The sequence below is a fragment of the Grampus griseus genome, assembly GCF_964374135.1.
Source record: "Grampus griseus genome assembly, chromosome: 4".
In the NCBI taxonomy this organism is placed as follows: domain Eukaryota; kingdom Metazoa; phylum Chordata; class Mammalia; order Artiodactyla; family Delphinidae; genus Grampus; species Grampus griseus.
Window position 1 is genome coordinate 2,541,642 of NC_138997.1, and position 125,330 is coordinate 2,666,971.

Below are 125,330 nucleotides of genomic sequence, written 5' to 3' on the forward strand. Positions count from 1 at the left end.
TTGTATCCTGAGGTACATTATCTACTTAATGAAGATTATTGTTGGAGCTGATGTCTTTTTCTAAGAGTTTATTTGAGTAAAAAACAATTCTAAGTGTGCAGGACCAAACTGCAAGTGATTAGGAGAGCTCCACCAACAAGAAGGAGTTTTATAGAGAAAAGGTGAAAGCACAGAAAGCAAACTATTGATGGGCTATAGCTTACAATCTAGTTGGCTATTTGTGATTGGTTGTCTTTAGCTTTCAATTTTGTAACCTTGCACTTATAAGCTTAGATTTGAGGTTGTTTATGTTGGCCACCATGGCATTAGAACATCATAGGTCTAACAGCCTCCTTGTTTAATTAATTTAACAGTTCCCCCTTTTGGTCATCCCCACACATGAGCAACTGACCAAAACTTTGGTATTTTCACCACTCTCAGTCACGATCTGAGTGAAGTTACTCTTGTCTTGTCCTGAAATTCATAGGTTGTGGTGTCAGAAGCTGATGACAGAGTCATGTCCTGTCTGTAGAGCAAGGGCTGCACATTAGAATCACCTTATAAACTCTTAAAATTCCCAAGACCAAAGCCAAATCCAGCCCAGTTGGATCAGAATATCTGGAGGAAAGATCTATGCATCAAATTTTAAGCTCCCATTAAACAGCCAAATTTGATGTCTAGCGTCACCTAAAACCAAATAATTAAATTATTTTTAAGTTATATGTAACTTGAATCAAGAATCTCATTACAGAATGAATAAAATAATCCAATCAATCAATGATTTCACTTAAAGATCACTCTTAGTAATGTGTGCTCTTTTTTCTACTGATATCTCCTTTTCCTTAAACTAACAAGAGATCCCGAATTAGTGTTTTCATGGTAAATTGAGTGAAATTCCGTAAAACATTTTATTATTAATTTTATTCAGGATGATTTTTGACAAATATTATACTCTTGGTTTAAATTTTAGACAGGAGTCTCAGAGCCAAATCATTACTCTAAAGGACAACAGACTTAATCTAAAAGGCAAAATTTGTTTATAAAATATTTAGAAGGAGGGTCTATTTAAAAACACATGATTTATTCAGAATGAAAACACAATGAGCAAATTCAAATGAGTCTTGAAAAATAATTTGAAATAAGGAGTAATTCTGTTTTGCTCAAGAAAATTGCTACATTGGGGGGAAAAGGTCAATGGATAGTAAACTTCCTTTATCTGTCATGTGTCAGTTTCAAAGAGTAAACAGGGCTTGCCATTCCCATGTCTGATTCTTATGAAATCTCATTGGTTTATGAATTCATTTGGAAGACAGTGTCATTAGTTTATAGAGAATACCTAAATTCCAGGGATTAGACATAAATTCTTATCTGTACTGTGTGTCAACTTAATTTACAGTTTCAAAGGATGAATTGAGGTACAAAGACATTAAATGACTCAAATAAAGTGTAAGTTTACTAATTTAGTATTGTAATACCGACATTATCTCAGTATCCCAGAATCCCAGTAGTTATCATAATAACCTCTTTTTCCATGAGCGCATCCCAATTTATACAAATTATTGTTCAAGATCCTTGCCAGGGTTTCAACTATCTCTTTAAAAAAAGTAAACACTTGTACCTCTTTCAAAGCTCTCCTCTTTGAGATTTCCAAAATTAATGGTGAAATTTAGTCTTTTGACATTGGTGAGTGGAAACATTCATCCCTGATGGGGAAGAAGACTTCCATATCCAATAAAACGAACAAATTTTTCAAGAACGATTCATGTTTATGGAAAGATCCACATGTAGTGTTCCCAAGTCTGCCTTTCTGAGCCATCTGCTGTGTCTGTCATCAGGCCAGTCGCATAAACCAGCACCTGGCCTTTCCCAAAATTGCCTGTTTTGTATCCATGAATCATATTGCTGACTTCAAGTGGTTGGTAACTCTTGCTGTCAAAATTGGAGTTTTCTGACACAGCAAGGGTAATGTGTGCTGATTAGGAATGGGTTGTCTAGGGAAAATGGACTGCTTATTTTCATGAGAATACTAACCTCAAACTGGAATTTCTATAGTAATTGCATGCTTTCTTCTTTATGTGCTGTAGAGATATATTTTAAGATTATCAAAAAACAAAGCCCAATATAGTAATATTTAAAAGAGGGGCAAATATCTATAGCTGAAACTCCTGATCAGACAGTTTAGCTGGTATCTGGCACAAAAAAAGACTGGCATTTGATATCTATTTTATGCCATAATTCCCAAGTGATCTTTACCAGTTACCAATATTATATCAGTATTTTTCAAACTATGCCAGTCAAGAAGTCAACACCCAAGATTACTTAGTCTTCCCCCTACTGAGATGATTTACCCAAAACCTCAATGCCATGCCTTTCTCTAGGCTGGGAAGTACCACCCAACTTCTAGACATAGCGTTCTCATTTCCAGAGATGAGGAGTTATATCCATGTAAGACCCCTTTCTGGTCTCTGTATTTCTGTTCTGTTAGATCCTATTTCCTGGCCTCTTGTCCTAATCACACCCCTGCCCCCAAATTTCTCCTCCAGGTCCTCGGCAGAACTTCCCATGACATCTTTGACTGTGATGTCACCATCCCTTGACTCTGATGTCAGCTTCATCCTCTGAATTTATGATACTTGCTTTTCTCAGATTCAGTGTAACTCATTTTGCTTTCTCCAGCTTGTAACCTCATGCTTTCCTCTCATGTCTCCTCCACAAGCTCTCTGGATACTGTGTCATTTTCTCCTGACCGATCTCCACTGCAATCCACCACCCAGAACTGACAGCTGTACGTGAAACACATATTATATACAAGCTGGGAATTGTGCATATTTACCAAGCAGGGCAGTGGTGATCCTTTAAAAGACAATAGATGGTCTTTATTTCACATGCTAACATGAATATCTCAATAAATAATTAAATGGGTAGCTCACTGAGAGACAACTTTAAAAATAATAAATAAATAAAACCCAAAGAGAAAAACAATGTGCCAAAGACAACAGATGGTCAAATAATACAGCATGTATAAAACATTTGGGTAAAAACCAATTTGTTGAGCGGAGTGGACAGAAAAGGCCAAACAAAATACACTAGAGATCTTCAGAAACAAGAGGAGATGTGCATCTTTCAGAGAATCATTTCATTGAAATAGAAGAATATCTAACCTAGTGATTTTAAATAGAATTATTTGACTTCTTTTGGAAATAACTTTTACAAAAATCCTATTTTCCCCCCATATTCAATCTTTTAATGAACAAAGCAAACCCAAAGCATTTTAACTGGTGCACTACTCAGTGGGACCTTCTGTAATTAGTTTCACATGTGATTCTTGTGCAACTACTCAAGAAAAGGAAGAGATCTTAAGGTTAAAAAAGATTTATCACGTTTCATCTTTGCTCTCCCAGTGTGTATGCACACACACACATAGGCACACATAAACTCTCAAATCGCCCTGGGAATAATAACCAGGGTCATGCAAGTTTACATCCTTTATGGGGGCGAGGGCCAGGGCAGGTTATGCAGCAATTGCGTAAGGAAACCTCAGCTGTCTCTTTATTCTTATGTAGCAGGAATGTGAAGGCAAAAATCACTCCCTCACATCAAACTGGCATTATAACCTTTGAAGGAAACATAGAACAAGGACAGTCAACCTCAGACTGGAAACATTTACAGGAAATATGTCTAAGAATATGAGACAGAGTTAAATAAATGTCTAAGACCAATCTGAGGAAGGACGCTCAGTTTCTAGAGGCAGCTACTGACCATCCTCTGAGGGATCTGCTGAGACATTTGCTCTCTGGCAGCACTGAGGCCACCATCTCCCAAATGTAATGAAAACGAAGACAAAGAGTATCTCCCTCGTCAGGAGCACACACTGCAAATTGAGACAGAACTAGTTTCAAATCCCAACCACTTAAATGCCACTGAAGCTCTGTGACTTTGAGCAAGTTCCTTAGTTCTCTAAGTCTGAATTTCCTTATCTTAATTTCCATTACATGGAAAACTCTTGGTTCTGGTGTTTGGCACAGGGCACATACTCAACAAATGTTAGCTGGAATAATAAACACGAATAACATGAATAACCTGATATTCAGAAGCATGCCATTGGTTTCTTACTAGACCCCCTTTGGTTCTTCAAGGACCTGACTTTGTCTTGCAGTTTGGTAGGTCCCAAGTTGGGAGTGATAAAAAAAAAGCCTTGCCTAAGAGACTATAGGCTGAATTCATGGGACAGGCTAAGGCAGGTGGCATTATCCTGATTAGAAAGGGAGAGAGAGTGAAAAATAAACATAAATCTATGCCAGGACAAGAGGTACAAACATGGCCATGGAAAGTTATGAAAAGTTAACTGTGTAACGTGAGGTAGTGAGTAGATGAACAGCTACATGGAACTGAGGTCAAGTTCTAAAGAGAAGACAGCTTCATGGGTTGGGTTGTTGGGTTTTTTGTTTGTTCTTTATTTTTTTAATTTTTATTTTATATGGGAGTGTAGTTGATTTACAATGTTGTGTTAGTTTCAGGTGTACAGCACAGAGATTCAGTTAGGCATATACATGTATCTACTCTTTTTCAAGTTCTTTTCCCATTTAGGTTATTACAGAATACTGAGCAGAGCTCCCTGTGCTATACAGTAGGTCCTTGTTGGTTATCTATTTTAAATATAGCAGTGTGTATATGTCAATCTCAGACTCTTGGGTTGGGTAGTTGTGATGGTTAATTTTGTGTGTCAACTTGACTAGGCCAAGGGATGCCCAGGGAGCTGGTGAAACATGATTTCTGGGTGTGTCTGTGGAGTTGTTTCTGGAGGAGACTAGCATTTGAATTGGAGAACTGAGTAAGACAGGTGACCCTTCCCATCGTGGGAAGGCATCCTCAATTTTTTGAGGGCCTGAAGAGAGCACAAAGGCAGAGGCAGGTTGAATTCACTCTCTGCTCAACTGATTGAGTTGGGACATTGATCTTCTCTGCCCTCGGCACACCTGGTTATCAGGCCTTCTAGCTCAGCTTGTATCTACACCATTGGCCCTCTGACACTCAGGCCTTTCAACTACACCACTAGAAATCCTGGGTCCCCAGCTTGCAGATGGCAAATTGTGTGACTTCTCAGCCTCCATAATCCCCTGATAATAAAACTCTTTATATATATTTTTTTCTCTCTCTCTGTCTCTCTCCCTACCCCCCGCTGGTTCTGTTTCTCTGGAGAACTCTGACTCACACAGGACTGTAGAGCAAGTCCCCTCCATACGAGCCTTCAAGTTGCGAACTTTCAAAGATGCGAACGTGCATTCGCATGTCCAGTCACATAAGTTAGTTCACATGTCTGGCGTACACTGTCACTTGTGTGCATCCTCTACAAGTGGTTGTGCTTTTGTGTACTTTACTGTACAGGACTGTATAGAGTATTTTATTTCAAGATCAGGATGTCTGGAAGCAAGTGCAAAAGCAGCGGTGAAGTGGCTGGTACTGCTAAGAAGCACCGGGAATAGGAGGCCCAGGGAAAGGATGAAGAGAGACAAGAGGAAGAAGTAACTGAAGAACTGAAGAGATTCACGACGCAGGAAATGGCAAGGGGATTTCCTTTATTTGAGGGGACACTGTTAGTTTCTTCAGGCACAGGACCTGAAGGTAGAACGGTACACAAAGATTGCAACAGCCATTCAGAATGCAATCCAGTGTTATCACATCATCTATGATGAGAGAAAAAGAGCTACTACCCAGACACCACTGGATCGTTTTTTCAAGAGAGTAGATAGAACTGAATCCAGCAAGGAACCGGAACCTTTGCCGTCAGCGCCAGGCGTGAGTGAAATGGCAGCTTGCCCTCCGTCTCCTGTTGCTGACAATCCTTCAGCTCTACCACCTCCCACCTCCTCTCCCTCCTCCAGTCAGTAAGTCTTCTTGCCTGTTCACTCGATGCCAGCCCCTGTATGCCAGCTGTTGTGCTGTACTACTGTACTTTTCAAGGTGCTATACTGTAAGATTAAAAATATTTATTTTTTGTGTTTGTTTGTTTTTATGTATTATTTGTGTGAAAGGTATTATAAACTTATTACACTGCAGTACTATATAGCCGATTGTGTTAGTTGGGTACCTAGGCTAACTTTGTTGGACTTATGAACAAATTGGACTTACGAACGCATTCTCGGAACGGAACTCGTTCCTATGTAGGGGACTTACTTGTAGCATATTTTCCCTTATACCCTGTGTTAAAGGCTGTGTTTTGGTAGCTCTCCCAGTTCTACAGTAGAAGAACTAGGTTTAGATGACTTCCTGGAGCAGGAAAACCATGTTAATTATCTGCACCAACATAAGAGATGGGATTAAAACATTAAAATTAAACATTAAAATTTTTTAACATTAAAATCTTTTAACATTAAAATTTTCTCATAGATTACCTGCTCCCAGGCTAATGAGCCCACCATAAAGGTAACCCACTAACACATATGTTCTGTATGATCCCCCTGGATAGATGATGTCAATAGTGTGACTTCAAGAGGTAATTTTTTAAAGTTAGCTCTGTAATTCTAGGAGCATAGCAATTGCAGTAGAGGAACAGAAATGAGAAATAGGAAGCCTTTTCCAGTAAGAAGAACCCATGCCCAGTGAAGAGCAGCACCTCTGGTCATTGGGAATCTCACCTGGGGACTCTCCACAGCTCCACAAGTGCAGGCTGCAGGGTCCACGGACAACAACATCACATAAAGGATCCTTTCAGCAACATTATGACCATGGTATCCCTACTTCCATGAGTCCATCATCTTGTAAATATTTTCCTACAGAGACCAAAATGCCAATATAACATAAACCACATTTATAACCTAGTGTCTTATTTCTTAATACTCTGCCATTGTCAATAGCGAAGCCATCCACTCATTGTCACCTGTTATTCACTTTTATAGATATTGTCTATAAAACACATCTTTGAAACTTAATAAGTCAATTCTGACATTTATAACCTAGAAAACATTTGTATCTTCCTCTTGGGTTCTACAGCATGTCACTTTGTGTTCACAGCACCTTTGGAGATGAGAAGAAAGACCTCTAAAAACATTCACAATTTTATCAAGGTAGACAACAGGAAAATATCTAAAGGATTTACTCAACAAGAATGCCAAAATTATCAAAGGAGGAACCATTAGTATGCACACACATCTTTCAGCTTCTGGCTTGACACCCGACTGCTTTGTGAATGCTGGTAGCTTAAAAGACACCTGCCTGAGGACAGGAATAAAGATGCAGACATAGAGAATGGACTTGAGGACACAGGGAGGGGGAAGGGTAAGCTGGGACAAAGTAACAGAGTGGCATAGACATATATACACTCCCAAATGTAAAATAGATAGCTAAACCTTGTAGCTGGAAGATACAGAGTTCCAGGAAGAAGCTATCTCAGAAAAATATTGCAGATTTGATATTATTCTTGAGAAATTATTAAGAACTTGTGAGTGTAACAAAAACAAATGCAACAAATTAGAAACATAAGTAAAATCTTCAGGAAAAAAAACAAAAGATGCCTAAAAAAATGAAATATAATCAAAGCGTAATGGGAGCCAGAGCAAAAGTAGTTACACAGCCATAACAAAGTAAATAGTATTTGCTGATTTTCAAGTTTCAGAATCCATCACTAAATAAAAGCAGAAGAATTAATTATAATTACTAAATAAAATTTATTTCTTATCAACCTTAACAATTTAAAGTGAAATGCCAGAAATTTAGTGAAAAAGAGAAATAAAAGTTGAAGGAAAGTCACATTCCAATGTGGGGAGTAAGAGTTATTGCCTATAGTATGCAACAAGAATTTAAAATACATTATTTAATTAATTATTTAAAACAGGCAGAATACTCTTTGACATAAATTGTAGCAATACTTTTCTTTGTGGGTCTGTCTCCTAAAGCAAAGGAAATAAAAGCAATACTAAACAAATGGGACCTAATTAAACTTAAAAGTTTCACACAGCAAAGGAAACTGTGAGCAAAATAAAAAGACAACCTACTGAATGGGAGAAAATAATTTTGCATTTTTCCAAAGAAGACATGCAGATGGCCAACAGACGATGAAAAGATGCTCAACATCTCTAATCACCAGGGAAATGCAAATCACCACAATGAGATATCACCTCACACCTGTCAGAATGGCCATCATAAAAAAAAAAAAAAAGAACACAAATAACAAATGTTGGCAAGGATGCAGAGAAAAGGGAACCCTCCTACACTGTTACTGTTAGTGGGAATGTAAATTGGTGCAGTTTCTAAGGAGAACAGTGTGGAGACTTCTCAAACAACTAAAGATAGAGCAATTCCCAGCAATACCACTCCTTGCTTTGTATTTATCCAAAAGAAACCCCAATGTTCATAGCAGCATGATTTACAATTGCCAAGATATGCAAACAACCTAAGTGTCCATCAACAGAAAAATGGATAAAGAGGATGTGGTATATATATATATATATATATATATATACATATATATATATATATATATATATATATACACACACACACACACACACACACACACACAATGAAATAGTACTCAATCATAAAAATGGATGAAATTTTGCCATTTGCAGCAACATGGATGGACTTGGAGGGCATTACACTAGGTGAAATAAGTCAGACAGGGAAAGACAAATACTGTCTGATATCACTTATATGTGGAATCTAAAAAATACAACAAACTAGTGAATATAACAAAAAAGAAGCAGACTCACAGATAAGGAGAACAAACTAGTGGTTGCCAGTGGGGAGAGGGAAAGGAGGAGGGCCAATACAGAGGTAGGAATGTAAGAGGTACAAACTATTAGGTATAAAATAAGCAACAAGGATATATTGTACAATACAGGGAATATAGCCAATATATTATATAACTATAAATGGAGTATAACGTTTAAAAATTATGAATCACTATGTTATACACTACTATACTTCAATGAAAAATACATAATTTAAATTTATCTTGAGGAACAAAAGTAAAATAATAACTATATTGGCATAAAGTAGAAAGGAAATTGAGTAAATTATGTGAGCTGAATTTTATCTCTTATAGCAGAAAAGTGTCTAAAATTAAATCAAGTGTCTAAATCATATTTAAAATTAATAAATCAAGTGTTAATGGTACATGTATTCTATATGCAGAAAGGCTGAAACTTCAAGAAGAAAGCATTGAAAAGTAGCTTCCTCTGGGAAGGAAGAAGTGTGACTGAGAGCTTTTCTTTACAAACCCTTAGCTACTCTTTGATTATCAACTGCGCACATGTTTTGTTTTCCCTAATTTTTTTTTTAATTTTACCATAATGAGGTCTGTAAAATTCTACTCCCAACCTGTTTGTCTCACTTTATTTCTCATTTCTCTCTCTCTTTCTCCTTCTCTCTCATGAAAACTAGCTGCAACCAAAATTGACTATCCAACAGAAACTCATCAATCAGCCTATGTTCCCTCACGTGTGCCATGGAGGAGCTCTACTTGGTGCTGAAGACAACTAAATCCAGCTGGAGCACCATTTCCTTCGCCAGCAGAACTTGTCTTGTCCTCTTGCTTGCCGCTGCAAACACTCACACCACCACCACCACACCGCCACCCACTGTAAGAGCACATTTTTGAGAGCTGATGCCACTTGGTCTTTGGCTTAGCTTAGATCTGTAGCTTTGAAACTCTCTGCTACTTCTCAGCTACTGTGAGGTCTCTCCTGGAATTCAGCTCTGTGGAACCCTCTTCCCCTACTTGGGTCATGGTCTCCTCTGCTAACATAATGACCCACTTCACATGACTGGTCTTCCCCCAATCCTCAGATGCTGCTTACTTTGCATAGAGGTCACCGTGTGACTTGGTGACTTCTTCCCCATCTGTCAGAATCTCACACATTCTCCCAGGCCCACATCAAATACCAACTCCTCACAATTTCTTCTCTGTGCTCCACAGAACTTTGCTTCCTCTCTGTAATAGCAAAGGTCACCATGACTTATCACAAAGTTATTATTTATGTACATTTTTACACTTCTCTCAGTTTTAAATTCTTTGAGGCCCAGGACTATGTCTTGCTCATCTCTTCTCTAACATAGTAAATGGAATAATTCAAAACATATAATACTCATTAGATGAAAATTTAATAATTTCTTTTGGTGAGTCAATTTTCACGGTTATGCTTTGAGCAATTGGGAGTTATTTTCTATAAGTTTTGTGGGGAAGCCTCTTTTATTTTCTTCGCAAGCATTTATTCTATGTTACTCTGTTATTATATTATGGCTCTTATGAAATAATTAAAGATGGTTTGCAAAATAATAATATTTAATGAGGTTAATAAAATGGAAAATGTGTGAAAAGGAATCATACATGCAAAACATATTTTCCCTGATTGAGCCTTAATTTTGTTGGGTTGAGCCTCCTCTTCTAGGAGTTTCATGGTTTCAGGTTTTATGGTCAAGTCTTTAATCCATTTTGACTTAATTTTTGTGTATGGTGTAAGATGGTGGTCCAACTTCATTCTTTTGCATGTGGCTGTCCAGTTTTCTTAACACCATTTATTGAAGAGTCTATTCTTTCCCCATTGTATATTCTTGGCTCCTTTGTCATAACTTGATTGACCATATATGTGTGGGTTTCTTTCTGGGCTCTCTATTCTCTTCCATTAATCTATGTGTCTGTTTTTATGCCAATACCATATTGGTTTGATTACTACAGCTTTGTAACATAGTTGGAAATCAGGGAGCATGATGCCTCCAACTTTGTTCTTTCTCAAGACTGCTTTGGCTATTGGGGGTCATGACACCTTAAAGACTTTTAAGCAAGAGAGTGATATGAAAAAAATAGCATTTAAGAACAACCACTCAAGCTGCAATATAGAGAATGGATTGAAAGAGTTAAGACTGCATAGAGGAAGACCAACGTGGGGGCTGACACAATAATCCACACAATGGATGAGGTGCCTTCAATAAGAAAAGGGCAGTGGAATAAAGAGTAGACTCAATATATTGATAGGACAGAAAACTAACAACTTGTACAAAGAAGGGAGGAATCAAATACCCAATTTCTAACATTGGCATTAGGTGGGTGATTGTGCTATTTCCAATGTTTTACAGAAGAAGAGGCAAGCAAGCACAGAAGATGATGTCATCACTCAAGGACATGTTGACTTTTAGGAGCTGTGATGATAGAAATGTAAATATTTAGCTGGCTGTTGGATATAAGTCTCTAAAGTTTAGGAAGAACACAGGATTGTAGGTAAAATTTGGGGAGTCATCTGCATAGGGAACCAGTTTTTAGCCATGGGACTTAATGAGGATTATATTACATAAAGAAGAGACTTACATGCAACCTAAAGGAATAGCAACCTTCAAGAAATGGGTGGAGGAAGAGATCCTCAAAGGGACTCTATAAAAAGGTAGAAAAGCAGAAAGGGACCAGGAGCACGGGATGTCACAGAAGACAAGGGAAAGGTAAACCGAGAGAGAGGGAGGGGTCAACACAGCCATGCTGCTCCAAGGTTTAGGGGATTATGGAAGTGAATAAGGACTGCAGTGGGGTGGAGAATGAGTTGAGGGTGGATGTTTGAAATGACCACTACAGAGAATGTGAGAGCAAACTGACTTGGAAAATTTTTTTAATTGGAGTTGCTCTGAGTATCCATGTGAAGTTGGAGACCCTGAATATGTCCTGGTGAAAATCTACATAGTTATGCAATATTCTCCAGCAGCGAAGAGCAGAGACAGAAGAAAAATAGTTACATGGTTAGAGTGATCCAAAACTGTGTTTTTTCCCAGCAGGTGAGAAATAAGGATGAAGGTTCACCTGGTTCGAGATTAGCAAGAAAATGTTAGCCAAGGAATCTAAAATGAATAAAGAAAAAAGTGAAGAAGATGGACAGGGGAAGACCAAGGAACTAGATATTTAGTTATTAACAATAATCAGAGCAATACTGGCTGCTGGTAACAAACACCAATATTTCTTTTTTTTAATTTATTTTTGGCTGCATTGTACCTTCATTGCTGCGCGCGGACTTTCTCTGGTTGCAGCGAGCGGGGGCTACCCTTTGTTATGGCGCGTGGGCTTCTCATTGCTGTAGCTTCTCTTTGTTGCGGACCATGGGCTCTAGGCGCATGGACTTCAGTAGTTGTGACACGTGGGCTCAGTAGTTGTGGCTCGTGGGCTCTAGAGAGCAGGCTCAGTAGTTTTGGTGCACAGGCTTAGTTGCTCCATGGCATGAGGGCTCTTCCCGGACCAGGGCTCGAACCCGTGTCCCCTGCATTGGCAGGTGGATTCTTAACCACTGCACCACCAGGGAAGTCCAAACACCAATATTTCAATGGCTTAATACAGTTCCATCACTTGAGTGTTCTTAAGATAGGTGAGGGGTTCTACTCCAACAGTCATTCAGGGACATAGTTTAACAGATGACCTAATATTTTCAACATATGCTTTCCAAGGTCACCCCTGAATAAGACATTCAGCGAGCACGCTGGAGAAAGTATGTTTGCTTCTTACCACCTGGACTTGGAATTATCACACATCATTACACTCTGGGTCCTTGGCAAGAATTAGTGCTGCCACCTAAAATGCAAGAGGAGCTAAGAAATATAATAACTTGATTGGCAACCATTTGCTAGCAAAAACTATATATTAAGGAAGGGGAACATGAATTTTTGGTACAATTTTGAAGTATATCATACAATATTATTGACCCTAATCACCATGCGGTACACTATTCGATCTCCAAAACTTACTTATCTTCTAGTTGCAAGCTGGTACCCTTAAACATCATCTCCCCACTCCGCTCACCCCGCCTAGACCCCAGACCCTGGTAACCAACACTCTACTCTCTGTTTCTACAAGTTTGGCTTTTTTTTAGATTCTACGTATAAGTGATATCATACATTATTTGTCTTTATTTATTCTTACCTTTTCAAATTAGACAATTTAAAATTAAATCCCAAGTCACACAAATTCTTTTAAGTGCAAAATTCTGAAAACTCTTTTAAATAGCATAGGTAGGTATTTAAATTAAAGTTCAGAAGTCAGCAAGGACAGACCTCCTTATACACTAGACATACAGTAACTATTGTTTATATCATTTGCTGCTAAACAAAGAAAATGCATTCAGCTAGTAATCACAGCCTATTTATACAAAAGAAGTCACTTTCAGTAGTTCAGTGGAAGAAGCCACACATTAACTTGGAAGTGCCTTAAGACCTATGTACATTATTTGAATAAAGTAAATCACTTTAGGTAAATTTGTTTGGTAAATACTTCACCTGGATGCAATATGACCTTTGGCAATATTCCTTGCTCCTATAACTATTAAAGTCCTTCTACAAGACACCTTCACAGTGACATTTGCTTCACTGTACTTAAAGTGGCAATGTGACCTAAAAACAGGTGTTTAAATTGGAATTAAAGATACAGAAGGTCCAGGCTTGGATCCAACAGTAGAGCTTGGCTTTAGGTCTTCATAGCAGAACTTTCTAAAATCACTGGGCCTCAAATATTCCATTTAAAATGCAAGATTTTCTTGTTAACATCAAAAATAAGCAATGTAAAATTAGCCTCTTGTACACATATGTAGTTTCTCCCACTGGTCCCTATGCTGTGATTAAAAAGAACATTTAACATGCTTCAAATCCCTTCAGATTCCTAAGACAAGTTTTCCCAAAATAAGCAATTCAAAAGATAAAATAGTTTTATTTTATGTCACTGATTGATCTTCTTCTAGACCACCTGGGTTTCTGGTTAGCACCTGGCACAAAGCCCTGTGACAATTTTTAACCACTTTCAAAAATTCATTTTTCTGAAAATTAAATAAACATACTTTTCCCCTGAGATCTTCTTGCATTATTACTGTGGCTTGTTTTCCAAATTGCCAACTTGAAAAAGCCAAAGGAATTAGGAAACCCTGGCTTTCCAGCTTTTCTCCAAGATGCCTCACAGGACAGCCTCTGAGTGACGGAGGTAACGATGGCCCCTCCATAAAGCTCCAATCGCTGGAACCTACGTACCATGGAGTGGGCTGACAGATTAGCTCTACACGTGGCCCACCTGTATTTCCTTGCTGTGAAGCCAGGTAGCAGCCTTCGAACTAAGGGTCAGGGACTCCCAAAAATGCTAAAAGGGAAAGCTGCAAAGGCAGTGCCGTAATTCATCAACCAAGACTCTAAAACTTCTGGTTATTAGCTAATGAGTGGTCCAAAGCTAAGCTGCTGGCAGTCCCCCAGAGGTCTAAGGGACTTGTGCTACCAGAAAGCCCAGAGCCTGGACCAGATCAGTGGTTCCCAAATCACGATGCATAGATAGGACCCTGGAGAAGTTTGCACTTGTCTGCAGTAAAATGAGAGAAATAAAGACAATGTCATCACTTTTAATGAAACTAAACATATTCAACTGAGATAACTCTTCTGTGTTTGAATGCTATATCTTCCCTAATTTTGTGGTATTCAAATATCCTTACATTTATAACATGATGGTGAAAGATAATGGTAAATATGGCTTTTGTTGTTGTTATTAGTGTTTTTACTTTGCAAAATTGTTTGGTAACTATGTTGTCCCCATTGTTTTTATTAAAATTCTAGTTAATTATAAAAGAATTCTTTTTATGTGACCATCAGATCCAAAACCTCCTGAAGGACTCTAGACCTTTATACATGTAATACCCTATGATTCTTTTTAATATAATAAAGCGTAGCCTGATGGAATCTTAAAGAAACCGCTTTCACCATCCTCTGGAGCTGCACTGTCAGGTATAATGGCCATGACCACACATGGCTGTCGAACACCCGAAGTGTGCCAGTCCAAACTGAAATGTGCTGTGTTGCATGTGTGAAACACACACCAGATTTAAAGACAGTTAAAAGAAGGAATAAGATATCTGATTCATAATTTTTATATTGACTGCATGTTGAAATGGTGCTAATTTAGATACACTAAGTTAAATAAAATGTATTATTAAAATTAATTTCACCTGTTCCTTATTTAAATATATGGCTACCAGAAAATCTTAAACCACATATGTGGCTCATGTTTTATTTCCATTGGACACCCCGGTTCTAAGTCAAAGTGTGCTCATGGTTAGTTAGTCATGGTAAGATCCTGCGCTTTCTGGCAGTGGCTTGTTTGCGTGCCTCTGCAGTCAACTAGACCACGAGAGCTGACGTACATCTGTGACCCAGCAGTGTCACCTGCCTCACTACAGCCTCTACTCCCTCTCATCGTCTACATCCCATGGTCGTGACACTCGTCTTCCTTATTAGTATCCTTTTGATTTATATCAATTCATTGCTCAGATATTAATATCAACATATAATATAAATCCTACTCTGCTATCTTAATTAATCAACCTAATGTCTGACCGTCTCCAACAACTGATTACCCCCTGGCTCTCCACTAACATTTCTTGTTATTTTCTGGCATAACCCATCCATTGCTGCTGTTTGCACATGCTTATCCCTTGCACTCACTCGTTTTTGACTTGAAATGTTGTTTCTAGCATGCTCTATTGGTAAACGAGCTTCCCTGTCTCCACACTCACTACCCAGATATTCTTCCCGAACAAACCTTTCAAAGTTGACCCGCCTAGCTCTCTTTCGTCATCTCCTTCACACTCTCTCATATCTCATTTACTATATTGTGTTCACGGAATCAATTTGCATTCCTTAAGAGATTCGGTAAAAAATATACTTCAGGTAATCCATATATGTGTATTCTGTCTCCATACTAATCTATAAATTACTTCTGTGTGTATTTATTTTTATTGGAGTAAAGTTGCTTTACAATGTTGTGTTAGTTTCTGCTGTACAATGAAGTGAATCAGCTCTGTGTATACACATATCCCCTCCCTCCCCATCCCACCCATCTAGCTCGTCACAGAGCACCGAGCTGAACTCCCTGTGCTATGCTGCTGTTTCCCACTAGCTTTCTATTTTACACGTGGTAGTGTATTTATGTCAAACCTAATCTCCCGATTTGTCCCACCCTACCCTTCCCCCCCATGTCCACATGACTCTTCTCTATGTCTACCTCTCTGTTCCTGCCCTACAAAGAGGTTCATCTGTACAATTTTTCTAGATTCCACATATATGTGTTAGTATACAATATTTGTTTTTCTCTTTCTGACTTACTTCACTCTCTATGACAGACCCTAGGTCCATTCACATCTCTACAAATGACCCAATTTCACTCCTTTTTATGGCTGAATAGTTTTCCATTGTATATATGTACCACATCTTCTTTATCCATTCTTCTGTCGATGGGCATTTAGGTTGCTTCCATGATCTTGCTATTGTAAATAGTGCTGCAATGAACATTGGGGTGCATGTGTCTTTTTGAATGATGGTTTTCTCAGGGTATATGCCCAGTAGTGGGACTGCTGGGTCATATGGTAGTTCTATCTTTAGTTTTTTAAGGAACCTCCATACTGTTCTCTATAGTGACTGTATCAATTTACAAGAGGGTTCCCTTTTCTCCACACCCTCTCCAGCATTTACTGTTTGTAGATTTTTTGATGGCCATTCTGACCGGTGTGAGTTGATATCTCATTGTGGTTTTGATTTGCATTTCTCTAATGATTACTGATGTTGAGCATCCTTTCATGTGTTTGTTGGAAATCTGTATATCTTCTTTAGAGAAATGTCTACTTAAGTCTTCAACCCATTTTTGGATTGGTTTGTTTGTTTTTTTGATATTGATCTGCATGAGCTGCTTATATATTTTGGAAATTAATCCTTTGTCAGTTGCTTCATTTACAAATATTTTCTCCCATTCTAAGGGTTGTCTTTTCATCTTGTTTATGGTCTCCTTCACTCTGCAAAAGCTTTTAAGCTTCATTGGGTCCCATTTGTTTATTTTTGTTTTTATCTTCATTACTCGATGAGGGTCACAAAAGGTCCTGCTGTGGTTTATGTCAAAGAGTGTTTTTCCTATGTTTTCCTCTAAGAGTTTTATAGTGTCCCATCTTACATTTTGGTCTTTAATCCATTTTGAGTTTATTTTTGTGTATGGTGTTAGGGAGTGTTCTAATTTCATTCTTTTACATGTAGCTGTCCAGTTTACCCAGCACCACTTATGGAAGAGACTGTCTTTTCTCCATTGTATGTCCTTGCCTCCTTTGTCATAGATTAGTTGACCATAGATTCGTGGCTTTATCTCTGGACTTTCTATCCTGTTCCATTGATCTAAATTTCTGTTTTTGTGCTAGGACAATACTGTCTTGATTACTGTAGCTTTGTAGTATAATTTTAAGTTAGGGAGCCTGATTCTTCCAGCTCCATTTTTCTTTCTCAAGATTGCTTTGCCTGTTTGGGGTCTTTTGTGTTTCCATAAGAATTGTAAAATTTTTTGTTCTAATCCTGTGAAGAAGGCCATTGGTAGTTTGATAGGGATTGCATTGAATCTGTAGATTGCTTTGGGTAGTATAGTCATTTTCACAATATTGATTCTTCCAATACAAGAACATGGTATATTTCTCCATCTGTTTATGTCATCTTTGATATATTTCATCAGTGTTTTATAGTTTTCTGAGTACAAGTCTTTTGCCTCCTTAAGTAGGTTTATTCCTAGGTATTTTACTCTTTTTGTTGTGATGGTGAATGGGATTGTTTCCTTAATTTCTCTTTCTGATTTTTCGTCGTTGATGTATAAGAATGCCAGAGATTACTGTGCATTACTTTTGTATCCTGCAACCTTACCAAATTCACTGATTAGCTCTAGTAGCTTTCTGGTGGCATCTTTAGGATATTCTACATATAGTATCATGTCATCTACAAACAGTGACAGTTCTCCTTCTTCTTCTCCAATTTGTATTCCTCTTATTTCTTTTTCTTCCCTGATTGCCATGGCTAGGACTTCCAAGGTTATGTTGAATAAGAGTGGCAAGAGTGGACATCCTTGAATTATTCCTGATCTTAGAGGAAATGCTTTCAGTTTTTCACCATTAAGAATGATGTTTGCTGTGGGTTTGTCATACATGGCCTTTATTATGTTGAGGTAAGATCCCTCTGTGCCCACTTTCTGGAGAGTTTTTATCATAAATTGGTGTTGAATTTTGTCAAAAGCTTTTTGTGCATCTCTTGGGATGGTGATATGGTTTTTATTCTTCAATTTGTTAACATGGTGTATCACACTGATTTGTTTGCATAGATTGAAGAATCCTTGCATCCCTGGGATAAATCCCACTTGATATGGTGTATGATCCTTTTAAAGTGCTGTTGGATTCTGTTTGCCATTATTTTGTTGAGGAGTGTTGCTGAGTCCATGGTAATTCCTATAGTGGATCTTAAGGTGGATTTTGCTGCTGTGCTTAACAGGAAATATAGTTTTCAAAAGAAAAATTCAATTGTCTATTTCTCTGTCTTCTCATTTTGCTTAACTTACTGTGTTTGGTGTCTCCTTTTCACAGGCTGCAGGTTCATAGTTCTCGTTGTTTTTGGTGTCTGCCCCCAGTGGGTAAGGTTTGTTTAGTGGGTTGTGTAGACTTCCTGGTGGAGGGGACTAGTGCCTGTGTTCTGGTGGATGAGGCTGAATCTTGTCTTTCTGGTGGGCAGGACCACGTCCGGTGGTGTGCTTTGGGGTGTCTGTGAACTTAAGATTTTAGGCAGCCCCTCTGCTAATGGATGGTGTTGTGTTCCTGTCTTGCTAGTTGTTTGGCATGGAATGTCCAGCACTGGAGTTTGCTGGTCATTGAATGGAGTCAGGTCTTAGTATTCAGATGGAGATCTCTGGGAGAGTTCTCGCCAATTGATATTACATGGGGTTGGGAGGTTTCTGGTGGTCCAATGTCCTGAAATAAGCTCTTCCACCTCAGAAGCTCAGGCCTAACACCTGGCTGGAGCACGAAGACCCTGTCAGCCACCTTCTGGGAAGTCTGAGTTCTTCTGCCAGTGTTCAGTAGGTGTCCTGTAGGAGTTTTTCCACATGTAAAAGTATTTTTGATGTATTTGTGGGGAGGAGGGTGATCTCCGCATCTTACTCCTCCTCCATCTTGAAGGCCTTCCTCCTCCCTTGTTGCTTTTAATATTTTTCTTTGAATTTAATTTTTGTTAGTTTGATTCATATGAGTCTTGGTGTGTTTCTCATAGTGTTCATCCTGTATGGGACTCTCTGTGCTTCCTGGATTTGGGTGACTCTTTCCTTTCCCAAGTTAGGGAAGTTTTCCACTATAATGTCTCCAAATATTTTCTGAGACCCTTTCTTTTCCTCTTCTTCTTCTGGACTGCCTATGACTTGAATGTTCATGAGTTTAGTGTTGTCTCAGTGTTCTCTGAGATTGTATTCAAATTTTTCATTCTTTTTTTCTTTATTCTGCTCCTGAGCAGTTATTTACACCATTCTGTCTTCCAGCTCACTTATTCATTCTTCTGCCTCAGTTATTCTGTTATTGATTCCTTCTAGTGTATTTTTCACTCCAGTTATTGTGTTGTTCATCTCTATTTGTTTGTTCTTAATTCTTCTAGATCTCTGTTGAACATTTCTAGTATTTTCTCAGTCCATGCCTCCATTCCATTTCTGAGATTCTGGATCATCTTTACTCTCATTACTCTGAATTCTTTTTCAGGTAGATTGCCTATCTCCTCTTCATTTATTTGGTCTTGTAGGTTTTTACCTTACTCCTTCATCTGTGACATACTTTTTTGCAGTCTTTTTTTTTTTTATGTGTGGGATTGTGTTCTGTCTTACTGGTTGTTTGGCCTGAGGCTTTAGCACCGGGGTTTGTAGGCTGTTAGGTAGAGCCTGCTCTTGGTGCCAAGATGAGGACCTCCAGGAGACCTCACTCCGATGAATACTCCCTGGGGTCTAAGGTACTCTCTTAGCCCAGTGGTTCGGACTCAGAGGTCCCACTGCAGAAATTCTGGCCCAGTGCCCAGCTTCTGAGCCAAGATCCCACAAGTTTTCTCTTAGAAAATTAAGAGATATGTTAGAAAGAATAAAAAAATAAAAATATAGATGAAACAACAACCAGAAGGTAAAACAGAACCACAGTAGTAAAAAAAAAAAAAAAAAAAAAGGAGAAGAAATAAAAAGCAGGAAAAGGCCTTGGCTGTGGGGGCTGGGGCTTAGGCAGGGGCGGGGTTTAGCCAGTGGAAGGGGCCTACACTTAGGACCCACAGGGCTGGAAAATGCTCTGCGGGGGGGGGGGTGTTGGGGCTTAGGCTCAACGCAGCAGGAGGGGCACAGGTGTGTTTCTGGCCTTGGAGGGCAGAGGACCAGGCCCAGGACCCCAGCAGGCTCACTGGGCCTGAATGGATTCGGGAAACACCCATGGTGCCTCCCCTGATCCTCCAGTATTGGAGGGTTCCCCCCACGCTCTGCCTTTCCTCCTCTCCCTGCCACCCACCATGCCCCAAGGACCAATGCAGCCCAGAAGGGGACTTTAAGGGCCGGGGACCCAGCCTGGGAGACCAGCAGGCCTCCCAGGGCCGAGTGGGTGGGGGAAACGCCCACCGTGCCTCCCCTGATTCTCCGATCCAGAGGTGGCCCCCTCCCTCCTACACCCCCAGGACCAATGTGGCCCAGAGGGGGCCCCGGAGAAGGGAGGACCAGGCCCTGGAGCCCCACAGGCTTTCCAGTGTCGGATTGGGAAGGGGAAATGCTAGGCGCACTCCCCCCAATCCTCCAAGCCCCCAAGGGTCCCTCAGGTGTGGGAGCCCCTCTCCCCTCCAAGCCGCCCCTCAGGGGCACTGGTCCTGTCCAGCTTCCACATCTTCTCCCCTCTCACTCCCCCCATGTCCTACTGGTTGTTCAGGGGTTCCTCCCATCTCGTTGGGCACTGAGGTCCACCACCAGTGTCAGGCAGTCGCCCTAGCTGTGGGAAGACACATACTCCACGTCCTTCCCTGCCGCCATCCTGACTCCACCCCTATACATTACTTTGAAGCAGAGTATTACATTTCATGAAATGACACATCTATATTGCATCTAAAACGTCAACTATTTGTTCTCCGAATGAGGCAAGTAAAGACCAGAGCATTCAAGTGACTGATCAGAGTTTACACATCTCATCAGTGGCAAAACTGGGACCGTAACTCTTCATCTTCTACTGGTCCTGCTGGAACAAGCTACCTTTACTTTTCTAATTTACTCTTCCTTCCAGCATGTGGGAGACACCCCTTGCATAAATCAAGCAGTCTCAAGTGCACCAAGCAGAGGTATCTGCCACAGACTGGGATTCTTAGGCTAGGCCTAAGGGCACTTAATCTCCTGTACGGCTGACCCCACGGAGTGAAAAGCAAGCCAAATCACAGGCAAGTGAGCTGGGGTTAGAGGCAAGGCTGCTATGGTTGCAGGGGAGCTGAATGCAATCTAGAAACCTGAAGCTGGACTCTGATGACTGAGCATGTACAAAGGGTTTACAGGAAAGAGGCGAGGAGGAAGGATGCTCAGGGAGAGGGCAGGTGGCCAGACAGGGAGCAGCAAGTCTAGTTTCCAGATCCCACCCCTTCTCTCAATCAGCTGCACTGTACTGCTTCTTTCATTCTGTTCATCTTGCATTAGGTAGGCTCAATCTGGGTAGAATGAGCCTGAAACTTGAGTGCCTTCATTTACAATAGTCTGAGAGAACTAAGTAAGGCAAGGTTAATAATACTAAACTCTGGAGATAGTTTGCATTTAACAAATGCCATCAACTGGTATTTACTGAGTAAGATGACAGATGATAGATAAGGTAGAGAATAGATTAGATAGATAATAGATTAGATATATTAGATACATGATATATAGATAGGATAGATAATAGATTAGATAAGATAGATTAGATTAGCTAGGTAGATCAGATAGATGTATGATAGATGATAGATAAGATAGATAGTAGAGTAGTTAGATAATAGGTTAGATAGATTAGATAGATACCTAATACATAATAGGTGATATATAGATTAGGTAGATAGATAATAGATTAGATAGATACAGGATAGATGATAGATAGATAATTAGAGAGAGATAGAGAGATAGATAGATAATAGATAATAGTTAACCAGGTGTTGAGCTAGCTAACACTGTCCTCATCTTCACACTGTCAGTTCAGCAGAGGATCACTTAATTCTATTGTGTCAAAGGCAACACATGAATCCACATGGGACTTGGTTTACCATTTAATCATTGATTCTCTGCTAAAATGACATAATAGCTTCAGATCATTTCCATCTAGGGTGAAATTGTTTAGATTTTGTACAAAATATATTTTGAAATACCTGTACCTATCCGTTGCTCTGTCCCTGGTGCACATTTTGCTTGATATCATTCCCTAGAAGTCATTTCATTCCAGAATCGTTTAATTAATGCTAACTTGAGACGGCTAAAATTGTCTTTTGATGTGGCTTAGCAATGATGAGCATCTCAGAAGTGTTGCCTGATTGACAGCTGTCTGTTAGAAATGCATCCATAGGATGAACGATGTGGCAGCATACATTTTAGCTCTTGGATTGCACTTATTTTTAATGTATGGGTTGGCTTACCGTTATCTGAATATCTCTACATCATGAGGCCCTAATTAAGATTTTTACCAACCTCTTTCATTGGGACTTTCCCAGGTCTACAATCAAACAAACATTTTATAAAATGACTGTTTCTACTGCTGAAAATGATGATGGCAAATAGGTTCAGAAGCATGGACCAAAGTCCTTAAATATCATTCTCTAATTTTAAAATATGATACTGAAGAACATTATTATAGTGTTCCTTCAGTCATAGCGGAATGGAAAAACCACAAGATTAGAAACTTGAATCTGCATAGTACAGACAGGTTAATAATGCTCATCTGGCTTGACTCGCTGGGTTGTTCTGAGAGGTAATTTTCAAACAGAAGATATTGTTACTATTCAGAGAGCTGCAATAAGGTTTCAAGAAGAAGTTCCAAGGTAACAAAAGTTGTTGACTTCTGTAAGCCCGTGTCAGCTACAGACGTGAAGTGGAAACCAGGATGCACTCAGCCAAGCAGAGGCAATGACATCACAGGTTCTATGGGGCTCACAGTGCAGGTTGATCATTGAACAACGTGGGCAGGAAGGGAAAGCAAGGCAGGGACAATGTCTCTTTGGGTTTTTTTGTTTGTTTGTTTGTTTTGCTTCATTTGTTCTCTATTTTTTTAATTTAATTTTTATTTTATATTACAGTTGATACAATGTTGTGTTGGTTTCAGGTGCTTCACAGCAAAGTGATTCAGTTATACATATACATATATCCATTCTTTTTCGGATTCATTTCCCATATAGGTTATTACAGAGTATTGAATATGTTCCCCGTGCTATACAGTAGGTCCTTGTTGGTTATTTACTTTATATATAGTAGTGTGTGTGTTCATCCGAAGCTCCCGATTTATCCGTCTCCCCACCAACATCTATTTGTTTTTAAAACTTTTCAAAGTATGTCTTCAAAACTGCAAAACAAGAACTAACACAACATTGTAAATCAGCTATACTCCAATAAAAAATTTTTTTAATAAAATTAAATTTTTAAAAACGGCAGAACAAGAAAGTGAGAAAACACTTTATTTTAAATATAAGTAAGAAGAATTCTGTTTCAATTATCTGGTAAAAATCAATATTTAAACATTGTTCAGGGAAGTCTTTTGCTACAGTGAAGTTCTTCTCAACCAGGAGCAAGTTTGCCCCCAGGAGACATTTGCCAATATCTGGGAACATTTTTAATTGTCACAACCTGGGCGTGCTATCGACACCTAGTGGGTAGAGGCCAGGGATGCTGCTTAACAGACTACAGTACAAGGCAAAAGACAGCCCTTCACAGTAAAGGACTCTCTGGCCCTAAGTAAAAAATAGTGTCTGCTGCAGTGTGTCTCTGATACGCTCACTTTTTTCCCACCAACATGCCTATATAAAACTAATATTCCAGATTCACTGTCTTTGCTAGAAATAAGAAAAAAGTGTTATCCTGAAAAATCAAATGTCTAAAACTGTTCCTCAGGGTAAATAGCTATGTTACCAAAATCTAATATCATCTTAATGAAATGAGAAATTATTTTGAAGCTTTGCAGGGATAATTTGAGATTAAAAATACGTCACAAGTATATATTGCTGAAGAGTATTCCCTGGCTGCTGGTCAATTGTGTATGTCTGTGACATCAGGCAAAATGTTCAAAGCTGACGAAATAACATCAGCATTGCATCAAAAACCTCTGTATTAACAGCTGACTTTATGCCGGACACTTCCCCAAGCAAGTTCCTCAGCTTCACTGTTGAGAAGCTTCTGATGGGTCTGCCCTTGACATGTCCCACAGCATCCTTCCAGGAAGCACTATTTCTAGAATAATTGTTTAAATTATTAACCACTTAAAACAATTCTAGTATTATTATAAACAATAAACATTTAAGAAACACTTATTGAACATGAAATGAGCACTCAAATCCAGTTAACCGTAAACATTTCTACCAAAAGAATGGGGTTTTCACTAAATAAATCTGCTGAATGAAAAAGGAATTGTGAGGATGCGTATACCTCATTTCTCATTTCATGGTGTTAATTACTTCCACAGGAAAAAAGAAAAGCAGTGTCAGTGTAACCGTACAGCCACCATGTAGAAATAGAGGTCAATGATATATTGGAGTCAATGACATAAAGTCAAGTAATTTAAATAGACTCTACATGAAGAGTGGTTAGGAGACTAACTTCACAAACAAATTTCTCATGTCAAAGTGCTACCCTTTGTTCTAGCAATAAGTGACCCCGTTGCAAAATAAGAATGATATAACCTAGTTTAAAGAAAATGCATTCGTAATGCCATTTGCAGCAACATCGATAGACCTAGAGATTATCGTACTAAGTGAAGTAAACCAGACAAAGACAAATATCATATGATGTTTGTCTTATACGTGGAATCTTTAAAAAATGACACAAAAGAACTTATTTACAAAACAGAAATAGACCCACAGACATTGAAAACAAATTTGTGGTTACCAAAGGGGAAAGCTTGGGGGAGGGATAAATTAGGAGTTTGGGATTAACAGATACACACTACTGTATATAAAATAGATAAACAACAAGGACCTATTGTATAGCACAGGGAACTCTACTCAATATCTTTTTTTTTTTACCATCTTTATTGGAGTATAATTGCTTTACAATGGTGTGTTAGTTTCTGCTTTATAACAAAGTGAATCAGCTATAGATATACATATATCCCCATATCTCCTCCCTCTTGCATCTCCCTCCCACCCTCCCTATCCCACCCCTCTAGGTGGTCACAAAGCACCGAGCTGATCTCCCTGAGCTATGCGGCTGCTTCCCACTAGCTATCTAGTTTACATTTGGTAGTGTATATATGCCCATGCCACTCTCTCACTTCGTCCCAGCTTACCCTTCCCCCTCCCCGTGTCCTCAAGCCCATTCTCTACGTATGCGTCTTTATTCCTGTCCTGCCCCTATCTATTCAATATCTTGTAATAACCTATAAAGGAAAAGAATCTGAAAAAGAATATGTATGTATATACATATTACACATATATGTATAACTGCATCACTGTGCTGTACACCTGAAACTAACATGATATTGTAAACCAACTATACTTCAATAAAAATTAAAATAAAAAAGAAAATGCATTCCATGCAAATGTTCTTTACATTTACATGCTTTTTCCCCCCACTGCTAAAAATAATAACAGTCATCATCCAATGAACGGCTGCCATTTAGTAACCACCCACAATGCTCTAGAACCCATGCCAGACATTCAGTGTGCTGTGTGCTGATCATCACAGCTACCTGGCTGGAGAGATGTTTTCCTCCCGAGAGGTAAGGCTCAGCCAAGAATTAGCAACTCCACAACTCTCAAGAAGCAGACTGTGACTCAAACCCAGGAAGGTTTGACTCCACAGCCAATGACCCAGCGTGGTCTCCACCGTAGTAAAACTCACAAGTCTGAGAAAATTTAAGATTGTTTTGTCATCGCTTTAGATTGTTCTTTGAACAATATCCTATCCTTCAAATGCCTAAACTCAGACAGCTCATAAAAGATTGCTGCAAGTTACTCTTTAATTCTTGCCTTATAGCTAATTCCACAAAGGCATTTTTGCCCTGTGTAGTTCTGTCCATTTCCCAGTCCCCCGTCGTAGGGGAAAAAACACTTTGGGCTTCTGATGTACCTCCAAGCTCGATGTCTGTCTCTCTGCATGACTTTGATCAGTTCAGACATTTGTCAGAGTTCATACACAACCTCCTTTGTAGACTGTCACAGGGCATGCAAGCATGATGCTCGGAGTCAACAAGAAGAGCCTGTGTGTTCTCTGTCTGAAACTTTTCATCCCTGCTCAGCTTTGTCTGTGCGTGTGTGCGTGTGTGTGTGCGTGCATGTGTGTGTGTGTGTGTGTGAAGAAGGATATTAAGACTTTGGAGAAGGCGGGTGGGGAGGAGAGATTCTGAGAGAGGAAGAAAGAAAAAAGAGGGAATGGAAAGAGAGAGAGAGAGTCAAGGGGAGAGGAGGGGGGAGCAGCTGCTTTGTAGCTGCTAAGATTGAGACAGAAATAGCACACAACCACCGTGAGCCGATGCGACTCAGAAGCCGGGATCAAATTGTATTCACTTTCATTAATCAGTTTCTCTGAGGGAAGGAAATGACATCCGGTCCTGTCTTCCTCTACATCTTGATTTTTGGAAAATACTGTAAGTATGCTCAGCATTTAATTTTGTCTACCTTAGGATTTTATGAAATAATCAAAAGTACGAATGTTTATTACTGACATGAATGCTTTTAAGGTGCAACTGCCTTTTCTGATAAAACTGTTATCTCACTTCAGAATGATTCCTCTGAATACATTTCTGGTATTTATATGAAAAACCAGAATACTAACATGCCATGTAAACCTATGCTTCGTAACAACCAATTGGTTTGATATTAACAATTGTTTTATAAGCCATGGTATATTTCAAGAGGAGTGGTCCTTAAAGAGATTGTGTTCAAGGAATGTGCCCATTGGCACATCCTGGGGAGGTCTGTACATTTGCTCCCGGCTCCTGTGTGTTTATAGCGCTTCATTATCCTGGCCCTTTGTGATTTGTATCGTAGGTATGCCTCCTTAGGGAAAGATGCATTCAGAAAACTCCTTTTTTTATTTTGAGCACGGTTTCTCACTATTCCTTGAAAGAAAAACCAGGGAAAGCAGAAAGCGATGAAAACCACAGACACATGAGGAGCCCAAATGGACATTTTACTTTGGCTATCATGACAGTTTTTGCTTCCTCTCCGTATACATGTTTTATTTTCAGAAAATCTGCTTTTTAATCAAAGGAAAGAGTTTGTTCTTCATTAAACCTTATTGAAAGTTTATTAGGTAAATAGAAATAAAATGTTTCTTAGGTAATACATGATGAGGAAAGTCAAAGCAAATCAAGAAAGAAAACTTTCTGGGTCCGTTTCATACCTTGTGATGCTGGGAATTATTAAGCTGTAACAAATTTAGAATTCATAGGCATGCTTCCATTTCTCTGTCTCTTAAAAGTTTGTAGAAGTTTTATTTACACTAAAACATTCTATTGAAGAATACCTCAAAGTAAATTTCAGTCCTAACTCTCTCAATGCTGATGGCATGCACTGCACCAAAGTGATTTTTTTCCTTTATCTCCAGTCTTCCTGACCTCTTAGTACACCTCACCTTGTCAGTCGAAGATGTGGGGTTGCACGTAACCAAGGAAATGACTCCAAATCCTTTGGAAACATTCTAGTTCCTAGCTTTCTCCGTCTCTGATCTTATTGCTGACATTCCCATTTTTTAACTAGAGGATGAAAAGTCAAAGTGCACACCATCACCAAAAACTGAATGTTTCTAATATAATCCAAGTGTTTTGACTTTGGCAGCCAACACCCTCATAAATCCATAACATATTTTTCTATCTCCTCTCCTATTTCAATAAAATGAGCAGATTGAATAAGCCAAAGGAATACTTCCAAATAGGCATTCTAGGATGAGGGATTCAAGGGAATGGAAAAGGTATTCAGGGCAGGTAGAGAAGCAATTTGGCTAATGTGTTAACCAGTCATTTGGTAAAAATGTTCTATGTTTAGTAAAAAAGTTCTATGTTCTCTTTTGTCAATAAAAAATTATCTTCATGAGCAGAAAATAGGTAATAGTGATGAAGATGATAATCTTCAAACCCTCCAACATTTTAATTTTATCTTTGGACCTTTAAAAAATTTTGATAATGCATTGTCAACCTCCTCCCTCCATGCCTTCCAGAAGCAGAATTGGGCAAGCAAGACTCCTGGCTACATGCTGTCAACAGGGTGGGTGGGCTGGAGGGGCATTTGACAGGGGCCCCCAACCCAGCAGCCCACACCCATGACTCACCAGTTAGTTTATCCCATCATCAAGCCCCACCAGTGAGAGGATTTCCTGGGCATATAGCAGAAGAAGTCAACCACATAATGACAACGTCTTAAATCTCCATAACTAACTCCATGGTTGTTGTTAGTGGTTTGTTTGTTAACACACTCTGCTGTTGCCTTGAAAGGACAGTGTGCTATCATGGAAGATTGAAGGGGCTTGACAGCACTGCCCTGTACTAGCTCTATACTTTTCCACAATGACTTACCCTCTGAGCCTTAGTTTGTAAAATGGCAATAAAGTCTTTTACCCTATCTACCTCCCAGAGCCCTTGTGTCCGGTTCTTTATTACATTAAGTGACCTCCTTGGATCTTCAGAACAACTCTATTATGTAGATACAATTAAGCACATGAGGAAGGAAAGACCAAGGACATTCAGTACCTTGTCACAAGACTCAAGCTAATAAATGCCACGATTTGAATGCTTTCGTAGTCTACACTCTCTCCCAGACCGTGAACATTCTCAGTAGAGATCATGTATACCACAGGGCTTTGAAAACGGAAAGCCCTTTATAGACCTAAGCAATTATCAGTCAGCCTTTTAACCAAAAATATTTATCGAATGCCAGTTACTTTAATAAGCAATAAGACTAAAGGGTGTCTACAGCATGGTCCCCGCTCTGAAGGGTTAGAGTGGAGGAGAGGGAAAGTTATCTAGGGCCACCAAACTGTGAGACAAGGGCAAAAGCCTAGGGGTGCACAGAGAGGGGTGACATTAAGATTCAGAAAAGATTTCCTTTCAGCTTTGAGAATTTCTTATTCTTAAAAAATTCCTCCATCTGTTGTCTAATTAGCTGTATTGTGCCAATGTTAATTTCTGAGTTTTGATAATGTACTCCGGTTAGATAAGATGGTTCCATTAGGGAAAGCTGGGCGAAGGGTATATGGGACCTCTTGTACTATTTCTGCCACTTCTTGTGGGTCTAAACTAGCGCAAAATTAAAAGTTATAGAACAATCCCCTGAAAGAATTGTATCCTAAGTCTTTATCAGCACACGCTTTACTCATTACTTAAATGGTATCATCAAGCAAAAAACAATCATTTTACTTAACACTTTGTTTAGGCAGGTAATAAGTAAGGAAATAGGACATAGAAGGGCCCAGATATGAACTTGATCTATTTTAGTATTTTGCCAAGGCCCAACCCATCTGGGTAGGTCCTCACTTTTGGATTCCAAGTGGCTACTTACAAGACCACCTGGTCTTTGCCTTGGGTCCCGGTACTGGCATATCTTATAGCAACTGTCTTCTCTAACCACGAGGAAGACAGGAAGAGCCTTTCCTGAACTAACCATCAGTACACAAAAACCAGACCTTTAGTACATGAAAAAGGAGAATACTGGCATATTTACCCACCTCCAAAAGATGGAAGAAAAAACTTTCCAATATGCAGACTACAGAGTATATAACAGTTCACCTGACATTTTTTAAGGTTGCTAACAATTTTATATTGTTCTTACTATGAATTTGGAATCACATCTTTACGTTTCAAACAGAAAATTAACAAGTCTGTGCAAATGCAGCACCATCATCTGTATAAAGATAAACAAATTATTACATTTGTGAACTAAATCGTTTTGCAAGCTTAATTTCACACATTAGGACAAACCTATTAAACTGAAATGCCTGGAGTTGGGTATTCTAGTTAGGCTTATTTTTTGTCTGAAAAAATAAGCATTTTTTATTATATAATTTTTAGGTGTACAACATTATAATTCAACATCTGTATACACTACAGAGTGGTCACCACCCCACATCTGGTTACCATCCATCACCATACAGCTGACGCCCTTCACCCATTTCACCCACCCGCCCCCAACCCCCTTCCCTCTGGCAACCACTCATCTATTCTCTGTATCTATGAGTTTGTTTTTGTTTTACTTCATTTGTTTGTTTTGTTTTTTTCAATTCCACGTATGAACGAAATCATACAGTATTTGACTTTCTCCATCTGCCTCACTTCACTTAGTGTGATGCCCTCCACATTCATCCATGCTGTAAATGTAACCCATGGCAGGACTGCATTCTCTTTTTACGGCTGAGTAGTATCCATTGTGGATATACACCCCATCTTCTTTATGCATTCATGCATTAATGAACAAAATCTGCACAGACCAGTTACTAGTAAGGGGATTGAAACAGTAATCACAAATCTCCCAACGGGGCTTCCCTGGTGGCGCAGCGGTTGGAAGTCTGCCTGCCGATGCGGAGGACGCGTGTTCGTGCCCCGGTCCGGGGGGATACCACATGCCGCGGAGCGGCTGTGCCCCTGGGCCATGGCCGCTGGGCCTGCGCGTCCGGAGCCTGTGCTCCGTGGCGGGAGAGGCCACGGCAGTGGGACGCCCGCGTACCGCAAAAAAAAAAAAAAAAAAAAAATCTCCCAACAAACAAACTGTACACATTTGTACCACTTTAGTGTCAAGTTCTAGGACTGTGGTTATGGATGTGGTGGTCATTGTATCTCCCATTTATCGAGAGCTTTCCATGGACCGCAAACTGTGCTAAATGCTTTACAAACATGATCTGACTTTATCCCTGTAACAACCTTAAGGGATATTCTCACTTTACAAAATAGGAAACAGAAAATGAGAAATATTAAGTCACAAGCCTGGCATCACCTCTTAGTAAGTGTTGCAAAAGACTTTTCAATCCAAGTCTGTGTCCTTGAATGGCCTACGCTAGTAAAACATGATTCAGTGCTAATGCTTTCTAAAGCTACAATATCTTAGAATTAAAACGGACCTGAACAGATCCCCTCATCTAGCCCACTGGCCTTTAATGAAGCACGTTAGATATTTTTCCATTTTGGAGATTAAGCAATAGAGAAATATTGACGAGCCCAAGGTCACAGAACTGGTAAATCCACACTTAAAGTTTCCACTAGAGCAGGCTGTCCTCACCCCAGGGAAGTTTGAGAAATCCATGTTCCATATTCATGCATGTCCTCCTATGGGCCGGTACCATCTGCTTTACATACACTTCTCATCGTGCACCAGGGATTGATGAATGAGGATAGATGTGTAACTAATGCGAATGAATAGAAAATTAGACTCAACCTGTACTGGTTCCAGGATTTTGCTTGGAAAGCACTTTTGCTTACAGCCCATGGCACAGAGCTTTACCCACAGGAAGTACCAGTACATAGTGACTTCATTCTCATCTTAGCTCACTTCTCCCGCCCCCTGGATATTTCCCCCCCTCGTTGTGTCCACAGTCGCAGCAGCCCTATTTCCTGTCTCACGCACAGTGGTCCAACACTCTCTCCTCTTCTCAGCTCTGCACCCCCACCCATCACCCTGGTCGGAATAACTAGGCTCCGTCACTGAGACCAAAAGCCGTTTCCTTCTTTGGAAACAAACAGGGGCGAGTTGTGAGTATTTCAAGTTCAGTTTTTATTCTCTATCACAGCAAAGGTCAATGTTGAGCGGAAAAAAAGGACAGTATTAAGTGGGATCTCTGGTTATCTGTGTTAGGAATTGACATTTTCCTGTAAAATAGTGGTAGTTTATATAATAATTTGGAGATTTGATTTTCTGTTAAATAAATTTGTTTTATAATTATTTCAACATTACCTGAATTAACTAAAGCCACCTTATTTCTTACGCCTTCTATAATAATGAATATGTCTTTTTAAAATATTCAGTGCTCCCCAAAAATGTGAAGATTATTTTGGGGGAGGGGGACCCTCGGCTTTTTCACTGGCTGTTCCAGGCCACACGGAGCCCTGGACTCTGGTCACCTCTGGTCACTCTGCCAGCTCCTCTGTCCCCCTCTCCCTCCCTATCCTTCCTCCTCAACCTGCCCCCTACCCACACTGCCCCAGGAGCTCAAGTTCTCATTCTATAGTGAAGAACAACATAGACCTCTCTCCTTAGCCCCTGTCTCTAAACCCAAAATCCAGGCCCACCTTTAGTCAAGGTGCCCACATGATTTACTACGAAAAGGGACAGCAGATAATCTGATACATTCTCTAATAGTAAGGTTCACTCCTTTTAGAAGGCAGTTGAGATTTTAAATCATCCTTTTTGTTTTTTGGTAGAGGGTTGAGTGTCTGCTTGAAGGTCACAAAACTACGTGCTCGAATCCACTGAAAAACCATTTCGCTGCACTATTTTCCCCTAACAGTCTTTTCTCTTGATTCTTACCTAATTCATTTAAAGAAACATTATATGAAGTCCCTTTTTCCGTCTCCAGCAGTCTGAGTCCTCAGTGAATCGCAACTTGATGAAACAGTTTCCTCTTAGGTCTGTCAAGTACTTTTTAAATTTAAGTTTTATAAAATTAGACGTTTCTGAGTTCACAGGAAGTGTGAAGCTCACAGCGTACAACACCCTCACTTTTCATGTAGGAAGAAACTGAGGCCAGATACCTGTGCTCCCTTTTCTTTTCAGCTTTATTATCCTTTACTCACTTTTAAAAGTGGGTCTCCAGGTTCATATGTAGGACAGGATGGACAGGATACGCAAGAAAAATCAGAAGGGTAAAACATCACCTTTAAATAGAAAGAACCTAGACTGGGATTATTAAACCCGGGATTATTACATTTATTACCCACCAAAATCCTAGCCTCAAAAATTAAGATTTTGCAATACACTGACCTTGTGTCATCATGTTTCACACACCCTGCCTGGCAGATAAACATTTTCTTAACCAAGGATAGACTGGGCAGAGGAGAGAAGGGTCCTGCTGACACCTTCCCAAGTCCATGCTTGCACTCAGGTCCAAGTTTAAGGAAAGGAGCTTTTCAAATTGTCAGAATAAATTCAGAGCCCGTGGATGTTTCCACTCTCTGCTGCATCCCTCGCTCCCATGCTGCTCCCCAGACAACTATCTTGTCTTTAAAGTTGAGCGTTTTCATCACATGCCATGCCGATGAATGAATGGGGCCCCTGGGGTGTCCCGCTAAAGTGTAAGAGGCCTTGGGCGTGTGCTGCTGGGATGAGACTGAGATTGCCATGCAGGGGTCCCGGAGAAAACTGTCTACGTCCCGGGACTAGTTGGTAGACGATCAGAATCTCACTGCTTCTCGTTTCAAGACAGGTGCTTTATTTTCTCTGTCTTACCCTCCAATAGCTTGGGCACCAAATACCTATGTGCTTAACCCCTCCCATAACTCCTTCCTCCCTTCCACCCCCCAAATCATCGCGTCTTCTGTCTCTGCGTCTACGCCGAGGCTGGTACCAGAGAGACAGGGTGCAGGTGAAACTCTGCTCCTATGAATAGAGGCCCCTACACTGGCTTCCCTCCGTTGCCTCACCGCAGCACAGACATTTCCTGAGATGGGCTCACGCGTTTTCCAATATCGTGGGGCTTGAAGGGACGCTGACACAAGCCGTGCAAGGCATCTTCGCTGCTGCGTGATGCTCCCCAAAGGTATTCACATTTCACTCTTCAGTAGCAAGTAAACCCCACGCTGGTAGTAAACTCTCGGCTACCAAGCCAGTCCGACGTCCTACTTTTCATGTGGGGTGAGACTGTCTTTGCATTTTGGCTCCAGGCATGGAGAGATAAAGTAGAAGGTAAGCAAGTCTCCTCGGGCACTCTCCCACTTCCTTCAAGTTTTGGTCCTGCTCTGTGCTCACTTTCTCCTCCTTTAAATTCCCACAGAATCCCAGCAGCATCTCCCCTCCTGGCCCCCGAGTGGCCCAGGTATTGATTCCCAGATCCAATCAACCAGCTCTTCCTTCTCCCCTTTTTTATCTGAACCGTCCTCTCTATCCCTTAGGCTCACCACCCCTCCTGACAAAATCCACATGAAAGAATCTCTTGGCTCCAAATTTTGCACAGAATTCTTATTTCTACCCACCTCTTCTCCCGAAGATGCCCTCCTCACGAATTCGCACTTTCACAGAGGACAGTTGCCTATTAAACACACAATATGCACATTATACCCCATCCTCCCACCGCATTTTGCAGTTAGTTACCGGAATTCATGGACATTTTTGGCTAATTTTGCAGTATTTAGTGAGATGGTTCCAATACCTGATCCTTGCAGTGTTAAGGAAGTTACGACCCTGCACATTTCTGTAGTTGCGGCCATTTCAACAGATACATCTTTCTTTACGGATTTCAGATTAAAATGTTACAGACCAAGATACGCAAATGGACATGAACTGACACATTCTGAACAAAATTTATAAATGTGTGTACGTGGATCTACTGGGAGAAATCAGAGAAGCTGAGAAAGGCTTTTTTGGAAGCCTTCACGCAGGACACATACAGCAAGTATAAATTAGTGAAATAACTGATTAAGTTCTGAGGTGTGTCGGGCGCTGAGAACACCAGTCACGCCACCATTGAGTTCACTCACAAAGCCTCTGATCCTCCTCTTTCTTTTTCAACCTTTTCTCTCATCCTCTGCTGCTCACCCCAGCCTTTTGATATTTTAGTAGGTTTTTCCCAGAGCAGGCTGGAAATGTTTGATTTTTAATGGTCTAGAAGATTTGCCATTTTGACTTTCTTAGCTGTGGCCGATTTGTTGGAAATTGCAAAACTGCCTCATGCTTTATAAATGTTTCTGCGTTCTCACACATTTCAAACTTAGACGAGAAGACGTCAGCAGTCAGGCTGTCTGTTAGCTTCTCCTGACCTCCACTTAACCCCCCTCTTTGTGTTAAGATCAGGAGAGGTGGCTGGTTTGGCTACATTAAATATAGATTTTTATTTCTGCCCTTCTGGTTGCAGTCCCTACCCCTGATCTTCTGAGCTCACAGCACAACAATTTGTGCTCCCTGGAAAAAGGGATAGTTTTTGTTTGTTGAAGTTCAGCAACTTTTCTCAGCAACTGAGCATTTGTCCCCAGTGTTGACCTGAAATAATGTGGCAACTCATTTGTTCATCAAATTCAGTATAATCAGAAAAAAAAAAAAAAAAAACCTGTACAAATCCTTTTGTAGTGCTTCTGGCTCTTAGGCATCTTTTTTCAAAGTTTCTAAGCTAGTTTATGTAGCGTCCATATAATCTCATGATCCGTTTCAGTCATTACCTCCGAAGTTCCTTAGTTCAGAATCTAAGACAGATATAATGTATATCTTACTAGATAGACATGCATAAACACGAGCTAGAATTATTAAATTAAAATGAGAACAGATAGGTCAAGGCCAAGCATGTTACTATTACTGTATCCCCTCAACAGTTTGCCTGTGGAATAGTCATCATGAATGCCTGAATAGACAAATGGAGGATGAATGTAGGACTGATCAAGAATGGAATTTAACAAGGCGCATGTTACAGAGCAAAGAAAGAATGATGCCACGTGGTATGGAATAAAACTCGTGTTTGCAGACAGAAAGCGAACCCTCAGAGATGAAACCACCCAGCTGGCCGTGATGTAGACAGGGGAAGGAACAAGACAAGGTGTATGTGTTGGCGATGATATTAGTGTAACCCTTCAAAGCCGTTATATGTGGTACGGGCCTGGAGTGGGCTCGCAGGTAAAGACACTCATCTAGAACAACTCCTCCTTAACTCCTCTGAAAGGAGCTAAAGAAAGCCCCTTACACATGATCTCCTAAAAGGAGTCTTATCAAATCCCATGGTCTCCCTTCTTGTCCATCTGTCTTCCATGCTCAGGAGCCTTTGCCTCTTTATACCCCAATTTCTGTCCAATCCAAGGCCACCTGGACCCCCATCTTCCTCTCATTTCCCCATCACTCAGCCTCCACTCCCGCTACACTCCTCTGCTGTTCTTGGGCACAAAGTTTCCTTTCTATTCTGACTCATTTTTCAAGAGAAAACATTCTTTGCCTTTTTTTCCCTCAGAACACCTATGGTAGAGGAGGAGTTCACAGAGGAAGGTCAAAAGGCAATGCCAGCATTCTCTGTCATGAAGTTTGAGGGTGGTGGGAAATGTTATAAACTATTACACACACACACTCCAACAGTTTTGTTCCATCATTAGTATTAAGTATACCCAAACCAGATATCGTATATAATATCAAATTTCCATACTTTTAGGCCACAAATCTCATGTTAAGAGATCAACTGAGGCAAATTAAAAATTTTAATAGTTTATGTGAGCAAAATGGATTTGAACTGAACAGCACCAAACTGGAAAGGGAAGTGGGAGACATACAGAGAAAGTTGCAGAGGCCAAGTGAGGAGACTGTCGCTTGGCTACTGCTTAGAGGTTAGTCAGCTGTTTCTGATCGGTTGTCCCAGCTCTTTGGTTTCATGACCTTGAGGGCTTTATGGGCTTAGGTTTTGGTTTGCTTACCTCTGCCGCCATGGCTTGAGGGCCACCTCCATTTAAGGGGCTCCTTGTTTACTTAATTCAACAGTCAGATGTGCAGAAAATGAAGTTTTATGTTGCTGTGACTCAACTCAGAGCTCGTGACTCCTGCATAAAATAGCAGGACGATAAACTTGCTAATTCGAAATCGCTTGGTTTAAAAATCAGGCACTTTTTAAAAAAATACAGTCTTAATCACTTAAGAATTGTCTACCTGCTCCACCCTTTTCCAATTCTGCCCAAAAGCTTTTAGGTTCGAGGGCAGCTTTGGAAACATCCACGTGAGGGGGCAGGTAGAGAGATGAATCATCTACGTAACTTTGCCAGCTTCTCGTGAGATGTAACTCGTTCCTCTGGGCGTGGGCATCGGCACCTACCCAAGCACTTCCTCCTTCTCCGGCTACCCGGTCAGATAACCCATGTTTCCCACCCAAGCAAGAGGCCGCTTCACATGGACTGTCTGCTCCTAGCCAGCCTTCTCAGGAGAGCCTAGGAAACCTCAAGGGTCCTTCCTCCTGTGTCGGGAAGCAAGGGAGACATGGGGTGACTCAGACCCACAGCCATCGGGCCCCAGTGCCATGCAGAGCACGTGGCTTCTGCCAGAGTCACACCCTTTCCTTGGGCTGCGCGTTAGAATCTAAGACTCTAACCACCTCTGCTTGGGCAGCCCCACTCTCTAATGACCCCCACCTCCTCCTTCCCCTAAGGAGCTCTAAATTCCAAGGGGACAGGAGGTTGTCACACACAGCCATCATCAAGTTCAGGGAAGCAAGCTTGACCTTCCCTACAGGCTGTGGAAAGGCTCAATGCTCTGTGTCCTTCAGTATTTGGTGTTGATAGTCAAGCCAAGATGCTCAAATTCAAAAAAGCATACCAAGTTTCAAAACTATTCTCTCTCAAGCATCTGGCTTTTGCCATTGACTATTTTTGACAGATGACTCTTCTACAAAGGTTCTTCTGAGCTCTACACTCCCTGAGCAATCAAGTACAGTCCACCTGCCTCCTATGAGTGGGGAGGGGTTAAAAAAAACAAAGGAATAACCAAGAAGGAAGTATATTTGGATACATCCTAAAAGCATGGAGCATTTGACAAGTAGGAATTATAAACGCGAAGCCACAGATGTTTGACACAATAATTACAACGACATACACTAGTAAAATATGAACTCTTTGAGAATACGCAAGATACATAACATGAAATATTCAGCTGTATTTCCAACCGTGCTACGTGGACGCTAATGAAGAACATGTTTACTCCCACTTTTAAGAAGTTTCTAAGGAAAAATCAGAATTTGCAAAACTTTCATAATGGTAGTAAGTATGGTTATTCACTTTATCAGAGGGGTATCTTTGTTTGGTAGTTTTTTTTTAATCACCCAAAAAAGTGCCCACCCTATTCGGATTCTGACTCAAAATCCTATGCTCCTTCTGAGCTATTTCCTCCCACTTTCCATTCTGTTGCCCAGACTGGTTCCTCTTATTTCACTTACACCTACCTTTTGTGTGATTTTTGTTTTCAATCTCTTTTCCCTGCATTTTACCTAGTGTTTTACCTAGTACCATGTTTACCTCCTGTTGATCTAACCTACATTAATTACAATACTATAGACGAAAACACCAAAATATAGAAATGTCATTCAAATTGTGAAAAATTGTTTATTAACTTTCTTCCACAAATCCTTTCTGATGGAATGTCTTAAACAACAGAGTTTGTGATAAATAAGAGGAACAAAGAGTAGTCTGTCATGATGCTCCCATCCTACCTAGAAGCTGCACCATCACAAACACACGTCTCCAAAGAGCTCCCAGGAAGCTAAACTACTTTTAAATTCATCCTGGGGAAATTGTTGCAAATTTTTAATATGACTGATAATGTGATTAGATACAAGAAATGTGCTAGGCCAAAGTTGCCATAGTCTGATGATTAACATGAATTATTTATGCTATCTTATTGCTACAGTTGTGAGCCAGTTACCGTATTGAAGTTCTGATTAAATGATAACACTTGAAAGTGTTGTCTAATTAAATCCTCCCATGAACCATGAAGGGCGATGGTTCCTCCCCTCAACAGAGGAGGGACTCAGTCTCAAAGCCAAGATCACAGGCTCCTAAGTGCTTAACGCAGGACGTGAATTCATGTTTATCTGAGTTCTTTCCACTCGCCATACTAACACCAAAATCATGGCGCAGAGTTATGAATATTATCTCTCATTTTACGGGACAGATGAGCAAACTGACCAAGCAAGTTGAACTCAATTCAGACCTGCCACTTACTGCTTCCGGGGGAAGAGGTGGAGGCAGGGCAGGCACAGGTGGAGGGTGGGCGGGGCCAGACCTGGGAAAACTAGGAGTTGGGTGGAGTCATTAAGAGTAGGGCTGAGGACAGGCTGGGAGGTGCAGTTGGAGGAGCTCCCTGGAAAGACCAGGAACACTCAAGAATGACTTCAGACTTAGGGCATAAGCAGTTGGAAGGGAGGTTTTGCACAGCATGATAGAAAGAGTTTTTTTCTTTAGGAAGTAACTCTGGCAACTTACCCAAAATAGTCTAGGATGTAAGAAACTGAAAGCAAGCCCTCAAGGAGCGTGGAGGTTGCTCTCCATCTCTAAAGAGGAAGCGGCTGCGGCCAACACAAGTTGGCTGCTGCTCTTTTTTTTTTGCGGTACGTGGGCCTCTCACTGCTGTGGCCTCTCCCTGCTGTGGCCTCTCCCGTTGCGGAGCACAGGCTCCGGACGCGCAGGCTCAGCGGCCATGGCTCATGGGCCCAGCCGCTCCGCGGCATGTGGGATCTTCCCGGACCGGGGCACGAACCCGCGTCCCCTGCATCGGCAGGCAGACTCTCAACCACTGCGCCACCAGAGAAGCCCATGTGTTTGTATTTTTTACAGTTTTTTTCCTTTAATTAATATATAGTCTCATAGTGGTGTAGTCGGAAAAGACACTTGACATGATTTTAATTTTCTTAAATTTACCAAGGCTTGATTTGTGACCAAGATATGATCTATCCTGGAGAATGTTCCATGAGCACTTGAGAAGAAAGTGTATTCTGTTGTTTTTGGATGGAATGTCCTATAAATATCAATTAGGTCCATCTTGTTTGATATATCATTTAAAGCTTGTGCTTCCTTATTTATTTTCATTTTTGTTGATCTGTCCATTGGTGAAAGTAGGGTGTTAAAGTCCCCTACTATGATTGTGTTACTGTCGATTTCCCCTTTTATGGCTGTTAGCATTTGCCTTATGTACTGAGGTGCTCCTATGTTGGGTGCCTAAATATTTATAATTGTTATATCTTCTTCTTGGATTGATCCCTTGATCATTATGTAGTGTCCTTCTTTGTCTCTTGTAATATTCTTTATTTTAAAGTCTAATTTGTGTGATATGAGAATTGCTACTCCAGCTTTCTTTTGATTTCCATTTGCATGGAATATCTTTTTCCATCCCCTCACTTGCAGTCTGTATGTGTCCCTAGGTCTGAAGTGGGTCTCTTGTAGACAGTATATATATGGGTCTTGTGTTTGTATCCATTTTGCCAGTCTGTGTCTTTTGGTTGGAGCATTTAATCCATTTATATTTAAGGTAATTATCAATATGTACATTCCTATTACCATTTTCTTAATTTTGGGGGTTTGTTATTGTAGGTCTTTTCCTTCCCTTTTGTTCCCTGCCTAGAGAAGTTCCTTTAGCATTTGTTGTAAAGCTGATTTGGTGGTGCTGAATTCTCATAGCTTTTGCTTGTCTGTAAATGTTTTAATTTCTCCATCAAATCTGAATGAGATCCTGGCAGCATAGAGTAATCTTAGTTGTAGGCTTTTCCCTTTCATCACTTTAAATATGTCCTACCCCTCCCTTCTGGCTTGCAGAGTTTCTGCTGAAAGATCAGCTGTTAACCTTTTGGGGATTCGGCTGTATGTTATTTGTTTTTTTCCCTTGCTGCTTTTAATGTGTTTTCTTTGTATTTAATTTTCGATAGTTTGATTAATATATGTCTTCGTGTGTTTCTCCTTGGATTTATCCTGTATGGGACTCTCTGCACTTCCTGAACTTGATTAACTATTTCCTTCCCCATATTAGGGAAGTCTTCAACTATAATGTCATCAAATATTTTCTCAGTCCCTTTCTTTTTTTTTCTTGGACCCCTATAATTTGAATGTTGGTGCATTTAATGTTGTCCCAGAGGTCTCTGAGACTGTTCTCAATTCTCTTCATTCTTTTTTTCTTTATTCTGCTCTGTGGTAGTTATTTCCACTATTTTATCTTCCAGGTCACTTATCCGTTCTTCTGCCTCAGTTATTCTATTGATTCCTTCTAGAGAATTTTTAATTTCATTTATTTTGTTGTTCATCATTGTTTGTTTGCTCTTTAGTTCTTCTACGTCCTTGTTAAATGTGTCTTGTATTTTCTCCATTCTGTTTCCAAGATTTTGGATCATCTTTACTATTGTTAGTCTGAATTCTTTTTCCGGTAGACTGCCTATTTCCTCTTCATTTGTTTGGTCTGGTGGGTCTTTACATTGCTCCTTCATCTGCTGTGTGTTTCTCTGTCTTCTCATTTTGCTTAACTTACTGTGCTTGGGGTCTCCTTTTTGCAGGCTGCAGGTTCATAGTTCTCGTTGTTTTTGGTGTCTGCCCCCAGTGGCTAAGGTTGGTTCAGTGGGTTGTGTAGGCTTCCTGGTGGAGGGGACTAGTGCCTGTGTTCTGGTGGTTGAGGCTGAATCTTGTCTTTCTGGTCGGCAGGACCATGTCCAGTGGTGTGTTTTGAGGTGTCTGTGAACTTATTATGATTTTAGGTAGCCTCTCTGCTAATGGATGGTGTTATATTCCTGTCTTGCTAGTTGTTTGGCATGGGGTGTCCAGCACTGGAGCTTGTTGGTTGTTGAGTGGAGCGGGGTCTTAGCATTGAGAGAGATCTCTGGGAGAACTCTCACCGATTGATATTACATGGTGCCAGGAGGTCTCTGGTGGACCAATGTCCTGAACTTGGCTCTCACCTCAGAGTCTCAGGCCTGACACCCTGCCGGAGCACCAAGACCCTGCCAGCCACACAGCACCACACTGGGTTCCGAGGGGCTCACTGGGGACAGGAAAGGATGCCACCGCTTTGCCTCAGCCTCCTGAGGGATGACCTGGATGCTCCAGGGGCACCGTCCAGGGCAGGGTGAGAAGAGCTCCCACACGGAGGGACGCCCCTTCCCCCAACCCCACCTCCACAGGCTTCACTCTTAATTTCAGATGGCAGCATAAACAGAAATAAAATTTCAGGCAGTTGGCAACACAAACAAAGTACCCTTAGGTGGCCTATGTTCATTAGAACTCGATCATGAATGATTTGAGAAAGGGAGAGCTCTACAAAAGATTAAGTGGAGTATTTACTAGTTCCTGATAGACTTTTATAAGAAAAGAAAAGCATAAGCAACCTTTACTTGATCTCAGAGAGAGTGTCAGTATTCAAGCGGACCACACATGACTCAGCTTCTCTGCCAATATTTGGCCCATGCTGTTTACAATTTCATGGGTTGTACAGTATAGATTCTGTTAAATATAATTTAACACAGTTGTTACTTACAATAGAAATTACCTGGAAATCAAGACCAGTGGATAAATGGATAACCAACAGAGACCTTCTGTATAGCACAGGGAACTCTGGTGAATACTCTGTAACAACCTAAATGGGAAAAGAATCTGGAAAAGAATAGATCCATGTATATGTGTAACTGCATCACTCTGCTGTACACCTGAAACTAACACAACATTGTTAATCAACTACACTCCAATATAAAATAAAGAAGACCAGTGGACTTAAAAAGAAGGGGAATTCACATTTAATACATATGACTTCTGTGAAAGGCAAGGGGCTCTTTCACCTCCATTAGCTTTGTCTAATCACACCAAAAACCCTGGGAGGGAGTTTTACTAATCCCCATGTTCTGGAAGAGGGAACTGAAAAGTGACAGGACCTACTGAGAGTCCACAAGGGCACACTGGGAACTTCCAAGACACCCTCCCTGCCCAGCAGCAGGCACACTCAGCCTGTGCTGGACATGGGGGTGCAGGTGTAGGCACCAAGCGTTGGGAACTGCTATGGTCTACAGTTGTGGTAACTCCAAGAAAAGGCAGAATCAGGAGAACACTACTTTCAGATTTAAATGAGCCTGTTTGACTTTGCTGAATAATACGTAGCTGTAGGGAAAAGCATTCAAATTAAGCCCATGGTATATGTCATTCACAAAATAACAGCCACGTGGGAATTCTACAATGGAAGCAGTGGCCACTTAATCTTAATCTGCAGATGGACGGTTGGCTAACAGTCCCTGCTCTGAGCTGCCCCATAATGGCATTTAGAAGCCTGCTTATCGTATATCCTCCCCAAAAGGTAATATCCCCACTATGCATCGTGAGACATTTGTGTCACGTCCAATAAAACTTTGTCCAACCCTCATAGCCTGTAAAGGCCTTTGAAATTGTCCTTTGGGTTAAAGATGGAAAAAAATATCACTTGGAAAAATATTTTCAAAGATGGAAAAAAATAACACTCCAAAATTAGACTCCAAGTCATAAACACACAGATGATATGGAATGACATACCTTATAAATAACATTTCTGGCATTTAAAATTCTTTGTGTCTCACACCCATGATTCTGAGAAAGCTTAAAGCACACATGCATCACACACTCGGTGTCCAGGTAATTTCATATTTACTTAAAAACCGTGTGGGTATGTGTCCAAATACCAGGCAGATGGGAGTAAGCTAAATATTCTTCAAATAATAAAAATTCTAGGGAATTCTCTGGAAGTCCAGTGGTTAGGACTCAGCGCTTTCACTGCCATGGCCCAGGTTCAGTCCCTGGTTGGGGAACTAAGATCCTGAAAGCCACGTGTCTCAGCCAAAAAATAAAATCTAAAACCTGGAAACTTTACAAACCATTTCAGCTACAATAAGTTTAAAAGATTAAAATATGTACCAAGCTTTTTTATTGTACTTTGAAAAATTTCAAACCTACAAAAGTAGTACAATGAATACCGATATACCTTTCCTCTGGATTCACCCATTAATATTTTCCCACATTTACTTTTTCTCTCTCACCAAACTCACACACATGCATATGTTTTCTTGCTGAATGATTTGAGAGTAAATTGCAGATATCATGACTCTTCCCACATAAGCATTTCAGCCTGGATCTCCTAAAAACTACATTCTCTTAGCCGCCATACGATGACTAAATTCAAGACATTTAACATTAATAAAATTAGACTATCTAATATAACATCCATATTCATATTTCATCAATTTTCCTAATTATGTCCTTTATAGAAAAAAATATTTTTTTCCTAATCCAGGCTCCAGCCAGGATCACATCCTCAGCTCTGTAGCTTCCTTTAATCTGGAGACAATGACGTGAGCTTTGAAGAACATGGGTCAGTTGTCTTATAGAATATTCCTCAATTTGCATTTGTCTGATGTAAACACAAGACTGTTACAGAAGTCGTCATAGAAATACACCAGAGGAAAGCTACCTGCTATGTTTGGGGTCTGATCTCTTGGTAAAGCATCTCCTCACATTTTCATTTCTTTTTCTTTAAAATTGTGACTCACGGGACTTCCTGTTTTAACCTGTCCCTTATTCTTCTAGTTGTCCTCAGACAATCTTCAGAGACTTGCATTTATCTATCGTAACTTTCAAGGTCATCTCTGTAGCCTTAACCCTAACCCGCACTTCCCCTTCCCTGGTTGGCAATCATTTCCAGGGTTCCTTCACCCTCGGAGCTCTGATGTTCCCCTCCAGGTAGGGAGCCTGCATTGCTGTTTTCATCCATCCCCTCTCTATCAGTGAGAAATGCACTCTACACGCAACAAAGAGAAAAACCAATCATCAGTGGGTTAAACAAATAAGAATTTATTTTTCTCACATAAACAGTCCGGCAGAAAGTGTTTGCTGACAACAGATCAGCTGTCCAGCCATGCCATTAGGGTCCTCATCTTTTCCTGTATTTCCCAGTCCACCGTCCTTTGTGCTGGTTATTATGCTCCAGGCTTATCTCCTAATTCATGGAAAGATGGCCACTGCTGCTCCAGACATCAAGTCCATGTTCAAAGCAGGATGAAAGGGAAGGGTGGCATGTAGCTCCATCTTTCCCGGTTAGCTTTCCCAGGAATTCCTTTAGAAGACTTCTGCTTCTTAGATCTCACTGGTCAGGATTTGGTCCCAGAGCCGTGCTTAATTGCCAAGGCAGCAGGAAAAGTGGGAAACAAGAGTAACCTTATTGTTGAAGCCAGACATCTCCTCAGCCGGGACTGAAGGCATTGAGAGGCAAAGGGGAGACGGACAACAGGTGGGCAACATACAGATTCTCTGGCTCCTCCAACGCTATGTAGATTTACTCATTCTCTCCTGCTCAATTTTATTCTAGGTGCCTTCTCAATTTTTCTTCATTTATCTTCTCTCCCTTCTACATCCCCTTGAAAAATGAACTTTCACACAGTTTTATTATCACTTCATCTTCCTCCTAGAGTCAAATAATATTACAACCACTGGTACTGTCTCCACCTTTGACAGGTGAAGAGAGCTGAAATCCAGCAAGGTGAAGTCCCTTGCCCAAATTCACCCATCAGTTGAGAGGCACACCCAAGAATAGAACATAACTCTACTATCAGCATTGTCAGATCTGCCGCTCAGAATACATGGTGCCTATGTTCCACTCTGCTCTGTTTGGACCCTCTTGCCCATACCTTGGACATTAAATATAAAATTCTCCATGAGGCTTCATCAATCCAGTTGTTTGTTTCTGGAAACTTCTCCAAAAAGGAAAAATAATAAGAAAACCGTATTTTTCCCTTTTTACTTTTTTAATTTACTCTCTAAATGTGAAGGAGGGAGAAGTGGTTCATTGCTCCTCTGAACCCTGAGTCTGAATTTGTAGAGCTTCCATCTCCAACACGTCTGCCAAGTAGCAACGGGACCACGTCTATTTAGATGCACCATTCTTGTCTTTGGCCTTGTTGGGAAACATCTTGGGACACCCAGGGCAACACAACATAAAATACCTTATGAAGCAGCCAGCATCTCATCCCTGCACTGAAAGATTTAAAAGGGTGACAGCGCACCCAGGATAGAAACAGTCAGAGAGGGAGTCAGTTTGAAGGTGTAATTGACCTTGGTCTTGAAGGGTAAGACTTAGCTGATAATAAGATATGCAGCAAAACTGTCACAAGCCAAGAAAGGGAAGCACAAATATGAATGGTTTTTCAGGGGTCTTATAAGCAGGTCAGTGGAGGCGGTGGGGGGACCAGTAGAGGGCAGTGGGTAAAAACACATGTTCTGAAGTCGGACAGACCTGAGTCTGAATCCCAGTTCTGCCACTTCCTAGTTCTGTGATTCCCCAAGCAAGTTATTCCTCTATGCCTTACCTTCTAAGCTGTAAGGTCATGATAATATTAATAACTACTCAATGGCATTGTTACGAGGATGAAATAAAATAAGGTATGTAAAGTGTTTCACGCTAGTGCCTCAAATATAGTAAATGCTTAAAACATGAAAGGAAAAACTACTGATCAGAGTGCAAAGGTCAATGTACTGGACTCTTAGGTTTAGGAAAGTAGATTGTGGCCAGTTGTGGAGGCTTCGGCTCTAAGGCTAAAGCGTAATCCAAAGGAAGCCATTAAAAGTGTACCAGCCAGACATGAGCTAATCCAGACTGGAATCACAGCTGGGAGAGGAGGAGTGGAAAGCACTGCTGGATGGAAAGCCTGTTAAGAAGATGTACAACAGCCCCTGATTCATGGTCTTTATTTCTTGGCTGCACTACTAGTGTCATCTATGAATTGAGAAGGAATCAAATGGGATGGTTGGACAGTTGTGAAAAGAGTTGTGTCATAGTTTGAGGCCTATGCTGGAAATGTAGAAATACAAAATTTAGAACTTCCAGCTATTCTGTGTGTTGGGAAGCATGTGCACTCCTTCAATATATGCTCACTGGATGTTTACTATGGCAGAATACTAAACCCTAAGCAATGTTTACAATAACATCTCACCCAACTAAAGACCACTCATCCTAGAATCTCCAAAACTTTGATTCTTGAAAACCCAGGCATTTAAAAAAGAGAAAGAAGGAAATCTTGTCCTTTATCAGGCCCTCGTTCATAGCTCGTTTGCTCATTTCACAAACAGGTCTACACATAACGTCTGAGTATCTGCATTTTTAGCCATAGCAGATTTAAGTAAAAAATTAGAAATGATAATCAGAGCACTGACTCTATAGAGCAGACAGATTAATGATAGTTGAAGTGACAGCTGATAAAGAATTGTGGAGGAAAAACCATAAAAATTTGACAGGACTCCAAAAGCACAGGAGTCTGTGGTGAAAGTTATAGGACATGAGTGCCTTCAAAGCCCCTAAGGCATCAGTGTGTTACCAAGTCTAAGTTCATACTGCTGGCTGCATGACAGGCCAATAAATGGAGAGACAGGGTGTTGGGACAAGGAACAGTGACTTTATTCAGAAAGCCAGCAGACAGAGAAGATGGTGGACTCATGTCCCAAAGAAACATCTTGCCCAGGGTTTGGATGCTAGTTTATCTTATAGAGCAAAGAGGTAGAGGTGAGGAGGTAAAGGGAAAATGTTGACAAGTTGTTGTAAGTCTTTCCTGGTCCAACCAGACTCTGGAGAGGAGATGTGTTAATGTCTTCCTTCCTGCAGCCATTCAGAGGTGCGCCTGGTCAGGACGTTTCCTGGGAGCTAAACACAAGTATTTTAGCTTAACACTCAGGCATGGGAGGCAGGGTTCCCAGAGATGGGCCACTGTGGACGCTTTAAGCTGTAGGCAACATCCCTTTAGTGATTAACTTGTAGCAAAAGCAATAGAACATAAAGGTTAAAGTAAAAGAAGCAGCTCCAATATGGAGTCAGGTTTGTTCTTCCCTGTTACAAACACAATAACCCAAATTCATAAAAGAAGTTTACTCTTGTGTTCAATAGATCTCCAAATCTTTAGAAGTAAAGCTACACCCAAAACTTGAATCAGAGATACCAATATAGAATTTCTGACAAGTTTTTCTAAAAATGGGAGATGAGAAATGAGGATGTACTTGGCATGGGGAAAGAAGTGTGTTTTCTTCTGGCTTGTTCTTAAGAAGGGAGACCCAAGAGCATGTTTCAGGAAAGAGGTGAAGATGGACGATGCTGAGAGAGAAGGGAGAACCGCTGGATCCGTCCTGAGCAGGAGAGAGGGATGGAGGCTGAGCTCAGGGGCGGGGCTGGATTTAGACAACGTGAAGGGGGCATGGAAGAGGTGGAGCTCACGGGGCGGGGGGGGGTCCATGCGGGGATTTGTGAGGCTCCTCGGGTGGCCTCAGGAGGTGCTGGAGGCTCGAGGAGAGAAGGAAGGAAATAATCGTCTAGGAGATGGAAGAGTGCATGGGAGAGAGAACACTGCCGAGTGGCATCAAGGCCCCTCTCCCTTCTCATTGGAAGGAGGCAGCAGTGTGCACGGCACAGCTGGGGACCACAAACAGATCTGTTCATGGGTCAATGCTGTGTTAAGTTCTGCAGTCAGACGGGAGAAACTGGACTAAGACAAGATCACGAAGGGATATTGAGTACCTGGATTTTGTCAGGACATTGGTGTGTTTTTCTTTTTGTTTTGTTTTGGTTTTTTTTTTTTCAGCTTTGTTGAGGTAAAGACAATTGAATTTTTCAAGGTTTTCTGTGTATATCAGAGTACACACATGGCAAAATCTCAAATTTGAAGTCTAAAATGTTCCTTTAAATGGTAACTTCTTTGAAACATCTGTTTATGTTATTCATAGATTGATGGAACTAGTTCAAGCAGCCTGAAAATATTTTGTGGCTGATCCCCTTAATTTTGGCAGAATATCCTTAAATTTTCTATCCAATTTTTCAAAACCTCCAGAGATTCTCTTAGTAACCCAATCCATTGTTTAATGATCCTTGTAGCTAAGAAACGATTCCTCATAACTAACTTGAAAATCGTCCCTGGCATCAGAGCACAGGACCAACGGCAGCCTCTTCCCCATGTTACCTGCCAAAACAACAGCAATCACAGCCTTTCAAGAGATACAACAGCTGCACGGGTCCCCCTGCTTGGTAATGTCCATCTACTTCTAATATCTCGTGAAATCAATTAGAAAATCTCCACTAGAAGATAAATAAGCCACAGACGTAATGAACTGCTTGCCCCGCAAACGAGCGCACGTGTTCACGGGCCGCTGACACGGGGTGCTTTCCCACTGGTGCTTCACCAATGCCTAATTCTGAGTTTCTCAACCTGGGCACTACTGACATTTGAGGACGATAAAACTTTTGCGGGGTGAGCTGTCCTGTGCATTGTGGGATACTTAGCAGCATCACTGGACTCTACCTATTAGATGCCAGCAGCACACCCCAAGTGGTGATACTAAAAGGTATCTCCAGACTTTGCCAAATGTCCCTTCGGCTGCAAAATCATCCCTGACTGAGAGCCACTGGCTTGGTCCTACCTCGTTTCAAAAGGTCTAAAGAAAACCAGCTAATTACAATCAGTGTATTTTCATCTATTGCCCCAAAACCAGATTTTCATGCATTTGAATCATCTGTAAATAGCTTCAGATTATTTTTTTTTATTGAAGTATAGTTGACTTACAATGTTCCAGGAGTACAGAAAGGTGACTCAGTTATACACACACACATATACATATATATTATTTTTTACATTCTTTGCCATTATAGGTTATTACAAGATATTGAATACAGTTCCCTGTGCTATACAGTAGGTCCTTGTTGATTATCTACTTTATATGTAGTACTGTGTATCTGTTAATCCCAAATTCCCAATTTATCCCTCTTCCAGATTATTTTTATTAAAGAATAGTCACTTAAAAAAAAAAAGTCCAAATTTTCCCAAGGATATAAACTGAAGAGTAAAATCACCCCTTTCTCTTACCATTATTGTCCCACTTCCCAAAGACAACCACTGGCAATAGTTTCTTGTTAGTATATCAGAATTTTATAAATGATATAAATATATATCTTATACAAATAAAACCAGACTATATAGGCTGTTGTTCAACATACTTTCTGTAACTCAGTGATATGTATTGAATATCTAATTATATTAGTAGGTGTATATCTACCTCACTTTCCAAAATGTTGAACTGAATATCTATACGAGAATGCAGAGTTCTATAATTACATTATATATTTATTTAATAACGCCCTATTACTACTGGTATTTTTACTTATTTTGTCGTTGGATATCTGAAATACTTATTGATAGTTAGCATTTAAAATAGAAACTATAAAATAAGTGGGTTAAATATAGGGCAAGTTTGCCTTTGTACATGGTTTTTCATATTTTGTTTTTGTAAATTTTGCTTCCTAACAAAGTATTTTAGCAAACTGCCTCTATACATTTTATGCTGTGGGTAGTTACCCAAGAAAAGAGGAATACTGCATATTTTCCATAGACTATAAAAAGGATTTCAAATGCTGGTAATAAGTCACAGAATCCAATGAGACTCTTATCTTACTGTTTGCAAAAGCCATGGCTATTCAGAAACACTACAAACAATTAAACAACACTCACCTCCTTTATTTGAACCTAAGTTAGCAGAACTGTCTCTAAGCGGTGACTGCATTGATTTCAGACTAACCATGCTGACATTTTCCATTTTAATGTTTAATGTTGTTACAGAATGAGGGTTATAATTTCACTGAGTTAGTGTTTTCCATAGAAAATGGGTTCCCTGGACACATTCGTAAGTGCTTGTGCGCTTCTGTCAAGGTCTGTCAAAAAGTAAAAGAGCTCAGTTTTATTCCATTAGTGATAAATCCCTAGGAACTTAGCTTCCAAGATATGTTTACTGGAACCCTTAAGATTTTAGTTCTGATAGAGGGATTCAAGATTTGGGCACAAGTCAGGTCAGATCACGTCTCCCCCCAGAAATGATAACCAGCCCCAGCATAATCACCTCACTATATGGTTAATGAGGTCAGTTTCCTCAAAACCACATTATTAAAATGCTTCACTGTACTTCCTCTTTGGCTTTGGCCCTTGAATTACTCTGGCACCCAATTAAGTTAAAGAGAAGCTATGATCACTGCAAAAAGTCTGGACCATCTTTCCCTTTTCTGTGCACTACAGTTCCCCCAGACCCACGAAATGCAGATACGTATGTTTTAGTTATAAGGGAATGACAATAATTTGTCCTCCAGCTGAAAAAAAGAAAGCCACTGATTTTCACTCAGTACTGTGTCTCACTTGGCAACCAGTACATGTAACTGTTCATCTGTTTTTCCATCCACTTAATCTCAAAGTATTTCCAGGAGAAGAAAGAGATTTAAGTGCTTCATCCAAAAATATTTCTGCTGTTGCGATGAAAATTATTAAGCAAGTTTTCCAAATTGCTTCAAATTTTGACTGTAATATTTACCTGACTTCTTATGCACTGGAGTAACTTTTCAGTTAGGGTGCTTTCTAAAAAATAATAATTTATAAATTTCTTAAATTATGAGTGATTTTTATATGAGAGTATTCAAATGAAAACAAACTGTAATTGCAAAAATTTTAATTCAAGTATCACTAAAAGCAAGATGCACTTATGCCAACATTAAGTACTAACTTATACCATGTTGACAGAGCCAGTGCCTCATCCCTGCCATGTTGTCACCGTCGTCAACTGCCCCCTGCATCACGAGGGCTCTGCTAAGTGTTTTACTTCAGTTCTGAGTCTGTTGCTACCCATTCTCTGTTGAAATTATTAATTTCCCGGTACCAGTGCCTAACAAATTCCCACTGCAAAAATATATCCAGATATATTTAATACTTGATTTACTGTAGTCAGAAAGCCTTCGAAAAATTATTTAGAGCCTGGCACTCAAGATGTCGAAGCGAGGACGTGGTGGGTCCTCTGGTGCGAAATTCCGGATTTCCTTGGGTCTTCCGGTTGGAGCCGTGATCAACTGTGCTGACAACACAGGAGCCAAAAATCTGTATATCATCTCTGTGAAGGGGACCAAGGGATGACTAAATAGACTTCCTGCTGCTGGTATGGGTGACATGGTGATGGCCACCGTCAAGAAAGGCAAACCAGAGCTCAGAAAGAAGGTACATCCAGCAGTGGTAATTCGACAACGAAAGTCATACCGGAGAAAAGATGGTGTGTTTCTTTATTTTGAAGATAACGCAGGGGTCATAGTAAACAATAAAGGCGAGATGAAAGGTTCTGCCATCACAGGACCAGCTGCAAAGGAATGTGCCGACTTGTGGCCCAGGACTGCATCCAATGCTGGCAGCATTGCATGATGCGTCGGTGTATTTGTAAAAGAAAAATATAAGAATAAAAATTACTTGCTCCATGTCATTCTTCTTGACACCACCTAACCCTCACCCCCTCTGTAAAATAAAACTACCCAGTGCAAAAAAAAAAAAAAAAAAAACCTTATTCAGAAATGCATCTACTCCTAAGCCACGTATGAGGTAAGCTTAGCAACATTTGCACTAAATCCCATATTCTTAAACTTTTCTGTCTCATCTATTCACTCCTTATCTAAAAGAGCTTGCTATCACATTTAAGACTAAACAAACTTAATTTAAAAATAAGCAAAAAAAAAAAAAAAGATTCAAATGAAGCCATTCATTGTCCTCCTGCTGCTGTTCTCTTCCTTCCTGCTTCGATGCCTGGTGTGTGCGTGTTTGCAAATTCACACACACCCAAGACTAACATAAACTGAGAGATGGAAACGTGTTTGCTTACTCCATTTAGGCCTCACATCCAGAAATCACTGAATCTTCCTTATTTAGAGCCAAACAACATAGAACCATCTAAACAGAGATTCTCAGTGAAGAGTAGCTTATCAGGATTGAGGGATAGACAGAGTAAGGAATGTATGGCTTAACAGAGCAGCTCCAGTATTATAAGTTTATATTTTGAAAAGCCATTCTTTATTCCTTTCTTAATAACTACAGAAAAATAATAGAACTGGACCAAATTGTCTTGGTTGTTATGCAGCCACAAAAGATATATACTCTTTCACACCATACACAAAAATAAACTCAAAATGGATTAAAGACGTAAATGTTAGACTGGAAACCATAAAACTCCTAGAAGAAAATATAGGCGGAATACACTTTGACGTAAATTGTAGCAATATTTTTTTGGAACTGTCTCCTCAGGCAAAGGTAACAAAAGCAAAAGTAGACAAATGGGACCTAATTAAACTTAAAAGCTTTTGCACAGCAAAGGAAACCATTAACAAAATGAAAAGACAACCTACTGATTGGGAGAAAATATGTGCAAATGATATGACCAGTAAAGGGTTAATATCCAAAATATATAAACAGCTCATACAATTCAATAGCAAAATAACAAAGAACCAGATTAATAAATGGACAGAAAACCTAAATAGATATTTTTCCAAAAAAAGGCATACAGATGGTCAACAAGCACATTAAGAGATGCTCAACATCACTTATCACCAGGGAAAGGCAAATCAAAACCACAATGAGATGTCACCTCACACCTGTCAGAATGGCCATCATCAAAAAGAACACAAATAACAAGCATTGGTGAGAATTTGGAGAAAAGAGAACCTTCCTCCACTGTTGGTGGGAATGTAAATTGGTACAGCAACTGTGGAAAACAGTATGAAGTTTTCTCAAAAAACTAAAAATAGAGCTACCATATGACCCAGCAGTTCTGCTCCTGGGTATCTATCTGAAGAAAATGAAAACACTAATTTGAGAAGATACATGCACCCCAATCTTCATAGCTGCGTTATTTACAATAGTCAAGATACAGAAGCAACCTAAGTGTATCAACAGATGAATGGATAAAGAAGAAGTGGTACATATATACAATGGAATACTACTCAGCCATAAAAAAGAAAAATAATGCCATTTGCAGCAACATGGATGGAGCTAGAGATTATCATACTAAATGACGTAAGTCAGACAGAGAAAGACAAATACCATGTGATATCACTTATATGTGGAATCTTAAAAAATGATACAAATGAACTTATTTACAAAACAGAAATAGAGAAAACAAACATGGTTAGGGGAAAGAAGTGGGGGAGGGATAAATTACGAGTTTGGGATCAACATATATACCCTACTATATGTAAAATAGGTAAACAACAAGGTCCTACTGTATAGCACAGGTAACTGTACTCAATCTTATAATAAGCTCTAATGGAAAAGAATCTGAGAAAGACTATATATTGTACCAATTACATATTCTATATTAAAACAAGTGGCCATGAAGTCTACTCTCATGATTTGCGTATTAACAACAAACTAGGATATTTTTTTCTATTTTAATATGAAAGTGCAAGAGTATATCATGCAAACTAAGAAGGCAAGAATCTGTTCGTGCTAAGACACAGAGTTGTCCTTCCAATGGCAAATTAATATCCTTGCAGAATTCTACACTCACTTTTCAAGCACCTCTCTTTGTTGCACTGATATCTGTGAATTGCAAAAAACTTGATATATGAAATTAAACTGCTTACCACCAGGTCAGAGAAAGCTCAGAACTATGGATATACATTAATGTAAAGCCAAGTTATAAAATGCATACAAGTTATTTTCATCATCGAGGGCTTCTTTCCTCAAGAGTAAAGACAAGCTTCCTTCCCCTAGTTCAGGAAAGTTAAAATAATGTTTGTGGGAAGTCCCAACAATGTCTCCTTACCCTAAACTGGCTTTTTATTCCCCACTCATCTCCCTTGGAGCTTTCAGTACACTGGCTGCCAGGGAAAGATTTGATAGCTTTGTGATGTTTTTATCCCCAGTTGATCTACACAGCCCAACAGAGAACACTAACCCCACCAACTCTGAAGATATGTGTAGGTTATTCATGCCTGAGGCTCAGGGAGCGTGGCCTCCTGTACTGCCCCCTCCACCAGGCCCCCACCAGTCTTTCAATTACTCATTCAACCATCCTTGCAAATAAATTGCCAACATGAGATTTTTTTCATATCTGGAAAGAGGCTGTGTGTGTATAGAAAAGACACTTTTAAGTTCTCGATGTATGTTAGGAAAGCATTCTTTTTTTTTTTTTTTTTTTTTGCAAAATAGAGAAAATCTGACCTACCATGGCCTAAACAAGGATGTGTTTGTTTTTCTAACGTAAGGAGGATGCTGCTTAACCCGAAGATTTCAGGGCTGGCATTCCCCAGATCCCTGTGAGTTTTCTTGGCCTCACAAGCCTGCTTGTTTCCTCATAGCTGCAAGACCGCTGCTGCAGCTCCACACATTACATCATGTGAAAGGCAGGAAGAAGGTGGAAGGCACGGCAACTGCTCCATCCATTCTTGTGTCAGGACAGCTAACCCCTCAGGACTTCCTCAGCAGGCTGCACCCGTGTCTCATTGCCAGAGCTGTGCCTCTTAGCCACTGAGAAGCAAGGGAGTTGGGAAAGAAAGTATTGTATTCTGTACATAGGACCCGCAAATTAAACTGACAAGAGATAGATTAACAGGGAAAAAAGTTTACAAATTTTACTGATGTTATTATATTTAATTGTACATGCATGGAGTCTCCATAGAAAAGAAGTGAAAACTCAAAGAAGTGGTTAGAGTTGAGGGCTTATATACTATTTTAACAAAGATGATAAATTGTGGGAAAGTGACAAGAGAGGGAAGGGGGCGATTGGGCTTCTGTAGGTGGTAAGTTGTGGGCAGGTAAACCCATGGGAAAACCAGTGGAAGAGAGGCTTGTTTTAGTAGTTTGCTTGTGCAGACTCATCTCAGTGACAACTTTCCTTCTCTAGTGATAAGGGTTGTTCTCCTCCTGATTCAGGAGAGAGCAGGGGAATACCTTCACCTGGAGAAGGGATTTTTACATAGCTTCAAAGACCCCCTCTACAAAATGCTTATTAATCACAAAGGCTAACTTTACAATGGAGAAGTGTGGGAGACATTACTTTGATGAAGTGACCGAAGTGATCATCACCAGGAATGGGACAAAGTAGATCTTGCACTACCTGACAGGTTGACATGAGCATCTCTTCTGTGAATTTCTTGCCGAAGGTGCCTAACCTAAATCTAATTATGATGAAATAAACCAAAATTCAGGAACACTCTAAAAAATAATTGAAGATAAGGAAAGACTGAGAAATGATTTCAGATCAAAGGAAACTAAAGGACTGTGACAACAAAATTCAAGGAATGACTGTGAACTAGATCCTCTCACTATGAAGGACATTTTTTGGTCAATATGTGAAACTTGAATGTGTTCTGAGATTTAAATGGCAGTAAGGGATCAATGTTCATTTTCTAATTTTGATGGTTCTAGTGTGCAGAATGTCCTTCTAGTAGGAGAATGTCCTTTCTTATAGGAAATACACACCAAAGTTTTTAGGGGGATGGAGCATGGTCAGGAACTTACTCTCAAATTATTCAGAGGGGAAAAACATTCTTAATAATATATTTGCAACTTCTCTTCAAGTTTGAGATCATCTCAAAATAAAAAAGTTATTTTTAAAATATCTCTAAGATTCCAAATTTATTTACTGAATCATAATATTTGAAAATGTAGGACTAATTTCATGACACTATCATTAAAGAACTATACCTGTTTCTGGGTCTTCCCTGGTGATGCAGTAGTTAAGTATCCATCTGCCAATGCAGGGGACATGGGTTCGAGCCCTGGTCCGGGAAGATCCCACATGTCGTGGACCAAATAAGCCCGCGCACCACAGCTACTGAGCCTGCGCTCTAGAGCCCGCGAGTCACAACTACTGAACCGATGTGCCACAACTACTGAAGCCCACGCACACTAGGGCCCACGAGCCACAACTACTGAGCCCGCATGCCTAGACCCCGTGCTCCGCAACAAGAGAAGCCACCACAATGAGAAGTCTGCGCACCACAACGAAGAGTAGCCCCCTGCCTGCCACAACTAGACAGAAAAGTCCGCACGCAGCAATAAAGACCCAAGGCAGCCAAAAAATAAATTAAATAAATAAATAAAAATGTTTTAAAAGAACTATACCTGCTTCTAAATATAAATTTTAAAGACAGGACATAAAAGTACAATATTCATAAAAGTAAGTTAGAGAAGAATTTTCAAAACAGCAGGATGAAAACACAGGCAGGTATGTTTAGTTAAAATGCCTTCAAACAGTCTCTGTGACTGAAGCCTGACAATTCATCAAAGAATTTTTCTGAAACCCTTGATTTTTAAAGTTGGTTCTCAAAAAATTAATGAATACATAAAGCAGTCTCAACACAGATCAATGTATTTATATGTACACGGCAGGTCTCTGAAATGTGTGGTGTTCTACCAATGACACCCTGTGGTATACAGATCCTGTGTCTTGACTGTTCTAATCAATTTGTTGAGAAGAGACTGATAAATAATTTCACAAGTGAGAACACTATGTGTAAAAAGCTCATTATTAAATAGGTTTGACTATTTCCTTTATCAAATGATGTTCTCTGAAACAAGTAAGGACAGTCAAAACCTGACATAGATGGATTTCTCCCCTAGGAGAATGTCACCTGCCTTGTTATCAAAATGTTCCACTGTATCTTACAAAGGAAATAGTCACTTTTATTCTTTTCATGTTTTGATGATAGACCACAAATACATTTTTACACAATAAGCTTTACCGACTGTTCAAACTATTCTGTTTTTTTCTTTATAATTGATTATTACTATTCTATAAGGTCTCAATGATTTACAAACTTAGTAAAGTTAATAAGCAACAGAATTATCTTGGATTCTACAATAATCTTTGAAATCCTACAAATCTGAGGTTTTAAATGACAGTTAATTTATGTCCCTCCACACAAAAACCTGCACATAGATGTTCATAGGAGCTTTATTAAAAATTGCCAAACCTTGCACACAACCAAGATGTCCTTTCCTTAGGTGAATGGATAAACTGTGGTACCTTCAGACAAAGGAATACTATTTAGTACTAAAAAGAAGTGAATTACTAAGCCATGGAATGACATGGAGGAACCTTAAATGCATATTACTTAGCAAAGGAAGCCAATGTGAAAGGGTCGGGAACTATTTTATTTGACGCTACAGCATGGTGTCTTGCGCAGGACCTTGCCCTCGGGAACTACCCCCCATATGAGTAAGCATGGGCTGTGCTTTCCTGTTTCCACCCCTCCTCTTCCCCCAGTATCAGACCAGCCGTAATTCTAAGCCAATGGTACCAATGCAAGAAAGTCTTGATTTTTAAAATGACTGGATGAAATATTTTTGAAAGAGAAGAGGGGAATTGAGCTCAACTGTAAAGTATGGGCAGACATTTCATAGAAAAAGAGGGATGGTGAGGACATTCCAGGTGGGAAACATGAGAAAAAGCAAAGAGCGGAGAATCCTGGCATCTTCTGGGGACACGGAAAAGAACATCCTTTAGGGGTGGAGGTTCTTGGAAAATAGTTGGTGTCAGGCTGGTGCGCAGGGTGAGGCTGCATACGGACGGTGGTGCCTGCCAGGCTGACAAGAAGGAAGGTCTGTGCAACGTGGGGAAACCGCTCTTTGCAGTGCCTTGGGTAAACCTCTCTCCCCTCCCTCCTCGCAGTTGCTCCCGGGAGCGGGCAGGATGTCGCATGCGCCCTGGGCTACTTCCCCTGCGGCAACACCACCAAATGCTTGCCTCAGCTGCTCCACTGTAATGGTGTGGACGACTGTGGAAACCAGGAGGACGAGGACAACTGTGGTGAGCGTGCCCCGAGTCACAGCTGGATGGGGGTCGGGTCACAGTAGCACCAGGGGACAGAGGACCAGGGTCAAGTTGCTGAGACCTCTCGGTACAGAGAGAAATGAGAAAATGAAGTTGAAATACAAAATATATGGCGCTTAAGGAAATCTTACATTTATTTTACTAGCTTAACATTTCCATTCTTATGAAGAAGATGCAGTTTTATACATATATATGTTTGTGTGTGTATACATAATATATACACAGTGGAATACTACTCAGCTATAAGAAACAATGAAATGATGCCATTTGCGGCAACATAGATGGACCTAGAGATGATCGTACTAAGTGAAGTAAGTCAGACAAAGATCATATGATATCACCTGTATGTGGATTCTAAAATATGACACAAATGACCTATTTACAAAACAGAAACAGAATCACAGGCATAGAAAACAAACTTATGGTTATCGAAGGGAAAAGGGTTGTAGGAGGGATAAATTAGGAGTTTGAGATTAACACATACACACCACTATATAGATAAACAACAAGGACCTAGGTATAGCACAGGGAATATATTCTTTTTTTTAATTAATTTTTATTGGAGTATAGTTGCTTTACAATGTTGTGTTAGTTTCTGCTGTACAGCAAAGTGAATCAGGTGTACATATACATATATTCACTCTTTTTTAGATTCTTTTCCCATATAGGCCATTACAGTGTATTGAGTAGAGTTCAGCACAGGAAATATATTCTTTATCTTGTAATAAACTATAATGGAAAAGAATCTGTAAAAGAAAATATATATATATATTTACTTACTATGACATATATATGTACAACTGAATCACGTTGCTGTACACTGGAAATTAACACAACATTGTAAATCAACTATACTTCCATTTTTTTTAAAAAAATCCATTCTTTCCTGTGTATTAGCTCAGATTCTGTGGGGCAGCAATCCCAGCTGGGCTCAGCTGAGATCAGCTACACGGTCTTCCTGCCTCTGCTGCGCTTTCTCGATGCCTCTGCAGGCCTCTGTGGGTTGGCTCTGTCCCCGTGCCTGCAACCTGGCCTGAGACAGCTGGGGACACTGGCCCTTCTGCCACATCCCTCCCAAAGCACGTCACAAGGCCAGCTCTGTTCCAGCAGGGGAAATGGAGCCCTCCTCCTGCAGAGAGCAGCTCAAAGTTAAGTGCAAGGACCTCAGACAGAGGGAGGGCAGGCTGCAACCACGCTTGACACAGTTGGTATTACATTTGCTTTTCCCACAGACATTAATATTAACTCACAGTGACTCAAAGAGTCCCACCTGCATGACCTTAGGAAGGTCTGTCTTTTAATTTAAATATTTCCAGGAGCAACCATGATTTGTCTGTTTACTTATCTTATTGAAACAGCAGCCGATATTTGAAGAAGTGATATTTTTCTACACTCTTGATTTTGTAGTTATGTGTGTATGTAGGGCTGTGTGTGTGTATGTGTCCTCTTGATTCAGGGATAGTTATTCAGGAGGTGGGTAAGCTTTCCCCCATCTCCTGAAAATGCAACTGTAGTTTATTTGGGGGGGAGATAAATTATGCAGATTTCTATTTGGTCCTGAAAGATGTTCGTTACTCTGAATCCTGGTGAATTTTAATAGAGAGAATATAACACTAGGAAAGACATTCAGGTCTCTTTCTTCAAACTTAGAATTGAATTCTGATGACAAGCATGGGCATGACTCTTGTGGAAACAGTACTTAATGGGAAGCAAAATCAGGTTGGAGATGCATCCTCCGTAACTGTTTCTTCTTTCCCTCCCCTTCCTGCAGTGTTTTCCACTCTCTGCAGGTCTGTGAACAGCCTCTCCCTCTCTGTCCCGTCAGTCATTTCCATGTGTCTCCCCTTCTATTCCTCCTCTCTAGTGCCCACCCGCATTCCTTCCTTTACTCTCTCAACTCCCCTTCTTATTTTCATCCTTCTCTTGTCCTCCATTCTTTTTCAAATCAAATCCACCTCAGTATTTATAAATTAGATTTTAATGATTATTTAGCTCACTCCATTAAGTTTATAAGCTGCTCATTATACAGATTTTAACACCTTTACTTCCAAAGAAAATTAAATCCAAGGAGTTGCTTTTAATTTCCAAGTAGCTGTAAAAACATTCCTGCCACGCCTACCCCACCCTTGGGCTGAGTTGCCCAGAAGGGTGGTTTTTATCTTATGGTCAGTGGACTCTGAGAATCAAGAAAATCTTCAGGCAAGGTGCGGGTTCTGTAAATCCCCTGAAAACTATGAAATGTTGTGTATTTGTGTACACGTGCATTTTCTACAAGAAAAGTGTTCGTGGGCTTCCCTGGTGGCGCAGTGGTTGAGAGTCCGCCTGCCGATGCAGGGGACACGGGTTCGTGCCCCGGTCTGGGAAGATCCCACATGCCGCGGAGTGGCTGGGCCCGTGAGCCATGGCCGCTGAGCCTGCACATCCGGAGCCTGTGCTCCGCAACGGGAGAGGCCACAACAGTGAGAGGCCCGCATACCACAAAAAATAAATAAATAAATAAATAAATAAATAAATAAATAAATAAATAAATAAATAAATAAATAAATAAATAAAAAAGAAAAGAAAAGTGTTCGTAACTTAACAGCTCTGCAAAACGTTTAGAGTTTTTAAAAGGCAAAAAGCTTCCTTATTCCTGTCATTGGCTAAAACAGAAATCTAGAAAAACAATTTCACTCCAAGCTGGAATCAGTTTCTCCCAACTAGCACTCCAAATCTGTCCATATAAAATCAGTAGTTGTGAGTAGTTTACGACAGTAATCGCAACAGCAACAACGTTCCCTTACCTTCTTTGATTTCTTTTTCTTTTTTTTTTTTGACAAGGAACTAATATTTATTAAGCACTTAATGTATACTAAATACCAACATTATACTTTAAATTTTTTAAATTTTATTATGGTAAGGACACTTAACATGAGATCTAGCCTTTTAAATTTTGAAGCAATTTTTAAGTCGGCCTTACTGTTTTTGTTTTTTTTTAACATCTGTATTGGAGTATAATTGCTTTACAATGGTGTGTTAGTTTCTGCTGTATAACAAAGTGAATCAGCTATACATACGCATATATCCCCATATCCTCTCCCTCTTGTGTCTCCCTCCCACCCTCCCTATCCCACCCCTGTAGGTGGGCACAAAGCACTGAGCTGATCTCCCTGTGATTTCTTTTTAAAATAGAAACAAAGTTGTAGCAAGATTCCTCAACCAGGCATCAGAAGGCTCAGGCTCAGATCCTGGAAGTGCCTCTTTCTGTCTGTTGGTACTTCAGCAAATCATTTCTTTGTGCTAAGTCCCGTTCCTTACTGTGAAATTGGAGTAATAAATTTATTGTGAAGGTTAAGTGAGTTACAGGGGTAGAAATGCTTGTCCTGTAACGGGCACGCAGTAAATCTGGGCAGACCAGATTCCTGACTACCATACTTAGCCTTACTCTGGAATTCACCTCTTTGAAATTCTATCCGAGGAACATTTACATTTGATTGGACTCCAAACCAGGGAAGTACTGGTTTGTAGGTGTGAAGGGAAGTATGAAGCAAGTTGAGGCAAGGTGGTGGAAGCAATCTGTCCCCAAGATCTTGCTAATATATCATCTTAGGGATCTCGGACATGAGCAGGGAATGGGAATAACTTTTATGAAAAAGAAATATTCAGAGCATGGATCAAATAACTTAAGTTCTAGCTACATGTGCGTATAAATACCTTAAATATTAGCATGTGAAAATAAACAGCATATGTTTAATCAACTATTACTAATTATTAAAAATACAGGGGACATTTGGAAAGCAATTAATATTTTAAAAACGAAAAAGAGTATGCTCTTTTAAAATCTTTGTTATTCACCATTGTCGACATTTAAAAATCCCCACGTCCAATTTTGGAAATATGGGGAAAATCATAATCCACTCTTATGAAGACATGCCTTTGTAACAAATATTATGTTAAACTGTTCCTGGTCTTCTTATGCCAGGATCACACAACTCTCCTGAAATTCACCTAGACCAGCAGATCCCCAAATGTAGTTCAGGACCAAACCCATCAGTGGCATCTAGGAAATTGTTAGAAATGCAGGTTCTCAGGCTCCATCCCAGCCCTATGGACTCAGAAACTCTGCCACTGGCCCTGCAGTTTCTATAAGCTCTTTGTGTCATTCAGATGCACAGCAGACTTTGAGAACCACTGACCTAAACCCAAGTGCGCAGGAAGTAAGGGATGCACGCGAAATAGTAGCCACAGCAGAACTAAACTTAAATCAAGACTTCAGTATGGCATGCAAGCATTCTAACTTGCTACCAAACTCCATTATTACAATTATTATCAATTTTTTTGTTTCTATAAGAAAAATTGACACTCTACTAGTGGCAGTCATCTGGAAATTCCAAAAAATTGAACTACGCTCAAAACCTCAAAGGTAGCCAGTTGAGATGCGCTGCTATTCACGCATGAAAGGGTTGGAACTTCCCAAGAGGAATGTCAGAATTTCACACCATTTTTACAGTCCAGGTCATAAAAATTATGAGATGTAGTTATTCCTTCCTGCTTCTCATTACTTTAATTTCCTTCACTAGCTGTGGTTTTTTCCTTCATTTTATAGTATCTGGATAATTTATGCTCCCCCAGCTGTTCATTTTTAAGACATCCATATTTAAATTTGGTCTAAAATGACCAAGATAGAAAGTTGGTCCTTTTCAGAATATGTCAACCTCATGCATATTTGAATAAGCAGCATTAAATATATTTGCAATCACATAAAATACAATATCTTAGATATAAAAGGAAAACCCACAGCTAAAAATCACTTTCAGAGTGATCATTTACAGCTTAGTATATTGTCAACTAAAAAATCTTTTTCTAATGCAAGGGGGGACTTTTTTCTTGGTTAGACCTTTTAAAAGATACATCCTAAAAAAAGTAGCTCCAAAAAGCTCTCCCTTATTCCCTTAAGCTACTTAACTTTGACACCAATAGTAATTATTAAAGTGGAGAAAAAAGTCAAACGGAAATAGTGGTAATAAAATTTAAGGAAGTCACTTAAAAAAAAATGAAACACCATCAAGTAAGTTAAACTGCCTCCCCATGGATTGAACTATAATATAAATGAATTATATTTAGAAAGAACTGTTACTTTTGTATTATCACAGACATCTTAAACAAGTAGTCTAATTTGACTATAATTTTCCAGTTCTCTTAGAAAACCCATAGAAAACAAAAGAATACAAAATATTTTTTAAAAGTAAAATATCTCAGTACAAAAAGCATAAGGTATCAAATCACTGAACATTTTTTATGGACACAATGCAAGGAAAAGTTTAAATCAAGTTTCTGGTATAAAATGATTAAAGTTTTCAGTTGCATTCACAAGGATCCCTTCTTTCTAAAATATCTGGGCAATACAGAATTTATATCTATATGTCTACTAGGCAGTTACTCTGGAGTTCACATCTTTTTCATTCTATCCCAGGAACTGTTTACATTTGACTGAACTCCAAACCAGGGAAGTCCTGGTCAAAACTGATTGCACCGTTTTTATAACTTTGATCTTTACTGATAAACTCCAATATGGAAATGTACAAATTTTTCCCGAATTATGCCATTTGATATAATTCCCATATGTTTCTGCCATATATTACTAACCCATTTATTGATCTCCGCAGAACTATCACAGATGCAATCAGAAAAGAGGCCAAAAAAGAAATCTTTGAGTGATTACAGTAGTGTTTAGTGTGACAATGACGAACCAAAAAAGGAGGGACCATTCAGTGTTTCAGCTAAAACTCTTAGATACTTGGGAGAATGTCTGGGTAAATACCAAGGGAACCTGATTACAAAAAGGTGTGAGACTCTCATTCAGGAATTATCTTTGTAGATTTCAAACTGAGTGCCAACTTGGTAGTAAAAGTGAAATATTAAAATAGCATCAGAGGGGTGGGGCTCCGTCCCTGCGTCTGACACCCTCACATCTTACTTCTCTCGGCCTTCATTCTCTAATCTTGGAAAACGGAGATCAGCAACATTATAATGAATGTGCTTTGCGATCTCATGACGGTCTATAGTATGCGTTAAATAGAATTTTGGCCGGGAAAGTAGAATCTTATAACCTGAAGCACTTTAAAAATAGCAAAGGATTGAAGACCTTCAAGATGGCAGAAGAGTAAGACGCGGAGATCACCTTCCTCCCCACAGATACACCAGAAAGACATCTACACGTGGAACAACCCCTATAGAACACCTACTGAAGGCTGGCATAAGACCTCAGACCCCCTAAAAGGCAAGAAACTCCCCACATACCTGGGTACGGCAAAAGAATAAAGAATAAACAGAGACAAAAGAATAGGGACGGAATCTGCACCTCTAGGAGGGAGCCGTGAAGAAGGAAAGGTCTCCACACACTAGGAAGCCCCTTCGCGGGTGGAGACTGCGGGTGGCGGAGGGGGGAGCTTCGGAACCACGGAGGAGAGCGCAGCCACAGGGGTGCGGAGGGCAAAGCGGAGAGATTCCCGCACAGAGGATGGGGCCGACCGGCGCTCACCAGCCCGAGAGGCTTGTCTGCTCACCGCCGGGGCGGGCGGGGCTGGGAGCTGAGGCTCGGGCTTCGGTCGGAGCGCAGGGAGAGGACTGGGGTTGGCGGCATGAACACAGCCTGCAGGGGTTTAGTGCGCCACGGCTGGCCGGGAGGGAGTCCGGGGAAAAGTCTGCACCTGCCGAAGAGGCAAGAGACTTTTTCTTACCTCTTTGTTTCCTGGTGCGCAAGGAGAGGGGATTCAAAGCACTGCTTAAAGGAGCTCCAGAGACGGGCGCGAGCCGCGGCCACGGCGCGCCTCACGCTGGTGCAACGTCACGCCGGCCGGCGCCTCACGCTGCTGCAACGTCACGCCGCCTCTGCCGCCGCAGGCCCGCCCCGCACTCCATGCCCCTCCCTCTCCCCCGGCCTGAGTGAGCCAGAGCCCCCGGATCAGCGGCTCCTTTAACCCCATCCTGTGTGAGTGAAGAACAGACGCCCTCAGGCGACCTACACGCAGAGGCGGGGCCAAATCCAAAGCTGAGCCCCAGGAGCTGTTCGAACAAAGAAGAGAAAGGGAAATCTCTCCCAGCAGCCTCAGGAGCAGCGAATTAAAGCTCCACCATCAACTTGATGTACCCGCATCTGTGAAATACCTGAATAGACAACGAATCATCCCAAATTGAAGAGGTGGACTTTGGGAGCAGCTATATATTTTTTTCCTTTTAATCTTTTTGTGTGGGTGTATGTGTATGCTTCTGTGTGTCATTTGTCTGTAAAGCATGGATTTTACAATTTGTCCTAGGGTTCTGTCTGTCCGTTGTTTTTCTTTTTTTTTTAGTATAGTTTTAGGAATTGTTATCATTGGTGGATATGGTTTTGGGTTTGGATGCTCTCTTCTTTCTTTTTTTAAATTACTTTTTAATTTTTTAATAGTTATTTTTTATTTTAATAACTTTATTTTATGTTATTTTATTCTTTCTTTCTTTCTTTTTTCCTCCCTTTTCTTCTGAGCCGAGTGGCTGAAAGGGTCTTGGTGCTCTGGCCAGTTGTCAGGCCTGTGCCTCTGAGGTGGGAGAGCCGAGTTCAGGACACTGGCCCACAAGAGACCTCTCGGCTCCACGTAATATCAAATGGCAAAAGCTCTCCCAGAGATCTCCCTCTCAACGCTAAGACCCAGCTCCATTCAACGACCAGCAAGCTACAGTGCAGGACACCCTATGCCAAACAACTAGCAAGACAGGAACACAACCCCACCCATTAGCAGACAGGCTGCCTAAAATCATAAAAAGGTCACAGACACCCCAAAACACACCACCAGACGTGGACCTGCCCAACCAGAAAAACAAGATCCATGCTTATCTACCAGAACAAAGGGACTAGTCCCATCCACCAGGAAGCCTACACAATCCACTGAACCAACCTTAGCCACTGGGGGCAGACACCAAAAACAACAGCAACTACTAACCTGCAGCCTGCGAAAAGGAGACCCCAAACACAGTAAGTTAAGCAAAATGAGAAGACAGAGAAACACACAGCAGATGAAGCAGTAGGGTAAAAACCCACCAGACCAAACAAATGAAGAGGAAATAGGCAGTCTACCTGAAATAGAATTCAGAGTCCTGATAGTAAAGATGATCCAAAATCTTGGAAATAGAATGGAGAAAATACAAGAAATGTTTAACAAGGAGAACTAAACAGCAAACAAACAATGATGTATAACACAATAAATGAAATTAAAAATTCTCTAGAAAAAATCAGTAGCAGAATAACTGAGGCAGAGGATAAGTGACCTGGAAGATAAAATAGTGGAAATAACTACTGCAGAGCAGAATAAGGATAAAAGAATGAAGAGAATTGAGAACAGTCTCAGAGACTTCTGGGACATTATTAAACCCACCAACATTCGAATTATAGGGGTCCCAGATGAAAAAGAGAAAAAGAAAATCACCAAGAAAATATTTGAAGAGATTATAGTTGAAAAAAAGGAGATAATCAAGTGCAGGAAGTGTAGCGAGTCCCATACAGGATAAATCCAGGGAGAAACACACCAAGACACATATCAATCAAACTACCAAAAATTAAATACAAAGAACAAATATTAAAAGCAACAAGGGAAAAACAGCAAATAACATGCAAGGGAATCCCCATAAGGTTAACAGCTGATCTTTCAGCAGAAACTCTGCAAGCCAGAAGAGAGTGGCAGAACATATTTAAAGTGATGAAAGGGAAAAACCTAGAACTAAGATTACTCTACCCAGCAAGTATCTCATTCAGATTCAACAGAGATATTAAAATCTTTACAGGCAAGCAAAAGCTAAGAGAATTCAGCACCACCAAATCAGCTTTACAACAGATGCTAAAGGAACTTCTCTAGGCAGGAAAGAAAAGAAAAGGAAAAGACCTACAAAAACCAACCCAAACAATTAAGAAAATGGTAATAGGAACATGCATATCGATAACTACCTTAAATGTAACTGGATTAAATCCTCCAACCAATAGACATAGACTGACTGAATGGATAAAAAAACAAGACCCGTACATATGCTGTCTACAAGAGGCCCACTTCAGACCTAGGGACACATACAGACTGAAAGTGAGGGGATGGAAAAAGATATTCCATGCAAATGGAAATCAATAGAAAGCTGGAGTAGCAATTCTCATATCAGACAAAATTGACCTTAAAATAAAGACTACTACAAGACACAAAGAGGGACACTACATAATGATCAAGGGATCAATCCAAGAAGAAGATATAACAATTGTAAATATTTAGGCACCCAACATAGGAGCACCTCAATGCATAAGGCAAATGCCAACAGCCATAAAAGGGGAAATCAACAGTAACACAATCATAGTAGGGGACTTTAATACCTCACTTTCAACAATGGACAGATCATCCAAAATGAAAATAAATAAGGAAACACCAGCTTTAAATGATACATTAAACAAGATGGACTTAATTGATATTTATAGGACATTCCATCCAAAATAACAGAATACATTTTCTTCTCAAGTGCTCATGGAACATTCTGCAGGATAGATCATATCTTGGGTCACAAATCAAGCCTTGGTAAATTTAAGAAAATTGAAATAGTATCAAGTATCATTTCTGACCACAACGTTATGAGACTAGATATCAATTACAAGAAAAAAATCTGTAAAAATACAAATTCATGGAAGCTAAACAATACACTCTTTAATGACCAAGAGATCACTGAAGAAATCAAAGAGGAAGTCAAAAAGTACCAAGAAACAAATGACAATGAAAACAAGGTACCGAAAACCTATGGGATGCAGCAAAAGCAGTTCCAAGAGGGAAGTTTATAGCAATACAATCCTATCTCAGGAACCAGGAAACATCTCAAATAAACAACCTAACCTTAAACCTAAAGCAATTAGAGAAAGAAGAAGAACAACAACAAAAAAAAAAAACCCAAAGGAAGCAAAAGGAAAGAAATCATAAAGATCAGATGACAAATAAATGAAAAAGAAATGAAGAAAACAATAGCGGAGATCAATAAAACTAAAAGCTGATTCTTTGAGAAAATAAACAAAATTGATAAACCATTAGCCAGACTTCTCAAAAAACAAAAAAAGGGAGAAGACTCAAATCAATAGAATTAGAAATGAAAAATGAGAAGTAACAACTGGTACTACATTACTACAAGCAAGTGTGTGCCAATAAACTGGACAACCTGGAAGAAATGGACAAATTCTTAGAAATGCACAACCTTCCGAGACCGAACCAGGAAGAAATAGAAAATATGAACAGACCGATCACAAGCACTGAAATTGAGTCTGTGATTAAAAATCTTCCAACAAACGAAAGCCCAGGACCAGATGCCTTCAGAGGCGAATTCTGTCAAACATTTAGAGAAGAGCTAGCAGCTATGCTTCTCAAACTCTTCCAAAATATAGCAGAGGGAGGAACACTCCCAAACTCATTCTACGAGGCCACCATCACCTTGACACCAAAACCAGATGAAGATGTCACAAAGAAAGAAAACTACAGGCCAATATCACTTACGAACATAGATGTAAAAATCCTGAACAAAATACTAGCAAACAGAATGCAGCAGCACATGAAAAGGATCATACACCATGATCAAGTGGGGTTTATCCTAGGAATGCAAGGATTCTTTGGTATATGCTAATCAATCAATGTGATACACCATATTAACAAATTGAAGGAGAAAAACCATATGATCATCTCAGTAGTTGCAGAAAAAGCTTTCGACAAAATTCAACATCCACTTATGATAAAAGCCCTCCAAAAAGTAGGCATAGAGGGAACTTACCTCAACATAACACAGGCCATATATTACAAACCCACAGCCAACATCATTCTCAATGGTGAAAAACTGAAAACATTTCCACTAAGATCAGGAGCAAGACAAGGTTGCACACTCTTACCACTATTATTCAACATAGTTTTGGAAGTTTTAGCCACAACAATCAGAGACAAAAAAGAAATAAAAGGAATCCAAACTGGAAAAGAAGAACTAAAGCTGCCACTGTTTGCAGATGACATGATACTATACATAGAGAATCCTAAAGATGCTACCAGAAAACTACTAGAGCTAATCCATGAATTTGGTAAAGTAGCAGGATACAAAATTAATGCACAGAAATCTCTTGCATTCCTACACACTAATGATGGAAAATCTGAAAGAGAAATTAAGTAAACACTCCCATTTACCATTGCAACAAAAATAATAAAATACCTAGGAATAAGCCTACCTAAGGAGACAAAAGACTTGTATGCAGAAAACTATAAGACACTGATGAAAGAAATTAAAGACGATACAAACAGATGGAGAGATATACCATGTTCTTGGATTGGAAGAATCAACATTGTGAAAATGACTATACTATCCAAAGCAATCTACAGATTCAATGCAATCCCTATCAAACTACCAATGGCATTTTTCACAGAACTAGAACAAAAAATTTCACAATTTGTATGGAAACACAAAAGACCCCGAATAGCCAAAGCAATCTTGAGAAAGAAAAACGCAGCTGGAGGAATCAGACTCCCTGACTTCAGACTATACTACAAAGCTACAGTAATCAAGACAGTATGGTACTGGCACAAAAACAGAAATATAGATCAATGGAACAGGATAGAAAGCCCAAGGTAAACCCACACACATATGGTCACCTTATCTTTGATAAAGGAGGCAAGAGTATACAATGGAGGAAAGACAGGCTCTTCAAAAAGTGGTGCTGGGAAACCTGAATGGCCACATGTAAAATAATGATATTAGAATGCTCCCTAACACCATACACAAAAATAAACTCAAAATGGATTAGAGACCTAAATTTAAGGGCAGACACTATAAAACTCTTAGAGGAAAACATAGGCAGAACACTCTATGACATAAATCACAGCAAGATCCTTTTTGACCCACCTCCTAGAGAAATGGAAACAAAAATAAACAAATGGGACCTAAGGAAACTTAAAAGCTTTTGCACAGCAAAGGAAACCATAAACAAGATGAAAAGACAACCCTCAGAATGGGAGAAAATATTTGTCAACGAATCAATGGACAAAGGATTTATCTCCAGAATTTACAAGCAGCTCATGCAGCTCAATATCCAAAAGACAAACAACCCAATCCAAAATGGGCAGAAGACCTAAATAGATATTTCTCCAAAGAAGATATACAGATTGCCAACAAACACACAAAAGGATGCTCAACATCACTACTCATTAGAGAAATGCAAATCAGAACTACAATGAGGTATCACCTCACTCCAGTTAGAACGGCCATCATCAAAAATCTACAAACAATAAATGCTGGAGAGGGTGTGGAGAAAAGGGAACCCTCTTGCACTGTTGGTGGGAATGTAAATTGATACAGCCACTATGGAGAACAGTAGGGAGGTTCCTTAAAATACTAAAAATAGAACTACGACCCAGCAATCCCACTACTGGGCATATACCCTGAGAAAACCATAATTCAAAAAGAACCATGTCCACAATGTTCACTGAAGAACTATTTACAATAGCCAGGACATGGAAGCAACCTAAGTGTCCATCGATGAATGGATAAAGAAGATGTGGCACATCTATACAATGGAATATTATTCAGCCTTAAAAAGAAATGAAATTGAGGTATTTGTAGTGAGGTGGATGGACCTAGAGTCTGTCATACAGAGTGAAGTAAGTCAGAAAGAGAAAAACAAGTGCCGTATGCTAACACATATATATGGAATCTAAAAAAAAAAAAAAAAAAAAAAAAGGGTTCTGAAGAACCTAGGGGCAGGACAGGAATAAAGACGCAGACGTAGAGAATGGACTTGAGGACACAGGGAAGGGGAAGGGTAAGCTGGGACGAAGTGAGATAGTGGCATTGACATATATACACTCCCAAATGTAAAATAGATAGCTAGTGGGAAGCAGCCGCATAGCACAGGGAAATCAGCTCGGTGCTTTGTGACCACCTAGAGAGGTGGGGTTTGTAGGGTGGGAGGGAGATGCAAGAGGGAGGAGATATGGGGATATATGTATATGTATTTAAAAAATAAAATAAAGTACCATCAAATTCTCAAATGCTATGAAATTTGTTGATTACATCCAGGCTTTTATTTTAAGGGAACTCTTTGAGTTTCCAGATTAGAATTTGCTAGCACTCCTTCTGTATTATAAACAAATGGCCGTGCAGAAAAAGGCTCCCCATCACAGTCATGCTAACCTATCCTCATCCCAGTTGGAGGCAGGTTGAATCACTCCACCATGAAGACCCAAGTTCAGATGCTCGCCTCGGCAGCCTCTGAACATCACCCTGCTCTGCACTTTAACATCCTTGTCTACAGGAAAAGGATGAAGACATTGGTTCCTCTGTTTCCATATTTGTATTCCTTTGATCCACAGGGAAAACGGAAGCTTCCTCTAATACATTTTGGGTGATGCAGTAAGTTAGAATCTGCTAAAAATGTATGTCCACCCAGAACCTCAGAATGTGACCTTATGTGGAAATAGGGTCTTTGCAAATATAATGAAGGTGAGGAGTTTCTGATTTCCCCCTGGTTCAGCCCAGGCAGACCTTTCCCCTCTCCCTTTCTGGTCCAAGTCTCTTGTCTGGTCCGGGAACAGCAGAGCCCAGCTCTTCTTTATTTGTTTTTCCACATCTATTGTCAGTGCTCAAACCTGGGCCTTTGACAATCAAATACTAAGAATTTGATTCTTTTGTTATCTGCAGACATCTGTGTCATTCCTTTTCCAAGGCAATGAAAGTGGAAAATTCTAGCCTCTTCCTATAGGAAAAGGGCAGAGTGCAAGGAATGCAAGGGAAAGGAAACTTTATTAATAACCCCGATTATTTGCCTGTCTCTAATCTATGAGAATTAGACAAACAGTATTTATTTACGGGTATGATGGTGATGATACATATCTTTTAATAGGATTATAAGAATGTTTGAAGTGTATTCAAGGATCCTTTTAATTTTTAATTGGGCCTGCATTTAAAATTCTGGAACGCTAAATATCCTTTCATTTCCTTTTACACAGCTGTCAGGATGATGGCAATGCCAGGCAGTTTGATGTAGAACTTCCCTGTTTTCATTTTAGAATATTCCATTAAAGTTGGTAGTTTGTCTGTTTTAAGGTCAAAAAGACAGGAGGGAAAGTGACACAAGTCATAAATATGTGTATTGATACACGACTATGCATTGTACGTTCAAAAATGACTGGTTTTCTATTTATTATTCTCAAAAGAGTAGGAAAAATGCATGTAGCTGAACCCCTGGCTTTTCTATAAATACAAACCTCGTTTTAACTTCAAATATGTTTATCCAACAATGCTTCAATGGTGTTTGAGTTAACTCCATAAAGACTTTCAGCTCAGAACGTTTCCTATGAGATAGGACACAAAAGGCAGTTTCTGTAGTGGCTTCAATTTCTTTTAAAAAATCCCCAGGATAATGTCACAGCCTTAATTTCTTCAGAGTTGCCTCTAAAGGTACTAGAAATAGAGTCACAGATGTAGAAAACAAACTTATGGTTACCAAGTGGGAAAGGCGGGGAGGGATAAATTGGGAGATTGGGATTGACATATACACACTACTATATATAAAATAGATAACCAACAAGGACCTACTGTACAGCACAGGGAACTCTACTCAATACTCTGTAATGACCTATATGGAAAAGAATCTTAAAAAGAGTGGATATATGTATATGTATAACTGAATCACTTTGCTGCACAGGAGAAACTAACACAACATTGTAAATCAACTATCATTCAATAAAAATTAATTTAAAAAATAAAATAAAAAATAAAAGTACCCAGAAAGAGGCATATGTATTCCGTCAGCAAACAGCTATTGTCATTCAAATTCAAGGAGATCTCACACTACTGGTCTGATGAATTGGTCTGTCTGACCAGGCGACACCTCAAGGTCTATTTTAATGGCCCAGGACACCTCTACTCTGGCAATCATTAATTTCTGAGAAAGAGATGTTCCACTGTGTCCCAAGAATGGGTGCTGAGAATTGAGGAAATATCTGAGAATCAGGGATGCTCTGCTTGGCATAAATCCACACTTTATAAATTAACCATATTGTAGCCAATAGGATTTATGCCTTCAGTTTCATGAAAGTGTAGAGTATTTAACACACAGCATCATGGCACCCTTCTTTGTCCTGGCTTCCTCTCTGACAGAGGCATGAGTCCCTCGACTTTGAATACTCAAAATCCAAACATGAAAGGAGTCCAGGAATGGCCCCTGCAAACCTACAGGACTGTTTGGGAACCGTGCTCTGGCACGGCTGGCTGGTGAGAGGTGCAGAGTCCTGAGCTCCACCCCCAGAAACATTGATCTAGTAGGTAAGAATGGGGCCCAGAAATCTGCATTTTAACACAGTGGGTGAGTAGCACACCTGTTAAAGTTTTGAAATGATTCACTTCCCAACGCAGACAATTTTATTACCAAATTCAGAACCCCTTGAAAGTGATTAATCAGAGTGATTAATTCAAACGTTAGCAGGCATCAGATCTGCTGGAGGGCTTGTTAAAATGCAGAATGCTGGACCCCATCTACAGAGTTTCTAATTGAAAGCTCCTGGAGTGGAGCCCAAGAATTTGCTTTTCTGTGAAGCTCCCAAGTGATACTGATGCTACTTGTCCCAGATCTGCACTTTGAAAACCACTCATCTAGACTTTTATTTTTAACTTTTTATTTTATATTGGAGTATAGCCAATTAACAATGTTGTAATAGTTTCACAGCAAAGAGACCCAGCCATACATATACATGTATCCACTCTCCCCCAAACTCCCCTCCCATCCAGGCTGCCACATCACATTGAGTAGAGTTCCCTGTGCTGTACAGTAGGTCCTTGTTGGTTACCCATTTTAAATATAGTAGTGTATACACGTCAATCCCAAACTCCCTCCCCTCCACCCGTCTCCCCTGGTAACCGTAAGTTCGTTCTCTAAGTCTGTGAGTCTTCTTGTGCGAATACAGAAGCAAACAGTTCCCAACATGTATTAAAAGATGGCATATAAAAGGGTTAAACAAAATTAAAGCTATTTCTTTAAGGCTGATTTCTCCTTTCATCGTACTAGCCTGCATTAGTAATTCCAAGTGGGGATACAGGATTCAGCATTTCCCAAGCATATTTAACCACAGAACTCTCTTCTCAAGAAGAATCCTGGGAAGCAATTTGAGGAAAGCCTAATATAGCACCGTCACAACTATGCAGTGCCTTCAAGAAACTTGGACCTTTCCCATTCCCATCCAGACGTCAACCCTTGACACGCCACACACCCACCCCCGGCGCCAATGCCGGGGAATGTGAGAGCATGGAGAAGAGAGATGCATTCTCCAGAATTCAGATTGGTGTGTCTAACGCACCTTTCCATAAAATAAATTGTAACTAATACTAGATGCAAATGAAATAATGATTTACTATTTTATATACTTTATGAGAGCTAGTAAAAGTCATGTTTTAACTATATTAAAAGTACCTTAGAAGTCACTGAGGCAATAAAAATACATAAGCTAAGAAGATTAATTCCTATCGTACTCTCATAAGGAGATAAAATACATCTATAAATAGGCACAGTATGAAGCAGATTATAATAAGTGTAACAAGATATATGAGCAAAGTGCCCTTAAATTATGGACCACTTGCATTCATCTTGTTAACAGCAACGTTACTAAGGAAAAGACATCTGATCCTTCTGATTGACAGGATTCTTCTGCTAAATCTAGCCATCCTCCACTGCAACATGAGAAGGGCTCTAGTCAGAGAAAATCCCATAATGCAGTTCTTCCAAAACTTGTTGTAAGACTCCCCCAGGGCATTGATGGAATATATAGACCTCCAGACCCCATATTGGCCAAATAAATCAGAGTCTCCGGTAGAGGAGCCTGGAAATCTGTGTTTTTGTTAAGTGCCTCAGTTCCCAAATTTTATTATAACATCAGGGAGACTGGGTTTTCTCTGAAGTGTCTTTGAGGACAGAGACCCATTCATTCATTCATTCATTGAATTAGCACATACTTATTCAGGCAGTACGCAAGACCAGATTTTTCTTGGTCTGCGTCATTCATTCTTATTCAGAGCATCATTACATGTTTTTAGTTTTAAAGAAACCTATTTTTAGTAAATATATATACTTAATGCTGTTCATACAGCACTAGCAACACACACTAGGAACCACATCCCCTAACGCAATACCCTCTTGTACTGTGCTCTCTACTGTGTGATACCTCGAGAAAACTCAGAGAGTCAAATTTCAGTGGGATCACAAGCAAAGTATGAAAAACCATTCTGCCCACTGTCCCATACATCCTTGAAATATGAAGGGTATGGGATTTAAGATATAGAAACACGTATTCCAAAAGCTGTTTTCTTAAAAATGCTAACTTTCCAACTTTGCAATTTTGGCTACATCTTCTATGTTCTGTGTTCCTGCTTTCTGGTGAGAGGAAGTAACGGGTGGGAAGAAGAAAATGCTTTGGGAAGGCAGGGAAGAAGGTAAATGCTAATTGCAAAGAAGCTTGTTTGTTTGAAGATGCTGCTATTTAAAAAGAGATCTCCCCGCAAAACATATGCTCTCACTTCGAGAGCTATAAGCCGTCTTGTCCTGTTTCCTTCTGCATTCTCAAATTCCCCATCACCTCTCTTTCTCTTTTCCCTCTCTTTTCAACTCTGTGTCTTTGTGTGTGTGTGTGTGTGTGTGTGTGTGTTGAGGTACAATGAGGTAGAAAAGGAGAGAAAATAATAAGATTGAGAAAGAGACAGAGAAGTAGCATAAATAACTACATCACTTGGATTTGTTGGACTAAAGTGTTGCAACTACACCAGGTATAGTGAACCCCTTTAGAACAGATGTTAAGCACTGCACCACCTATTAATGGTAAGAATGCAGCAAATTGCAACAGTTCACTGGAAAAGCTCAGTTAAATACAGGGCCTGCTGAAGAACAAGAGAGAAAGAAAAGCAACGTCTTCCGGCGGTCACCCAACCACTCTGTCTCATGAATGTCACAGCAGCAGTGAGACACCACCTGCGGATACAGGCCCAGCCCTGCGATGCAGCACCTCGCCTGAGTCCCATCGCTGTGTTCTGAGGTCCAGGAGGATGGGTCAGGACACGAAAGTGAGCATGGGCGCCCTCTCCCCCGCCCCCCAACCAGGCCCTGGCAGCCTGCGGGGTTGAGTCCTTCAGACCTTTCCACCCTCGCTCTGTAGAAACACAAAAACTCGTCTGTAAAAATCATCAGTGCCTCAACATACCCAGAGCCAAAAGACTTCTCTTACCACGTGTTTCATTTGTAACGTTTATAAATGTATAAAAATTCATAACATTAGTATGAAATTTAATTTATTTTTAAATTTTTTTTACAAATGATTCACAATACTTCCATTGATCCATGGATAATAATAATAATGAGAAGTTTAAATTCCAGTTAATAACTCCTTCTGGTTGTTAAATAATTTTTTGTATAATTCACACAATGCTGATGTAAGAGCCTCAAGAATGGAAATGAAACAGGCAATAGAACAATAAATAGGTAACAGGTAGTAACAGCTAAATATTTAAAGACAATGTCATATAAAAGTTGGAATTTCTATAAGAGGAGTATAAACTGATTCAATCATCTTTGGAGCTAGAAAAGAAAACATTAAAATAATGGTATTATTTTAATTCTTTGGTTATTTTTAATAATTATGTTTCTTAGTCAAATCACTTAAAGTTCTCAGAATCAGTTTTTCCATCTGTAAGTAGAGTTCACAATAATGACGAAATGGAGTTACTAGGAGAGTTGACAAGTTAGTTTTGTCAAGTAAAGTAACTAGCAGGCCTCCAACAAAAAAGTAACCTGGTCAGACAGGGGAAGGGACCCATTTATGCTGGGCAGGAAGGCTCAGTCGGATGAGGATTTAGGGTTTGCAAATTCAACTGAACACGTTCAAAAGTCCCATTACAATTCGCAGGGTCCCTCTCTTTCCAAATCAGTGTCTTAATGTGCACTTAAAAGACAGGACAAAATGTGAATTCAGCTTATGTTGTAACCTTAGCAACCCATTGGATCAGATTCTATCTGAGTCCTGAGGTCCCAAGAGATAAAAGATTATCTTAGGGTAGTCATGGCAGCTCCCTGGTCCTCTGAATTTTCTTGAGCTGAGGACATCATACCCTAAGCTTGTCATTTTCTTTCCTTAATCTCTCTGGGGCCATCTCCGTAGTCATCTCATTCCACAGCCCTTGACATTTCATTCTGATGAGTTACCATAGCATCCACTTTGCCAGAGTCTATCCTTCCAAGAGGCTCCTAATCCAGGAAGCCAAGAGTGATCATTGAAGCAAATTTTTCTGGTTGCTGTGTGCCATAAACTATGAAAGTACCATTTTGTAATGGTGACCGGACTACCATTATCTTCAAAACCATCCAGGTCAGATAAACAGCCCAACCTTACTATCCTTGAGATTCTGTTATCTGCAATCCCTTCTGGAAGGAGGAAAGAGAAACCACTCTAGATTTTTTTTTTGCTTTTGCTTGAGAAAAAAGAGATTTCATACAGAGAAGAATGTGTTTATAGAATCATTATAAAGACAATAGAAGCAAGAGTCAGGGGTGGGGAAAACACCACCATAGTTGCAAGCATCTGCCCCATTACTACTGCTCATCAGCTCTTCACCCAGGGAGCTGGAACCTGAGACTGGCCACGATAACTGCCCCACCTCCGCTAGGTACCCACAAGACTGGTGTCTACAAACTTTCAGTCTCGCAGGAGTGAGTCCCTTCGGTAGAAGCTTTTCTATAACAAGAACCTGAGCTGCTTGGGATCTGGACAACATAGATCTACGTTACCAGCTTCTGAAGAACAAGAAAGCATTCTAAACCGAAGATAGAATGCAGAGGGAGCAAACATGCACTAAATCCCACAGTCACAACAAGCTACCATCTCTATTTGCCTGAACAAGCCCATTCTTTCAGATTTCCTTCCCTTCCTCCTCTTTCTCTTCCTAAGGTGCCACCTTCTTTACAATGTCAAGGGTCGGGGAGGCACCTTGACCTGGTTCCTGGGTGTTCAGAAGCTGAGATTTGCCGTTTCTGGGGTGCTTCTCTTGTCCACCCAGTTACTGGCACTCAGCTGGAGTCTCAGGCTGACATCTGCAGTTGGTAAACTTGAGGTCCATCAGTCATCTCTGAGATATCATAATGATATCATTGAGATATAATAATATCTTTGAGATATCATCATACTACTTTGCTACTGGTGTTTATTTTGAAAACTTCTGTAATAAAGAAGTTAATACTAAAGGATGGAAACTGCTATAAATACAATGTTTAAGTAGTCTATCTTCTTTCCAGTTTGTTTTTAGTGGGACTTTAATAGGAAGTATACTCTTACAAGCATACATAGCACTTATGTTAGAATACCTTTCCTTCCCCAAATGTAATCTTCATGGAAGAGTTAATGAGCCATGAAAAAATAAGAAAATAACATGGAGATGGAGGAAAATTGTACAAAGTATATTTAATCAGATATGAGCATATTCCAAAAAACTCAATTTCTCTGTTTTGAGCAGTTTGATAGATTGTAGGGACCATTCACCAATCCAGAGAATTTAGGAGGAATAGCAAGTTTATATGGAGACAGATAATGTGTCCCTTTTGGAGAATGTTGTGACAAGCTCCCAGATGACATTCCTCTGTTTGTCAATCACTCATTATTTTTGTAATTAATTTTTATCGGAGTAGAGTTGATTTACAATGCTGTGTTAGTTTCTGCTGTACAGCAAAGTGAATCAGTTATACATATACCTGTATCCACTTTTTTTTTAGATTCTATTCTCATATAGGTCATTCAATTATTCTAAAGAGAGGACCTGTTTTCCCCGACACAACAGAATATTTCTGTTCTTGAACTTTTCGGCTCTGTGATCTTTATTTTAGGTGACAACAACGGATGGTCTATGCAACTTGACAAATATTTTGCCAATTACTACAAAATGACTTCCTGGTATCCTTTTGTGGCAGAAACATCTGAATGCTGTAAGTAATCAGAGGGAATGATGGTCCTTGCCTATAGGTTCATAGTAAGACACCATGTTCTTAAAAGTTGGATCCAACATTTTAAAAAATTTATAGTTTTCTATTTGCAAAATTATAATGTTCTAGTAGACACGCAGCCTTAAATTGAGGATTTTATTTTACGATCACTCAAGGATCATAAGTGCAACGGTAATAAATCATGCCGGATATTGCTGTGAACAAGATTAATGTCAGTCCATCAGGGTTGCTATTTTTCATGCCCCCTTTTCACAATAATTATAAACTCTGATATAAAAGCAACTCTGATATAAAGGAAACTGAAAATAGAAGAGCAGAGAATCTGTTTGGATTTTAACGTTTGTAAGTGAGAAAGCTTCTGGAGTCTAAGCCACACCTTACAGCTACCAAAAAAGCCTTATTAATTATAATCAGCTACTTTTAGTCACATACCGAAAACTTACAAAAACCCTGGAAAGGGTCTGTAGGTGGGTATAACATTGAGGGTAAGCTATAATTTTTAAGATCAGAAAGATCTATATACATAATTCCTTTTAAATAAATGTTGCCTATTCTAATAAATTATTCAAATGTAAATGTGTGTCTTAAAGTTGTAATTTTAATCCTAGCTTTTCAAAACCTTGGTTAAAAAGCAGACGTTGGGGAAAAGGATACTTCACTGTATTTTTCCCTTTATGTTCTACCACAAATTGTAAAGTACAGCTTTTTAAAATTTTTTAAATATTTTTTGTCTTCATTACTCAAAAGAGACTAAAAAAAAAAACTGCTAGCAAACCCCACTTTAAGGGGGTATACGTCCCTCCTGTAAGTCTCACAGGTCACTCAGCAATCTATCTCAACTTCATGTTGTCTTCCTGTCAAATATGAAGATCAGATTGCTTTATCATTAGAGAGCTAAAAGCTTTTGGGAAAGGAAAAAGTTAACAGGTATAATTTAACTACTAATACAAGGCAAAAAATGAATGGATTAAGACATATGATCTCAAAATGTAGTTTTTATTTTCTTGTTTTATTGTACATCCTTTTCTTTTCATTTCTTAAATTTTAATTTAATCTTTTTATATTTCACGTTATTCCCAAAAGGATGTTAGGCAATTTACAATAAAAATATGGCTACGAACAGACTTAACCCATTAACATGACATAAGAGACAAAAATTCCATGGTGAGTGGGAAAAGGAATGGAGAAGAAAAATTAGATAAGGAAATCCTCACTAAGAAAATTTACTGCCTAGTTCTTAATTCTGTAGTCATTAAGTCAAAGAGGAAAAATAATGGGCTACATGACTTTTTCATAGTCTGGTCTGTAAAACAAAAATAAACAAAGGGGGAAAACAGATCAAGTTAGCAAGAGAAATAAATTTTTGCTCGATGATGAACTCTGGGAGAAATGTGTCCTAAGTATACTTACATAAGAGGAATGCAGCTACACACACAAAAAAAATGTTTCAAAAAATACAAAGGCGACGTTTTATCAATTCTTAGTAATGAACAAATATATAATTTTTAATTACAGTTTTCAAGAAAGATGGGGGAGAGGTGGCAATTCATAATTCAATGTCTTTTTTCAAGCTTAAAAGCAGTGTAAGAATGAAATGGGAAGTGTAACGTAAGATTAAGGGGTGAAACTTAAATGAAGGTTCCTATGGTATCGCTTTATTATTTTTTTTGTACCGCTTTATTTAAATCAGATTATAATAAGGATTTATTGGAAATTTAACTGAAAATGGCTTATAATACTTTTTGGCTGGATGAAAGAATGTGAGGAATTCACAGTTACAAAGTCACCTCTCAAGAAAAATATCATGGGAAACACATCCATCACTAACCAATATATTAATAAAGTTTAAATTTCAAGCATTTGGAAAGTATGCAGATTTGGAAAGAATTGTTTACTCAGCCATAATTTCACCACTCAGAAGCTACCAGCATTAACTTGCTGGTGCATTACTCATCTTTTTTTATTTGAACATAGTTGAAATTTTCTATGCAATCCATTCTTATCATATTTTCAGGTAGAATTTTAGCATAATCAGGTTTCCATATTATACACTTTTCAAAATACTCTGTAAGTGACAATATGTTTCCTCCTTCTTTCCTGGTTGGCTATTTAGGTGTCATTTTTTCATCTTTCCCTATCACAGGTAACCTTGTGATCAGCATATATGGATTATCTGAATTCAGTATGCATAATAGAAAAGACACACTGGATTAATGCCAACTTCACTGCCCTCCATTTTTACCTCTCATACTGTCCCTCTCGGGACCTTCGTGTTCCACCCTAACCCTGCACCTCCCATCCCCACAACATTCACATTAGCAGCGGATAGAGAGAGAGAATCAGTTTCCAGAGCTCCATCGCCAGAATGGTCACTTACAACCATAAACCTGTTTTAAAGTTCTTGGCACAGACTCTGTTTACAAAACACACAAAACCTAAATTACGATCGATCGTGAGCTCTCAGGATCCTGTAGGGAGTCTGCAGAGTTATTTGGGAGGAGAGGGAAAACACCTGTGGCCTCATAGCTGCGCAAAGAGACACGTGACTATTTCCAAGGCTGGAGCCGCCCGTGTGCATCTCTGTCACCCCCCAGCTTTGCCTCAGCGTGTCTCCTTTGCCATCACGATGACTTTCTACTCTGCAGAAGCTTTACTGTAAAGGTTATAGACTAAAAGTCTGCAAACAGACAGTTCTCACAAGAAGTTGTGTTTGTCCTATGATGATTTAAAATGTTTTAAGTTAGGCATTATTATTTTTAAGTAGGTAATTATATAGTACGAAACATTGTCTTTCTGGCTTCTTTGAGGAAGTTGGTTGACTTGGCCACAGATGTTCCTGTTGTAATATAGGCCAACAGTTCGGAGAAGCTGTCCCACTGGGACTCCCGGGTGCAGTCTCTACCCGCTTTGCCTGCCCCTGTAGGTATTCGAGGCTGTAACCTCTGCTCTAAGTGCAGAGTTTCAAAGTAAACATAGAAAAGAACACACCTCATTGCTCCCAGGAATCGTCCATTCCCCATCAAGTCAGCAGTCAGATGATGTCTATTACTCTGAATAATAATCCCATTTCGTTGCTTAGCTATATGAACACCCCACTGCAAGTCTCTAACAGACTTTAGAAATATCAGGTCACATCTTTAAAACTACCGCTATAGCCCCACAAGGTAATCAAAGGCATACATTCCATTTCCTCTCTCTTTCCAGCTCTCATCAGTGAGAACAGAATGGCTATGCATAAGAAATATTCACTTCCTCAAGTGAAGCTGTAGGCATCCTTACATCCCTACATAGGCCAAAAGAAGTCTTTTGAAGAACTCCTGAATTAAAAAAAAAAAAAAAAATCTCCCAGCACTATAGTTCAGAGTTGAGTTCTCTTTCTTGCTAGTTAAAAAGGGCTTCGTCTTCCATTAAAACTATTAATAATTTATTCTTAAACAGCAGCTTTAATATGGACATTAACGTCCATCACACCCTGTCCTGTCACCCTGGGACGTAGCTACTCTCCAAGGATAAGAAAGAGCAGATGACTTCATTCATTTTGCAACAAATGGAGAGGGGCAGGCTGCTTTTTTTTTTTTTTCTTTAAATGCATGGGCTGGTAAATGTATATGTTTCCTTTTCTTCAAGTTCTAGCATCATTTTAATGTTAAAAGCAAAACTTTGGAACCTTAATTTAAAGCTTTGCACAAATTGCGTACATAAGACATGACACATTTTTGTGTATGATTTTCTTATAGCTTTTTGTTTCTTTCTTTTCATTACCCTCCTGTTCCTGGTCCCTCATCATCCCCATTCCTTACCGCTTCCTCTTTATTCAGTGGTCGGTTCTGTGCCCGTGCAATGTCTTTGCCGAGGTTTAGAGCTTGATTGTGACGAGACCAATTTACGAGCCGTTCCATCAGTTTCTTCAAATGTGACTTTAATGTAAGTAGAAAAGAACGGCTTCATCCTAACAGCCAGAACAGCCCCTGTGAAACTGTACCATAACTCAGGTGTACTTGTCATTATTAATAATGCGTTGTCACAAGATGATATCATTGTTCCTTGGTCAGTTATAATGATTGCTGATATTATTTGCATTTATTACATGATAGATCTGACTCTAAACTGTTCTATATGTTCACTTATTTAGTTAGCCCCTCATAACAATCTTGTGAAGTATTTAGTATCGCCACATTTTATCTAAACAAAAGATGCAATCAAGTGTATGTGCTGGGCTTCCCTGGTGGCGCAGTGGTTGGGAGTCCGCCTGCCGATGCAGGGGACACAGGTTCGTGCCCCGGTCCGGGAAGATTCCACATGCCGCGGAGCGGCTGGGCCCGTGAGCCATGGCCGCTGAGCCTGCGCATCCGGAGCCTGTGCTCCACAACGGGAGAGACCACAACAGTGAGAGGCCTGCGTACCGCAAAAAAATAAAATAAAAATAAAAATAAAAATACCTCTCAAATAAAATCTCTCTAAAATTTTTTAAATGATATTATGAATACAAGAGTGACATCATGAAGCAAAATGTTTCCTGAAAGCTAGTGTTAAAGTAAATAAAGTTTATAATTATTCATAATGTTGTTAAAAGTAAAGAAAAAACCTTTAAGTAAGAACCAAAATTTACATTTATTTCAGGTCACTCAAGTGGAACTTAATAAGAAAACTTCCTCCTGATGGCTTTAAGAAGTACCATGATCTTCAGAAGCTGTAAGGAAAATTTTAATTCTTAGTGTTGAATTGACTAACATTTTTTGGCCTATCTGTTTCTTCCCACTTCTGCAGAGACAAACACTGCACCACTGCTTAAGTCTAACCCCTCTTTTGGGAATTATTTAGCCATTAGCTGGAGACTACCAGGTAACACTTTTTTTCCTGAGTAATTCTAGAAGCTATCCTAGAAAAATCTCAGATACCTATCCCCAAAGAAACCAGAGTACGTGTGCTATGAACCCTCCGACCACACTGCCCCCAAGTGAATATACTCAAGAGGTTTTACTCTCTGCATTTCAATGCCCATCTTACAGAACGATGTAATGACCCCTTACCAGAGCTGCCCTCAAGATTAGATAGAGAAGGGACTTCCCTGGTGGTCCAGTGGGTAAGGCTCCATGCTCCCAATGCAGGGGGCCCAGGTTCGACCCCTGGTCAGGGAACTAGATCCCACATGCTACAACTACAGATCCTGCACGTGGCAACGAAGATCCCCTGTGCTGCAACTAAGACCTGGCACAGCCAAATAAATAAATAAATATTAAAAAATAAAAAAAGATTAGATAGAGAAGAATTTTCTTCCATATGTTTGCAAATTCAATCTCTACCTAAGAGAGAAAGTCCTTGTGGTTTGAAACCTCCAAGCATGTGTTTTAGGGACTTAATTCCATTTTCACATCTGCCTCATTGGTTGAGTTTTATCTGAAATGCTAGCTTCTCTTCAGTCTAAGATTACCTATGTACTCACAGAATCCATAATGGCCCAGGGGATGGTTATCTGTTATTTAGGTCAACTTTGTGGCTAAATCATATTGTCATAGGCTTAAACTGTTGGGTTTAAATATTCTGTGCCTGAATGACACTATCTAGAAGACGTCTCAGAATTCCCAGTTTCATTCTCACACCTACACTGGTTTGGGATTTGTTTTTACACTAGAGACCCCTGGTATATAGATATCATCTATCTGTACTTTCTCTTTAAGATAATAAAGATAGAGCAGAATCAGAAGAAAAATGTATCCACTTTGTTTGATGAAATGTTCTCAAAGCTCGGATTACCTGCAGAAAAATATTTCACATCAGAAAATTAAATTCTAATAAAAATAACTTTTCAGAACTGTATTCTAGACATTTATCAATCAAGTGAGAAGAGCTTTTCAAAATTAAACCTGATACACAAACTTCAAGAGGATATCTCCTTACTTTATTTTCTGATTTCTGGAGTAGGAAGAATTTTTCTGATCTCTAGCACCACCTTATGTCCACATGGTTTAAAAGGAGTCGGGGCTTCGACTCTAAGCATCAGGATTCAATAGTTTAGCAATTTTACACAGTGAACATTGAATTAATTCTTGAACGACCAATTTGTTCCAAGTAATAGATCAAAATAGCCTAATTACCAAAAAAGTTCTAATTGGTGATTGGCTCCACCTCCAGGCAATATAATCTATTGCTTAACAGAAAATTACAGTACTTAGAAATAAATGAATAAATACTTGTCAAAGTTTTTCTGTTTATTAGTGAGAAAGATGCATCGCCTAGTAAATGATTGGACCACAGCATGTTCTGTGAGAGTGTTCGGTGTATAACAAACTTAACATTTTACAATCAAAGTTAGGTTTCTTGCATGCTGGAGAAATAGGGACTCTCCTTTAGTCAAAATTTCTAATTAACTGAGAGTTGGCCCATACTGGTTTATCCCTTATCACTCCTAAAATCTGTGAAAATTATACATAAACTCAGCAAACCCTGAAGAACAATGGTGACCTGCATCAGTAGAAGAAATAAGAGTTGAAGCCCTTACTTTTGCCCTTGTTCACAACCTGGGGCCAGTGTACGTAGATGTGCAGAGCTTAAATGGGTGTGTGGGCTGCAACGGCTTGTGCTCCAGGTTCTGTCTCCTTTGACCTCCTGTTAACTCCAGACCCAACCTCCAGCATGACCTCAGTGAACTCCGCAGCCAGCATACTTCCTTGGCCTTCCAAGCTAATTTATCTTCTCCTAGACCTGATCCTTTTTTGCTGTTTGTTTTTTAATATGAAAAACAAGTGTTACTGTTTTTACTTCTTGTTCCTGGAAATTTTCTTTTAGCAAAAATCATAGTTCTGGTTTCAGAAGTTTGGGGACTCTTCCAGGCTAAAAATAAGATACTAATATATGCTTCCCCTGAAACTGGTCCCACCCTCTATGTTCTGGAATGTTGTCGATCTTCTCGGTCCACCTGATTCTTTCTATTTCTGTTTTTCTCTTTTGTCATATATACTCTTGGTAAGTTTCCTCAAACAGTTTTTGGAGCGAAACTTAGGTGTCAAATTAATACAATTGAAGTTGACTTGCTTGGCCAGTTTGTGGTTTACATGAAATATGGTTTGGGGTCTTAACGATGTCACAGCCTTGTAGTTTTGCCAACACTGTGTTGAATACTGTCAAGTTTGTAGAATTATAGCAGAAAATGTTAAAAAGTTAAAAAGGCTTCTAGGCTTGTTTGATTAGTGAGTGCATTACCATACACTAAAACTGAAGTTTCACTCATTAAAAATTCAAACATTAAATTTTAGCTCTCGGGCTTCCCTGGTGGCACAGTGGTTGAGAGTCCGCCTGCCGATGCAGGGGACGCGGGTTCGTGCCCCAGTCCGGGAAGATCCCACATGCCGCGGAGCGGCTGGGCCCGTGAGCCATGGCCGCTGAGCCTGCGCGTCCGGAGCCTGTGCTCCGCAACGGGAGAGGCCACGACAGTGAGAGGCCCGCGTACCGCAAAAAAAAAAAAAATTTAGCTCTCGTGTGCCTACCTTTATAACTAGAAGTTCCAAATAAAAACTAGCCTAATCATATGTGAACTTAATCAAGAAACAAAATGACATGATACCCAGCTCTGCTAAATTATTTTGTTATGTTTACCATTTTTAATTTTTAAGAATTTTTTGACATTTCCTCTTTCATTTTTTTTTTAACTTTTATTGACGTATAGTAGATTTACAATGTTGTGTTCGTTTCAGGTGTACAGCACAGTGATTCAGTTATACATATACGTATAAGTATGTGTATTCTTTTTCGACATTCTCTTCCATTATAGGTTATCACAAGATATTGTGGTAAAATACACACAACATAAAATGTACTGGCTTGACCCTTTAGTGTACGTTCAGAGGCCTTACATCCGCCCGCATCTTTGCAGGGCTGTCACCGTCAGCCATCCGCAGAACTCTTTTCATCTTGCAAAACTGAAACTACATTTCCTTACGTTTTCCTTTTAATAATCATTTTCACAGGTGCCTACAAAACAATAAGATTAGATCCGTATCCGTCTATGCTTTCCGAGGACTCCACAGTCTTACTAAACTGTGAGTACCAGCGCCCATTAGTCTGCCCTTCCGTGGTGGCCTGCCAGCCCGACCCATCCCACCCACCACGGCCCTCCCGCCCACGACAGTGCCCACGGGACATGCAGGCAGTGGACGGTGCAGCACAGCACTGGGGCCAAGGGCATGGGACCCTGAGTCACACAGGCTGCAGTCCCAGTCCTACCTCACCACTCGCTGGATGTGTGAACTTGAGAACTTAATTTCCTTTCTAAGCATCAGCTCCCTCTACCGTACAATGCAAACTACAACAGTACCTACCTCAGGATGGTTGTAAGGAACGAATGAGAAAATCCGTGGGAAGAGTTGGGCGCACTGTGCCGGGCACGCAGTAGGAACTCAGTATACATAAGCCGTGGTGACGGGAATGAGGACTGAATGAACTTTATCAACATGAGAAAGCCTGGCGATGATTAAAATTTATGAAGGAAAAAACCCAAAGACTTCTCCAGTTACTCTTTTCCCACTAATTCTGCTTTTACAAATACATAAAGCACGATACGTTTAAAAGAACAAAGCTTTTTTTTAAATTATGGTAAAACATATATAACAAATTTGCCATTTTAACCCTTTTTAAGGGTCTCGTTCAGTGGCGTTCAGTACATTCACACTGTTGTACAGCTGTCCATCTCCAGAACTGTTCACCTTCCCAACTAAGACTCCACGCCCACTAAACACTAACTCCCCACGGCCCCTCCCAGGCCCCGGCACCCACCGTGGTACTTTCTGTCTCTATGAATCTGACTACTCTAGGGGACCTCACAGAAGTGGAATCAGGTAATATTTTCCCTTTAGTGTCAGGCCTTTTTCATCACGTCTTAAACTTAGCATAATGCCTTCAAGTTTCAGGCATGTTGTAACATATATTAGAATTTCCTCCCTGTTTAAGACTGAATAATAGTCCACTGTGTGTATATATATATAAAATACCACATTTTCTATATTCATTCCTGATGGATGGACATTTAGGTCGTTTCCACCTTTCAGCTATTGTGAATAATGCTGCTATGAACGTTGGTGTACAAATATTTGAGTCTTTGCATTCCATTCTTTTGGGTGTACGCCCAGAAGTGGAATTGCTGGGTCATACGGCAGGTCTACGTTTTGATTTTCTGAGGACCCACCATACTGTTTTCCACAGCATCTGCACCATTTTACCTTCTGGGATTTTGTTGTTGTTTTGTGTTGTGTTGTTTTTAATAACAGCCATCCTTATGGGTGTGAAGTAGCATCTCATTGTGGTTAAGAGCTAAGCTTTTTAAAACAGTCTTTCTCAAAGTTCCATTCCATTTCAGCTGCATTTTACCAGGCAGCTGAAACTTACCACCTAGAAGTTACTGAATGGAAATATAACCAAAAAATCACATTAATAAACAACTCCCTGTATTTTATTTCTGGCCCCTTGCCTTCTATCCTACCCCACTTTTTACTCCTTAACCCAAGAAACTCTTTCCGGTCAGATTCCTCACTGGCTGTACCAGAGTTTGGGGTTGAGTCAAGAAGGCCACCTAGGGCTTCCCCAGTGGCGCAGTGGTTGAGAGTCCGCCTGCCGATGCAGGGGACGCGGGTTCGTGCCCCGGTCCGGGAAGATCCCACATGCCGCGGAGTGGCTGGGCCCGTGAGCCATGGCCGCTGAGCCTGCGCGTCCGGAGCCTGTGCTCAGCAACGGGAGAGGCCACAGCAGTGACAGACCCGCGTACCACAAAAGAAAAAAAAAAAAAATACAGAAGGCCACCTAATCATTTACTAGCAGAGAAGGTCACCGGAGACCCAAAGTCTTAACAGTAACCCCTGTGGCTGTGTCTATCCCTTTCCTGCTCTTTCGTGTGTTAGCAAATTACTCAAAGTCAATACTGGAGTCGTCCTCATCATGCTTCTGCCTACCTTTCTCTACAGCCTCTCACAAATCTGTTCAAAACTTGCTGAACAGCGTCTGCTTGGTTTAATGTTCAATGGGTGCGCAGGAGGCTCTTGAAAGATGGCACAGACTGGAGAGTAAACTTAAGTGTCTTCCATCTGCACCTTGGTTTTTTCCTGGCGCGAGAATATTGTCTGGCTGTTAAAGTGTCACACGGTTCTGGTCTTTCATGGGTAAACATCAGATACAGCTCTTCATTCATCCGTAGACACTCATTACCCCTCACAGTGTGCAAGGTCTTCAGCGAGACACCGTGGGGGGCATAGAAAGAGAAGTCAGCCCTGCTACCTTCTAGCTCCTTATTGCAGTATTGCAGGTAGAACCCTGTGCTTCCACCGGGGAGAGGCACCCACACGCTCTCTGGACGCTTCCAGTCTACGGTGGGGAAACAATGCCAACATACACACAACAACTAGAGAATGGCAAGGGTGTTTACTTAACTAAGACTTAAACCTGTGTTGTTCAGACCACAACTGCTAAGAGGATTCCCTAAAAGGAGTGATTATTTTGGGTCCAGAGCAGTGAAGGATGACTCTGAAAAATGAATAGGACGGGGCAAATCAGACAGCACAGGGCATGGGGGGTGGATCAAGTCCCTTTCTAGAGGATTTCTAGTGGCTCTTAAGGGAACCCGTGAGGTGCTCAGGGCAACTGTTGAAGAGATTCTTAACATCTTCCTGTGCCCAACTGGGGCTCCAGGCTTGCAAGGGAAGGAAGTGGCTCTAATATGGGGCCTTATCCTTTGCTACCCCCAAGAAAAGTCAAATCTGATGGAGAAGGGGAGATTCCTGGAAGGACAGATTTTACAGGATGTCAGCTCTAAGAGCTGTCAGAGTAGCAAAAAGAGAAATCAGTGTGGTCCGTGTATCAGGGGAAGAGGAATTTGAACAAATGCTTGCATGAGAATCATAGGCAATGAGGAAAAAGAACAGGAAAGAAGTTGAAATGGGAGGTTGAACAGAGACCTCATTCTACTAATATGCACCAAGTGTTCCTGACATGCCTGGCTCAAATGTTCAACAGCCCAGTGAATTAGGTACTGGTGTTATTTCCGTTTTAGAGTTGGGGAAACTGAGGATTTCTGAAGTTGCTGTTTGTTTCAGGTCACACTATTAACAAGTAGCGAAGCCAGGAACCAAACTGTCTGACAGCAGATTCAGAGCAGTGAGTTGCTGCATTAGAGAAACTGAGACAAAAATAAACACGCAAGACAATTTCTCTGCCATTTTAAGACAAAATGGAAGGAAAGGAATATTGCACACATTTGAGTCCAGTGCTTTTGCTACCATTGGCAACCTTAGGTATTTTGAGAGTCTCATCTCCGCTTTACCAAACCAAAGGACAAAGTTAAGTGGAATTAGAGTTTTCCAAATATTTCCCTTGCTTTACCAGCTTCTGTTGGGCTGTGTGTGGTTGTGTGTGTGTCCAAAAGTTTTCTTCAGAAAAAAAAAGAGAAAAGGCCACATAAAGACTCTAAGGCCGGGGCTTTCCTGGTGGTGCAGTAGTTAAGAATCTGCCAGCCAATTCAGGAGACACGGGTTCGAGCCCTGCTCCAGGAAGATCCCACGTGCCGCAGAGCAACTAAGCACGTGTGCCACAACTACTGAGCCCACGTGCCACAACTACTGAGCCCATCAGCCACAACTACTGAAGCCCGCATACCTAGAGCCCATGCTCCTCAACAAGAGAAGCCACCGCAATGAGAAGCCCGCGCACCGCAACGAAGAGTAGCCCCCGCTCACTGCAACTAGAGAAAGCCTGCACGCAGCAACGAAGACCCAACGCAGCCAAAAATAAATAAATAAAATAAATAAATTTTTTTAAAAAATAAATAAGGCCTCTATAAAAGAAGAGAGGTGATTTTGAAAGTTGTTAAAAGCTGGTGTTTGCTTTTGGAAGAAAACAAAGAAATAAACACGTAAGAGATCAGCACAACAGAAGGAAGAGTTGGTTCACTCTGCATAAGAGTGAGAAGTAAAGTCGGGTCAAAGTACAATGGGTCTGACTCTCCAGCAAGGCATTCAGTGTCTTTTCTCCAGAGCAGGTCCATACCTGCCTCCAGGGGCATCTCCTGCATCCCCTCACAGCCTCTTTACCATGACCCCTCCCCTTGTCACCGTCACACCTCTCACCTTTGCATAAGCCATTTCCTCTGCCTGGAATCACTCCCACCCGTGCTTTGCTTTGTGAATGACACACCTCACCCAAGGCTCAGTTGAGAAGAGCCTTTGTTTTTCTTTTCTTTTTTTGTAATTAATTTTCATTGGAGTATAGTTGCTTTACAATGTTGTCTTAGTTTCTGCTGTACAGCAAAGTGAATCAGCTGTACATATACATACAGCCCCTCTCTTTTGGATTTCCTTCCCATTTAGGTCACCACAGAGCACTGAGTAGAGTTCCCTGTGCTCTACAGTAGGTTCTCATTAGTTATCTATTTTATACACAGTATAATGTATATATGTCAATCCCAGTCTCCCAGTTCATCCCACGCCCTCCTTTCCCCCTTGGTGTCCATACGTTTATTCTCTACGTTCATGTCTCTATTTATGCTTTGCAAATAAGATAAGATGTGGCACATATATACAATGGAATATTACTCAGCCATAAAAAGGAACAAAACTGAGTTGTCTGTAGTGAGGTGGATGGACCTAGAGACTGTCATACAGAGTGAAGTAAGGCAGAAAGAGAAAAACAAATACCGTATATTAACACATATATGTGGCATCTAGAAAAATGGCACAGATGAACCTATTTGCAGGGCAGGAATAGAGACATCTTTCTTTAACACTCCCTGTCCCCTCTCCCCTCCAAGCTCTGCTTCCCCAGTCCCAGCAGAGGCCGGCACCTCCTCCGCTGAAAAGTCAGAGGAACTGCATGTTTTTGTTCTTTTCCCTCTGCTGCTGCAATAACTACCTGCTCACATGCTGTCTTCTACTAGATGCAAAGCCCCTCGGAGAAAGCGATTCCACACCTAGCACAATGCCGCAGCATAGGGGCTCAAAACGATTTGATGAATTAATGAATAGACAGAGGGAGTGAGGGTTTGGCTGATGGTGGGTTGATTATTGGGAAATGAAAAACTAGACGTGAAAAGGTAAGTGATAGAGAACTTTCAGGGCTCTGAGGGCAGGGAAATGGCCTGATGAGAACAACATATAAGAAAATTTAAGATGGACAATTATTGTTCTTCCTTTCCTTGTTATAAGATATCAAGAAGGTATCAAATTTACTGTAGTTATTTCTCTTTTTTCAGGTATCTCAGTCATAACAGAATAACCTTCTTGAAGCCGGGTGTTTTTGAAGATCTCCACAGACTAGAGTGGCTGTATGTTTAATTTATGTGGCATTTTATAGTACTAGCCTTTATGTTCGAAAAATATGTAAATGAACCCATTTTTTTCTTCTGGCTGGCAGGATAATTGAAGAGAATCATCTCAGTCGAATTTCCCCACTAACATTTTATGGACTAAATTCTCTTATTCTCCTGTAAGTACTAAAAATTTATGCAAATATTTCAACTGAAGGAAAAGGCATGAATAAAAATTGGGTTTAACAACATGACATTTAGAATTAAAACCCTAAAATGGAATTTTCAACTAAAAACCATCTCCTAGTCATATCCTATGAGGCTGTTTTGTAGTTGTAACAGTTTTATAAGATCTTCCATCTTCTAGAATGTCAGCCCATCAAAACTGAACACAGCCCCACTGCCATGCTTTATTGAAATATTCTTAAGCACACCAGTACTATCCTATATTAATCTTGGTAAAGAAAAATACGTTTGTTTAAAATCACCTCCTTTTCAGTACCCACTACTGAAGGGCACAGGACTTTTCTTCAGTTGCTAATGTTACTGCTTCCTCCATATGATGGCTACCGTTTGTCTAATTTTATTACTAACAAGCACTTAAATATATCAAGACTTACAGAAAATAGTTTGAGTGAGAAGACAACGAACTTAGTAGATGTTCATGACTTCATAAGAATAATGATAAAACCACGTTTTGACTTCAGTTGAGAAAAGAAACAGAGAAATCAGACTCCTTTTTGTTTCTCTTTTTCAGAGCACTGATGAATAACATCCTTACCCGCTTGCCTGACAAGCCTCTTTGTCAGCACATGCCCAGGCTGCACTGGCTGTAAGTTGATGTATCTCCTCTTTTTAAAAATGTTTATCGAAATATAGTAGTTGACTTACACTGTTGTGTTAGTTTCAGGTGTACAACAAAGTGATTCACTTATACATATACATACATCCACTCTTTTTTAGATTCTTTTCCCATATAGGTCATGACAGAGTATTGAGTAGAGTTCTCTGTGCTATACAGTAAGTCCTTATTAGTTATCTATTTCATATACAGTAGTGTGTATATGTCAATCCCAAACTCTTAATTTATCCCTCCCCCCCTTTCCCCTTTGGTAACCATAGTTTGTTTTCTATGTCTGTGAGTCTCTTTCTGTTTTGTAAATAAGTTCATTGGTATCATTTTTGTAGATTCCACATATAAGTGATATCATATGGTATTTGTTGCTTTCTGGCTTACTTCATTTAGTGTGATGATCTCCAGCTTCATCCATGTTGCTGCAACTGGCGTTATTTCATTCTTTTTATGGCTGAGTAATATCCATTGTACATAGGTACCACATCTTCTTTATCCATTCCTCTGTTGATGGACATTTAGGTTGCTTCCATGTCTTGACTATTGTAAATAGTGCTGCTATGAACATAAGGGGTGCATGTATATTTTCAAATTAGAGTTTTCTCCAGATATATGCCCAGGAGTGGGATTGCTGGATCATAAGGTAGCTCTATTTTTAGTTTTTTAAGGAACCTCCCTACTATTCTCCATAGTGACCGCACCAATTTACATTCCCCCCAACAGTGTAGGAGGGTTCTCTCTATCTCTTCTTACAGAAGACAACTAACTTTTCTGGTTTTGCCTAGTTCATTTCAGATGTCAGGTTTTTTCAAATGGTAGTTGTTAATATTTTTAGCATGATTTTCTTATTAAACATCCCTATTATCTAAACTAACTCCTCTAAACTCTTATCAAAATAAAACATCTCCAAAACACAAGACATACTTTGTAGGCAGGAAGAAGGAAGACAGAAAGGATGTTATGATATCTATGTAACATCACCCCTTCCCCCCTGTCAATCTGTTCACTTGTTCATTTGGTACAGAAAGACTAAGCCACTTTAGTGTCATTGCTAAATTCTGTGTAATAAGACTATGATACTTAGGCTTTATTTTTGAAGTCTCATCACAACAGAATATGTTCCACAGAGTTTTTCACACAGTAGTTTTGTTTGTGGTAATTAGCATCACTCTACCTATGCAGAACTCAATTACCCAGTAAATGTGTCTATTTAAAATACAGGCAAAAATGAAGAAATAAATCCAAAATATTTCTTTAAATGTTCAGTCAATAACCTGCATATACTCTATATATGAAAATCCCCTCTGTCTTTTATTTGTAGGGAATTCCCAAAAGTTTGGTCAAAACACACTAGTTTGGAACCATCTAGGGGAAGAGAAACCTCCCCCAAATCATTAGTAAGTCCAGAGGGCATCTTGATATAACAGTATAGTACCCTCAGTAATGACGAACTAAGTCATCAAGGAAAGGGCAAATTAAGTGAAATATTCTTTGTGGTGATTAAATTTGGGCTCAAAAGAATTCACTAATGGTAATTACATGCTCAGTGATCCAAACTTAGTAATGAAGTAAAACTGATTAATATTTATATGAGTAAATTAAAAATTCATGCATTGAGACCAGAAGCAAATGTGGGAGATTTTATGCCCATACAATAAAAAATCTTTCCTTTGCTTTTAAAAAGGTAGCCAAACGTATATTTCAGATAAAAATAAAAAATGATTAGGATTTATAACTAAAGATGTGGAATTTTTAAATTTTTGTTACTAAAATTATAATCTTTAAGTTTTAGCTATCCAAAACAACTCACTCCACATGCATCCCTGAGAGTGAATGTTGTCCCAATTTTAATGCTGGTAATAATTTTTGCTTTATAAGTATTCATTTTTTTAAATTAATTACAATATCTTTACCTTGTGCGTGAACCGTCAGTTAGCAAAGTACAAACTAGAAAATCTGTTGGATGTGTTGGCAAACATTTGTTTAACTATGGTTAAGTAGAAAAATAGAAATAAAACAAAAAGAGATATGACAGCCCAGGAGAATATATTTGCAAGATATACAACAGACAACAGATTAAAACTTTTAATATAGTTCTTTCAAAGCAATAAAAAAAACTATAAACACCACACTAAAAGACGTGATATTCAAAAAGGAAGGAATATAACTAATAAATAAGCATATGAACAGATGGGGCAATAGCCAAAGATGAGCTAAAGAGCAAGAGGGTAAAGTAAACTTTTATCCAGGGATGAGACAAAGCAAGTTTATATATAGGCAGAAGAAGCTAATGTAAAGGATTTGTAAACGTGGAAAACAGTGAGGATGCATTATGGAGCAAGGTCCTGGAAGCCGTGGAAAGGATGGACAAATAAGATGGGATACACACACAGGTGCAATAAAGATGAATGCACCTGCCCTGCTTCAATCGACACGGCACAATTTCAAGATCATAATATGAAGTATAAAGAAAAAGTCACGGAAGGATACATATTATATATGACAATTCCATTCCAACAATGCTGTGCTGAAGCTGTAGACAGCCTCAAGACAATATTGCTCCCACTCTACCAATGAGGGAGAACTTTACAATCTACACAGTCTTAATTTTCTCCAGCCTGTCAGTCATAAGGCAAGCAGGGAAACAATTCTAAGGAGTGACCAAGAGAGACGGGACATATACAGTATTTCACCTTTGGCAGAGCACAAGGTGAAGCGTTGACCCTCATAGAGCAGGTACAAAGAAAACTGCTAAAATGTTAATAAACCTGTAAAGGTTAAGTGTGGGCTAGTGTAACCCTTTGGAATACTGGGAACCCCACACTCAAGGGAGTCAGCTATTCCTAACCGGCTCTTTTTCTCTGGCCTCCACCAGCTCATGGAAAAAGCTGGGAGTAATTAAGGAAACCAGACAGAGTCTTCTTTGGTGGCATGCAGGCACAAACCCCACCTTCTCCCCTAGAATCTTCCCTCTTAGGAAGGAAAAGCTTTACACCATGGGGAGACGGACAGAAAATCTTCCTGCAGCCAGGGACTGTGCATAGATCCACTGCTTCCAAAGGAGCGGTAGCAGCCAAAGCTCTCTACTCCAGCAATAGGGGCAAATAAACCTCTCCAGCCCAGGATCCTGCACTGTTGCCAAGTGGGTTGGGGCTTCTAGGGCATGTGGGACAACCATGCTGAGAAAGCCCCATCCCAGAAAGAGCAAGAGAAACAATCCTTGTCAAATTATAAAGCAATCAACAGAACTAGGCCCAGAGATAACTCAGATGTTACAACTACGAAACAAGGGAATTAAAATACTTATGATTAATCAGTTAAATGATTAATCATAAGTATTTGGGAAATACAAATGGGAAAGGTGGGCAAAACATGCACACATGGAAAATGTCTGCAAAGAGATGGAAGCTTTAAAGAGAATCAGAGAATTACTTCAACAGGCTGAACACAGCTAACAAAAGAATCAATGACCTTGAAGATAGGTCAATAGAAAGCTTTCATTTGAATCAAAATGAGAACGGAGCATAAAACAAAGATAGAACAGAGAATCCAAAAGTTACAGGATAATATAAAAGTGTCTCAAAATGCGTTAAAGTGGTCACAGCAAAAGAAGAGAAGGACAACAGGACAGAAGATGTTACCAAAAATCTTGAGTCTGCTCACCAGACGCACAGCAAAGCCAATCTACTGGCACCAGATTGTGGTGAAGAAAAGTACAGCATTTATTGCAGGTGCCGAGCAAGGAGAATGGGCAGCTCATGCTCAAAAGACCCAAATTCCCTGATGGTTTTCAGGGAAGGGTTTTTAAAGGCAGGGTGAGGGAGGGGACTGCAGGGTGTGTGATCAGCTCGTGCACAACTCTCTGATTGGTTGGTGGTGAGGTAACAGGGTGAGGTTACGGGAATCTCAATCATCAACCTTCTGGTTCCAACCAGCCTGGGGTCTACGTGCTGGTGATCAGCATGCCGTTAACTTCCTCCACCTGGTGAGGGTTTTAGTGTCTGCAAAACAACTCAAGGATATGGCTCAGGGTATTATCTATTGCCCTTGAGGAGGAACTAAAGGATCTTGAATTTGTTTTATGGCTAAACTATTAGTATTTTGTCTTGCTTGACTATTTTCCTTTGTTTCACCATTTTCTCACTTCTCTGATTAAATCTGCTCTTTGGAACTCAGGGAAGGCCTAAGAGGCTAAAGCTTTTCTACAAACAAGAGGTGGGGGACATAGGGTCCTGCTCATTTTTCAAAGAAATATCTGAAGAGATAATGACCAAGAATTTTCTAAAATGATGTAATACAAAAAAACAAAAAAAATCTAAGAATCTCAGAAAAGAAAACAAGCAGAAGTAGAAAAGAAAAGAAAAAAAAAAAAAAAACTGGACAAATCATAGTCAAACTGCTGAAAACCAAAGATAAAGAAAAGCAAAGAAAAAAGCTTGAGACAACCAGAGAAAACAGAGACATTCAAGCTGTAAAATGAAGATAAGAAATGCAGCACTAATTTTTTTTAAAAGATGGAGGGGCTGTGTTAACACTGGAAAAAAATAGCCTTCTGAACAAAGACTATCACCAGGGATAAGGAGAAATATCACAGAATGATACAGGGCTCAATATGGCAAGAGCCACAATAATCTTAACTGAGGAAGCAGTTTCAAAGGAATAAAGTGAAAGCATAAAACTATAAAGAAAAATAGCCTGGCGTCAAGAGATGTCATTTAAAACTAAGAAATCTACCAATATGTGGCTATTTGATATTCCTAAGGTGAATATTAATAAATAGCATATAATTGATCAAAATCCTATGGTGAGAGAGAGAGAGGAAAGAAAAGGCAGGAAGACAATACATACTCATTCCATCATTTCTTATAATAGGAAATTGATAAGTGTTATTGTTATTCTCTAAGAAAGAGACGATACGGTGTATTGGGTAAAGTTGTAGTTATAAAGGTTACCAATAGAATATACAAGCCTTTTTCAATGTTAGAATAAATAAAATTTTTAAGCCATTTGTTGAAAGATTTTTTAATCTATAAAACCATATAATAATATTTTTAAATAGCAGACTAAGGTAAGATACATTAGTCAGATCAATAAACATAAGTGGGCTAAAATTACCTACTAAAAAGAGAAACAGATTTTCAAGTTGGATCACAGAGCAAAATCTAACTCAGTACTATGTACAAAAAAGTCCAGCTGTAACTAAGTGATTCAGAAAGATTAAAAATAAAAGACTGCTCAAAAGTATGCCATGTAAATGCAAACCAAAGAAAGTAGGCATCATTTTTTATCTAAGTAGGTAGAAGTTTGGCCAATTTGCATTAAGCAGTACAAAGAAGGACATTTAAATGCTATAGTGTGCAATTTCCAATACAAGATATTATATTAGGAGTATATATATGCACCAAATAGATTCATATAACAACCAAAACAAAAGAAAAATAGACATACATAAGCGGTAAGAAATAATAATCCACCTCTTTCAGTCCATGAAAGATCAAGGAAAACCAAAAAAAGGATATGGAGAACTAAATAACATAGTTAACGAGTTAACTCTAACTGGTACATATCAAAGTGCAAAGTCCCTTCTCGATAACAGAACAGATTTATTTGGGGCGGGAAAGTGCCCAGCTAAAATACTACATTCCCAGACTTCCCCACATCTAGACAGAGCCACGTGGCTGAGCCCTAATTAATGAGGAGGAAGACGTATAGTGTGGAACTTCTGGGCAACCTCCTTAAAGAGAAACAGGAAGAACCTCCCTTTCTTTCCTTATCCAGAAAAGACGGATATGATGGCTCAAGCTTTAGCAACATCTTGGAACACAAAGACAAGGACCTGTGGACAGTGAATATGAAAGACCTTAGGTTTCTAACAACTTAGTAAAATTACCAGACTAGCCTTGGACTACCTAAGCCTAGATTTTTTTTTTTAAATCCTTGTGTAGTTATGCTGTTATAGTTGGGTCTCTGTTCTATGTACCTGTGCTTAATCTTAATAGATATAAACTGAAAGTGAAGAACGCCCAAAACACATTCACCAGAATTGACCATGTATTTTAGGACATACACGTTCACAAACAAAACTCAGAAAACGCGGGATTAGCCTAAAGCAGAAGGAGGGTCATCGCATCCTGGGTGTAGGAGACCAGGTGCACATACAGGTAAATCACGGATGTCGGGCAGAAAGGCGAAGGCCTTCCCCTCCTTCATCACCTCAATTTTCTCTGTGAGATAGGAGCCAGAAAAGTACGGGAGGAAGTAGAGGGAGAGGAGATTTGCCTGTTTACAAAAAGCCCCTAGGGGATGAGAGAGGGAATTGAGAGGGCAAGATTCTTGGTGTTTTTATTTTCTGTTATTGTTCTTCAGATCCAAGAACGAAATTTTCATTTTCAGCCAGTTCTGCCATGTATAGAGGGAAACATAAAGTGGTTAGATTCAGAGGATCATTAAGTTGGAAAAGTGATCCAGGCATTAAGTAAGCAAAACACCCCCTCAGGTCCATTAGAACTTGGAGCCCTGGCACGAGGAACAGATTTGTATGCCATACCCCTGCATATCAAGAACTAAAACCTCTAATTTTAGGAAGAAAGCCATGGCAAATTCACAAAGATTAAAATAAACTCAACATTGAATTTAACAATTTAATCAAAAGTCCCTAGTTTATGCCTCTCACTGACTTTTACAAATAGTAAATTAATATTAACGTAAATAGTTTTGCTACCTTAATAGAAAAAAAAAAGTTACAGGTGTAACTAACAAGAAACTAACATCAAGAAATGTTGTGAGGCTTAGGAGAACGTCACCCCCTGGTGGTAGATTCCTGGTAACAACAACAAAATAGGAAAAGGAAATAGAACAGTCTGTGTCAATAATAACCTTAGTTATGGAAGGCCGAAGCCTTGGCCAAGCCTAATGATCAAAAAAAGATAGTACAAGTGCTTTATTTCCAGTTTAATAGAATAATAGAAGTTTTTCTTTAAAAGGGTGATCTAGAATCAAGATTTAAGACTTTAACACAACATTCCATATGTACAGAGATCCTGTCTACAAAAACCTTGTCATAGTATATGCCCTTCTTAGATCACTATAGTAAGAAGAAGCTTATTCTCGGGACGCCACGGATTGCGAGCTTAAATTTGAAATGTTCTGTGTCCTTCAACGAGTAAATCTGATTTTGCAGTCTGATGCAACAGAGAAAAGCCCTAAGCCTGACTTCAAATATTTCTCTCTTCTTTGCTCTTCTCTGTGGTCAATACACCCTTTTAGTCCATTGACTTGATTTCTAGAATGCTTACATGCTGGCCTTCCAGATCTTCTAGACAGACTGATTTGTCCGCAGCCATTTTTATTGCAGTGCCACAATAAAACTGACTGTCCCAGATACAGCCTCTCCCGCAGAAAAGATAGGCACGTCCATTAATGTCACTCGTGTTTCCCGCATAGATTTTAGTAGCTGTGTCAGACTTCAGCTCATATATTTTAGTGGCGATTGTTCCTGAATGGCTTTACGTGGTATGGTGACTGGTAAGCTAAGTGCTGGGGTAAAACGAGTAGATCTAAGAGCCAGCATCTGCTTCTGAAAGTGTATCCCTGAGCTCGGCTAACTCTGTTCTATGAACTTCCACCATAAACCCTACGACAAGATAAAAGACAGGCAACAGAAGAACGCTTTCATGAAAACCAGGAAGCAGAGACAATTAAACAGCAAGGGAGCTCAAGTCAGGTCTGCAAGCAGCGCCCTGAGTCGGGAGTGGAGAGCCAAGGGCAGCTGTGGGTCTCCCTCTGCACTGGCCTGTGTGGCCGTATAATAAAGTAAGAAAGCGTGTTCTCAGGGGTAAAAGGCTATGGAGAATTTTTTCTGGGAGTGTCTAGGCAAGGGAGGTAGAGGTTAAACACTGCTTTGTGGTAGCATCTTCTGCAGCAATAGTAGAATCTTCTGTGGGCTGTAGCAGATAGAGTCACGCCCCTCAGAGAAATGCCAGTGGTACCTCTGGACGGGTGTTCAATGCGGATCACTACGTGCTTTCTGTTTATATAGCTGGTAGTTACCACAACAAAAGCTTTCCGTGTGCCTTTCTTCATTCTCTTCACATTCCTTAGGATACATATGTACCCATATGAACACCTCATACCTATGCAACTCAAAACATTTTTACTATTAACACAGAAAAAAAGAAACATTATATATAAATATATCATTTCGGCTATTATGTAAGTGGCTACACTGACATTATGTGAGAATCCCTATGAAATCAGCAGTACGTGGGAAAAGGATATTTTACTAGAAAACAAATCATTCTTAACCGACTTTTGTGTGTGATTAAAATTTAGCTTTATCATTTTTTATTTTTATATTTCAGGGACTTTGAAGGCAACCACATCCATAATTTAAGGAATTTGACTTTTATTTCCTGCAGTAATTTAACTGTTTTGTAAGTAACGTTTTGTCCTTTTGAAGTATCGTTTTATCTCTTTACAAATAAAATGAATCATTTATGCGAACAGAATCTAGCATAAACATGCATAGTAATTACAGCAAATGTTCCCTCTCAACTTGAAGTTTTCTGAAAAGGAAGCACTTTGGCAAAATTACTGAAGTTCAAACCAGGCATAACCACAGATTCACAACATACGTGGGTCATCACAATGGTACTGTCTTACGTGAGACCTGCTTTTCTCAACCTTACAAGTAAGACCCAATTTAAGGGAAAAAACATTTCTCATAAACCACCTAGAATCTGCCCTTGGATCTCAGTTTCAGAAACACCAAATTAAAGTCCTAATCTATAAACATTATTACTGCAAAGACTGTGGGGGAAATTAATTATAACTTTTAGAAACTGTAGAATGTCCACACCCCTGAGGATGTAACTGCGGACACCAGGATAAACCTTAGAATGTTATCGAGTATAATTTCTCCTTATACTCCTCTCTGGCTTACTTTAAATTCAGGGTGCCTCTTCCGTAACAGTGAGGGATACTGGGGCTTCCTTCAGTATAAAAGTATAACTGCCTCATTTGCAGTTTATTCCTCCAGAAGAGTATTTTTCAAATTGTGGGTTGAAACTCACAAGCAGGTGATGAAAGCAATGTAGTATGTCCCGAGCCGCATTTTTTAAATGAAAAAGAATAGAATTGAATTGAATAAAAACATCAGAGTACAATTCAGATGATTAAATATATTGTTCCATGAATCTTGGGTTGTGTGGGTGTATATTATGTCCCAATGCAAAATGCATTTTTCTACTGTCGGTTACCATGTGAAAAGTTTGAAAATCATCATATTAAGATATACAGGACCCCTGTGTACGGGCAATGCAATAGCTACCACTGACACAACAAAAATTTTTACCCAGTTATGCCCTCCGCCCCATTCCAGTGGGCTCAAAGCCACTGAAATGTGTGAACTTTTCTGCAGTGCGTTTAGCAGTCTTCAGATGCAGGATTCTATCAGTCATGCAAAACAGTTCATGGTAATTGCCCAAAGGAAACCAAATTGCACTTAAAGGACACAGGCCAAATAAATATCCCAAAAATGTAGCCCTCCTTTTCTATTCTACTTGTATTTGTTTTTAGAGAACCCTCTGTATGAAGAAATCATTCATGAGTTTCCTCTTCGCAGATGCTTGTGTTTTTCTGGTCCAAGGATGCTGGGAGAAAGTGGTAACGGTTTGGAGTGCTGAGAGGAAATAAATACTTAAGGATGGGACGAGGCCAGGTTCCAGGCATGTCCCACAATGCCTCAAGAACTGGAAATCTTTTAAAGGTTTCCTGTGAGTTAGTCCTTTATGCTATCTCATAACACGACGTCAGGGCAGAGATGAACTGTCAGGATTTACAGTCTCATTCAGCATCCCAAACTAGAGATCTTCTGAGTTGGTCCAGCTTGAAGTAGACCTCCTGCAGCATCTCCACCCTAAATCACATCAGTTGCCCAATGTGCACCAGTGCTATTGTGTGGGAGGTATTTTGTTCGACGGACACACCATGAAGCCTACAGAGGCGACCCTAAGGCAGCTCCCTGGGCTGACGCTCAGTCTGTGTTCTCAGGAGTCGAGGTTTTCACTCTTCCCCTGTGGAGCTCTTCCCTAAATCACTTAGAAATTTGAACACTACTTTACTTTTATCATCATTGAAAGATCTGGGAAATTTAAGATTAAAGTTATTACAGACTGGGTAATTTATCACGCTACTTCAACCTCTCTTGACGTGTTTCTCCAATAACTCACCTATCAGTTACCTCTGGAAGCTACAACATCCTTTTCTTTTTGCTTTCAGGGTAATGAGGAAAAACAAAATTAATCACCTCAGTGAAAACACGTTTGCACCGCTCCAGAAACTAGATGAATTGTAAGCTCGATTACACATATATTGATAAGAATTTTCTTTCTACTGTTCCAGTTCATAGTTGTCACACGTATACATTTTTATACATTTAAGAAAGATTTATTTTTCTCTCTTCCTAGCACTATTTCTGCATACCTTGAGCCACAAAGGAATTCTGATAGTTAAAAAAATGTGTGTAAAGGAAAACTATAAAATAAATATTTGAGGAAAGTGAGGTAAGGGAAACATAGCTGTGGAGAAAGAATAAAGTCTGGGGAGATCAATAAATAAAATATATCTTGCACCACTCTAACCCACTGCTGGAGAGGGATAGCAAATTTATCTTTAAGTTTCCTGGAGAGTTAGGATTTAAAAACCAGGAGATAAAAAGACACCACTCTGCTGATTCTGAAACCAAAGGATAATCTTGGATCCATAAGGAAACTAGACGCTACCATTGGTAACATCCCAGACTATAATAATGGAAAAGAGAGCTATTTATAACATCCCTTTTTTAAGATCAATGACACAGTTCCAAAGGACATTAAGACAACTCTCTGATAAATCAAAGCCTTGTGGTCCAAGCACATAGGAGCTGATTGTCCAAATAAAATATACACAGGACAACAAATGAAGTACATGTCCTTCAGACAATTTTTTATTTTTTACCATTAATTTCTTCAATTGGTTTTTTGCTAAAGTTTAGGCTAGCCACCAGTTTGATTTTGTGAGTTCTAGAAAGAATCTGGAGTATGGACAGAAGGTATATGTTTGACAATTAACTGGGCAGAACTTTGATTCATTAAAACTTGTCCATAAAAATTAAAGAGTGTAACTAAACTGTTTCTCGGGACACCTTACCTGCAAACTAAGACAGGTGGAGGGAATACACATGCCACAGACAGAAACGTTCCTCGGGAACCAATGAAGCATTGTGCTCCAAAACATCAATAAACAAGCCACTGAAACCCCGTTTTTCCATGACCATTAGCTTGAAACCTTTTTCAGTAGACAGTACCAATCATTCACAAAACGCACAAGAAAATCTCAATAGAGATCAGAACCAAGCACCTGCTGTAACAGCTCCCAGTGTCTGGCAAGTGAACCATACCACCAACACATAGGAAATTATTTTATTCCCAGTAGTAGGGAGAGGTGCGTGTAGGTGACTCGAAAGGTAGTATCTAGCCATGAAAATACACGCTCGCCGAGGGGTCCATGCTTTTCCTTGTTTTATCCTACTTGCCACCGCGATCTGAATACCAGAAGGTAATTTCTGCCAATCCTGACTTGCATGGTGGCGCTGAGGTGCAGGTTCTAAGTATCAGTAACCAGTAGTGAGCATGGAACACAACAGCTTGGTCCGTAACCAGCGCTAATGCAGGTTCAGAGATAAAGGAAAGAGCAACAAAGGGGCAGAGAGGGGCACCAAGGCCAAGAATTAGTCCTGCCTAAACCCTGCCGCGTCCCATACCCAACGCTGGCTTGAAAAATTGGATTTACAAGGGATGAAAATGGCATGTTTTCTAAGAGGTGATGGCTTTAAATGGGTGGGTCTAGACCTCAAATGAGTGACTCTCCCTTTGAGAGAGGGTTTGGACTACACTCTGTGCCTCTCCTGGCTTGATCCCACTGACAGAGTTAATGAGGGCAAATAAATTGGCAATAATCAGGATTGACTTCTCACAGTAGACTTTAGTTCTGATGGCAGAAACTCTTGGCTACAGGCGTGATTTACTGTGTGCTTTTAAAGTCAACTACTCTAGGTGATAATGTGTTTCCTGAACCCATTCAGAAATGGACCTCAAGTCCAGTTAAGTTTAGACCAACTTTCCTAAAACGAAACTGAGAAAACGGTCTTTTTACACATCACTTAGGGTCTAGGCCAAATGGTCCCCATTCCATGATTCATGATAAAAAAACTATATGTCAGAATTGGCTCTAATAGCCAAAACAGGACTCCCACCAGAAACAGCTGAACATGATATTTCAAGACTTAATATCCTCGTGGACTCTTCGAAATCTGTTTTCCACATTGCCTCACTAACATGATCCATCTTTTACTTGGCTTCCCATACAAAGAACTGGAATTGTGCCGCCACTTTTACCTAAATATGAAGCAGGTCGAGTCTGTTAATGGTCTTCTAGGTAGGGATACAAAGAATAGCTAGCCAAAAATTAAGCTAGATGCTGGAGAGCCCAAGTTGAATAGGTACAGGGCTTGCACTGAAAGAGATCATATCCTTCAGAAGAGGAGAACGTATGTACAGAAACAGTGTTAATATGATGTTATAAGTGCTGTATGTGTTATCCATGCGACATACAGGAGAACAGAGAAGAGAACGCCTAAGCTCCCTGGTCACAGAGGAGTGACACGTGAGCAGAATCTTTTTTTTTTTTTTTAAGTAAAGTTGATTTACAGTATCGTGTTAGTTTCAGGTGTACGGCAAAGTGATTCAGTTATGCATACCCATTCTTTTTTCAGATTCTTTTCCATTACAGGGTATTACAGGATATTGAATATAGTTCCCTGTGCTGTACAGTAAATCCCTGTTGTTTATCTGAGCAGAATCTTGAAGGATGAATAGGGAGTTCACCAGAAGGACAAGAATCAAAGCTTATTCCAGGCAGAAGGAAGCACCCGTGCAAAAACCCAGAGGTTGAAATACTGAGATACCTTCAGGCCCTGGTGAAAGTCATTTTGACTGAGTAGAAAGCGGTAGGAAACTGAGCTGGAAAGCTAGACAGTGGCAAGATATTTAAAGGCTTTTTTATATCACACTAAGAAGTTTTGATTTTATCTTCTATGCAACAATGAGCTATTGAAGGATTTTAAGGGGTGAAATTTTATAAACATTCCTTTTGTTGTCAAATCAGACCATCTATCTTCACAGACAATTCACAGACATTTCATAATATGTTTATATTATGAAAACATAAATAACAAAAACAGCCTCAAGGTTCAGTTTACAGTATAAAAATAAAACATTTACAGCAAAGTCATTTATAGTATTGATTACATTAGCTACTTTTTAGTTTTAAAAACTCAGTCTAAATCTATCTTGCCCTTCCAAGTTGAATAACCTAACTTTTGATTTATAAGCACTGCAATAACAAATAGATCTATTCCCATGCTTCTCCCTGTAGCAACTAATAGGATTTGGAGATGGACAGGGAAAGTGGTTAGGCTTTCTCTTAGTATCTCTTGATGACATTGAAGAACTCAAGCCTATTGAAAGATTGTCTTGTTTAGAAGAATCTGAGGCCTTTCTCATGAGAGTTGCCGCTGTCAAAGCTACCGGAAGAGCTGCTACTGTCCGAAATCTTCTCACAAATAAGCTACAAGTTCATACCACTTTAGGCAGCCCAACCTCTATACATACACGAAGTAACTTACAAAATATCCTGCCCCAGGTGTGTATGAGATCCGGTGTATATCAGCTGTGGAAGAAACTGGAAACTGAAATAATCCACTTCCAGTTGAAAATTATAATACACCCAAGCAAAGGAAAAAATTAAGTTTCCAAAGCATATTTCTACTTTAGCAAAGGAAGGAAGGGAGGGAGGGAGGGAGGAAGGGGAGGAAGAAGAGAAAGGAAGAAGGGCACAACACATATATTAATTGAATTAGAAAATTGTATCTATTAGAACTAGATCAAATACCACCAAGTACTGTCTCTGAGTGAGCAATAAAATGGGATAAAGTATTTTTATCTTTTACCATCTCACTCCCTTTTTAAAGTTTTGACTTCTATTAATTAATATAACTCACTAATGGCATTGTTTGAAAGTAGTCTAATGTTTTTTTAATAAATTACAGAACTATGAGTAAAGTCTTAAGGAAATAATATGACATTTGCAATTGTTTCCCTAGGGATTTAGGAAGTAATAAGATTGAAAATCTTTCATCACTTGTCTTTAAGGATCTGAAGGAGCTCTCACAGTTGTAAGACTGATACGAATTTTGTATCTTTATTTTTTAACTTATTTTACTTCTAAAAATTGTGATTAAAATATACATAAGTATGTATATTTACCATTTTAACCATTTGTAAGTGTACAACTGTGGCATTAACTTCATTCACATTGTTGTGCAAACATCACCACCATCCATCTCTAGAACTTTTCCATCTTTCCAAACTGAAACTCCGTACATATTAAACACTAACTCCCCATCAACCCCTGCCCCTCCAGCATCCATCACTCTGCTCTGGCTCTATGAATTTGGCATCTCTAAGTACCTCATAAATCAGTGGAATCATACATATTTGTCCCTTTATGACTGGCTTATTCCACTTAGCATAATGTCCTTAAGGTTCATCCACAGGTTGTAGCATGTGTCAGAAGTTCTGAATATTATCATTCTGAATAATAATCCGCTGTATGTAAGTACCACACGGCGTTTATCCATTCATCCATTGGTGGACACTTGGGTGGCTTCCACCTTTTAGCTGCTATGAGTAGTGCTGCTATGAATGTGGGTGTACAAATATCTGTTCAAGAGCTTGCTTTCAATTCTTTGGGCATATAACCCCAGAAGTAGAATTACTGGATCATACGGCAACTCTATTTTTAATTTTTAAAGGAAACACCATACTCTTTTGCATAGTGGCTACACTATTTTATATTCCCACTATCAGTGCACAAGGATTCTGCTTTCTCCACCTCTTTAACAACACTTGTTATTTTATAGTTTTTGATAATCGCCAATCTAATGGATGTGAAATGGTGTTTCACTGTGGATTTGATTTGCTTTTCTCTAATGATTAATGATGTTGAGCATCTTTTCATGTGCTTATTGGCCATTCATGTAACTTCTTTAGAGAATACCTATTCAAGTCTTTTGCTCGCTTTTAAACTGGGTTGTTTGGGGTTTTGTTGTTAAGTTGTAGGAGTGTATATATTTTAGATATTAAATCATTTTCAGATATATGATTTAAAAATGTATGCTCCCATTTTGTAGGTTGCCTTTTCACTCTGTTGACAGTGTTTTCTGATGCACAAAAGTTTTTGATTTAGATGTAGTCCAATTCTTGGTTTTTTTTCTCTTTTGTTACCTATGTTTTTGGTATCATATACAAGAAGTCATTGCTTAATCCAATGTCATGAAGCTTTTCTCTTATGACTTCTTCTAAGAGTTTTAAAGTTTTAGCTTTTCTACTTAGGCCTTTAACCCATTTTGAGTTAATTCTGTACATGGTGGAAGCTAAGGGTCTAAGCTCTTTTTTTTTTTTTTTCATGTGGATATCTATCTGGTTTTCACAGCACTATTTGTTGAAAAGATTGTCCTTTCCCCATTGAACAATCTTGGCACATTTTAAAGATTATTTGACTATATATACAAAGACTTGTTCCTGGGCTCTCCATTCTATTCCATTGTTCTATACAACTATCTTTTAGCCAGCACCACACTGTTTTGACTACTGTAGCTCTGTAGTAAGTTTTGAATCAGGAAGTGAGACCTCCAACTTTGTTCTTCTTTTTCAAGGTTGTTTTAGATATTCAGGCTCCCTTGAGATTCCACACGAATTTTAGGATGGATTTTTCTATTTATGCAAAAAAAAAAAATCATTGGGATTTTGACAGAGATGACACTGAATCTGTAGATTGCTTTGGGTAGTATTAACATCTTAACAATATTGTCTTCCAGTTCCAAAACACAGAATGTCTTAACTGATGTCTTCTTTAATTTCTTTCAGCAACATTTTGTTTTCAAAGTGCAAGTCTTTCACCTTTATTCAGTTTATTCCTAAGTACTTTGTTCTTTTGATGCTATTGTAAATGGAATCATTTTCTTAATTTTCTTTATGGATTGCTCATGGTTAGTGTATAGAAATGCATTCGATTACTGATTATTGTTTGATTATTGTGTTGGTTTCACATATGGCAATTTTGTTGAATTTGTTTATTATAATAGTTCTGACAGTTTCTGTGTGTATGCGTGTGTGAAATCGTTACGGTTTTATACACATAAAATCATGTCATCTGTGAACAGAGATAATTTTACTTCTCCCTTCGCAATTTGGATGCCTTTTATTTCTTGCCTAATTGCTCCTGCTAGGACTTCCAGTAGTATGTTGAATAGAAATGGCAAAAGTGGGCATCCTTGTCTTCTTACTGATTTTAGAGGAAAAGCTTTCGGCCTTTCACCATTGGCTATGATGCTCACTGTGGCTTTCCTATATGGCTTTTATTATGTTAAGGTCGTTTCCTTCTGTTTATAGATTGTTGAGTCCCTTTCCCTTCTTTCACACAACACATTTCTTATTGTCATCCTTCCTCTCTTCCCTTCTTTCTGTAGTCACTGCCCCTCCCCCACCCAACTAATGGTCTAATCTGCAATAAGTTTCTTAAAAAGTGAACCTGCCCTGAGAAGGTCCCTTTAATCAACAATTCTTGTTTCGAGGTGTTGTTTTGCAAAGATTCTGAAATTTTCTCCATTTACACTCAGCTACACTGTCACTCTGACCTCTGTTTCTTTGTTTCTAACTATAGAACCTTTTACTTTTCATTTCATGCCTCACAAATTGCTAACACAATATGCCACTCTTTGACATGATTTATTGTAAAAAGCATTCAATGTGATTTCACTAATTCAAGTTTTGACTAAATGAGATTCTTCTTTCTTTCATTTAAACCACACCTGATGATAGGCAAAACCTAAAGTGGTGTGGCTTCCCTTTGGGTACCCTGCTGCTCCTCTGGTGGGACTGTCTCTGGACCTCCCCACCTTCGCGCTTATGTTCTCTCAGCTCTGTCATTAACGCACTTACTGACAGCTGTGCACTGGCCTAAGAGTTCTGTTTCCATTAATCCATTTGAATGTCCAACTAGCCCTAGGAGTCAATTGACATTGCTGTACTTTTTTTGTTACTGTTTAAAAGTAATCCTAAGTCAAGACACTTTCTCTTTACTCAAATACTTTTTAAGAATTGACCTATTGCTGCTCTTTTTTAAAAACAGGAATCTCTCCTATAACCCAATCCAGAAAATTCAAGCAAACCAATTTGATTACCTTGTCAAACTCAAGTCTCTGTAAGTATACACCTATGGGGATAGTTTTATGACATAACTTTTATTTACATACTAATAGCTAATAAATTCTGTAAAATAAGATTGATAGGATCTCAAATCAGAAGCTTTAGTCCCAGGATATTGGTTAAACTCCAGAAAAACATATAAGATGAGTGCTTGCTGGGCTACAAACAGATAGCTATTAGTTTAATCTTTCGTATTTATAAGCTACAAATTAGATAATGATTAATCATTTCATATATTTCTGTAATCACCAGAAGCTTATATTGGATTGTTTGCTTGATCCTCTGAAGGCATCTATGCATATTTATTCCTTCATTAGCACTGGGTATCTAAGAATTTATTATAACCATCGTTATCCCAAGATGGAATGTTCTAGATGATATAAGTCATTACTTGCAACACACACACACATAAACACACACACACAAATTATGTTAAGGTCTAAGAATTGCCTTAAGAAGGTAAGCTTCAGTTCTTTAAAGTGTTCCCTCAGTAAAATGGCATTTTATTAGAAAAACATTATTTAAAATTATTAGAAAAACTTCAAGAATGTAAAATGCCTCTGCTATTGCAATATTGTCTAAAAGATAATGCTTGTTCATTTATTTCAAATATATATATTGAGTAGTTACTATGCAAAAAAACATTGTTCCACTCTATTCGAAGCCAAAAAATTCAAATAAGCAGGATATATACATATAAATAGCAAAATCAAAAAGGCATTGGGAGAAAAAAACGGGTTATTATGGGATCATATGAAATCATGTGTGTGAAACTTTTGAAAATTGTAAAGCACTGTAGAATTTAATGAATATTTCATTCAATAAAAATTTTTTTTAATAAAAAAATGTTTAAAGGAGTTGGGGAAGTGCCTAGGGAAGGTTAAGTACGAATGTTTGGTTCCAAATAAGTGTTAACTAACAGCATTTTATTAAACTGTCTGTCACAAAAACTCATTTTATTATACCCTGCATAACGTATTTTTTTGATAATTAATTTGATATTTTTAGCAGCCTAGAAGGAATTGAAATTTCAAATATCCAACAAAGGATGTTTAGACCGCTCACGAATCTCTCTCACATGTAAGCAGATGTTTTTTCTTGTTCTTCACCTTGATTTTAGTCTTTTACGTTTCCATGTGTATTGTGCTAATACCTCCATACCCAATGCATCCGATCTATTAACACTTTCTACTGATTAATTTGCCTAAACAATAATTAACTCTTAAAGCGTTGGTATTGGGTGGGGTGATTTTTAGTTCTCCATGGCCTGGCAGAATGAAAGGAGTTTTGTCTGAATGTCAGACAGTAGGAGCGTGGAGGGAACCCACTCAGGCTTGTAGACTCTCCCGAGCCCTGATGCCACTCACTGATGGTCAAGTTTGTCCACTCAGCTAGTAATTTGTGCACGTGGCACAAATGCGACCAGATGAAGAAGTTACGTAAACAACATAAAATAATCATAAATAATTCATGTAAATGGAGGAAGGGAAGAGAGAAATCCTCCTCAGTGAAAATTGCCCACAATGTCAGGGCATGATGTGCAACAGTGTATGGATAAAATGGTAAACCATGAAAAATCTTTTATTCAAACAGTGTGTCTCATCATGTCATCAATTACATGCTTCAGAAACATTTTCTTTAATTGAATGTAATATATAGCAGTATATATATGAAATATATTCGAATGGTCTCCATGCCAAGGTAATTAATTCCCAATAATTTAGAAAGGGTCATGGCAGTCACCACCACTCTATAATCTTGCTTGTATTTTAAATCTAACAGAGGATACTGGGAGTTTTTTTCCCATAATTCCTCAGAGAGCATGCCTATAAAAGTTTCCTTGGTTTCACACAACATAAAACACTCTGACTAAATTAAGCAAAGCAGAGTTTATTGGAAGAAAATGGTGTAGGTCACAAAACCCAAGAAACAAGGAGCAGAACCGAATTGAGCAGAAACCACGGCAGATCCCGGGATCCAGGCAGCAAGAGTTAAACAACAGGACAATATAGTGTAATTGTCAAGTTTTTATCTTGTATTTTACTACAACTCCTTATACTATAAAGATCACTTATATTTTTTGCCAGAGTACACCCCTTTAGGGGCAGAAAGATCTAATTTAAATCCTAATTTCTGCATTTATTAGAAAATTTCCTAGGAGATAATTTGCCTCCATTGAAGAGTCATCTTCTTGTATGATGATACTGACATCAACCTAATGGAGCTGATCTCAGAAGTTATTCTTGATACTTGGGAGATGCTCAATAAACGGTGCTCGTGTTAGTGGTAGCACAGTAGTAATTACTGATTATCCCGGTGGTGTTTTATTAACAAGGGAGGTCTCTCTACTGATGAAAGAATTCACTCAACACACATTTATCGAACACCCTATTATGTACCAAACTCTAGTGTGAGGATAAGCATGTTGTTAGCAAGTAGCTACAGATCACACAAATGCTATACTAGAAAAGCCATAGAAACACAGAGGACAAATTCTCTTCCCCTGGGTTTGAAAAAGAAAAATCAGTTGCAGCAACCGTAGGAGTTATGTAACGGTGGATTTATTAACACATGCACTAAACGCTGAAAACCCAGTAACAAGTTTCCTTGGGCGGATTGTCCTGATCACATGCTAACATTTGATTTATATTCTAAGACATGTCGAACACTTGTATGTTTATTACGCCTTTTTGCGGCTCTCACCCACACATTCTTTTAAAAACCAAGTTAATGAGAATTAAACTTAAGGTTAAATCTTCAGTATCCCTAATGTTTTACATTCATTCCTCTGAGTCTTATATTAAGACGTTTTCTTTCTACTGAGAGAATGTAGAAAATAGCTATGAATGTAGAGTAACACTGACTTCAGTTTAAAATCTTCTTTTCCCTTCTCTCTGCACGTCAGCTATTTTAAGAAGTTCCAGTACTGTGGCTATGCACCCCATGTTCGCAGCTGTAAACCAAACACTGATGGAATCTCATCTTTAGAGGATCTCCTGGCGAGCATTATTCAGAGAGTATTCGTCTGGGTTGTGTCTGCAGTTACATGCTTTGGAAACATCTTTGTCATCTGTATGCGACCTTATATCAGATCTGAGAACAAGCTGCATGCCATGTCGATCATTTCCCTCTGCTGTGAGTATCTCCTGGCTGAAGAGGAATAACAGTTTCAAAATATGTGAAAGCGTTGCTATTAGACAATAAGTAACGAGTGCGGTAGAACTATGAGATTTTAAAAATTTCTCCCCTTTGCTTATATGTTGTTTTCATGTTCGCTACAATGAAAATAAAATTACTTTAGCGATAAGAAAGAAAATGTTTTTAAAATAAGAAAACTCAGTCACCTTACACAGATTAATGAAGGGCTCATTCATTAATTTTTTTCTCATAAAGAAGCTTTTGTTCATTTGCTTTCTTCTCTGAAGGAAGAAGAAAGCGAATTTAATATTATTAAATAATTTATTTAAAATTATGATATTATAAATAATATCTTTATTATTTAATAAAATAATATTTTATCAAAGCATATAAAATCTTTTACTATAATCAAATTGGACCCTTTCATGGTTCCAGAGCTGTGTTTATTTCTTGTTTGAATGTCCAGTTCATGGATGCTGACTTCAAACGTTGTTTTTCTGGTCTCTGAGCTTCTACATTCTCTTCCATTCATAATTTGAAATATTTAAATAAGAAAGTGGTTTAGGTAGTATTAAATTTTTTAAGTTTTTGAAACGTGATTGCAAGGTATTATGTTAAATGAGGAATACAAAAATAAATTAATTAAATAAAAGCAAGAAACCAGTCCTCAGGGTGTTTATAATCTTGGTCAAGTGGCCTATAATTTACCCATCCTACCTCAAGCAGGAATCAATCTATACGATGTTCTCCTTCTTTACAAGTGCTGTGCCATTTCTTAGCCTCGCCCTCACTCAAAGTATAATGTCGAACTGTCTTTTCATTGCAAGCTACCCAAGAAGCAGAACTCAGAAATGGTTTACTACTTTGTGTTGCTAGCTACACAATTTTGAGTTTGCTCAATTTCCCTGATAAAGGCTAGAATATAACCTCGGTGTTTAAAGATTAGGGCCAGCCTTACGATGTATACCGTGATGTGACTTCAGGAATGTTGTATAGAATGCTTGTGCAGTCAAAAAAAAATCTCACCTACTCTCTGATATGTAATATTTGCTTAAAAAACAAATACACCAAGAAGTGTATCACATTAACAGCTGATGTGGGGGATGGAGGAGTCTGAAAGAGACAGAGGAAGATGGGAAGAAAGAATCAGAGAGAACAGTTTTGCTTCGACCACCCCTGGGTGACTCATTGAAGCCCCTCAGAATTATACTGACTACAGAGCACTTCATAATTATTCACATCTTCAAAATGACAGACCTCAAAATTCATAGTCATTACTCTGTCATAGCAACTTCTGGATTACTTTCTCTGGGATTTTGAATGACTTAAGTTTCTTAAGCTGGGAGAATTTCCATGGAAGAGATGAACCAAATTATAGCTTCTCAATCTTGTCCCTAATTGAATGCTCATGCATTTTACTCATTTACTCAGCACTGCTAGGTGACGGGACTAGAACAGAGAGCAAAACAGACAAGATCCCTGCTCTTACAGACTGTGTGTTAGACGAAAACAGAGGCATGATTACATAATTGGCTGCAGAGGATGCTCTAAGAGTGCTTAGCAGGAAGAGTTGATGAAGTGGTCCTTACCCATAAATGAACTCTTAGAATAAAACTTCCCTCCCCCGCCCCCAAGATACAAGGAACTTGGCTATTTGGGGCTAATATTAAAAATATTTCTGGGGCTTCCCTGGTGGCGCAGTGGTTAAGAATCTGCCTGCCAATGCAGGGGACACGGGTTCGAGACCTGATCCGGGAAGATCCCACATGCCGCAGAGCAACCAGGCCCGTGCACCACAACTGCTGAGCCTGTGTTCTAGGGCCCGCGAGCCACAAGTGCTGAAGCCCATGCGCCTAGAGCCCGTGCTCCGCTACATCACGGGCCACCGCGATGAGAAGCCCGTGCACCGCAACGAAGAGTGGCCCCCGCTCGCCGCAACTAGAGAAAGCCCGCGCGCAGCAACGAAGACCCAAAGCAGCCAAAAACAAATAGATATATAAATTTTAACAAAATTCTGCTTAATGATAACTCCACCTTACCTATTCATTTCTCTAAATTTGTGAAATTCACTGATTCCTGTAGGTGCCGACTGCCTGATGGGAATCTATTTGTTTGTGATCGGAGCCTTTGACCTGAAGTTTCGAGGAGAATACAACAAGCACGCACAGCTGTGGATGGAGAGCATTCACTGTCAGCTTCTGGGGTCCCTGGCCATTCTGTCCACAGAAGTATCAGTGTTACTTTTAACATTTCTGACAGTGGAAAAATATATCTGCATTGTATATCCTTTCAGATGTTTAAGACCTGGAAAAGGCAGAACCATTACAGTTTTGATTCTCATTTGGATTATCGGTTTTATCGTGGCTTTCATTCCACTGAGCAATAAAGAATTTTTCAAAAACTACTACGGCACCAATGGGGTATGCTTCCCTCTTCATTCAGAAGATACAGAAAGTACTGGAGCCCAGATTTATTCAGTGGCAATTTTTCTCGGTAAGAAACTCTGTATTAGAAGCCCTTTCATTCAAATGCTAGAATAAATCACAATCTGAACCTCATTATGCCTTTTAATATTTACAATTTTCTATTTCAGATCTTCTAACCAGAATGGACATTGAGGGTGGATTGTATCAGAATCCCCTAAAGGGATTATTTTTTCTAAATTACCAGTTCATCATATTAATTCTTATGTGATACACTTGAATAAAAGACAAGATGCTAAACACTTGCATTTCATGCAATCACCCTAATAATACTAAGCAAAACATATTTTAACTCTTTGCCTTTATAATATGAACAAATTCAAAGTAGCCACACAAGTCTTTGGCTTGGGAGCAGACAACCAAGCATGTCCTCTTGTGAAAAATATTCTCAAAATATAACAAAGTAATTGAATTACCAAAAAAATTAACCCAAGACAGATTAATTTAATAAGCCCAAGATAGTCATTGAATCACTATAATCTAATTTTAATACGCCATTTTAAAAATAAACATTTCATCATTCTTATAGCTTCAACAATATTTAGAATTTTTTAATTAATGATTTTTGTGCCTTAGTAATTCTTACAAAGAACAAAAACCACATTGTGGTCTTTGTATCTTCTTCTTTACAATAACAGCTCAGGGTATGTTTGCTTGTTCTGAAAGAATGTGCTTATTCGTTAATCATCATCTCTGTGTTCTTCATAGGTATTAACTTAGCAGCATTTATCATCATCGTTTTCTCATATGGAAGCATGTTTTACAGCATCCATCAAAGTGCCATAACAGCAACCGAAGTACGGAATCAAGTTAGGAAAGAGATGATCCTGGCCAAACGTTTTTTCTTTATTGTTTTTACCGATGCATTATGCTGGATACCCATCTTTATACTGAAATTCCTGTCATTGCTTCAGGTAGAAATACCAGGTATGAATTTTTTCTTCCTGTAAAGAAATTAAAAATCTGTCCATTAATATTTGCCTTATAGAGTTAGGTGATTCTACGTTGGATGCATATACATTTATAATTGTTATATCCTTTTCTTGCATTGATCCCTTGATCATTATGTAGTGTCAGTCTTTGTCTCTTGTAACAGTCTTCCATTTAAAGTCTATTTTGTCTGATATGAGTATTGCTACTCTGGCTTTCTTTTGATTTCCATTTGCATGGAATACCTTGCAAAATAGTGCATCAGGAAGAAATATGCAATACTCAGGTATTCCTGAGGTATTCCTCAGGAAATATGAGTTCATTTTGTTTGGGACTTTATGTGCTTCCTGGATCAGATGCTTCCTTCTTCAGGTTAAATTAAATAATTTTCAGCCATTATTTAATCAAATACATTTTTTGCCCCCTTCCTCTCTCTTTTCTCCTTCTGGGAACCCTATAATGCAAATGTTAGTACACCTGACGCTGTCTCTGAGGTCCTTTAAACTATCCTCATTTTTTTTAAAATTATTTTTTTCTTTTTGCTATTCTGATTGAGTGATTTACACTATTCTGTCTTCCAGGTTGCTAAGGATTCTTCTGTTTCATTCTTCTGTATCACTTACTCTACTGTTGATACCCTCTAGTGTATTTTTCATTTGTTATTGTATTCTTCGGCTCTGATTGGTTCTCTTTTACATTTTCTGTTTCTTTGTTACAGTTGTGTGCTCCTCTAGTCCTTTCCCAAGGCGGGTGAACATTTTTATGACCATTGCTTTAAATTCTTTGTTAGGTAACTTACTTATCTCCATTTCTTTTGGTTTTTCTCCTGGGGTTTTATCTTGCTCTTTAATTTGGAAAATAGTCCTCTGTCACCTCATTTTGATTGACTTTCTCTGTTTGTCTCTGTGAAATTAGGCAAAACAGTTGCCTATCCTGAGCTTGATTTGTGTCCTTATGTGGGAGCACCCCTATGTGGTCTGCACATGCCCAGTGGCTTTGGTGGGAGAGCTGAATCTGAAACAAAAGGGGCAAGGGTTTTCCTGGGGCATGTCAGGCCCGTTGCCTTGGTGGGGGTTTGGGGGTTGGAGACGAAGGGGCTACAGTTAGAGCCCCACGTGAGCCAGGGCTTCTCCTGGGCCACTGGCAGCTGCTGCCTTGAGGGCTGGGGGGCTGGAGCCAGAGCATGGCGGGGGCTACAGCTTCTCCTGGTGCAAGCTGGAGGCTGCCACGTGTTCAATTTTTTCCACAAATGCCAAAAAACATAGTGACTATGGGAACAAAGGAACAATGATTCCAATAAATTATACTCACTGTGTTGAAATTCTGATAATCCCATGCTTAAGATGACCAGAAAGGAACACAGGTCAAAATGATTATCAAATAATTACTTCATTTTTTTTTTAGAACATAAGAAATTTTTCTTCCTGAAATACATAGCAATTTAGGGAACATTACCCCAGAGTGTGAGAGACGACAGAAGAGGCACTCTTGATATTTAAAAATAGGGCGCATCACATTCATTAGGATGGCTGTTCTCAAAAACAGAAAATAACAAGTACCGGCAAGGATGTGGAGAAATCGGAACCCTTGTGCTGGTAGGAATGTAAAATGGCACAGCTGCTGTAGAAAACAGTATGGTGGTTCCTCAAAAACGTAAACATAGGATTACCATGGGACTAAGCAATTCTACTCCTGAGTATATACCCAAAAGAATTGAAAGCAGGGAATCAAACAGACATTCATACACCCATGTTCATGACAGCATCATTCACAGTAGCCAAAATGTGGGAGCGAAACAACCCAAGGGTCCATCAATGGACGGAGGCTTAAAGCAAATGAGTTATATACACACAATGGATTATTATTCAGCCTTTAAAGGGAGGGAATTCTGATACATGCTGCAACATGGATAGATTTTGAAAACATTATGCTACTGAAGTAAGACAGTCACAAAAGGACAGATTCTGTAGGATTCCACTTATATGAGGTAATTAGTGTAGTCAGAGCCACAGAGATGAAAAGTTTGTGAATGGCATTGTCAGGATTAGGGGGAGGAGGGGGGAGGGGGGAGGGAGTAGCGTTTAAAGGTACAGAGTTTCAGTGTGGGAAGATGAAAAAGTTTTGGAAATGGATGGTGGTACAACAACGTGAATGTAGTTAATGCCACTGAACTGTACACTTAAAAATGGTTAAAATGGAAAAGTTTATGTTATGTATATTTTACCACAATAAAAAAATGTATAAAATCCTGTTAACTGTATGTATACTGCAATATATATTCATACTTTAAAAATTTATAAACATACAACTTTAATTTTGCTTTATCCCATGGTTGGTGGTGATAGTGCCTTACATTTTATAAGTAAAAGAGGGAAGAGAGCATAAATTAAATTATAATAAAAATCTGAGTATTAGGTAGTTGCATATATACTGCAGTAATTTTAAGATAAGGTTAGCCAAAGATGTTTTCACTGCAATAAATATCTAGTCAAAAGCCTAAAACTGCATACGTGTTTTTCAAACCAAATAAATAGCAGAAAAGAAATCTATTAAAGCTAAGTCTATATATTCTGAGAAATATTACATGTACTATCTAATAATTAAAACACTTGAAAAGGTATGATTCAAATACTAAACAATACTGTTTTTCCTAAGATGGAATCATATCTGAGTAATATATAATCAATTGGTAAAACACATTTCTACCCAATAGAATACTTTTGTTGATGTATTCGAGAAAAGCTACTTAGCAAAAAAAGCTGGTTTTTGATAGTGTTAGCACCTCCCTCAAACACTGGCGTCCTGGAAACACATACAGACTTGGTATTTAATTATATGACATCAAGGGGAAAAAAATTAAGACTCAGAAGTCAGTGTGGGGGGCTGGGGGGTTAGGGGAAACAAGGACAAGGTGTCTCCATACCTTGTAAACATCTATAAACACTCAAGGAATTTCATTTTTCTCTTCCAGGTACCATAACGTCTTGGGTAGTGATTTTTATTCTGCCTATCAACAGTGCTTTGAACCCAATTCTCTATACTCTGACCACAAGACCATTCAAAGAAATGATCCATCAGTTTTGGTATAACTACAGACAGAGAAGATCTATTGACAGCAAAGGAAGTCAGAAGACATACGCTCCATCGTTCATCTGGGTAGAAATGTGGCCCGTGCAGGAGATGCCTTCCGAGCTAATGAAGCCAGCTCTTTTCACAGACCCCCGCGAATTATCACTCATTTCGCAATCAACTAGACTCAATTCCTATTCATAACCGACTGAAACCTATTTCTACACAGAGAATATCGTGGGATGCTTTATGATGGATTTATTAGGATAAAATAAATGCCACAAAATAATTTATAATAACGGCTAAAATAAATTAGCTTACATGGACATGAGGCTATTTGGGAAAAAATCAAAATGACTGATGCCCATGTAAAGGGAAATAAATTATATTGATAATGTGTATAAACTGGTACATATTTTGGATAGGAAACTAAGAGAAATCTACTTCAAGGTTCATTCATTCTTTTACCATGCATTTATTGAGTACCCACTGTGTGCATGGCACTGCAGTAAATTCCTGGGAGTAGACAGTATAGAATCTTTTCAATTTGCAATGTTAAGTTGTATTTAACTACAAGAATATAAAAAGTCCATCTGCAGCTCCTAGTTTAAGGTAGAGCTTTGTCTGTCTTGCTTACCAGCAAAAGTGAGAATCACAGACACTCTTAAATAAAGGTTTACGGTTTTGGAATAATCAGTATACTAGCATCAGAAAAAATGTCTGATTATTAGCAAAGTACAGACATTTTGTTTTAAGAATTCATCTTACCTCTCTTCAAGTATGTATACTTGAGAGCCAATAAACATATTTATTACTATGAAAAAAGAGCTCTGATATTAACTCAAAAGAGCACCTCTCTGTCACTTCCTTCCCAGTTGTCTTTTTGCTTTAAATGAGCACCATTATATGAGATCATAAAAAGAGAATAAAAGTATGGCAAAGGAATGAGTCAGAAAAGCTAGAACAAGGATAGACATTTAGATCAGTGGAACAGAAGTGAGAGTCCAGAAATAAAACCCTCATATTTAACAGTCAGTTGATGTTCAACAAAGATGCCAAGACAATCAAATGGGGAAAGAACAGTTTTTTCAACAAATGGTGCTGGGACAACTGGATATCCATATGCAAAATAATGAATTTGGACCCCTACCTCGCACCGTATACAAAAGTTTACTCAAAACGAATTGACGACATAAATATGACATGAATCACTTAGAAGAAAATATATGGGAAATCTTCCAAACCCTGGATTTGGCACCGGATTCTTAGATATAACAACAAAAGCATGAGCAACAAAAGGGAAAAAATGGATAAACTGGGCTTCATCTAAATTAAAACCTTTTGTGCATCAACAAACATTATTAAAAGAAGTGAAAAGACAATCTTCAGAATGAAAGAAGTTTCATTCATATATTTTGAGAAGGGTTTAATGTCCAGAATATATAAAGAACTCTTATAACTCAACAAAAAAGACAAGCAACCCAATTTATTAAATGGGCAAAGGACTTGAATAGACTTTTCTCCAAAGAAGATTCATAAATGGCCAATAAGCATGTTCAATATCACTAATCATTAGGAAAATACAAATTAAACTATAATGAGATAACACTGCACGTACTAGGAGGGCTATAATTTAGAAAAACAAAAACAAAAACAGAAAATAACAAGAATTGGCAAGGACGTGGATATTGAAAATCTTTCTACATTGCTGGTCAGAATGTAAAATGATGCAGTCACTGTAGAAAACAGTTTGCTGATTCCTCAAAAGCTTATCATAGGGCTTCCCTGGTGGCGCAGTGCTTGACAGTCCGCCTGCCAATGCAGGGTACATGGGTTCGTGCCCCGGTCTGGGAAGATCCCACATGCTGCGGAGCGGCTGGGCCCATGAGCCATGGCCGCTGAGCCTGCGCATCCGGAGCCTGTGCTCCGCAACAGGAGAGGCCACAACAGTGAGAGGCCCGCGTACCAAAAAAAAAAAAAAAAAAAAAACTTATCATAGTATTCCCATATGATATAGCAATTTCATTCTTGGGTATAAACCCAGAAGAAAACAGGACTCAGATCCTTGTATTCAGATACTCATCATAGCATTATTCACAGCAGCCAAAAGATGGAAACAACCCAAGTGCCCGTGAACTGATGAACAGATAAACAAAATGTGGTGTATACATATGATGGAATATTATTCAGCCATAAAAGGAATAAATTCTGACACATGCTATAACACGATGAACGCGAATAAACCAGGCACAAAAAGTTCAAATGACTGTATGATTCCATTTACATGATATATCTAGAATAAGCAGATTCATAGAGACAAAGTAGATCAGAGGTTACTGAGGTGGGAGGGTTGGGGAGATGATGCCTGAGAAGTACAGAGTATCTTCTTGGGCAAAAAGAAGTTCTAAAATTGATTGTAGTGGTAGATAAACAACTCTGCGGTTATATGAAAAGCCACTGAATTGTACACTTTAGATGCGTGAATTTTATGGTACGTAAATTATATCTCAATAAAGCAGTTAAGGGAAAAGAAAAAAAGGGCCATAATGCACTGATTCAGGACCTGAACTTCAGGGGGAAAAGATCTGCATATTTTACTCTATAGGACACTTTTACTCTACAGAGAAAGTCATCAGGGGATGAATTTACCGTCTGTTCATGTGGTCGGCAAGTTCATCAGATACTTTTTAGCTCTGAGCTATTGAAATTTTTTGCTTTCATAATTTGAAAACGTTACACAGGAATAAAATGTTTTCAGGTAGTTTTAAATACCCCCCAAATGTCTGAAACATGAAAATACTGGAATCAAAAACATAACAAATTTATTGAATAATTATATAGATTTCTTTTGAAAATAAACTACCCGAACTTTAATTCTGTTAAAAATATGCCTTGTCTGAGTCATTTCTGTTCTTACACGGAATGATACCAATGTTTTCCACATGAAGAATGTGGTAGGCTTTCAACAAATGTGTATATATATATATATTTGCTTACATATATAAAGAGATTTATTATAAGGAATTGGCTCATGTGATTATGGAGGCTGGCAAGTCCAAAAACCTGCAGAGCCAATGTCCTAGTTCAAGTCCAAAGGCCAGAAGCTCTGTAGAACCAGGAAAAGCTAATGTCTCAGTTCACAGGTCATCGGGCAGGAAGAGCTGTGTTTCCAAGGCCTTCGACTGATTGAATGAGGCCCACCCAGATTATGCAGGGCAATCTGTTTTACTCAGGCTACCAATTTGTTAATCTCATCCAAAAATGCCCTCACACAAGCACCCAGAATGTTTGGCCAAAATATATGGGTACCCTGTGGTCCAGCCACGTTGACACATAAACCATCGCATGGGAAGAGTAAATAAAATCACAACCTTGAATATTAATAGGTCTAACCAAAAGCTAGGTCGCTAGGTATGTTATAGACAAGCATATTAGTTTTGGTGTCAGAGGCCCTCAGGCAAATTATTTCATCTCAGCCTGTTTTCTATTCTGTAGATAGGAATAATATCACTTTCCTCAGAGAGCTAATATGGTTACATGAAATAATGTCTATAAAGCTCCCAGCATACTGTCTGATGCATATTTCATACTAGGAACTTTTGAAACTAAATACACTATTTTAATGCTAAAAACTCCATCTTATTGACTTCAGCCTCTTGAGGCTTCTAAAAGTTTACATCAGTCAGAATAATAAATTGTCTGAGGTTTGTATAGAGCTGGCAATGAGCTAAGTTTAAATTTTTTTCTGAAGTCTTTAAGAAATGTTTATGCTCTGAGCTCTTCCCCAATCTCTCCCATGAAGCAGAGCAAAAAGAAATATAAAACGGGATGATTTTCTTTAAAAGCCACTCTTGAAAATAAGATGAACTTCTCTGTGGACCCTACCGGGCAACAGAAACTATAAGCAGAGCGGAGCTGCAGGCCTGTGAGCTCCAACATTAGCAGCTATAAGTTTGGTAGAGGAATTAACTAAAGTGTCCATAGACGGCTCAGTGCCTGAAATCAGGGTTAGCCCAAGCTGATGGCAATTAAATAGAATTAGAAATCAACTAACATGCTTTTTCTAACTTAAAAAAAACATACATGGGGGAGGCAGGGAGAGGAACTCACACAAAAACCAAAGTAGTACAGATCACACTCATGATACAGCCAAAACAGGGGAAGTTACAGGGAATCTTAGCTTGAGATCAAGCAAATAGATCAAAAGAATAGAGAGCTCAGACTGAGGCATTTATATGGCAATCGAATGACATGTAGCATTTGAAACATGGTATTTGGAGGAACACCTATACACATACAAAACAAGACCCGAAAATTAAACCATAAGCAAAAAGAAATTCAGGTGGATTAAACACCTAAACATTAAAAACAAACTTTTTTAACTTTTGGAAAGACATATAGGAGAGCATCTTTATGACATTTCCTAGACAAGACCCAGAAAACACTATTATGAAAGATTGGTGAGATCAAATTAAAATGAAAAATGTTTATTCAAGGAGACTCTATAATCAAATATAAAAATAAACCACAGACTACAAAAGATGGTTGAAACATACATGATGGATCTTTAGTTAGTATTCAAAATATGTAATACCTACAAATCCATAAGGGAAACACAAAACATAACAGAAAAATGGACAAAAGGTATGGTCTGGGAAATCACACTGCATTTCCTCAATAGGCTGGTACTTACACAAGTCAGCACTATTCAACGTGGGAGACTACAGGGCCATGGGTTTCAGGCGAGAGATGACCACTGGGGCCCTCTGGAGGCTGGTTACTACATACACAAAATAGTAGTGTTTTTTTTTTTTAAACTGAAGTATAGTTGATTTACAGTATTAGTTTCAGGACAGTACTTTGCAGTGTTATGAAAACGTGTATACGTATTAAAAATACAAGAACGCAAACTAGAATATGCACCACCTCTAGGACAGTGGTTATCTCTGGGGAGAGAAGAAGGGGATGGGATCAAAGAG

The 125,330-nt window shown here is 39.3% G+C and overlaps 2 protein-coding genes across 5 annotated transcripts; both read left to right on the top strand.

The window, feature by feature from the left end:
- Positions 1 to 26,509: 26,509 nt before the first annotated feature.
- Positions 26,510 to 120,555, top strand: RXFP1 (relaxin family peptide receptor 1; the record flags this gene model as incomplete). Of its 4 annotated transcripts, none has more annotated exons than XM_082652677.1 (18): positions 26,510 to 26,558; positions 58,044 to 58,181; positions 79,117 to 79,215; positions 82,971 to 83,157; positions 83,854 to 83,925; positions 87,198 to 87,269; positions 92,459 to 92,530; positions 92,620 to 92,691; positions 93,270 to 93,344; positions 101,726 to 101,797; positions 103,644 to 103,715; positions 107,566 to 107,637; positions 110,655 to 110,726; positions 111,740 to 111,811; positions 113,637 to 113,866; positions 115,952 to 116,362; positions 117,061 to 117,279; positions 120,254 to 120,555. In XM_082652677.1, 18 exons carry the CDS (start codon positions 26,510 to 26,512, stop codon positions 120,553 to 120,555), a joined length of 2,358 nt encoding a protein of 785 aa, XP_082508803.1. The 4 variants fall into 4 exon arrangements, with proteins under 4 accessions (XP_082508803.1, XP_082508804.1, XP_082508805.1 ...); XM_082652678.1 differs by having other exon boundaries at positions 83,052 to 83,157; XM_082652679.1 differs by lacking the exon at positions 79,117 to 79,215 and having other exon boundaries at positions 83,052 to 83,157.
- On the top strand, positions 51,376 to 51,993 carry LOC309821878 (large ribosomal subunit protein uL14-like). The gene is given in 2 exon segments (XM_082653414.1): positions 51,376 to 51,520; positions 51,524 to 51,993. Coding segments are annotated over 2 exon segments (420 nt in total). The 5' UTR covers positions 51,376 to 51,379; the 3' UTR covers positions 51,803 to 51,993.
- Positions 120,556 to 125,330: the final 4,775 nt, after the last annotated feature.